The sequence below is a fragment of the Diadema antillarum genome, unplaced genomic scaffold, assembly GCF_040938485.1.
Source record: "Diadema antillarum isolate AM-2024a unplaced genomic scaffold, OU_Dant_1.0 scf00000156, whole genome shotgun sequence".
Classification (NCBI taxonomy): domain Eukaryota; kingdom Metazoa; phylum Echinodermata; class Echinoidea; order Diadematoida; family Diadematidae; genus Diadema; species Diadema antillarum.
In genome coordinates, this window is record NW_027271045.1 from 105,232 (window position 1) to 249,410 (window position 144,179).

Below are 144,179 nucleotides of genomic sequence, written 5' to 3' on the forward strand. Positions count from 1 at the left end.
TCATAACATAAATTCCATGATCATGAATGAAATGTAATTGCTCATACATATTATTTACATAATATTCAGTAATATGAATAATAATGTGTTTGCTCATTCAAATCATTTACATAATTTTCATTAACACAAATAAAATACCGTAGATGCCTGACGCCCTTAAATACAGCTGTGTCTCCACTGCTTGGCGAACAATATAAACATTAAATATTCATATTGAGTACCAGATAAATTTGAGGGGTAATAAATATCTGTACATATTTCACTGCATTATAGCGCTAAAGAAATCCTTCTTTGTGATTGGCTGACTTGTTGAAGGACATTGAGGTCATTTTTCTGTTATGACACTCACTTCCCCTTCACTAAAAACATCGCTGTCAATGGGGCAATCAGGGGGCCTACTGACTGTGTACAAAAATGATTTGTTTTTAAAGTTCAGTAGACAGTCCCCCCCCCCCCCCCCCTGAAATCTCCTTGCCATTTTTTCCCAGCTACAGTATCACTCTGACCGGTTATTTCAGTGATTTTGCATCAGTACATGACTACTACTCCACTTATTGCTTCTGTGTCAGAGAGCAACCGGCAGCAGAAAGCAAGAAGTTACAGTCATGGCAAACTAAATTTGGTGCCCACAGCAGCAACAGCCATACAGCTTACTGTCACCCCCTGAAATTCTCGTCCAGAATGGATGACGGATGTAAAATCCTCACCAGCACAGATGTAATACCTCCTCATGTTTCACATTATGGTAACTGATCATACACCTTGAAGTACTTTCATGTCAGCCAGACATAAATCATGGATGTCGCTGCCTGCTCTGAGCAGAAGCACAGCCATATCGAATACAACCAGCAAGTATCTTACGGGAATCAGTCCCATTGCACAAAAGTCTATATTATTCAAGCCCCATAAAAACAAAAAAACAGTAAGTCATACCAAATAGACATTCACACTTCTGCATTACAGTTCATATTCACTTATTCACACACACACACACACACACACACACACACAAACACACATCAACCTACACACACAATTGGCTTAAATGATGCTTGCAAATATCTGTGCACATTCATAAATATTTTGTTCAATACTGTGAAAATTTTGCAGTGCATTTGTGTCCACACAACACAAGACACTGCATGTACATGTAATGCCACGCCACCCAATGGATGTGAATTTCTGTGGCAGACTGCCACAAGGGCGTCGTGCCCTATTTACTCAGCTTAAAGTACTTGAGGTTGGAAAGCTGGAAACCCTCGAAGCCTTTGGCGGCAAAGTAAGCATAGCCCGTATAGTACACTGTATGGAAGGGGAGAGAGAGATAGGCAGATGCTTACTACTGGTGTAGTTATTTTTCAGGGTTCTTGGGTTTGTGTTTTGTATTGTTTTCATTTTTGGTTTTTTAAGGGAGAGGGGTTTGGATGGGGTGAGGATGCTATGAGTCACTTGGAAATCCAGATTTGTGGCAACATGAAAAAAAAAAATTGTACAAATTTGGCGAAATTTCTTTTGTACACAACCAAAGAAAACTATTTACCTTGCGTGAGCTTTCGCCTACTGTCTGTAGGCTTCATCAGACTGACGTTGACTCACCGTAGATGGGGTGTAGGCAGTCTTACAGTCAACAAATTCACACAACAAATTCACACATTGGATATAAGAGAGGTGATCCACATACAACGGGGGCAGGAACGCACGATGAATCATGACGAGGGGCAATACAAATTATCTTCAGCGTGCATTCCCATTCTCTCGGACTGTAAGACTGCCTACACCTTACAGTCTTACAGTCTTACAGTCCGAGAGAATGGGAATGTACGCTGAAGATAATTTGTATTGCCCCTCGTCATGATTCATCGTGCGTTCCTGCCCCCGTTGTATGTGGATCGCCTCTCTTATCCAATGTGTGAATTTGTTGTGTGAATTTGTTGACTGTAAGACTGCCTACACCCCATCTACGGTGAGTCAACGTCAGTCTGATGAAGCCTACAGACAGTAGGCGAAAGCTCACGCAAGGTAAATAGTTTTCTTTGGTTGTGTACAAAAGAAATTTCGCCTTAATTAGAGAATTACCAATCAGATGAACCTCTTCCAGGATGTACAAATTTGGACTTGATGAAATTACATGCATAATCATAAACTAGAATTAAGGACAGTAATAGCAATGAGACATATTGTCAAAATATGATGGTTTGACGTAGGGGAACCGCTTTTCAAGACTAGTATTCAAAGCAAGTTTCAAAATGGCAAAAAGAACATGAAACCAGGCTGCCGCAAATAGTATCTGGTACATATACAGTAAATACTGTATACGATAAAAAGAAAACAAAATATATTAATATACATATAGAACATTTTTATCAATGAAGTTTTGAATGAATACTACATGTATGTAACCATAAGAAATACAGTAAACCTCGCATGAGTCGAAGCTCTCGGGACTGACAAAAATGCGTCGACTTAAGTGAACTTCGACTCTCGCGAGAGTCGATTTTTTTTCGACTCACAGTTATGTACATGTGTTATAGTACATTTGCATGCATGTGTGTGTGTGTGTGTGTGTGTGTGTGTGCTTGTGTGTGTTTGCATTCAAATTTGTCTGTTCTCGAAGATAATGTTCTTGTTCTAAATTGAACATGGAATTTGCATCAATACTGGTAGTTAAACGTAGTTCTGAGAATGTCTGCGCTAATGTGGCAATGTGCATGTGCTATATGTCTATGGTGCAACATAGGTAGCCATCTCTGTTGACCTACCCTGAGACAAACACTCTCCCAGGCCCATCCCACCTCCATTGAACAAAACTAGACAGCCAGCCGGGCACGCACAAACAAGCTCCGCCTACTTGGCCTGTCACCAAAATATTAAAGCAGCGATTGGTTGACCAAGGAGTTCTGGCTTGACATGGATAAAGTATGGATGTGCTGTGTGTATATGGATAAAGTATGGATCGATGTGCTGTGTGTATACATGTACAGATGTGTATGTATTCGACATGCGTGCGGAGCGGTACGGTGAGTGTGCATGCTTACTGCAGCAAGTCAGGGACGGGGTTCTGCAACATGCCGATTTTTTTGTTCTCCTCTAAATGTAATGAGAATGCCAGATAAATTTTCTTCGGCTCAAGTGATGTAAACTACGTGTATTTTGTACAAAAGGGACTGAATGTTTCACTTCGACACATCCGAAATTCGACTCTCGTACTTCGGCTTATCCAAATATTTCTTAGAGAATATACATAGGGAAAAATCGGGACTTTTTATTTTACTTCGAGTTAAGTGATTTTCGACTCACTCGACGTCGACTTATCCGAGGTTTACTGTAACTAATGAGAGACACTTGACAGGGGTGGATCCATGAATTTCGTAAAGGGGGGAAGCAAAGAATATTTCTGGTGCTACTTTCGGGTTTCACTTAATTTTTTTCTTTTTATTTCCTTTGTTTTAAGAAAAAATAAAGAGGGGGCGCGTGCCCGGTGCACCCCCTCTGGATCCGCCACTGCTTGACAGCATTTTCTGGACATTTGGTAGTGAGCACAAATTTTAGAGCATACATGTACCTGCTCTTTTTAAGACACTTACGTCCAGGGACGAACATGAGAAAACCAGCGACGATACACACAATTCCCGCTGCATGATCTGCGAGAGAAAAATTAAGCAAAGACAAGGCCTTGGTCACACAAGAAGAATCTCTCTGAGACTTTATATTGTTTCGTTTAAAACTGATTGGACATCACCTTATGAAAGCACACAGATTTTCATAATATGCCACATAACTTTACCACTATCTTCTTTCACATTCTATGCTCAAGAATCTATAGGATCTTACTACGGTGTCAAATCACAGAAACCTTGTTGCAAAATACAACACTATCACTTTTTCTGTCTCCAACAAAGGACAGCAAAATGAATGAAAAACAACAACAACACCCACCTCTGTGACCAATCTCCAGTATAATTCCTGCAAACAGTAGAGCTGCAACCACAACATAGAGAAAGAATGAAACATGAACCACAATACTTTTAAAAGTGGTAAGAACACAACATATATGAAAAAACTTTTAAAAGCACTTGATAAAAAGCACAAAATATACGAGAAGATGCCCAGTAAATCTCTTGTAATATCTAGAATTTAATTCCTAATTTTGCTGTTTTCAAACTGTTAATCAAAATTAACATGGAGTAGTGACAGATTCTATTTCTTTAATTTGTTTATGGAGGGATAAAAAAATAAACATTTTCTCTTTCATTCTTTCAATGAATCTCATCAAATACTTCTGTAAAGGGAAGGCAAAGAAAAATCAGCAGTGATGAAAAATTGCTTGCTTTCTCTCTCCTTCGACATCTTTAATCATCACCAGTAACCTCATCTTTTCCTTCTCTTCATCAAGTGAAAACATAAAAACAGTGTTTCGTTCTTTCAAGGATATGTAGGAAATTGTGGTTTATATATCTACATAATGATGAACTTATGTAATGTACTGTATAAGTCAAATGCATGAAAAAAAAAAAGAGATCAAATTAAAAAAAGAAAGCAGCAAGCTTCTCTACACAGAAATCAGTATTACTGAAACTCCTCAGGAGTGCAAGAATCTTCAAATAGAAATCTTGGTTGAGGAGAGCTCTGACTTGTCAGAATAATCCCCTGTGCAGGAAAAGTCAGCGGGAGAGAATAATTTCCACTGATATGGAATTACTTTTATGAGAGGAGAAATGCTAATTAACTTCCCCTATACTTCATGTCACTGCTGAGAAAGATGAAAAAGAAAAGGAAAAAAAAAATCTTGTATATTTGTTCAACTTGAGCTTTTCTAACAAGAGTTCTTTGGTGGCATGGGTTACTGACTGGATTTGAAAGCATGTCATACCTGAACCAAAAACAAGAAGAATAACAGAGATCAGCAATGAACTTCTGTATTCCCTCACATCCTTCCTTTGAAACCACCTAGAATAAACAAACAATCAAACAAATTAAAAATATAAAAAATAAGGCTACATCAAAGCTATTGAAATAGAAATGATGCATGATATACACATGTAGCATGCAGTACGCGAGGTAGAAAGTACAACTGTACCAAAAGGACCTAGTTAAGTTGTCACATCATCAAATTAATACAAATGAACAACAATGCAAAATATGAAACCATGATTATTATGCTACAATTTTCTCAAACTGCCAAATCAAATCTATTTGTCACAGTAACTGCATTCATAAAGGAAACATTCCTACATCACAGCAAATCAGCAAGATGAAACAAGTAATGAACTGGTTTTGTGTTAGATGCAGCTCAAGATTTAAATGGAAATTCCATATACCATAAGCTTTGTTCGTCAGGTTGGCTGTCATCAACCCCTTCTTCGGTGAAGGTGCCAGTGCTCTGGTCTGGTGCCGTCGGATCAATAAGTGGCTACACATCAGCAAACAAACAAACAAACACATAATGGTTAAATGACAGCCTATGATGCAACATTATTAATGTAAAAATGTATGCCTAACAAAACTGTAAAGGAACACATTAACATTCAAATGGTGACTCTGAGGAAAGAAAGCAACAATAAAAGTGGATCATAATTTTCTTAATTAATTTCTATTCCTATAAACCAGTTCACAGTTAGCTCATGGGCAGATTGGTACAAATTCCCTTTCTTTTTTTCTCAGTTGGGTAGGCACTGCACTCGTTGCACGTTCAAACAAAGAATGAACTTCTGCAGAGCAGGTGACAAGAATGGTCTGTCAATTGGCACTTCGGCAGGCATTCATTTTATTATTTTGTGTTGAATGCATAAATAAACTTTTTCTACCAACATTGCTAAATACCAGGCTTGCTGTCAGGTGGATGTGCTAGTAAGCACCATTTGTAAGGGTTACTTGTATAATCATTACATCAGGGATGCTTAAAGGGGAAGGCTAGTAACTGATCAGTGGGAATCAGTGGAAATGCTGGGAGATGATTGTTCCAATCCTTATGGGATTCATTCAAGAGTTCATTGTATATCTATTGTTGTGTGAAAATGATTTGCTTCAGAACGGTCTCATATTCAAGTAATGTGCAGATTAATGCTCCGTCACTGACCAGGGACGCTAACCTGGAAGCATTAAACTGCACATTACTTGAATATGAGACCATTCTGAAGCAAATCATTTTCACACAACAATAGATATACAATGAACTCTTGAATGAATCCCATAAGGATTGGAACAATCATCTCCCAGCATTTCCACTGATTTCCACTGATCAGTTACTAGCGTTCCCCTTTAATCTCAGTGAATTAAAAATCCAACATGCCTGATTGTACAAATGACCTTTTTCTGCTCATGCGCAAAGTGGAACTGTAAACTGGCTTATTGGAGTGTTCTTTTACTTGGAAGCCAGAATATGAGCAGATATCACAAGCAGCTCACCTCAACTCAAGCTTCTTTCATACCTAAAGTGCAAAGAAATCTGATTTTCAATGAAACATCTCCTTGTCCAGACAACGTGTACTCAAAGAAGTCTGTGTAAATATCACATATTGGTGGTCTACATGGGCCAATTTTAGGGTAACCATGGTCTACTTTTATACCAGTCGTTCTCCTTCAATCTCATTACACGTACCATAAATTATAGCTCTACGTTACACAGGTCCGTGAAGGCTCTGAGGATCTACAATGTATGTTAACCAGAGGGGGAATGCATGATGACAAGTTTTTATAATAATTTTATAATAATGGTTATTCTATTTCATATCATCCCATTTGGAAAGCAACCATCATGATGTAGGGGATATAAAAGTGAAAGTAAAAGTCAATCATAACATCCTCATCATAACAACCATACAATTGATGATCTTTTGAAACTACTGGGCATGCTCTCTCTTTGCCTACATTTGAATAAATATATCCCATTATCACTGTTATTATTATTGATGTTGAACACATCATATTAGGGTCAGCTGTTGCCATTCCTATGATAACAAAAATATCCTTAACCTTATAATATTAACAATAATTACAAATGTACCACAAAACTGAAAAATAAGCCCCCTATCTATCTCTCAGCTTTCACGAGCATACATAGCAGACAGTAGATGATATAGACAGATGTGTACTTGCACTTTTCTGGGAGTGTTTGACATCACTCTATCTACGTTGCGATGTAGTTGCGGAAACTTTTGTAGACTCTATCTATATTTCAGTTAATTGTTAAGCTGGTAAGAATACTAACGTTAGACTCGACTCACGATCTACCTACAGCTTTCAAATGACAGACAGGACGCCAGGTTCTACAGTGGAGCACAGCTTACAATAGGTTGTCCTTCTAAGTTCTATTATATAAACATCAAGGGTCCGGGTAAAGGCCACCGCACACTACACGATCAGACTGGTCTTAAAGTCTTAAGCCAAGCTGGGTCTTAAGACCAGTTGTACGACTGGACACCGCACACTATACGACCGAACCTTCTTTAACACCAGTACGTTTAATACACTATGTACGACTGTAAAGCGCGTGCACTGCGTACTGCGTGCGCTTGCATCTTACTGCGTTGTGAATGGCTGAAAGCCTACGACCGGTCGTAGAAATTCAACATGTCAAATCTCTACGACTGGCGTTACTAGACCCAGTCGTATGACTAGAAAATGGCAAGACTGTGACGTCACGCTCTTCTGTAAGTTCTAGTCTTAAGACCGGTGAATCGGGGCAAACTCGTATAGTGTGCAGCGGGCTTTAGATCAATACAGCATATAGATCTAGTCGCTGTATTTGCACAGCGTAACAGCGTCTGGTCTTGACCGAAAGATCGGTCTGTATCTGTCTGTTGGGGAATGTTCCGCGGAGACTGCGTCTGGCTTCACGGATCCCCTCCGGAGGACAGCGTTAATGGCAAAATATAAAAGAGTCCTCCGGACAGACGGATCTTTCTGTCTACGTCTGGTCGGGCTAGCTTTACCCTTTAGCTTTAGCCACGATATCTAGAGTCTACTTAGCATAGACGAATGGCTGAGATACAGTACTTCAATATCACCATGTATGGGCTATTTAGTGTTACAAGCGCATGGACCTTTCACATGTTAGAGAACAGACACAGTCACATCATAGTCAGTCAGAAAGTGTCGGAGAGGCGGCGGACGCGGATCCCGCCGCCGGTCCGGCGGCCGACACACACAGCTAGGGACCGATGCCCGCTCCCCGCTAATCCAGCATTGCTCGCACGTTAAAAAAACATAAACAATCGATAACACAACGTGTGTTGACAGGTCAGAAGCAATTAAATATCAAATTGTGAAAAGTCACAAATGACTCACCGTTGACATGATAGTGCCGGAAAACCATGGGATCAATTATCTGTCAAAAAATGAATAGATTCTACAGTAAATCTAACGAATGCCGATCCGAAACGGCCAAGACGACGCTCGCGCTGATGACATGAGCTGCTGTTATGTTTGCAATATTTGCATGTGCTACCAGTTATCACTAGAGGGCTCACTCGTCATGCATTGTTGCCAATCAACCAAAGAAGCGAGCGAGTGAACGGAAATGCCTGGCTAAAAATGACAAGTAAAAATCTCGTCGACCACATTGTACGATGATCTGGCCTCTGATTCTGATACAGATACTTTTACCTCATGTGCAGGGTCAAGGTATGTGAAAATATGCCATCAGTCATTAATTGCAACCTTATTTGTATGAAGCCATGGCCTGCGGCTGCGTCCTACAAACTACATATAAGTCCCACATATTCAAATATGTGTGACTGTTCGCTGGGCCCTACGAGGTACCCGCACGCACCTCGCCAGGCCAGGGGCCTGAATACCGCCGCCCTGCTTAAAAATTGTTACAAGCGCACTGAGCAAAAATTTATGCCCAGGACTGTGTTCAGTATCCCTTTAAAAATTTGAAACCTGGCAGGGTTACCACAAACAAGCAAACTGTGGTGAAAAATGAGCAGTTTTTCGTGGAAATTTCGAATTTGTATTGGCAGATTGGGAATACGTGAATACTTTATAGGGTGTCTATATGGTTATGGAGGTGTATCCTATTACCGAACGATTTTTGTTTTATTGCTCCAAACGGGCAACATTGTGCAATAATTCAGCCAGAAATATCCTTATAGATAATTGAAATGCTGATGACTTTAGCTGTAACGAAAATACTTAAAAAATAAGCCAACTTCTAGAAAAAATCCGTATTTCAAATAACCCTTCCACAAAAGTTGTCTCTTTTTACCGACGCAAATCGTATTGTATTACCGAACGTGCGCCTTCTGTATGGGGAAAATAGTACATTGCATTTTCGGTCAATGTTTATTAACGCAGGACAACGAACATCGAAATTTTAGCAATTATTATGTAAATTTAAGGTAAATTACGTTTTGTTTTGTTTTTTGCTGCAGTTTAGCAATTTTCGGCACTGGCTTCCCCTGTGAGATAACAGCGCGTAGTGCAATGAATGCCTATTCGAGTTGTTGTACGCGCTCCATTGACAAAGTACGCGTTCGGTAATAGGATACCGTTCGGTAATAGGATACCTGACTATATAGAGTAAAATATCCAGTTTGCGGCAGTTTAAGCATTGTTAAGGGTTTTCCAACTTGTAAACAAATCGGGCAAATTATTTTCAATCATTTCATATATCATAGACAAGATTATTCATTAACGCAATTGTTTTCATGAAAGAAATTTACCATTGACCAACGCAGTTTTCATGATTTACCAGGGCAAAACCCGGCACAATTTTCGCCGATAAGAGCGATATGTGACGTAGTATTTCTGCTTGCGGCACGATGTACAATCCCTATGCAATACGCGCGTGCTCCGCGATCTTTAGCTGAACGCCTTCACATGTCTCGCGAACATTGCGTAAGCGCCAATTCCCATTGCGAAAGCACGTGAAAATAGCGTGCGCACATGCATTGGCCACAAACAAGATCGCAATTCTGGCGGTGTTTTTGATGTCTTTCTCGTGTTTTTCTCATTTTTTTTCGATGGTAACATCCACTTTCCGAAAAAAATGGCGGCCCACATCGGCTCGCAAAAATTCTATTTTACGTGAGGATATGTTTTCAAAATCCATGAACATCGAGAAAACGACAAAAAATCCAGTTTCTTGGACCATTGTTTCTTAACTGTTATGTTAAGAAGTGCCGAAAATTTCATTTTGGATGCGATATGTTGTCATTTAGGTGAGAAAATTTCACTTTCGTCAGAGATCATGCCCATTTTATCGGTTGGTTTTTGTTGATTGCTAGTGTGTTAGTATATGTGTAGTGTGCATGTAACAGTGCAATGCTGTGTTTAGCTGTATATTACCGTGTATTTTGTACCTGCCGCAAACGGCTGCACGGCCGCTTACTGATGCAGTTACTCTAGGCCCTATCTTATTGATAGCCTAGGTATCATCACGGTCACCCGCACACATCTTTTACGTGCTTTTGTCTATGGGAGCGCGGGTGGCGAGTTGCGGGCCCCTTCCTTAGCGCACAACTTTTTCGCATCGCGACGTTCACGTTTGAGGACGATAGCTGCAAATTTCCGGTACCAATCAATGAACTTGTGCAAGTTGTGGCCGGTTCATTTGGAATCTTCAGCATTTTTTGTGTATGTGAGTGGGATTTCATAGAATTTCAGTGACGAAATGTGATTCAAATATGCATAAACATTAACTATGGGGAGGTGTGGGTCACCCAAGTGTATTACTAGCTACTTGTAGTTGTAAATTTACTAGACTCTACAGTTCTAACGTGTTACTGTTACTACGCGTACGACTACCGGTACCGACTATATGAGTAAAATTTACAACTAGATTTAGTCTACAATCTGATCCGCATATCTGTCTGCCCTTCCTGCCAATTGTGACGCGGCGCTAATGCAGTTTAAGTTTACTCCATAATTTATTGACATAAACATGATGAATTTACTCTTCACTATATGCCACACCATCTAGCAAACCCTGGCCTTGCCCCTACTATCCTGACTGAGACTTGGGAGTAGGGGCCTAATGCCACGGTTTAGACAGGTAGAGATGCGTATGCATAACCATTAGCGCCTAAGGGGTACCAAACTGCAGTAGTGCTAGTGGTAGCGCCCGGTGCCCCAAGAATTGCTTATTTTATGGCTGGGTGGCATAATCGAATGTATTCAAAACGCTAGAGTCTAGACCACATTAGACAGTCCAAGATCCAAATTATGAATTCCAAGATGTTCAAGATGAACTCTTTTGAATGACAAGAGAATATTAATCAGAAGGATGAAGGTTGATAAGATTGGTCAAGAGGTGAGGTGTAAATTTTCTTCAATTTGTCGTCTCCCTATACAAATGAAATTTGTAAGATCGTGTCACTGCCGGCAACGAGAAATAGCCTTGTGGTAGTGTCGCTGCCCGGAAAGCAGTAGATGACATGAACCTTGACCTCTTTGCTAAAAAATATACTCATCTGAGTAACTTATAATGATGTCTTCCTCTCATCCCTCCCTTTCCTACCAGATTATGGGGTAGTAAGCCTGCGTCCATCCCCCTACGAGGATGCCCCCCTCACCAGCGTCACTCTCAATGAGGATGAGGGAACCCTCAATGTCTCCCTACTACTCTATGACAGTGCTACCGGGTCACCATCAGTTAATGGAACAGAATTCATCGATGAAGATGTAAGGAATGAACCAGTCAGATTTGGATGCTTTTGTAAAGTGTTTTCCATTACAGAGCTTGGAAGACCTCGGAAGGGTATGATAAGAGATTTTTTTTTTTTCTTTAACAGTTTGTTGGCAAGGCCCTGTACTTAATACAGATGAGGTGAATTCATTTTACTTGCCCAACTGTGAATTTATTTATGCTGAGCCAGTGGGCAAGCGAGATTGTGGCACATTGCCCTGTTAGACTTGCATTTGTAAATGCAAAGCCATGAAACACATTCAAACAATGTATGACTTGCTGAAAAGATTCATCTGATTGGAATGTCAACTGGATAAAAGTTCATTTTGTCACAATCAGTTGCAAATTGCCTGTTTGATTAGACTTTCGCCTGAACTGGTTCTGTAGGCTTCTTCAGATCGGTCGCTGTAAAAGAGTTGTTTTCCCACTAGCTGACATAGCTGGTGCATGCCGATCATCATGTTTGTTTGTTGTTCTTTTTTTTATATTGAAGGTCATCATCAGTTGCAACATCACCACACTGTATACTCCAGGAGACACAATAGTCAGTCTTACAGACATTTTGATCACTGCTTCTGACGTCTCTGGTTTAGTTCCCTTCAGGTAAGAGGAGGATATTCATTCAGAGGGCATCAATGATGAATAATAATCCCAATGTCAGTAATATTGCTTTGTGCATGTGACAATTTTGGCTTATGTAATTGATTTTGAAAGAAAGTTGATTGATGAAATGCGAAGCATCCACAGGGGACTAAAATCCACATATTAAATAGATTTTACAAACATTATTCTTGAAACAGTTGCCAGCAGTGTTACATCATGTCGTGATATGTTTGCCCATCATCCCCTTACCATCAACCAAGACATCTTACTTTTATTAAAATGTTCCTAAGGTTTTGATTTTTTTATATCAGTATGTTGCAATGGTTGTAGGCAGATATTTTATTAGTCCATTTTCTAAATGACAACTGCCATGTAGGAAACTATAACTTAAAAAAGATTGTAATTGAGTGAATGTTATGGGAATTCTGTAGAATTGAGTTGCCTGTTTCGATTGAACAAGAATTAAAAAAATGTGAACAATATCTGTTTGCCTTACAGTGTTGAAGAGCAGGGTCGGCCTGTGGAGGTGCAATGTAGGGGCGAGACATCCCCCGATAGTACGGGCACCACGGCGTACTTCAACTTTGAAACATCCGGAGGTCCAACAGGGTATGTATCCATGGAAGCACAGTATGTATGTATTCCATTCTATGTTCAGTCATTCTTTTGTATGGCAGGAAGAATAATGTGCGTGGTTGATACTGTTTACCATCTGTTACAAATCTCCTAAGGAAAAGAATGAGAGGCATTGGTGTCACTCATTCTGTTTTCCCCTTGTCTTTCAGTGTGTGTTCAAAAACAAATAAACTTCTTGTTTCAGAGATATGCAAGAGAAGTGGTCAATCAAATAGTTGTGTCATGTCAAAATATAGCCGCAAGAAATACAAAATAAGACCAGCAGTTGGCTCACGGTATTAAATCCTTACAATTGCTTGAAATAACATAGCTTGTGGATACAAAATTCCAAAATTGTCATCTAGATACCAATCAAAATAGAAGCCTCATGTGGAGGTAACCATATTTTTTCAACATTTACACATGTTTATTTCATTCATATGATAAAAAGTATAGGATATTATTTATGCAATGATTTCTTATATATCATCAATATATCTTTGATGACAATATGATTCATTCTTCATGTACTCTACTCAGGAATGTAGCAGTGAAGAAGAGCCCTGTAGTAAGCTTCTGTGAACCTGTAATCACAGTGCCCAACTCTCCTACTATCACAACAGCTGATGTACAGGTTGAACTAAGGTGAGCTCTCTGAAAACTTTATGTATATATTCATTTATTTATATCTAAAATAACTTTTTGAATATGAAAAAATTCCTTTCTTTATGTGATTTTGATCACAAACTTTATTATTTCTTATGTTTTAGGCCACTATGTATTCGCACATATTCTTCTATAACAGATTCCTTGATCATCTTTCTATTTTGTGCTAGTTTGCAGACTATAAATCTTACTATGAAACCTATCAAGTAGTACTTGAAAGTAATTTGAATTGATACGTACTTTGTTGATAGGTGCATTCCAGCTGTAAAGTACAAAACAATTTACTCCCATTATAACAAAGTCCTTGCGACTGGCAGTTTTCTTTTGTTATAACAAAATTTTATTATACCCAAAGAGCATAGGGTGTAAAGGTGTACAGATGATAATTTTTTGACCTGACTTTGATTCCGTTTTAACAAGAATTTCATTATAACTGTGTTCATTAAAAGAGGAGTGCACTGCAGCATTGTTGTTAGTATGATGATGGTAGTGATGATGAGGATGATGATCATTATTTTCATATCATCATCATCATCATCATCATCATCATTCTCATCATCATCATCATCATTCTTTTTATCTTTCTTGTTGCATTAGTGAACTTGTGGTTGACTTCCCAGTCAATATTTCCTGTGCAGTCACTGGAGTGATAGATGGTAAGTTGTGATATCAAAGTTTGATATAGTGGATATATTTCTAACAATCTTTGAAAAGTATATTCCCACGCTATCCTTACTTCATATTTATGCGGAATTCATGTGTCTTGTGTAGATTGCATGATTCAATCTCTTCTCTTGAAGTAGAAAAAAACATTTTTGTTTTCAGAAACTTGTGAAAAACGTGTATGCACAAAATTGCAAAACAATGTGACTTTTCTTTAAAAAAACAATTTTCATCGTCTTGGCAGTCATTGTTATTTGTTATTTCCGTAAAAGAGGTTTTTTTTTCAGTCTGACTGCAAACAGAGTTCTTTGCTGTGATAACTAATAAATTATCGTAGTATGATTTCAGTCCGTTTGAATGCACTTGTTTTCTCATGTTTTTTCTTCTCTTTCTTGGTAAATCTTACCCAGCATGTAGTAAAAAGATTTAGTCTCAGTCTTTAATAGTGCTATTATTCTGCTGGTTTTTTCCCCTGACTTCATCAAGTCAAAGTTTTTAGGAGACAAAAAAAAAAATGCAATTTTCATGAGCAGTGTTCCAATTTTCCACTTGCACGACTGTAATTTTTTTATTCCCTTTCTCCTTGACACAATGTCAGCATGTATCACATCTATTTTCCGGCCAAGTTACCCCTTGTATGATGTTTTCTTTTCAGAGCCAATCATTTTCCTATAAGTACCCATAGATTCATTTGTTGTTTCATCTAACCTAGTAATATGGTAAAATAGATACCAGATGATCATTCCTTTTCAAAGATATATATGTCATCATTGGATTTCATTTTCTCCTTTTTTGTCACATTTTACAGTCATAATGCTCTCTCTCAATCAATTTCATACCTGTTGATATTTTAATTATGTTTTCATCAATAGAAGAACAAGTATCTACTTTTTAAATTTGTAATTACATCATAATGTAGTTGTATATTTCTCTTTACTGCTTATTGTTTCTGACCCATTCCTTTTCAGCTAATGGAAATTCTGTCTCTAGCGATGGTAAATCAAACAAACATCTGAAACATATGCTTTTCAGAATGCGCTCTGCAGCTGCTTCAATAGCACGGCTAATAAGTAGAAATGAAATGGTGAAATATTTTCCTAAGCTGCACTTTTATTTTTGCATGCAATCGATTATGTACTTAACAAATCTCTATATTGTCACATAGTATGTTCTCATTCTCATTTCTACTCTCTAAATGTTATCAAATACATTTCTTTTTAGAGTTGCAGCCCACTATACAATATGATGCCACAAAGAGGTGTGGAGAAAGGGGGAGAGAGAGGTTAGATGAAAAAAAAAAAATTAATAATCAAGAGGGGAAAAACAACAGCAACAAAACCTCTGTACTTACTAGTTGACGGCACATATTGTACATGCATCATGTTATTGTAGTAAGAGTGATAATGTGAGATGAAAATCATGACTACAAGTCAATTTGCCTTTTGGCTGCTTAAAGTCAGTTCCAAGCATATAACAAAAACAAAGAAATTCCAGAAACTGTCTAATTTGACCAATGCACCTTTTATTAAATGTTATCATAGAAGGTAAATTGGACACTCATAACTCCTCTAACACCAACTACCACTACACCCATATCAAAATCAAAATCACCACTTCGAACTACTAACTAGTGACATGTGATATGCATGCATGAAGTTTCCTGTGGTACAATCCAATAACAGAGTCAATGAAAAGGAAACAGAAAACAATAAAAACACCTGGTGGAAACTTGGAAGGCACCTTTACAGGACCTACCTTTGCACGAGATAGGGATCACACTAGTTGTATTAACCTCCCGAAGGGGAACATTTCTCTTAAATACTGGGAAGAAAAGTTCATAAACTGAACACCGATTTTGTCCAGTGGTACATGGATGCAAACTCCAAACTGTAGCAAAGAGGGAGTTCTTTTCCATGGAGGTTTGGGAGGGAACAAACTATCCATCAGTACCTTACAGGTGAATCACAGAGAAAACATGGAATTTAGTTGCTGCTTATGTGAAGCCAATCAGTAACCATGTCCATGTCATGTGACTTTGACCGCTCTCTTAGGCCCAAATTCTCGAAGGTGGTACAATCTTGTCCATGGTTTAAACCATGTACAAAGACCATAGTTTTTTATGGGGCGCCAAGTGTCGCATGGCCTATTTCGTTACAAAATAACTGATTTCGTAACAAAATAGGCCATACGACACTTGGTGCCCCATAAAAAACTATGGTCTTTGTCCATGGTTTACAAGATTGTACCACTTTCATGAATTCAGGCCTTATTGTTTGAGCAGGACTCAACTTTCAGGAAGTTCAAAAGTCCATAGTTTTTCCTGGTATATTTCTAGTAATGTGTATTGGTAAAGATCTGCTTCATTACTTTTATTCATTGCTTCATTTCTTTCATTTCTAGAAATCTTTCACCGTAGGGTCTTACATTTCCCTCTTTTCCCCCCTGCCTAATGGTCAAACCTCTTTGCTATCTACATTCTGTACACCTTTTTTCTTATCTTTTCTTTATTCCTCTCTTTTTTGGTTTCTTTTTTGCAGCAGCAGCATTCAAAAAGAACTAACTGTAGCTCATTGCATTATCATTTATTGCATATTGAGAACAGGATTGTATAAATTGTGGTAGTTTAATCCCAGTGTAATTTTTGCCAATGAAAAGTCAAATTGATAATCTAAAATGTGAACATGCATGAGCTTGCATTACAAACCCCTGAAGAGTTAGAGCATTTGCTGTTTTAGTTGGTCATATTTGAAAAGAATGGGTTCTCAGCTTTGACATGATGTATAAAATTTGATGATCCCAACAGTAAAAATTAATTATAATGATATGCAATTCAAAATAAAATCCAACCTCCTGAAGGATTACTTTGGAAAGCAAGAATCCTTCAAATTAATGGATCTGTTGATCACACTGACACATTCTATATTATCCCTCCACAAAGAAGGATCTAAAACAACACAGAAGCAAGGCATTTCATATAAAATCCAGAAACTTGGAATATTCAGGTTCATTCTAAACATAGCCATCATCACACCTGCCAACTCTTTTTGAAGAGTTTGTCTACATTTTTCATACATGCTTTCAAGTGCCTAATTAGCTGAAAGTATTGAAAGAGGAAAGAGAAAGAACTGGGGCTCTACAAAACCTGTGAAAAACACTACTTTGTTTTAATTTCATGCTCTCAGCTTTGGATTTCATTGTAAGAAAGAGTACTCCTTCAAGAAATACCAAAAACTAGAGATCAAGTTTATTGAACTACTGAACATATAATCAGGCTTACCAAGAAATTGACAGGGGGTCTGTGTAACTTTTATGGGCTGGTAAGGCAAGGTCACATACGATGTATTTTCTGTGTTGCATGCCACATAGTCTGCAAAATAGTATCTAACATGCAATCAATATTCATTGTTTCATAAAAAAAAATAATGTAGTTTAGTATATCATGATTCTTTCAATGTATTTCTTTCAGCATAGTTCAACATGGTTTGGCTCTTGCAAACATCAAATGTGTAAAGCTTAATATTGTGGACATGTCCATTCCATGGCATACTGCCATTATTTTTTTAAGAGAGACCATGGACATCATCTCTTTACATATTGAAACTTGTGTGATATGTTTGTTTGTTAGTTTTTTTTTTAATGAATTGAAAGATATGTGCATTTATAGAGCTGCTATGCTTGTGAGTGTGTTGTGCCTAGAAGTGATATGTTTTAAGTGCCACTACATCATTGCTTGCTTCTTGCATCATGTGCAGAAAGATATGCATAAAGAAAAAAAAAATAGTGTGTGTTCATGCATTTTTCCCCTTTGTAGTGAAATGAAACATTTTTCAACTACCGTAAATGGAAAAGAAACCTACTACTGTAAAAGCTGAGTGTTTGTGAGGGTTTAATTTTTTGCAAATTTCGTGAATCACTTTTGGGCCGCAAATACACGATAGCATTGTCACTTGATCTTGATTGCATTTAATTCACAGACAGGGATTAGTACACTTACGTTAGCCTTGGTGTGACATCACAAATGCAACATCTTATGAAAATGTCTGTGATCTGCTCATTTACTAAGATATCTGTAAGCCAAAATGAAAGCTTTACAGTAAATGAAAGCAATCATCAGTATTATGTCAATTACAAACATATGCATTAATTTTGTGTGTGTGTGTGTGTGTATGTGTTCCTGTTCCACATGGAATGTGACACCAAAGTTGTGTTTAATGATAGCAAAATCCGTAGATGATGTGAACTTACTTCATTTATTGAGAAGATTTTACATTAAATGGATAAATAGTAAAAATACACTGGGAAATAGTTCTGAGAGTTTGTAAGAAAAATCGTGTTATTCTTATATTTTCAGTCTGGGCAGTAGACTTAAGTGGAAATTTGCTTTGTGAAAACCGTCCACTGTTTACTATGGCTACATGTATTAGATTTGCCATTGACCAGTGCTTCACTGCTGGTAGCTTTTAGAGTAAGGGTTGGGATCATTATTGTCCTAGCATTACCTGCCGCTGCACCGTGGGAAGTCTTGACATAATTTGGGGTTGAATTCCTGATACACTAACTGTACTCACACCCAAGCACACCAATGACATCTCCATCTCCCCCCCCCCCCCCAACCCCCCTGCAGGAAATACTTCTCTCATACTGCAGTTCCGGAATGTTACCGTTCAGCCTGGGGACAGCACAGAGGTCTATGTAGGTGCAGCTTTTCTTTCTTTCTTTCTTTCTTTCTTCTTTTTTGTTTTGCATTTGTTTAATGAGACTAGATACATTGGTTATGCTAAACATATAGATGTATATCTGCTCAATCTGAGTAGATGAATTGTATTTAAAAGGGTGCTTCATATTGGAGGTATATACTTGAAGTACATTAATCCAATCTGTCATTCAGGTGTTATTAATCAAGCTGAATGAGATGCAGAAGGACTCAAATGAGAACTGTTTCAAAAGAGTGACTTGTACTGATATTCTTCAAAGCAGTACAAAAGAAAGAACGAAGGCTTTATAGCAACCAAAATTTGCCTCAATGAGAATTAAAACTTTACCACCATACACTTATTCCAAGCAAGGCTGCATGGAGTATGCTTTTAACATTTCATTTTCAAACACTGATGATTTGTATGATCTGTGCATTCTAGTCTTTAGTGATCAAGACTGTTTTCCTCTCCTGTATTTGCTATTGCTCTTCAAACTGTGAAGCCTGGCTTGCTGAAAACAGCTTGTAAATCATGCAATGCCTGTAGTAAGTAAAGAATCTTGCAGTCTTGATATTTCCCCTCTTTTTTTTATTTTCAGGTACCATATACCATTGAGCGAAGGGGTACCATTGTACAAGTCAGCTGCTATGCTGCATCTGAAAATGGCACTCAATTTCTGAGCAGCACTTCTACTGGTAACTCTTTGCAAACCTGTTATTCCAAACAATCATTATTTGTTCTCATTTTACTTTAAATTCTTCATCAGCAAACTAGCTCATGTCTTGATAGAATGAAGCAACTGTCAACCCATCTTTATTGCATAACTCTATTATGTGCTGTTGTAGCCAGATCAGTTGAGTACCTTTGCGCCTTCATGATATAAATGCGAATAAAAAAGCAAAGAGACCCAGCTGGTGTTGTAAACCTGGCATATGTATTTTGGGAGGAGATCATATGGGGGGGGGGGGTAATGATATTATCTTTTAGTGTGTAGATCTAGATCTAGATAAATTCTGGAGTGTTATCTCATAATTGGTACATTTTTGGTGGAACCATCATTCAGTAACGATGCAATACATGAAATATAACAGGGCAGGGATTTCATTCACAAAATACAGGAAATATTCAGTGGGTGGTTGACCATTGAGATTTTGGAATTTATGATCACTGAAAGATAAAATTATGATATCTTGCACCCCCACCCCAAGGAACAAGCTCCTCCGCTGTCTTCAGCCTGGACGAGGGCACTGTCAGTCTCCTGCCGTCCGTCTCCGACATCAAGACGACCCGCATCAGCGCCTTCCTGGTTCTTGGAGACCGGCTGACCGCAAACGAGGGGACCATCACTTACTCCTGCTATGTGGACCAGGCGACCTCCTACGAGCAGGGCCTCAGGATCGCCCAGAACCCAGCCTGCGTCACTCCTGACGACGTCTTCATCCGCCCCACTCCCGGCCCCACGACCACCGGTGCGTTTCACATCAAAACCATTTTATGTTTGCATTGGAGTCTTTGGAGTCACACCTTAGTATCTACCCGATAGTTTTTTGAAACTTCAATGATTTTGTCGTGTGATTGGTAATTGGTGACTTTATAGTCCTTGGTGTACATGCATGCATTTTTATACAGCCTTGAATAGCCTTGAGTAGAGGCTAGTTAGATATAAGATGCTGTAGAAATGCAGTGATTATTCACAACTGAATGAAATGTGTCTTATAGCTAAATCAACAACAACAGCTCCATGAGATGGTGTGGTTGAAATGTGAAAAATTTATGAAATAAAACAACTGCTGTTACTTGCCTTTAGTGAAAACTTTGTGAAGTGTCCACAGTACACAATTGTAGGCCTATGTCTCAGGCTGTCTCTGAATGTGTGTATGTATGTTAGACTTACTGTACTTGGATCTGTTTTGCATGGGACATGTTCATGTTTATTATGACATACAGTCAAACCTGCCTTAGCGGCCACCTGTCTACAGGGGCCGCCTGCTGTACGTGGCCACTAATGAAAATTCTCCACAAGAGAAAAGCCATTTTAAAGACCCTGTCTAGAGCAGCCACCTGTCTATAATGGTCACTTTTTTATCATCTCCCTTGGGTGGCCACTATAGACAGGTTTGACTGTATTTATGACATTTACTCATGAGCAATGCTTCAGTTTGCCATTTTGTTCATTGCTCTCTGTTTTAAGTGGTTACTTTTTGACAGTATTGTAAAACATCTTGTAATATTTGGGTCCTCCTCCCGACAATCAGCTGGCCCCACCCCACCTGCCACCACCAGCAACCCCAACGCTACCACTGCCAACGCTACCACTGCCAACCTGACCACTCCCACAGCTGCTGCCACCACCACCACTCCACAGCCGGTCACCACGGTACCGGCACCGTCCACCCAGGGGACCACACGGAGGCCAACCAATGACACCTCCACGCCCTGGATCCTGCTTCAGTCAGAAATCGTATTTGAGGTAAACCACACCTGATAATCCCTATTGACAAACAAACAAACAAACAAACCAAATAAAAATCAACAACAAACCAAAACATAAAAATAGATGAATAAATAAAATTGTGCAGTAATGCACATATTAGTAGAACTTAAGCAAGAGTATTTCCGGAAGTAGTCCTGTTTTTAGGTAAGGTTAAGTAAGTTTTTATGCCTCCGCCCGAAGGGTGCCGGAGGCATTATGTTTTCGGGTTGTCCTTCCGTACGTATGTACGTCCGTATGTCTGTACGTCCGTACGTCTGTACGTCTGTACGTCTGTACGTCCGTCTGCATTTGTTTACGCGATAACTTGGGTAATATTGAGTGGAATTTTACCAAACTTGGTACAGGTGTAAAGTATGATGGGGCAATTACTTGATTAGATTTTGGGTAAAATTGGCTGTGGTCAAAGGTCAAGGTCAAACCATGAAATTGTATCTGTTTACGCCATAACTCAAAACGGTATGAAGCAAATTTCACCAAACTTTGTCCAAGGATGACATACGTATGATGGGGCAATTACTTGATTAGTTTTTTAGTGAAATCGGCCAGAGATCAAAGGTCAAAGTCAAGGTCAAATCCTAAGAATTATCTGTTTATGCAGTAATTCAAGACTGGATGAAGCAAATTTCACCAAACTTTGTCCAAGGATGACATTTGATAAGGCAATTAATTATGTAGTTTTTGAATGATAGTGGCAAGAGTTCCAGGTCAAAAGGTCAAGGTCAAATGCTCAACATTTTACTATTTTCCCCATATCTATGCAATTCCTGAAAGTATTTTCTTGAAACTTAGTGTATACATTTACTACCAGATAAAAATTCTCCAGAGAGAGTTTCAGGTCATGAGGTCAAAGGTCAAAAGGTCGAAGGTCAGGTGAAAATGTTAAAATTTCACTTTTTTCTCCTTATCTTGTGAATGGTTCAAGGTATCTTCATGGAACTTGGTAAATATACATGTATGTATTGACTGGCAGGGATTATCAAGGGAGTTTAGGAGTCATGGGTCGAAGGTCAAGGTCAACTCCTCAAAATTTCACTATTTCCCTTGGAGAACCATGCATTATGGCGGAGTAATACCAGTCGCCATAGCGACATTTCTAGTTTTCCATTGTTTTATCCACTATCTAAACCATTTAAGTTTCGTTAAGCTAACAATCAGCGTTACAGCTAATATAGATATGTTGCCAATTATATGCCAGTCTCAAACATCATGAACATAATTATGTGTATGTCAAGTGTGTATGATATACCACATAGAAGTATATGAGGATAATCACTGTTACATCATTTGAACTATCTCGGGACTTCACCACATCCACCGATCAGGAAGGAGACATCTTTAAGGAGCTGGTTCTGACCCTTCACCCCGCGACACCAACCTTTGCAGGGGCCATCGTCGTCACTTGCTGTGCCCCGGAGGACATAAACACAAATCGCAAGTACATCAACACGTCCGATGCCCTGGTCTTCTATGCAGATGTGGACGGTCAGAGACCCATCAACTGGACCTTAGCCTCAGGTAAACCACAGCAAATGAAGAAAAAGTAACTGCGATAGGACCTTAAATGCGTCTACACCAATGGTGGTTAGTCTTTAACAAAGCGTTCGCAGACATTGAATGAAGACGTTCATCGTAGTCTGTAGTGATTTGGTGAACAAGATGTAAGTAACTGCTCTCACAAAGAGAATTTTAGAAGAGAAAAGCTTTGAAGATAATGATTAAAAAGAATCCAAACTTCTCTGTCTATCGTCTGTTACCTATGCTTTCTAAATGAAGTAATTAAGTTTGCCATGTTGCCAGGTGAAAAGAAAAAGAAAACGATTAGAGTGCTCTGATAATGTGTGTTGCGATTAAAAAAAACAAAGCCTTAGTGAATGGTGCAGCTTAAAATGCGAGTTACGCAGAGATTTCAATGATTGCTGGCAAACTGGAAGCCATTTTTATCTAAATTCTGTGAAAGTGAGACTAAAGGGGCCTGAGCTTTCAAAAGAGTGAAAATGGCAAAGACAAAAGAGCAAAGATACACTTTATATGAACCACAGACCAAGGCCACAGAGACATAACAACATGACATGCACTGAATACAATAAGAGAGGCCAGGAACACAGGACGGTGAGAACAAAAGGGGCAGGTGGGTGTCGGTAGCAAGGAGGCAATCGGCTATGGAAGGAGGAAGAAAGCAGAGGAGTTAACGGACACAAAGGTGTTTGAGGTGCAGGATGTTGCTTCTTCTGGCAACTTTATCCTTCACAGGTCACCTTGCCTATTATCTAATTTAGAGATCCTCACTGACCCTTCAGTACCCATTCTTTGTGTCTGCATACTCCAGTGAGGAGGTAAAGTTTGGGGAATGGACTGAATGCTAATTAACAAAATCTTTGGCAAGAACTTTGGCAAGTTATAGATAGCTATTTAATGAACATTAGAGGTTGAAAAATGCCTTGAGCCCATTATTCTAAGTTTTTATAGTCTTCTGCCATAGACATGTGTTTGTCTTGTACAGTTTAGATTCACCACCTCTTACACTGCAGGTCTACCAACACTTTTCCTTTCATCACACACAGGTCCCTCATCACGCACTGATGAGACACCACTACCTAACCCTGCCTATGTTGACCTTTCACCCTGCCCATGTGACTTGACAGCTGGTCATTGTGATGTAGAATGCTGTTGTGATGAGGTAGGTCTATCATCTCAACACATGCATGGAGCTGTGTCAACGTAGACAAAGTTCAGGAATTAACTTTTTCTTTTGGTTGCACCGTATTGGTTTCCTCTTACCTACCGTAAAAATTACATCTTGTGAAATACAATTCTATTCAAATTACACTGTATGCCTTACCAATATGATTCACACTAACTATCTGTCATTTTCTACTGGTACCTCAACCTGGCAGGAAAAAACAAAACTTTTCTGAAAATATACATTTTATGTTTGCAGTCCATTCAGTTGTTCACTATTTAGAAGGTACCTCTTCAGCCCAACATTTATTCAAGCTTAGTGACTGTCTACTAGATCACACATTTTCATGCTATACACTTCACGTTGTAAGTGTATAATGAAGATTGCTCTTGAGAACTTGGTTTGCCGTAAAGTGTGGATACTGTAACCTTCATGCATTTAATAATTGTTGTAAATACAATGGAGCCGTATTGTAAACAGCATGGATGTAACAAAACACTATTATATCAAAGTCATTTTGCGTGTCCTAACTTTGTATTTTTTATTTTTTTGCACTAGTGGAACAAGAAATCCAATAAGGCAAAATAATTGTTGCCATCCAAAGTTCTTGCTATAGCAAAGTTCCTCTGCATTTGTCTTGTGTCATGTGCTAGGATTGCAATGCGGCAGACATCCTGGTGTTCTCGTGTGCCGATGAGGTGGAGGAGATTCTCACCACGATCCATGACTGCAACAGCACTGATTTGTACAAGGCTGACTGGTCACCGCTACTCTGTGTCCAAACATCCAACAGCCCATACCTAGGGATGTACCAGGGCACGGTGCCTGCACAACGTGATCTGAGTGCCTTCAACCAGCTGAAGACGGCCAGCTTAACGGGTCGCGACACCAGCTACCAGGATTCAGGGAGTCGTACCCTCGATTACACCAGCCCAGACGGTTCTGCCTACAGCAACGGAGACCCCGTGGAGCTTCTCTATGGTTCTGGTTCCCGAGGGTTCCTGGCCCTGCCGCAGATGGTGCTGAGCGGAGAGTGCCTTTGGACATCTCCCGTGCAGTTCCAGGAGGACCTAGTCACTCGCTGCGTCCTTCCACCGAACCAGGTTCTCTGCCAGGAATTCTCTCCGCTGAGTGCCTTACTCTTCCTCAGGTCCTCTACTGAGTCATACCCACCCTGTCCCAATCAGCCCTTGGTGGTGAGTCAGTATGGTCAAGCCTCGACTGCTCCAACTGACATCCAGTACTACTGTGTAGAGGATGTCTCTGAGTATCAGCTTCAAGTGACCAGTGAAGAAGACCTGTTCGGGTTATACCAGAGTTCTCTCTTTGCCGATACGGAGAACGGATCGCTCAGTGAGTCGGTGGTCCCGCAGCGCTGCTTGTGGGATGATGGCTTCAGCCAGCCGCCTGCGCCAGTCTTCGATAATTTCACCAACCTTTGTCTCAATTCTGTCGTGAGTGTCAGCTATGAGATGTTCTGGCGAGGTGGAGAAATCACTTGGATCCTTGGCACGGTCATCATGGGTTCCATGCCTCTGATTCCGGACGACAGCATAATAGAGGAAGAGGCAGAGGAGTTTGTGCCACCACCCGTCACAGTCCCGGTGCCTGCCTCGACAGCAGCTCCCACCACCGAAAGTGATCTGTCAACTGACATTATTGAAGGCATAACCTTCATCACAGAGGTGGAGGAGATCCTCGAAACAGCCGTCACTGACGTGGCAATTAATGCGGATCAAAATTCGACGGACGCCAACGTCACCACGCCCGCAGCGAGCACCACCTCACCACCCACAACACCAGTAGCTACAACATTCACTCCATTTCTATCAACACCACCTCCCACAGTTGTCACCACTGATGGTATGACCACCACAAACCTGACGACAACAAACACCGACAACAACACGCAGGCCGACAACTTCACCACAGATGCGATGCCCACCACAGACATGACCACATCAGCACCCATAACCCAGTCTCTGTCAACGCCGCTGAATTTCACCGTCCGCTATGCCACTAAATTCACGTACCTACCTGCCCCAAATATTACCCTCAGCGGCGTGTTGGTTGAACCGGAGGAGCAGTACCAGCGATCAGGCAACCCGGGCTATGTGATAGGTAAGAGGGTGCTATCCGGTGAGGCTGTCCTCGTGCCCCTGGTGCTTCCCACCACCCCTGGCACGGCGGTCAACTGCACCGAGTTCCCCTCTGCTCCGAGCTGCGTTGAGATTCCCCTGAATGAGACAGTGTTCGTCTTTGACAGTGTGGATGATTCGGATTCCTCTCAGCTTAAGGTGTTTACTCCTGGTAAGTCCAGAATTTTTCTTTCTGCTAGCCAGCATGCAAATGACAGCAAATGGAGCATAGTGGTGCCAAAACTGACTCCATGTTCTAGGAGTTTGAATGAGATATAAATGAAACCCCCACCATTTTAAAACCAAAACATAGTTCTCATATGTCAATAATTGCTCTGAAATTTACATGTACAGTATGCATGAGAAATGTGTGAAGTAAAACTGTAATCACACAATTTCATGTGAGTAATAACAAAAGTGTGAAATTTTAGCTGAAAAGGTTCATTGAAAGTCCACAATCTCAGAGCTTACCCTGTTGTGTTTCCTACATAATTTTTCATTGTCGATTATCGATAATCAACAAATCAGGCCACGGTGATAACCATCAATCTTCCACGCTAGAGTGACTCACACGCAGCTTGTTGGACAATACAATTGCAAGGGTACAACCGATCATCATGTTAAGTTCTTTCTTCCCACAATGTTAAATGCAGAGCTTACACTCACAGGGCTGCACTCTAACCTATTTTTTCTACTGGTCAGACATGTCTGTTGGACCAGTAGGTACCCATGTTTTCCATGTTTTACTGGTCCGTGCCTGAAAAAAATTACTGGTTCGACAATAAATTTTACTGATCAGAGACAGTTGGACCAGTGCCAGTGTGCAGCCTTGGCTTACAGGGAGGGCTGTTGTAGAATAAAAGTCATGTGATACGATTGAAATAATTCAAAACTTTGATTCTAAAACAGTCCAAAACCACAGTTTAATCAGATGTTTGTCCTGTTTGTTAGTATATTTTTTTGGGTGTTTTTTAATTGTCTTTTCTTCAGTTTTTCTCTCCAAGTGAATTTCAGTTTCTCTGTGCAGTACAATCACAATTTCCTTTTCAAGAAGAAATCACATGATTTGAAAGAGCCAGTTTTATCATATTTTTGTCCTGTCTGTGCATTTTTGTTGGTGCTTTTAATTGTCTTGATTCTGTCGTCTCCCTCACCATCTTGTTTCTCTGCTTCCTCTACCCCCTCCCCCACACCACCAAAAGGAGATGGAAGCCTTTGTTCCCTTTCATCAACCACCACCTTGACCTTTGGCCAAGACACTGTGTCGGGATGCATCCTTCGAATGGGCCAATCAGAGCTGGAGAACTGCACGCTGTTGGCCGCCTACATGGAGGCGGAGCTTAAGAGGCTGGTGCCGTCCAATCGGATTGGAAAGCGCGGCGACTCCAGCACAACGGTCGAAGAAGACTGGGTGGAAATTTTCCAGTAAGTCCCTTGGAAATTCCATGGGGAAGATTAGATATCACACAATGAAACGTAATAGTGCTGTGGCAACTGCAATGAAAAACTTGTGCCATGTTGAGTCAATGTGCACTAAAGATTAGTGTCGTATCCACACAAAATGAGCTAGCATGTAATTATGACATCACTATTTTACAGTGCGAATCAAATCTGTGTTGTGGATCAGTATTTGCTTGTACCATTAGCTTTCCTGTCTATTTTATCTATGCTAGAAAAATGTTCAAACTCTTCCTGTGCCAGGGACTTTGGACAGTGTGTGTGATACTATGGAGGTTTTCTGTGCCAATTGGCACTCAAAGCACGCAAAAGGTCAAAGCAAGTAACTGAACTGACATTTACCTGCGTCTTCAAAACAGCTTTGGTACATTTTTGAGTAGCAACCCTCAACTCTAGTCTTAGAACTCTGTTATCATGCCAACAAAGGGCGACCAGTAGCCTGGGTTCTATGCACTAAGAAACAAGAAGTTTTGAGAGTTGTAAACCTTGTCTGTGTCTGCAAACTTGGACACAACTCGCCAAGTTTTGTTTTACCATGTGCTATTACAACACCCTTTTAAAGTTGACTGTAATGTAATGTAGGACAGCCTAGCATGGGTCCAATTTAAATCACCATAATTTGCATAGACAGAATATTCATCATCGTAAGTGTACAGAGAGTAATATGACTATTCAGCGCAAGTTACAACTCAAAAATCTCTAAAAAATTATAAAATCAATCCATTGAAAAGAGTTTGAGGGCAAAAGGAAACTTAAGGAATGTGACACACACAGGTCAGTAGGTGTAGTGAACAAATCCAACAGAGAAGATTTATGACATAAGAACATAATAGTATAGGAAGTCTGCGATTTCAGGCAATAATGATAGAATAATAATACACCACATATATGTAGTACTGTTATCCATGATTATTTATGGTGAAGTGGCCTTGACAGAGTGTACAGAAAGTAATCTAGCAGTGATAACATGATGTGCAAGCCTGCTCAAAATATATCTCAACAGTGATTCTGAGAGAGTCGCCAAGCTATAAGTATTCAACAGTCCCTCGTATTGGCAATTGTGATACAGCAATGACATTGTAATCCCTGTTTAGTTTAATTTGTTTGAGGTTGTTCGTGGAGCATGCTAATTTGTGTGTCATTTAGGAAAACAAATCACGACAAAGATTGCAAGCCAAAGATTTACTTACAAGTTTACTCTTACTTCCCCAGTCCAGACACCCATCCCTTTGATCTACCGACGGACGAACCTCCGACCACCAGCCCACTGGGCGAGGAGACCACAGCCAATTCTCAGACGACGGAATTCCCTGGCCAGCGCTACGTGGACCCCGAACCACCAGTCAACGCTCAGGACCAGCTCTCGAACGTGTGCAGGGATGTCCCCACGGCCGTCAACTTGGAGGTGCTGATAACGGAAGCGGGGATGTACAGCGGGGTGCCTCAGTACGAGATACTGTCCGCTAGAGTCACGTGAGTGTCCTCTGTCTTCTTACCCCTGATAGAGAGGTTACAATCTGGATCCGAGATTATTATAACCTTTTCCGTGCCAGTGAGTCAAATGTGCATAGGAAATATGCATAGGAGATTAATGTGGCACGCATAGCATTTGTTGTGGGCTCAGTACCGGTTTGCAATCTTTGGGTGCCACTAGTCAACTCTGTGACTACAGTTACCTCTTTGATTGCTAGATGCACTTTTCATTGCATGTTTTTTTTTGCACAAGTCCTTGATGCGTGTCCAGCTATTGTATGCAGAGACTCCAACTCTCCCGTTTTCAACGGGAGATCTCCCGCCAAAAACCCAATTTTGCAAAATCTCCCGTTCTCCCGCTGGAGATTTGATTTCTCCCGTCCTGGCTCTGTGTCTCCCGGTGGAAAGGATTTCTTACTTATTGCTATCGTATGTTGAAAAAATAAGCCTTAGCTAGCACCCGAGAACATCTAGAACCCTAGGAACTTCGCGCTTCGCACACATCAATTTGGAGTCTCCCGTTTGCTAGGGGTTTTGGGCGGGAGAATCTCCAGATCAGAAGGTGCTTGGGGTTGGAGTCTCTGTGTATGCAGTGGACTCCCGTTATAATGAAGTTCCCGGGACAGACAGTTTTCTTTCGTTACATTGAAATTTTATTATGTAACCAAACAAATAAACAGTAGAAATACATAGAATTAATAATGTTGCGGCCTGAATTTTTACTTCGTTGTAACCAGAATTTCTTTATGACTGCATTCGTTATAACGGGAGTGCAATGTACTGCTGTGCTTTCAATAATGTGTCCACCTCTCCGTCTGTCTGAGTAAATATGAATTATATTAAACAGAAGGAAACTGACCTGAAAATATTATAATTTATGAGTGGAAAAATGAGCAAAGAAAATGGTATTCAGCACCTCCACTAATGAATATGTAAATGGTGACAAGTGTATCTCACTTTTTGTGATCTATATTTTTCATATATTTTCAGCTATACCACATCCACCATCCAGCTCACATGCTCGGGGGCCCTGGGGGCCAGCTGTATCTTTGCCCAGCCCGGTCCATCGGAAAATGGGACGATGGTCCAGTCCTTCCCGGTCTACAGTACTGTCACTTTCACGACTGTCCCTGCTGTGGAACCCACGCCAGTCATTCTGTAAGAGATTGGGATGTTTTGACTTTTTGTTCTCCCCGATTACATACAGACTTGAGCTCATGTTCCAGCATTAATTCTTACTTTGAGAACCTTACTTACATTGTTTTGCGCTGTTACTGAATCTACTGTTATACGCTGTCACTGAATATGTGTTTTCATTCTGTTATATTGTATACATGCACTGACTTGCAGAATAACAGCCGATGGCTGAGCAAGTTTCCTTTTTATTACCGTGTTGAAATAAAGTGAAAATGAAATGAATGCAGGAGTCGCACAAGTTTGTGATGTGTTACAATCGAGGCTATTGATGTAAACAAAGGTGTTGTATGGTACGAGCAGGACATGGTTTGTTGCGAGACATTGAATTTGCTACCCTAAATGCCGTCAGTGCGCTGGTGTGATGTTGTATCTAGTGAGATTCAACCAATTTATGTAAGACCATTGCACTTTGTTTTTGTGAACTGCATAAAAACATCATGTGAGAGTTTCTTATAGCTTTGTTGAGTGATCAAACAGCTATTGTATAAGTATTCTACAGTAAGGGAAACTGAAAATGCCATTTGAATGGTTAGCCCATGATAAGTATGCCCATCTATTCCACTCTAGCCACAATTAACCATAAATATGATTTCATTTGGACCAGTCTGTGATTGTCAGATGAACAAACAAAAACTAGAGAAGAAAGAAAGCCTGGAATATGTCCACATGATCATAACTACAAATCTGAATCGATAGACTTCATGAGTGACTTGAAAACATACCTGATTTTATCTCTTCTTCCCCCCCCCCATCTCCATCTCTTTTTCTGCCTGTTTGTCTTTCTTCCATTTTTCCTCTTTTTTTCTGCCTCTATTTTTCTATCTATCTATCTATTTTTTATCTATTTGTATGTATTTATCTCTCTTTCTCTCTTTATATATATTTATCTATCCATCTGTCTGTGCATATATCTGTCTGTCTGTCAATGTATGTGTCTTATTTGTCTGTATATCTATCTATCTATCTATCAATCTATCTATCTATTATCTATCTATCTATCTATCTATCTATCTATCTACCTATCTATCTATCCCTCCATCCCATTCCTATTTGCCCTCTCCCCTCTGCCCCCACACAGGTATTACAAGGACTATGACCCTGATCTCTGCCAGCAGGACGCCTGCCTTTCTGAGCTGTTTTACCCCCTCACAGCCAGCTTCGAGGGGGACCCCTTCCAGTACTCCCTGGCTGTGGCTATGGTCCTTGTCATCATCACAACAGCCTACTTCCTGGTCACATGGCCCTGTGCCCACTTATGAATAGTGTCAATCAATTTCCCTCCTCGGTACTGATTGATTGACATCAGATTTTGGCCGTCGATGGATGACCATTTTTTGTATTCATTGGCTGGTGTGCCATCTTGTCTTGCCCCCATATAAGCATCCTTTGCCAAATTTGTCTCTTTTCAGGTGTGATAAACCGTACATGTTTGAAAAGGTTGTAAAGGTAATGCTACAAGCTTGGGTCCTTTACACTGTGTTATCCTCCTCAGTGCTTGCGATCATTCTGTTGTTGTTTTTTTAACCATATTGGATCATCATCAATTTTCTTTTCTTTGTCTTTTTTAGATGGATATTTTTGGCAAATCTAGTTCTTGCTACTGCTCACAGTATCGGCTTGCAGGAAGTCATATTCCTTATCAGTCATTGTCATCAGTGAATTTGTCACATTGCTTCCTGTCTTTAATAGCTTAGGCCAAATCAAATTGCAATATGATGTACTGCCTTTCATACTGACAGTGAAGCCTCTTCAATAAGCCTTCACAAACCAAAAACCAAGGCCCACATGACTGAAAAGGGTGCATTAGCAATTGAGAAGTAAACAGAAAATGGAACAAAAAATATTTTCTGAAAGAGCAGACTGGTATGTGCTGTTTTAATGAACAATAATGTGCTTCAATTAGGATTAGCAACTTTTTCCAACAAGGTAATATATCCATTACTTTTAGCGCAAATTAATTACTTTTGTTCTGTTTGACAAACACATATTTCTAGAATAACCCATATCTTTTTAGTATTGATTAAGTTTTGATATTCTGGTGAATATTGCCCGTTGATACACAGCACAAGCCTGATCAATGTACTTGCAAGATAGGCCCTTTGCTTTATTACTGTAAAAAAGGAAATTTTTGCGGTGTTGAAATTTTCGCGCATTTCGCGCAATCAGAAACTAGCGCGAAATTAAAAGCACGCAAATATTTTTGCTTGCCATATGTTCCTGTAGTTGATGTTGTTGATACCGCGGAATTAAAAACACGTGAAACTCTTCTTATCCGGCCGAGCGCGAAAAATTAGTCGCGCGAAAATATCCACTTTTACAGTACATGACACTTTACAGGGGGACTGTCATTGAAAGTTTGATAGCGGACATAATGCAAATATGTGTGGTAGCAGGATAACACTTGTAACTATTTTACCTGAAGCTATAGTGATCATCTCATGGCACAGTTAAGTTTTTACATTGGTGTTACCGTTGACCATATGCAACTGTTTATGTACGGTATATTTTGGCAGTGTCTTGTATTTTTGCTATATCTTCTGAGTTAACCAATACTTGTGAAATGAACAAATCTTACAATAATATTGCCTCCCATAACTAAAGTGCACAATACTGTATATCACCCCCATGGTGGGGAATTGCTGATTTCTGGCTCAAAAAGTAACAATACTTCTTCCTATTCCATCAATGATTATTGGTTGTGAATTCAACTACTCATGAAATTGCTTTACTGGTCCCAAATTGCAAAATATTGTACTCACAAAATATATGGCATGTACCGTATCTGGTCATGTGTGAAGTGAGTTATTAAAAATGTTACTGTGATTTATTATCTTTTATTTAAAAATAATGATTGAAGTTCAAGCTTTGTGACTTGAATCAGTGCTATATTTTTGCAAATATGTGATAAGGATTTGATAGTTGTATACATAGTATGTGAAATATGTACATATGTACAGCTTTCTCTCTCAGATCATTTGCTTTCTAAATTATGGCAGCTGTGTGAATATGTAAATGTGAATTGTATGTATATATGCCAATCAACGTAAGTTTATAAATAAACAAAACAAAAGTGATTTCATAATGTATGGCTTGTTACTTTGTTGTTGCTGTTTTTGTGCTTTTAGTTATCAATTTATGCATGGGGAATGGTATGGGTTTGTGGCTGGTTTCACTACCAAAAAATCTTCTATGTTTTTCACATTGATCAGTATTTATAACAAGTGTCCTGAGTTGTAATTTGTATGGCAGTGGTAATCACAAGTTTGATAATGGCCACTATTTGGATATTTCCTTTGTAGCCATGCAGAAATTAACATGAAATGAGTAAACTTCTAGGTAAAACTAATTTGCTGAGCATTTAGTGCATGATGACACAGAGAGAATTAAACACACAACAAACAAACGAACAAACAAACAAATATGGGAACTTGCAAATGAAATCAAGACAAAGCTTCACCAAACTCTTGGTTTGTGCAACTGCATTTCACGATATTGCTCTGGGTTTTACAAATGTATTTACAGACATGTAATTACATAATCTGATATGTAAATATATATACACATATACAAAGTTTGCATAATGAAGGTTTTATGATTACCATGGGCTAAGCCATGGCTTGAAGCAAATGGGACCAAGGAACTCAATGTGTCTCACACTGAAATAGATTCCAGAAAGATATTGAGTATATTTTCTTATGCTTTGCAAGTTAGAAAAACAAACATCAAACTCTTGATCTATAATGACTTCTAAAATTTTGGTCTTGAGTGAATTTGTCTTTACCGTTATAACAAACACACGGTTGTAACAACATTTTGTTACAATGAAGTATAAAAGATTTGGGTCTAAAATTCATTATCTATATATCTTCATACATACTTTATATGTTTGGCCACAACAACATTTCGACATAATGAAAGAAAACTTCTAGTCCCAAGGACTTCACTATGATGGGAGCCCTTACAATGGGTTCCCTGCGACAAGTTGCACGTCGTTGACTACTGACAGAAGGCAGAATTAGGCAAGGGAAAGAGACACACTTCATTTTGAAGTGCTACCAGCATGCTGCTGTCACTGGAGTGTGACTCTCGTCTCAAAAAGTACTTATGGCTGATTAGTTTCATGAAAAACATATTTTTTGCCTTTCACAGAATCATAACAAGGTGCTCACAACATTTTCAAGTACTTATGTCTAGTGTATAATCTCATTGTCTTCAATGTCATTATGAACCCTTTCTGTGCCAGGGACTTTGGATGGTGTGATAACTCTATGAGGCTTTTTTGTGTCAATCAGCACTCAGAGCACACAAAGGCTTAATATACTCAACACAATAAAGGCAACTCTGATTTACTCTAGCTGGTAACACATCTAACATGTCATCATAGCTGAGAAATTTCTCTATTCCCCACAAAAACACAGTGTCAAGTCTTGCAGGACAAGGAGTGCCAAGTCTTGCCAGACAAGGAGTGTGATTCAAAAGTCATAATCACAGATTTTCTTGATATCTTACAAATGTAAGGAGTTCCAAGTATGTGGAATAAGGAATGTATTTCAGAAATTACGGGAGCAGACAAATAATTTCTCAGTAAAAGCGACCATTACTGTGAAATCACTCGGCAGAAATTTAGGACATGTAGGTCTTCTTAACTATTCCTCACAGGACAAAGATGGCCGATGTAGATGTGGAAATCCATTGGTAATCTGCTGGCGGTAAAAGGTTAGTGGGACATTTAATTTGTCTTAAAGGGCACAAAATATGTGCCTGTTGTCCTCTGATTCTCACAAAATGTCTCACATTCTAAGACGATCTTTATCTCACATAGAAACGTGAAATGTTTGCTCAAAAGGCAGTTCGAGGTGAAAGAAGCTCCTGCCGTAGATTGTTCATTTTCTCTCTCGAGAAGCCTGTAACAGCATGCACATCTTTGAGTAAAATTCTTGTGAGTCCATGCGGTCAAGTTTTACACCAGATGACCCATGTTTCTCAGGTAGTGTTCTCTGCCCCTCCCTCCTCGGGCTGGCCCTCTGGGACAGGGGGACTGAGCTTGGGGATCGAGTCCTGAGCAGTCTTCCACTGGATGAGCTGAAACTCTACCGACACCGTCAACGGGGGCGCCGGCTTCTCTTCCTCCTCATCCGTGTTCAGTGTCACCCCGGAGACAGGCCGCTTGGCCCCGCCCTTCCCACCATCTTTCTTCACCTCCTTGGAAGCGTCTGCCTTGCCTTGCTTCTTTCCTGTTTTCATGACATTGAAGATTTCGACACCATCTCAAGTAATCTGGAAACACTTTATGCCATACATAGCTATATCTATGTGTATGTCATGACATCAATGTGTATATCAACTTGGGCTGTGCATTGGTAGCCATCACAGATGATATTCATAATGCATTTTCAATCTAAATTTCTGTTCTTAGCCGAAGAGAATAACGATGGGAACAACATTTCATTCCAATACTTGAACTATCATAAAAATGGATATAAACACACTGATTGCAATACACTCTGATGACAGAAATGAGAATCTCCTTCATAGCTTGAAAAATTGCACTGAGAATACATCTACTAGCTCTACACCACACAAGGCATATTCTTTATTAGACCAAACTTTCACTACTATGTCATCCAAGAACCTTGTACATTCAAGTTTCAACTCTTAGGCTCAAATCTACCTCACTACTGGTATGACACTTTTAGTGCAAAACGGAGCAATTTTCTCCTACCTTTATCCTTGTCCTGTTTTGCATCTTTCCCTTTCTTGCCCTTGGCCGAGTCATTCCCATCAGATTTCTTCTTCTTGTCCTGCAAGAATCAAGATGTGACAATCAATATTTCTACCATTACTTTAACTCTCTGTGTGCCTAGAGTGCTGATTGACACAGAAAACCCCCACAGCACTGCACAGATTGTCAAAAGTCTTAGTCAGATAAAGGGTATACATGGCAATTCTTCTGAACATATTCTTCTGGAAGGATAAAAATCTGCACTAAAATGATACAGACTAATGACTATCTCAAACTTTCCATCCTTTGAAGTTTTTAAGAAACTCTGTAATTCCATTATGCACTGACTTTGATGATGCTTTGGTGAAATGCTAAAAGTATAAAATCTTACCAGCAGGGAAGGGGACATCCAAAATTAATCTGCATGTTTTTTCAACAGCTAATACATAAATCTGGAACAACAGTACATTGCATAGAAAGATCAATTGGGGGAATATCACAAACTGGACACTCTGCTAAGAAATACAGTGTATCTCCTTTCCTGCTGAGCATGAAACCAAAACTTGTTTCCTTGTGATGTGCATGCACGTAGGGGGCATTTTATCGAGCATTTTGTCAGACATTTTTTCTGACAAACTGTTCTAAGCTACTAAAATCCTTGCATCTGACTGGCCGATGGAAAGAGCAAATTTGCAGAAAAAATATTTGACAAAGCGCCTGATAAAATGCCCCCTTGCTGAAAGCTCTAAACTTTGAATATCAAAAGCTAATATACAGGACAGCATTTGATGAAGCCCAAACATCACACCAAAATTAGGGGGGAAACCTGATCATAGTGGCATTATACAATTCATTGGACTTGAGACGCTCTAAAATCAGAAATTTAGAGTACAAGGAAATTGTCGTGTGCGAAGCAGGACAGAAACACTGCCCTCAGTCTATGGATTCATAGCTTCATCATGCTTTTAAACCATAAGATTTACTGAAGACACAGAGAGAATTCATGTACATTCTATATTAAAGTCTGAGCCCCTGAAATGAAAGAAAAGAAAATTTAAATGTTGAACCATTTTCTGGCATGGATATACCAAAGCAGTCACAAAAATGAAGCAACTCAGATTAGAATGGCCTGAATGATTGCTGTGAAAGAAGACGACATCGATCATACCTTCCTTCCATCACCCGTCTCCTCCTCATGCTCCTCCTCCTGGTCCCCACCCAGTGCCGCGCCCTCACATATGCACACTTCCTCCGCCCTGGTCTCCCCATTGACAAACTCTGCCAGATCCAGATGGTAGGCCCCCAATACAGTGACCTCTGGTGGGAGGTGATGGAGCTCTATCTCCGGCTCCTTCTTCTTCTTCTTCTTTCCGTCATCCTTCCCACCCTGCGACGAAATGAAAGTAATGTCTCACAATATACTGGTTTTGTAAATCAAGGGCTCTGAGTGCCTTTACTCAAAGGAGAGCGTATTCTAATTGTGTTTTCAGGGATACACAGTAGTTGCAAAATAGCCACTGCCACAATTACAGTGTTTGAAAATACAGTCAGTCTCGCCAAAGTCAATCTATTTAGACTGAAGAAATAGCTTTGACTTATGACTTTTGACAATTTGACTTATGAGGGATTAAAATCAATAGAATATAAAGAGGTTAGGACTTGAAAAGACCTTTGACTTCAGCAATTATCTAAACTTATGTGAGATCAACTTAAGCAAGGCCTGTTGGCTTATCATAGTTCACACAAAGGTTATTGTTTGATATACGGTATAAATGCTCAGAAATTTTACATGGATTTAAATTCAGATCAATCAAGAGTACCAAAAACTTTGAAAATAATGCAAACATGAATATTTGAAACACAGTGGGCATCCTTTGTATCAATATTCTACTTTGAAAAGGAAATATAATCCAACCATTTGCGGAATATCATATTGCCCATAATTAGGCATCCCGGTATAGCTTCCTTGGAGCTGCGAATGGGATTACTGCAACAAGTAACAAGTAAATCACTTGCTACACATGTGATGATGACAAGGGCAAAATGATGGTAATCTGGGACTAAACAGTGTCAAAAAGTTTTGCCTTTTTCCACTAAATGAAATATAGGTGGTCTTTGTGACACTTAAACACTGCATTTTGCATCCATGAGCAAGACATTAACTGCCATAACACTCTGCTCTACAAGTCATAAGCATACAAAAGTGTAACCATGGGTAGCTGAACATTACTACAATTTGAATTTGACATTTTTGTACAATTAGGTAATAACCTGGTTTAAATGTACCACAGGATACAGTACTCGAGGTGGGGATTTGAATCCAGTGACCAGGGTAGCAATGCTATGGTACAGCTTTTAACCCTTTAAGTGCCCAGGTGGCTTAATTTGCCAAGCTTCTTCATCAGTATTCTAGTCTTCTATCTAAACTTGACCTAGTTGTACAGGTTATATAATGTAGCAAGCCCACACTCAGGTGTACGTAGCAATGTGCCTTAGTTCAACAGGAAGGCCATGGTGAAACAATAGGGATTAGGGGGATTAGGTAATCTCTTTTCATTGACATTTATGCCAACTGGCAAAGAGAGCTCTCCAGCATTGGTGTGAATCAGCAAACAAAGCACACATTAGGGGTTAAGTACATGTAAGTCAGCTCTGTAAAAATATCTTCTTCCACTGGTAGTCACATGTTTATACCATCTGGCTACCATGCATCACTATCATCATCATAATCAGTTACCTTGGCATCCTTGGGTTTCTCCTGCTTGTCCTTGGTCCTGCTGGCTCCACTAGCACCCCTCTTCTCTCCCTTCCCTCCGTCCTTCTCCTTGCCCCCCTTCTTCACACTGGCCGCACTGTCCCGCCCGTCTTCCTCGGCCGGATACGAGAGCACCTGGTTGATACATACAACATATATAATAGCATTGGTGTGATGGTTGCCTGGTCTCCACGGAAGGAAATACAGTCAACCTTGCCTAAGTTGAAACGACTTGGACTGAGAAATATCTTAAACTTAAAGAAATTTTACTTATGAGGGATTAAAATCAATAGATTATAAAGAGAACAGGAGTTGCAAAGACCTTCAACTTTAATAGGCAATTATTTGACTTAAGTGATCATTTGACTTATGCGAGGTTGACTTATGCGAGGTCGACTTAAGCAAGGTTGACTGAATTATCACATATTGAATGGCCAATATGGATACCGTCAAACCTGCTTCAATGGCAATAGATGTGTCTATAGCAACCACTTGTGCTGTACAACTACTACTGAGAAAATGAATGTGTCAAAGACAATATGGCAGACCTTCAAAAGATATGCACACATTTTGTGAACATGTTTCCAATTTTCATGTTAATTAAGTGCTAAAAACAAAAACGTTCTATACAAGAGGTCCTCAGAATATCAAAATATGATATCTACCATAATGTTGTGATACATCCATGTCATAATCTACTCCACTCTATTTCTGTTACCTTATCCTCCTTGATTTCAATGTCCAGACCTCTCTTGAGGAGTTCCTTGAGGGCAGGCAGGTCGTCAATCAGGATCTCCCTCTCGTACACCAGCTCCATCCCTTCTTCGCTCCACGGCAGCCCCTCCGTCCTGAAGGGTACCAGCTTGAGGTCCTGCTGAGAAGGGGTCGATTTCTCTCCCTCACCAGTCTCCCCCGCCTTCTCTTCTTTCTCCTCATCCTCCTTCTTCCCCTCCCCCTCCACCACAGACCCTGGCTGGTCAGCACCAGTATCATCAAGTCCTTAAAAAGCAATCACAGAAGGCAATGAAAAAGGAGCAAAACATTATGAGTCAAGGCAATACATCCAAGGTGATACTGCAAAGCCATACTGGAGGCTTGGCAAACCTATCTTGAAGTAACAAAAAAAATTAAAAAAGAACAAACACAAATCAAAAGCCACCTATAACCCAATAATTCAGAGAAATGGGCAAATGTAGCTTTGAAGTTGCAGCATCAAGGATATCTGGAGAGATATTTTGATCACTATTACCATTTAAAACATTCTGTGATGAAAGGGTAAAGTACATCAAATCTCAACGATTATATTACGCCAGGAAAATGGCTCAATATTTCACACTTGGCATTTGCCATTGTTTAGTGGTGAAGATATAGAGATGGAAAAAGGGCAAACCGGTGCCAAATGTAATATAAGCCAAATTACCATTCATCTCCACATCTCCCATGTGACCATTTGTTTCTGCCTGACGACTTTCTTCTGTTATCTCAGGAAGTGTTTGTGTGAGATCTTCCGCCTTTGGGGACTGAAAAAATGCAGAAATGAGAAGTAAGAGAGAAGAACATTACCAAGGAACCATTAACACAGACAAACCAAAAATCAAAACATCCCCCCCCCCTCAAGAAAAAAAAAGTGTAGCAATTCATTGGAAGCTGCTACACAAAGTGTGCAAATTTCAACTGCAAATATTGAAAAAAAAAATCACACTGGACACAATTCTTATAATCTCTTTTGAATTTTGGTGGCAAGATTTAATGCATCCCAACAGAATATCAAATCAAATTCCCATGAATTTAACCCTTACATGGTGCCAACAGATTTCCAAGTCTCTAGACTAAGGTGCTGGTTTTCCCAGTGCCAGGTTTAATAGGAGACCTTAGAAGAAACCAGGGTTAATTTTAGCAGCAGACTTATGAACAGGCAAGCAAGTAAACAGAGGAATCAGTTCATGAATCATTCTACCATAGAACTGAATTAGTTTTCGGTGTGAAAATTTTCAAAAATGTTCACAAATTTTGCACTCTGCTGTAACAGCCCAAATATCAGAAAATGTGAATATCTTTGAGAAAACTTTGGGAAATAGTGCTGTACAGTCTACCTTGCTTAAGTCAACTTCGCATAAATCAAATATTCGCTTAGGTCAAAGGTCTTTTCAAGTCCCCTTCTCTTTGTAATCAACTGATTTTAGTCCCTCATAAGTCAAATTTCCTAAAAGTCAATGCTATTTCTTCATAGATTTGACTTAGGCGAGGTAGGTTGACTGTATGTACAGACTAAATCGTCGCTTGCCCGGAAGAAGGGAACGAGCACCGAATTTCATCAAAATATTCAATTTTTTAATTTTAACAGAAAATGATAGGGAATGTAAAGAAGTTTTATAAGATGTTACTCAAAATCTCAAAATGAACGTCATTATGACGTAATCAATGAATTGTAGAAGGAAACGAGCTCCCAAAGCCGAAAAGTCTTCCCGGTAAAAGGGAATGAATGCATACGCGCCGTTTTCCCGGTCAACGATAATCGCAGACGTTTCCCTGCAAAACGGCATAAATGCGAGTGTTGGCAACAGTTTTAGTCTGCTGTGTTGAGAAGGAACTGGTAAGTTTACCGATAAAAGTTACTCAAGAAGGAATTAAACAATTTGTGTCAGTCGGTCTAGATATCTCTTTCCCAAATTTGCACGAGTCTCTGTAATAAGTAATAAATAATGCCACTTTGATCGCAAGTTTTCTCTACAAAACATAATTTACGGTATTTCGATCACTGCGAACTACGCTTAGTCCCAAACGCAATATTTTGTGTAGTGCAGTGCAACGTGTTGTGTAAATAATAAACTTTTAAGTTTTATAAAGGGTGATGGAAATTGAACAGGTTAACTTCTAATTCTGAACGCGCAATCACAGCTGCTACTTCTGCTAGATTCTAGACTTATAGTACTAGGAATATGCCTGTCCTCAAGATTCACGATTTGATAAAGAAAAGCATTCCAATAGTCGATAGAAATACAAAAGTCAATAGAATACGAAATCCACACACACCCACAGTGCAATATCAATGCTGTGAAACACTGTACATGTACAAAGTGTATGACACGGAGAGATTTTTGTCACAATTTTTTTTTTAAAATGTAAACATTTTTATTTTTTAATTTTACATTTTTGAGTACAAGGTCACAAAACTGTTACCAAACAGAGATTTAGTACTTGTATCATTCAAATATTAGTTTTGATTACAAAAATAGTTTAATAAAATGAGAAATTATTTTAGATGCACCTTTCAGCTGTCAAGATGCAAGTTTGGTCCTACAGTTTTTCTATGGGTTGCATGTATGTGGTCAGTATATAGCTTGTTATAACTGAACACATATGTAGTAGGTGTGACGAAATCGAAGTCTGATTTTGATTAGCCTAACTTTAATATTATTAAATTGTTGACATAAATATTGAGTCTTATTCTTAAGACTCACTTCTAGTCGTAAGCCTAAGTCTTAGTTATATCCGCCGGGCCCTGTACGAATTTGTGAATCACTTGGATTTCGACTTCTTGTGGTAATCAGTCACCTGTCAACAAATAACGGCGAATATATCTCCGTAGCCGAACAAAACATTGGACTGGTCGGCCACTGATCAAAATGTCCGTTTGGCATTTCTACTCGCCGTACGGGCCCGGAGTGGATCTGTGACTTAGTCTTAGGCATTACTCTTGGATCTGACATTACTCGCGTAAGTACTGGACGTAAGTGCGCGTACTGTCTGGACTAGTTTGGATTAGGAGTTGCAGTTGCTTGCCGTCGATCTATCTGATAGATGTCTAAACTAAAGTGAGTCCTTCATTCTCTGAAGTCTTGATCAACGTCAAACAAACAACATGCCAAGGTCTAACTTTAGGTTTGAAATCGGTTTACTCTAGAAATAAAAATATTTCAACCGCGCTTACCCAAACTCTGCAGGCGTATTAAACGCACTTAGGCTTAGATCTAATTAAGTTGGATAATCGTAAGATCTCGATCAATTTTAGGTCCACAATAATACTCGATGGATAAGAAATACAAAGAAACAAAAATAAATTAAAGTAAAAAAAATGCTCCAGATCTTTATAATGATTTAGTGACTGTCCAGTCTAGTACTGTTACAGTTTATCTAATAATCTTTAAATGCCGATTTACGCCTTCATTTAATTAGATTAAAATTTCTAGTTGACTGCTCTGACTGAAATGAAAATAGAAATTGAAAACGTGGAAACATTTCTCAGGCTTAATAAGTAGGATTAAATGCAATGAATCGATCGAAGATGGCCCATGGCCATATTTTCAAATTCAAGATCTTACAATTCGTTCAGACTACACTTGTATTTGATCGGATTAAAATTCAAATGTGCTCTTCAGCCCTTGTCGTCAACTTCCAGCATTTCAAATGAAAAAAAAAAATTATCAACGCTTTTGACTCAAATTTAATTTTTAAATTGAAATTTCTAAGTCTATATCAAAGTTTACAGATGAATGTCATTGTCTGGTATGGTAAATTGAGCTTCAAGTTCTTGGGCTCCACAAATATAAAACACTTTCAAAATAGGCTTTGGCTGATAGACCAGACATAGTACCATTAACTTCTGGTGAATTAAATTGACCTTTACTTAGAAGTCTTAAGTAGTTAATGATGAATAATAATTATTAATTGCCTCATATGCCAATGTTGCTCTATATAGGATCACAGTCTTTCTCTAAGGTCCCAGCTATTTTTTAATACTACATTAGATCTAAAGAGTTTTATGAACTATTTTATACATATATATGCAATAATTTTATGTCCATATAAATGATAAAATATTTCATAAAACTCTTTAGATCTATAAATTGATTAATTAAGTATTCAAAGAAAGATGGAAAACTAGAGAAAGATTCATATTGATTAAGAGTAAAGATTCCTTTCGTTTTTATTTTGTTAATGATAGATCAATGGACCCAGAAGATCTCATCCTTGTGCAGTGGAAAAGAGATGGCAAAGAAAATACAGTTGCAGTGAAGGACATCATTTGCCCCGATGGACCGCCGCACCCAGGATCCACAATTATCATGGAGTGGAAGACTAGTAAAAAAAAAACTGAAATATGGGAAGGCACAGTCCTCCATGTTCCAGAGGAAAAGGATGAAGGAGAAGAAGAGGAAAGTATGATGGTGGATTCAGAGAGTTCAGAGGAAGAAGATGATAACATTCCGCTTGCCAGATTTTCTGCACAAGTAATTCAAACATAAAATTAATATATTTTTTTAAAAACCGTGAGTACAGTGGTGAGCAAGTTATGGTAACTGAAGTACACATATCTTATCACAATTGGCTGACAAAATTGGCATACTCACAAAACTTAGGCATCAAAATGTAATATCTTGTATACAGTTGTTATGATAACTCTTCAAAAATTGGAAGAATGGCATTGGGAGGGATTGATCCATTGCCTCATCACTGTTTTGATTTGTTTTATTCATGTATTTCCATAATTAGCACTTCTACCAACTACATGTAGGCCTACAACTTCTTGGTAGTCTACAGCAGATGCAATTAGCTAATAAATGGCCACTCAAACACTTCATTCTGGGTTTGTGTGTAATTCATGATTTGTGTAATTCGTGATTTAAAGGTACAGGATTCCATCATTATCATGACTTTATTGGAACTTTGCAGTATTGTGAAAGAAATACTGATAGAGAACTGTCATACAAATGATGTAAGCTGGTAATAAGGATATCACTAAATCACTTATAAGAAATAAAGGTTAATTAGAATTTTGTCATGATGTCACATTAAATTCAGAGTAAAGAAAAACAAAAGAAAATCCCTTTTTTTTTTGCTGCTTCTTGATCTGTAAAATACTGGTGGCTGAAAATTCTTTTTAAAGCATTGTTCTAAGATCAGCAGTTATCTGAAGAATTTCTTGTGTATATTTGCAGTCACTTGAAATGGGCTACTACTATTAAAATTCAATAATTATGATTTAAAACATGTTACTACATAAAGTTAAATAATGGAATTTGTTTTTAGATCCAGTTGTGTTTGTGTACTTGATTTCTCATTATGAAATTATGTTGTGTTAGGAAACATCTGCAATTTCCAGTAACATTTTATTGCTCTCTTACTTAGCCCATCAAATGTCAGAAGTAATCTGCCTTAGAATACTAATTTTTTACACTTAAAACTGTGAATGGAAAAAAAGGAATTGACCAGAATTCTTAATCATTAGATTTATTAAGCTCTATTGTCATTTTTATATCTTTTCTAAATTATGTTTTTTCTTTCTACCTCACATGCATAGGTACCTCCATCAACCAGAAATGATGGGAATTCTTCAGAATCAAGTAAAGAAAATACACTCCAGTCTGAGGTAAATGCTTGTAATTCATGATGTATTAAATGGCAGTCACAATTAACCAAGAACGTTTAAGTGTGAGTTGCATTTGTAAGATTTGCAAAGCAATGGACTAGAATATTTCAACAACAACAAAAAAAAAAATACTCATAAAACAACCATTGGATATTCTTTGATATACTATTAAACTATTTATCAGGCCTAATGGTTGAGTGTTTACATTGAATGTTACATTTTAATATCCCCTTTAGATACCCCATCGAATGTCAGAAGTAATCTGCCGTATAATGTATCTGTAACACTTACAACAGCAAATGAAGAAAAAAAGTGATTCACAAGATTTTTGAATTATTATATTTGATTAGCTGTATTGTCAATTTTAGATCTTTTTCACATGCATTCTTCCCTGAACAGGCACCGTCATCAACTGCAAATGATCAGAATTCTTCAAAACCAAGTCAAGAAAAGACTCTCCAGTCTAGGGTAAATACTTGTTATTTGTTATAAAGGCAGAAATCCACCTCAATGCCATGATTAACCAAAAATAATAAAATTTAGGTTGCATTTGTGAAATTTACAAGGTTTAGGTAATAGTAGGTTTTGAGAAATATCCATAGAACAGCTGTTAGACATTGTTCACTGTACTATACTATAAAGCCTTTGTATCAGGCCTACTGCTGGTGTGTTTACATCGAATGTCAAAAGTAATCTACCTTATGTCGTTGATCTTTAACACAAGTTTGCAACACTGAATGAAACAAAAAAAAAAGGTTATTCACCAGATTTCTGAATTATTAGTTTTGAGTAGCTTTGTTGTCATTTTGATATCTTTTCTAGATGTATTTCCTTTCCATAATACTTGTAGGCACCTTCATCAGCTGCAAATGATCAGAGTTCTTCAAAACAAAGTCAAGAAAAGACTCTACAGTCTGAGGTAAATGCTTACTATTTATTGTAAAGGCAGGAGATTCACCTCAATGCCATAATCAACCAAAAACATTAAAATGTAAGTTGCAATCGTGAAATTTATAAGGTATAGGTTTTGGTAGATTTGGAATTTAAATATCCATATCCAAATGTTCGCTGTACTATTAAGTCTTTGTACCAAACCTAGTGCTGGAGTGTTTACATCAAATGTCAGAAATAATCACCTTATGATTTTTGATCTTCAACACAAGATTAAGACAGTGAATGACAAAAAAAAAATGTAATTTACCATATTTCCAAATGATTAGTTTTGAGTAGTTTTGTTGTCATTTCGATATAATTTATCAGTTACCTTCTTTCCATAATAGGCATCGTCATCAACTGCAAATGATCAGGATTCTTCAAAACCAAGTCCAGAAAAGACTCTCCACTCTGAGGTAAATAGTTGTTATTTATGATTTAAAAGCAGGAGATCAAAGTTGCAAATATCCACCTCAATGTCATTAACCAGGAACATTAAAATGTAGGTTCATAAGAGATTGGACTAGATATTTAACAAATATATCTATTAAACAGCCATTAGACATGGTGGCCCGTATTCTCGAAGGAAAACCGTGGTTTAAACCACGATTTATGCAAATTTCATGGTATACCGGAGCGCCACTGCTATAACACACTCTGGCGCGTACATTTAGGTTCAATCATCCCGATGATTAGCGCTCATGTGTTGGCAAAGGACGCAAATTCCACCCTTGTTGCCATGGTTTAGACCACGGTTTATGTAAATTGACGCATAATGAATTTACATAAACCGTGGTCTAAACCATGGCAACAAGCGTGAACTTCGCGCCCTTTGCCAACACATGCGCTTATCATCGGGATGATTGGACCTTAGTGTACGCACCAGAGCGTGTTATAGCAGTGGTGCTCCGGTGTACCATGAAATTTGCATAAACCATGGTTTAAACCACGGTTTTCCTTCGAGAATACGGGCCGGTGTGCTAATCTATAGTCTTTGCATCAGGCCTTGTGATTGAGTGTTTAATCAAATGTCAGAAGTACTTTGCCTTGTAACGTTGATCTTTAGTGAATGAAAAAAATATTCATCTACCAGGGGAGCATATCATGAAACTTGCTCGTCACCGACAGTTGTTATAAGCTACTGAAATCCTTGCATCTGATTGGCTAAGAGCACATTAATAAGTGAAATCACTGACAAAAACACTGGATGAAATGCCCACCAGATTGCTAAATTATTAGATTTGAATAGCTGTATTTTAATTTGATGTCCATGTACATAAATTCTTTTCCATAATAGGCACCTGCATCTACTGAAAATGATGGGAATTCTTTAGATCCAAGTCAAGAAAAGACACTCCAGTCTGAGGTAAATACCGTGTACTTGTAATTTATGATTTAAAGACGAGAGATCTCACTTGCAAATATTTCCAATATACACCTCAATGTCGTAATTAACCAAGAACATTGAAACGTCTGTTACCTTGTGATATTTACAAGGCATCAGGCTAGTAAAGTTTGAAAAATATCCGTGAAACAGCCAGTAGACATTGTTTGCTGTTTTAAAGATTCTTTGTATGAGGCTTAGTGCTGGCATGTTTACATTATATTGGCCTTGAGGTGCCAGAATACTGTTCTGGTCATGTGGTCATATTTTGTCTTGCTTCAGTAACAAAGTCACATTGAAAATTCTACTCTGGCCAAATTTGTGACAAAATGTAAATGCAAAAATATATAAATATGCATAAAACTGTTTTGTTACATAGTCTATCAGACCAGAGATGCACCCCCTAGGCCTACTATAAAAAAGGGAATTGAACAGTCTTGAATCTCACACTGAGTTTCCAAACCCTTTCCTTTCACATTTTCTTTTATTATGTAAGCATCTCCCACCAAATAAGCCAACACAGTAATCTATGGAGGTGATATTTTAGGTGTTCACTTTTTTGAAGCACTAAATGAAAACAAGGAAGCATAATTTTTTTCACAGATTCATTTTACACCCCATTACACATTCTGATAGCATGTAGGACCATGCAGCTCCAATTTCTTAAATGTGGAAAATGTTAAATTATGGCTTTAAAAGTTTTGCTGTACCTGAATGAAGTTTTGAATTCTAAGTTTATGTTTGTGTCAATTGTATACCATTTGATTGATTGACACTCAACTGGTTAACAATCCTTACTATAATATTCATTCATATGTACATATTTTTAATGCAGCCAATACCGGTATGCGGCCTGTCAAGTACTCGTGTTGGTGAGGACATTCCAAGACTCTCTGAGGTAAAGTTTGTTCATTCTGTTCAGGCATTTGACTAAACGTAGGTCATAGGATCTTACAGATATCTGGTTAACATCTGCAATTAAAAGTTTTGGGCAAATCAAAGCTCTTAAGGTAAAGATCGCAAAAGAGTAATAGAAAGCACCAGATTTCTATCTGGTCTGTCCGTGATTTTGCACATTTCATGGATTATCATGCAGATTGATTACCATGGTAACCAAATTCGGGATACTGCCAATAAACTTAGTGGAACCCTTTACAATAAAACATAAACCAATTCATCACATATCATCCTTTCTTTATGACAGACCTTCAAACTTTGAAAATTTTCAGATTGTCCGTGACAAACTGATCACACTCTTATTTGCTCCCCCCCCCCCCCCCCCCCCCCCCCTGCGTGACACATCATATGCAGTTATTCCTCCTTGATAGGTAAAACTATACTGACTTCCAAACTTAAATGATGTCCCCAGGCTTCAGATCAAAGAGTTCATTATGGCTCATTTGTTTGGCCTCACGTTATGACTTGGGCACACCATGATACGTATGCCCAGCTAAATTGGGTGATAACCAGCCACCTTGCGCATTTGGTGCTCTGTTGCTCTGTATCCAAGAAACCTATGGCCTGTAACCTCATGTGAGACCTGACAACATACAACGGGGCAACCGAAAGCAGACTTGGTTTTGTTCTCCCCCCCCCCCCCCCCCCCCAAGCAATCTCTATAGATGGTTACATATGTTACTGTCTCCTGAGCCTGGTGAAGATGAATAAGGCAGGAACCAACTTCACAAGACCCTCTGTTACCTTGAACCAGAGAAAAAAAGGACATCACTGTTTGTCTGGGTATAGAATGTAAGATTACAATATTATGGTAATTTATGCTTGTAATTATAAAAAAAAAAAAATTAGGTGGTTATATCACTTCCCCTCCCCCCCCCCCCCTCCACCACACACACATGCATATTGTATCATTAATAAATTTCTCATATGTTTGTTATTTCACAGAATGGGAAAGCAAGAAAAAAGACTGCAGATCCGACCAGGTGGAAGCAACACATGCGCAAAGAGCGAAGGAGCCATGGGCTCCCATACAAGGCCAGAGATGGGAAACAGCACCAAGCACGCTGTGTAGGCCCTCCATGCGGAGCTTCTTGTAAAGTTAAGTGTAGTACTAAGATCTCAGTAGATGTAAGGGAGGAGCTGTTTAACAGCTATTGGGAGTGTGGCTCTTACGAGAGGCAAAGAGATTTTATCTGTCAGCATGTAAAGCCAACAAATGTTACAGGTGGAAAAATCCCTCGCAATAAGTACTTCCTTCCTACCACCAATGGGCTGCAAAAAGTATGTCAGAAATTTTTCCTGAGTACCTTTGACATCAAGGCTAAGACGGTGTACTACACCTTAGAAAAGAAAGCTGGTCTTTCCTTCTCCAAAAAAGACCAAAGGGGCAAACAGTCACCTAAAAACAAGACCCCAGAAGAGGCATTAGATGAAATTCGCTCTCATATCAAGAGTTTCAAGGTCATTGATTCCCATTATTGCAGATCTTCCAGCTCCCGCCAGTATCTTCCTACAGAGCTGAGTATCTCAAAAATGTACAATATGTACAAAGAATCATCAACAAACCCACAATCAAGTAAGATCTATCGATAAGTGTTTAACAACGAGTTTAACCTGGGTTTCTTTGTTCCGAAGAAAGATGAGTGCAAAAGTTGCACAAGGTATGACAATGCCACCCTGGAGGAAAGAGAAGATCTGCAAGAAGAGCACCAGCAGCACTTGCACAACAAGCAGAGGGCAAGAGACGAGAAAGAGCGGGACAAAGCCAGGGCCCAGGCATGTCAAAGTAGTGCTTCATTTACCTTTGATTTGCAACAGGTCCTGAGTTGCCCATCTGCTTTGACATCTGTACTCTACTACAAACATAAATTATCATCATATAATCTTACGTTCTATAACCAGGCAAACAGTGATGTACTTTGTTTTCTCTGGAGTGAGGTTCAAGGTAACAGAGGGTCTTGTGAAGTTGGTTCCTGCCTTATTCATCTTCTCCAGGCTCTGCCAGACACAGTAACGCATGTAACCCTCTACAGCGATTGCTGTGGGGGGCAAAACAGAAACAAGTTTGTTTCGGCTGCTCTGATGTATGTTGTTCGGACTTCACACATCAAGGTCATTGATCAGAAGTATCTTGAGAGCAGGCATACGCAAATGGAATGCGATTCAGTTCATAGTGCGATAGAGCGTACAAAACGCAAAGTGGCAGTGTATCACCCAAATCAATGGTCCACAGTTGTCACCATGTCCCGCCAAAAGAAGCCCTATGAGGTTAAACAAATGAGCCATGAAGAGTTCTTTGATCTGAAAGGACTGGCCTCTGAAATCCTCCCGAACACACAGAGAGATGTGGAAGGGAACAAAGTGCAGTGGATGAAACTGAAACACTTGAGGTATGAGAAGGCATCTCCCTTGACCATCAAGTTTCGCTACAGCTTTGACGACGACTTCAGTGAACTCAAGGTTTCTGCCTCTTGTCGCAGAATGAAGGTACCCAAACTTGAGATGTTGTACAAGGACATGTTGAAGATCAGCTCAGCAAAGAAGTCAGATCTCATCAACCTCTGTGACACCCTGGTTATTCCTCGTGTATACCATTCCTTTTACAGAGATCTTCCTGCACATATACATGCTGCTGGCTCACAGGTTGAAGACAATGAGAGCTATGTGGAGCATGCTGAAGAATAGCTCTTCATGATCTTCAGTTTGCTGTAGTGCAAGTCTTCAATGATATTCACGTTTGATGGAGAGTAAGTCTTCAATGATTTTCAGGTTTGTTAGAGAGCAAGTCTTCAATGATATTCAGGTTTGCTGGAGAGTAAGTCTTCAGATATTCAGGTTTGCCGGAGAGCAAGTCTTCAATGATATTCACGTTTGATGGAGAGTAAGTCTTCAATGATTTTCAGGTTTGTTAGAGAGCAAGTCTTCAATGATATTCAGGTTTGCTGGAGAGTAAGTCTTCAATGATATTCAGGTTTGCTGGAGAGTAAGTCTTCAATGATATTCAGGTTTGCCGGTGAGCAAGTCTTCAATGATATTCACGTTTGATGGAGAGCAAGTCTTCAATGATTTTCAGGTTTGCTGGAGAGCAAGTCTTCAATGATATTCAGGTTTGCTGGAGAGCAAGTCTTCAATGATTTTGAGGTTTGTTAGAGAGCAAGTCTTCAATGATATTCAGGTTTGCTGGAGAGCAAGTCTTCAATGATTTTCAGGTTTGTTAGAGAGCAAGTCTTCAATGATATTCAGGTTTGCTGGAGAGCAAGTCTTCAATGATTTCCAGGTTTGCTGGAGAGTGAGTCTTCAATGATTTTCAGGTTTGCTGGAGAGTAAGTCTTCAATTATATTCAGGTTTGCTGGAGAGCAAGTCTTCAATAATATTCATGTTTGCTGTAGTGCAAGTCTTCAATGATATTCAGGTTTGATGGAGAGTAAGTATTCAATAATATTCAGTTTTGCTGGAGAGCAAGTCTTCAATGATTTTCAGGTTTGCTAGAGAGTGAGTCTTCAATGATATTCAGGTTTGCTGGAGAGCAAGTTTTCATGATATTCAGGTTTGCTGTAGTGCAAGTCTTCAATTATTTTTCAGGTTTGCTGGAGAGTAAGTCTTCAATGATATTCAGGTTTGCTGGAGAGTGAGTCTTCAATGATATTTGGGTTTACTGGAGAGCAAGTTTTCTATGATATTCAGGTTTGCTGGATAGTAAATCTTCAATGATTTTCAGGTTTGCTGTAGTGTAAGTCTACAGTGATATTCAGGTTTGCTGGAGAGCAAGTCTTCAGTGATATTGAGGTTTGCTGGAGAGTGAGTTTTCAATGATTTGCATGTTTGCTGTAGTGTAAGTTTACAATGATATTCAGGTTTGCTGGAGAGCAAGTCTTCAGTGATATTGAGGTTTGCTGGAGAGTGAGTTTTCAATGATTTGTAGGTTTGATGGAGAGTATGTCTTCAATGAAATTCAGGTTTGCTGGAGAGTAAGTCTTCAATGATATTCAGGCTTGCTGGAGAGTGAGTCTTCAATGTTTTTCAGATTTCCTGGAGAGTGAGTCTTCAATGTTTTACAGGTTTGCTGGAGAGTGAGTCTTCAATGTTTTACAGGTTTGCTGGAGAGCGAGTCTTCAATTATATTCAGGTTTGCTGGAGAGTAAGTCTTCAATGTTTTGTAAGTTTGCTGAAGAGCAAGTCTTCAATGATTTTCAGGATTGCTGAAGAGTAAAATTTCAGTGATATTCACGTTTGCTGAAGACTAGCTGTTCTATTATTTTCGAGTTTGCTGAAGAGTTAGTCTTTAGTGATGTTCGTGTTTGCAAAAGTGTACAAGAATGTCTCCAATGATTTTCAGATGCGCTGAAAAACTAATCTTCAATGTGTGTAGTTGAAGAGAAAATCTTAAATGTTTATCAGATACAATGTATACTGAGAGTATGCCTCCAATAATTTTTTGTTGTGCAGTGGTAAAACTTTAACTTTTTAACGAGTTAAACCAAGGGCTTTTCATCTTAAAGATTTATTTCGGCTGCTCTGATGTATATTGTTCGGACTTCACGCATCAGTATCATCGATCAGAAGTATCTTGAGAGTGGGCATTTGCTCATGGAATGCAATTCAGTTCTTAGTGTATGAAACACAACGTGGCTGTTGCTAAAGCTAATTTCAACATTTGACATGTGTTGCACTCAGGATTGGGAAAAATCATGATTTTCCTGAAAAAAATTAATTAATAAATTAAAATTAATCATTTCTTTAATTTTGAGTTTAGATATAATTTTCTTGTAATGATAATCTACTGTTTATTATTCAAATGATATTTTCCAAAATGAAATTTTTCCTTGGTAAAATGTTAATTACTTTTTGACAGTACGTCTGATTGTTCAGCTATTGAATTAGTTTCTTTATGTGCTTTAATATCTTATATTATATTAATTCATAACTACAATATAATGAAACATCCTAGACAATAATGCTGGAATGTTTACTGTTTATTGTACCTTTACTGAAAAAGAAAATCCACTTTTAAAAATGAGATTTAACATTTTGTTGAAGTGTAGTATGACTCAAACTTGAAGCTGTTAACTGGATTGTAAAGTCTGCAAAGTAATTTCTTTGGTCTAATGGGTTTATTTGTGAATGACTGAAATGGTGATTGTCATGAAATATACATATTTACCTACTGCTTTTCACTGGAATGAGATGCTCTTTTCCAGGATTGGCTTCCATAGTGATATATATATGTATATAATTATTTATACTAAACACAGTTGTTTTTAATTCACTAGAATATAATTAAACCTCCTAGACAGTGATGCTGAAACTGTTACTGTTGTATCTTAACTGAAAAAAAAAATCTGCTCTAAAAAAAGTTAGATATTGCTAAAAAAAGTTAGATATTGGAAAAAAAAAAGCTTGGAGAACATTTTGTAGAAATGATACGACTCAATTTGGTAGGACTGCAGCTCTGTTGACTAAAATAAATTGTAACCACTTGATTCCTGACACACTAGAAATGGAAATTTAGAACTCTTATGGTGTTTTAGGGACATAATTTATTTTATAAAACTGTCTATTTTAGGTACATGAGGAAAGAAAGAGATGATTATATACCCATATAATTTATCATGAAACAATGCTGATGGATTTTAGGAGCTTATATTGAGGTGATGAATATCAAAGATGAAATGTGTACTTTTCATTTAGAAATGTGATCATATTTTGAAGACCATACATATATATTTCTGGAGAATGTTGCATAAATGCCGAAAGAAATGCAGACTCTAGATATCGGGATAATAGTTACATGAGTAGATCTATTTAAGGCATTCATTTTGGTTACACTGATGTTGCTGTATTTAATGAATAATTTATGAATTGTCTAATTGCTATTGATGAATTTATTTATTACTGTTGTGAATGAAATTCTCTCCATTTTATTTATTTCCAAATAAATATACTCTCATACCTTATAACAAGGAACAACGCAATATCTATTTCCTACTGTCTCAGAGAAGAGCAAGATGTGAGCAGGAATTGTGTGTCTGTGTCTATTTCATTTGATAAGGCTGAAAGGAAATACAGTAGATGAAAATGAGTGAGAGGTTAAAGGGGGGGGGGAGATTTATGTTTTGCATATTTCCATTCTCCCTGTACTATTCCTTGTCTGATGAAGTGAGGGTATGGTTGAAGGTCACTAGAAGTAGAAGATAAACGATGAATATTTCATTTACGTGTATGCTCTCTAATTTGTTTGTTTTTTTGTGTTTTTTTTTTTTATATGTTCTAGATAGGAAGTGTTACAGGCCTCGCTAGCTCTCCAGGCAAGAAAAAAAAAAGAAAAAAGAATGTAAGAAAGAAAACACACACACACAAAAAAAAAATAAAAAAATAAAAACAACTAATGTACAGGGGTTCACCCCATCCTAGATTGGAAAACAAAATACAAGGAAGAAAACTATTCCCAATTTACAAGAAAAAATAAACCGAAGTTTAATGGTAATTATAGACAGAATTTGTATGCATCCCACCCCAAATTAAAAGTCAATACGGATGTCTCGATTAAGTAGGATGTATAACTATAAGTACATTTACTCAACCCCAAAATAGAAGGCGATAAGGCTCTGTCGATTAATAATATCACGGCTTCACAAATGTTGGGAGGTCATTATTACAATTAATGTAACCAAAATTTTCAGCTCCATGGGAAAAAAATAGATGCTGGATATACTCTACATTTAAATTCATTAAAAAATCACTTAAAAACTGAAACAAAAAATAAAATGTAGGCTCTAGCTATAGCTAAAAGTCACAATTTTAAGAACAAGAAGATTTAGTTCCCATTGGAATACAGAATATAGAGGGTCCCATGGCATGAGTCCGCTTTCACGTCAATTATTTGTCACCGTGCTGCATTTCCATACCCGAACGCTGAGAGCCAAAGTTTGGGAACGTGGCTTAAGCCTTTGAATATAAATTTAGAACTCCGATCCTGCCCCAACCCCAGGTCATGGACCATGAACCCTGGGCCTGGCAGCAAGACACATCACGGTAAATAAGGGGGGCGGGGGAACTTGTTGATTTTGCATTATAGGCCTATTATGTTTCCTCTTAACCCGTTGAGGACGAGTCCCGAGTAAACTCGGGCAAGCGTCTATGGGAAATGCGTGTTGTAGAAAAATCAAACCGTCCTCAACGGGTTAAAATGAAAAGGAAAAAACATAGGCCTATTTCATATTGTACCTTAAGGCTCGAGTTAAACCGTAACCTAGACCCCGATCAGTCGAGATCTGGACAATAGCCTACTAGTAGGCCTACTCTAGTACTTCTAGACTCTACTACTAAGACTCTAATAAGTTAGCCTAAAATAAAGTACTAAAGTAGACTAGGCTAGGCCTAGGACCCTAGACTAGAATGATAGGCTTTACTTAGCCCAGGCCCGAGTTATTACAGTACACGGTTGACCTGCTGCATTTCCCAGATCTAGCTGTATTTCGCCTTGCCTGCTGTGATATGAAATTTTCAATAGCTTAGCCCGCATTTTGTTTTGGGTCCTCAGATGAATTTTTATTAATCGACCACAGAAAAATGCATACGTGGGTACACAGTGAGCAGTATGTCGTACCGACTCGCGCATTCCACAGAAACCTGTACAAACACATGAATCGTGTCCTTCTACTGGTAACATTGCGCGCGTGTACGCGTCCCGGTAAAAGGGAACGAGTCACTCAGCTCAGCTCCGTTTCCTTTTACTGGGAACACCGCCCGCAAGTTGTGTGCTCGGAAAAAGGGAACGAACGGACATGAGGTAAGATCATAAGCAATATCATAAAATTTGTAGATTATTCATTATAGCCACTTTAGCTAGTACCAAATTAGAATATTATCTGTTCACTTGTGAATTTTCAGCAGTATTGATATTCAAATATCAAAGATATAGTCAATTGAAACTTTAAATTGCGATTTTCTCGAAATCTATTTTTACGCGTATTCGCGCGCTCGTTCCCTTCTTCCGGGCAAGCGACGAAATACTCTGAAGCACTAAATATATGCAAGCACCTCAAGGACGATTCAATGTCATTCTCAAGATATTTGATATTGTCATAATCATGATACAGTTTCAGAAGTCAAGGTCAGAATGGCTGTAACACCAACATTGATAAAAGTGATTGCCATGACCTAGTGACTTGCAATATGCACTTATGCACAAAAGAAGAGAACATAAAAGGAGACTATAATCATAAACCTCTCTGTTTTATTATAGCCATTAAAATAAAAATAGGTCTTTGAGATGGAAATATGATATTATCATGTAAGGGGCAAGCTATAGATATGAATCTTTGTATAAGTTAGGAAAATTACCACGAGAGGATCATCAGTTAAATTGTATATATATTCAATGTTGATTGTTGTGAAATTAGGCATTTCTGTGTGTGTGAAACTTTTGCAATTTTGTAAGGAACCTAGCCTCACGAAAGTAAAATGCACCAAAAAGTTTTTGTCTACACACTGCACATGTGCATAGTACAGCTCAGGTCAGGCTGAGTGCTTCCAAAGTCAACGACTAGTAGTGTGCACTCAGTTTTGTTATGTGCTTTGTACCGACGAGTAGTGTGTGTTCCACAACAATCTACTCGTTCATGTATAGTATACTCGCAATTCTTTTAATGGTCAGCAGTTTGCTAAAGTTTCATGTTGCAAAAAAAGGCCGTCTGCTCCAATACTCAAAAGTTTCAAGCTAGAAAAGATGGCTGTCTGCTCCAATACTCAAAAGTTTCAAGCTGGAAAAAAAAGGCTGTCTTCTGTAATATGCAAAAGTTTCATGCTGAAAAAAAAAGGCTGTCTGCTCCAATTGGCAAAAGTTTCATGCCATGAATGTCTATGGATTTACAGTATGATCAACTTACAGCAATTTCTCTTTCACCTCCTTCCCCATCACCCCCTACATCTTGCCCAGGGCCATTGAGGAAATCTTCCAGAAACTTGAACTCTATGTAGTATGTTCTCGTGATGATTGGAAACTCTGGTAGTTCTTCAGTGGCCTGAAAGAAAGAAAGAAAAAATCAAGCAAATGCAGAAAAAACAAACTACGGATGTAGGGATGTTGACCACACATTTTATCAATCAAAAGGAAAACACAAAAAACAAACATGTAGATCATCGCTAGGAAAATAACATGATTACAAACATTAGACTAAGACCCCATTTACAGTGAGTGAAAAGGCCGGGCTCGGCCTGGCTTTTTCTCATTGTAAACGCAAACTGGGCAAAAATGCGGCACCAAAGTGCGACCGGCACACTCCCAGTAATAATCGTTTGTTTAAAAGTAGAGTGCCACTACGACAAAATATTGAAAGGTTTGAATTAAAACTAAAAGCCTGGTTCGAGCCCTCCACTGTAAATGAACAGAATTGCGGGGCCAAGTACCGCAATTGAGGCCGGGTTCGGCCCAGCCCTGCACTGTAAACAGGGTCTATAATAGTTTTTATGCTGAACCCAAAATGAACTAAATGAACCTGTCAAAACCAACTTAGAAACCATAGGCAACAGCACTACGAACCTGGGCCACACTTCATAAAACTTGTTGCAACAACAAGTTGTCATAAGCTACTGAAATCCTTACATCTGTTTGGCTGATAGCAAATTTTGTCACAGAAATGTGGCAGTTGTTACTGGATAACAAGTTTTATCAAACAGGATCCTGATCTAAGATAACTATAGAAAACAAAAACCCAACACAGAAACTCACAGTTTGTATAGTGTGTATTAACTATGAGAGCGAACTCAAAATGGAGGAGCAGAAATATCATATAGGTGCAGTTGCTTTAATGACGATGATAATAACAATTTATTGCTGACTCCTCGTGTCTACATGCGAACACTACAAGTGGAACATCAGAGACTCCAACTCTCCCGTTTTCGACGGGAGATCTCCCGCCGAAAGCCCATTTTTGCAAAATCTCCTGTTCTCCTGCTTGAGATTTGATTTCTCCCGCTCTGGCTCTGTGTCTCCCGGTGGAAAGGATTTCTTACTTATTGCTATCGTATGTTGAAAAAATGAGCCTTAGATAGCACCAGAGAACATCTAGAACCCTAGGAACTTTGCGCTTCGCACACATCAACTTGGAGTCTCCCGTTTGCAAGGGGTTTCGGGCGGGAGAATCTCCGCATCAGAAGGTGCTTGGGGTTGGAGTCTCTGGAACATCCGTGACAAACCAGTGAAGAATCATGAATGATGCATGAATGTAGGATTGCAAGGCTATTATATGACACAATCTATTGATGCCACTTGCCTCGTACATATTCAACCTTTTGTGTGCTTGGAGTGCGGATTGGCACAGAACACCCCATAGCCTTGTACACACTATCCAAAGTCCCTGGCACAGAAACGGTTAACCTTGGTCGGGGTAGCTACACAATAGCCAACAGGGAGGTTACATAACAGTGAATACCTTATCTTGCCTAGACACAATACACACCTGCACATACTATCTACAAGGTGCAATAGCTAAGGAATGGCCAGATAATAGCATCAGAATGGTAAAGAGAAGTATAAAAGTGTCAGACACTGAGAGACTGAGCTCAGTATGGTCATCTTTTTATTTGGCGTCTTCTCAGAAATCAAGAAGAAACAATTGTATTTTTAGCTGTTGCTGCTTGTTGACGGCAAGTAAAAATATTTCAAATTCTTTTCAAACTATTGCAATTGAGCTCTTTCCTTTTCTTTCCTTTTCTTTCCTTTTTTTTTACCGAGAGTATTATATTGCAGAAGGAATTTTGTGTGCTTAAAGGGACTGTACAGTACTGGTTGAGGTGAGGATTCAGGTTTATAACATTTTTTGGTGAGATAATGAGAAACCTCTTATGAAATATGAATGAGCATGTAATTTCAAGAAGGATTCACCGTTTATTTGATGAAAATTGGCTTTGAAATGACTGAGATATCCAAAAAATCTATCCTAATAAAATTGAGAGGCAACAACTTTTATTAGGATCTCTTTTTCTTACCTTGTTTTTAGATATCTCAGTCATTTCAAAACCGACTTTCCAAATAAACTTTTGATTCCCTTAGAATTGTATGCTCTTTAACATTTCATAGAGTGGTTTCTACATATCTCGCAAAACATTACAAGCTGAATCCTCACCTCAACCAGTAATGTATAGTCCCTTTAAAAGCAGATCAAAACTGTCAGGATATAAAATATTTTCTTTAGCTACGCTCCGCAGTAATGCCACAGGAAATACTGAAAGTTTGATGGTGATGAACCACTGGCCTGCTACAATAAATTTCAACAAAACTATACAGTCGTCAAATTTATCCAAAGTCAGGGCCGTGCAAATAGCCAAATAGCAAAATCAAAGCATAAATGACAAAGAAATGTTAAAAAGACTCCCCCCCCCCAAAAAAAAAAAAAAAAAAAAAAATAGTAAAGGTGATATGAACTAAAATATTCAACCAACAGTTATCCTTTGACTTTATATCAAAACATGTTTGCTCCTGGTAGTAGAATGATTGAGGAAAAAAACCCAGTGTCTTCATAGACTTGGATCAATACCTAGTCCCTGTTTCCAGAAAAAAAGCAATATCAACAACACCAACTAAAAAAATAGAAAAGCACTTTGAGAGCACAGACCTCTGCCAAGCAGTCTTTCTTTTTTTTCCATCACTGATCTTGTTCTTTCATAGAGAAGCCTTTTGCTACATCATCAACTTTCTGCTGCGCGGTGCCTGGCCCTAAATCTAGCAGAAACTAGAGCTTGCACTATAGTGCGCGCATGCAAACCTCAAATATGCCCAGCTTGAACTCCCAAGTTTGTTGACCCTACCTGCCAAAATATCAAAAATCCTTCATGAAAATCCATAAAAATTCCTGAATCACTACCAAATTTTAATCATCTGTTACTTGTATCATTCTCAACCTTTCCCGTAAGTTTTATCCAAATCCGTTCCCTACTTTTTGAGTTATTTTGCACACGGACAAAAAACAAACAAACCAACAAACGCTGAAGAAAACATAACCTCCTCCCTTGGCAGAGTTAACAACAACAAGCAAACAAAACAAAACAAAACAAAACAAAACAAAACAAAACAAAACACACACACACACTCACATACCTGTAGCTCTGCAGGCATTGGTATTCCTGACAGGGCACTCAGCTTGACCACAACCTTTGCCTCGTCTCTCACGAATTCTGACCGATGACCACAGAGAGCGAAAGAAGGGAAAGAATTACAGGGGAAAAGTAGAACAAAGAGAACGGAGGATCCACGTCAACATTTGCAAATCATAGCATTCATGTAGTGTCATCTGCTAACAGCAAAGTGTTGAGTGTTATCTATACATCGAGTGCTGGGTTTCACCCAGACTGATTTCACTCCAAACAAAGTTGTTCCAGTTCAAACAACCATGCAGGTATTCAGCGCTGGGGCTTTTTGTACCCTTTGTAAATACCTCTGATCCCATCCGGCGGTGTCTGTCTAACTTTGAGCATGACATCACATTGTATTCATATTCAAGTTAAGCCTTTACAAACACAAAGTATCAAGTAAGACACATTTCCCCACGAAAACACACAGTCACACACTCAAGAATGGTATACATAGAGAATACAGAATACGTATACATGAAAATAGATAAATATACATGCAAATAAATGTATGGAGGTATACAGTTAGATATATATACAAATATACATAGTAAAAAATAAAATGTATGACACCAGTTTTGAACACACTATTCTAGTCAGGAATAGATATGTAGGAAAAGTTCAGATTCTTGCATGATTTTAGCATTTTTTTCATATGTGCATTTTACAACTTGCTAGCATGCAAAATGGACAAATGAGTGATGATCGCATACTTACACCATAATGACCAATTTATTAAAGGTGACCATGCCAGTTTCAGTAATAAAACTTTTAGAAATAATTTCCTTCATAGAATTTTACCAGTGGACAAGCACCTTTTCCAACTTATAGATTATGGCATTTTTGATAGTCACCTATTGCCATATCAATTTATAAAACGTATTGTGTTAAGTTAGGAACATTACAATTAGAAGGCCGATGCTTTACCGCTTACCCCACAAGCAAATCTGCCATATATAATGATAATGATAATAATATGGTCTTCTTTATCCAGAGTAGCTTTGTCAGTGTTGATACTGAGGTTATCATTACCCTAGCGTTGCCAGGTATCCATTCATACACCTGGGTCAAGTGGGACATAGTGGGCAAAATATTTTGTCCAAGGACATGGGCGCTCGATGGGATTCCAGCTCGGGACATCTGATTGAAAGTCACAAGAGCTCTGGGAGAAGAGTTTTCACTTATCCTGATTAAAGTTTGAAAGTTTAGGGAGCTCACCTCTCCTCCTGGCCAGACCTTTGAAGTGATGCTTCTCATCAGCCGAGATCTGAGTGTCATCCAGTATGGTCAGCTTGCGCAGACTGTCAACGGTGTAACCACGGTAACCAGGAATAAGCTGAATCATGATGGGGGGGGGGGGGGGGGTGAAAAACAGCTATTCAAGTAACCTGAAGTATACTATAATTCATGAACTTAATCAATGCTTATGGTGCTACTTAGATTCTGCACAACCAATTAGCATAAACTGATAATTCAATCATTCTAGTAAAAAAAAAAGCACGCAAAGTTGAAGTCTGCTGATTAATGTTTTATGATAAATAGTGAATGACACGTACAGACAAAAACAGACAGATTGACAGAGAGATACATGAGTAAATTACCTTATTGAAGAGTGGAAGGCTATCTTTAATGAAAGGTCTTCCAAAAAAAAAAAAAAAGGTAATATACTTTTGACCATTTTGTAGAAACTTCTCAAAAATTTGCCCTGATGCTGATAGATTAAGACCTTGAATCCAGTTGTCCTTACTTTTAATCATGTACATTTTACTTGCCATACCACGATGTGGAAGGCAACACGTCTGTACATGTCAGAGACATATGTTGACACCTTTCTGACTCTATGGCAAAGAAGAAAATAACTTTCGACCACAGCTATTAGAAATATAATCAGAGATAGATCGAAAGAGAGAGCAAAGGGAGAGGGAGAGAGAGGGAGGGAGAAGGAGAGGGAGGGGGAGGGAGAAAGTGAGAGAGAGAGAGAATCAAAAAGATAGAATAATTTCCTACTCACTGCTAGGGGGTTACCGATGAGGACCAGATTTCTGAGTTTGGGCAGTGTCTGCAGCTTGAAGATCACTTCCTTGAGGTCCACCAGGTTGTTGTAGCTCAGGTCCAGTGACAGGAGGCGAGGCCTTGGAGAGAGGAAGTTGGAAGGAAACGTGAACCTTAAAGCGATGGTACAGTTTCGGTTGAGATGGGGCTTGAGGTTTCCAACGTATTTCGATAATGATCTTTGGAGATAGTGAGAAACCTCTTGTGAAATTTGACAGAGCTTATAATTCTAAGAGGAATTCAAAGTTAATTTGATGAAAATTGGTTTTGAAATGGCTGAAATATGTAAAACAAAGTGATCCTAATAAAAGGTGGGACCCATCATTTATTATAGGGTCACTTTGTCTTACACATACTTTTTTTTGTGTGGATATCTTGACCATTTCACAACCGATTTTTCATCAAATAAGCATTGAATTCCTCTGAGACTTGTATGCTTTTTAACATTTCATGAAGTGGTTTCTGAGTATCTTGCAAAAGTTGAACCCTGAATTCTCATCTCATTCAATACTATAACATTCCTTTAAAGTGCAGGAGCTTCCTGTATCTTTCCATTAAAATGTATGAATGTATGATTTTATTCCTCTTCTTTTTTTTTGGGGGGGGGGGGGTGCAGAGGGAAGGGAGGCTACTTGGGTTGGGGTCGGTGTATATGCCATGCAGTCTCACAGGGTAAAGTTTTTTACATTCATGATTACTTTCAGTAATCATGCGTGACAATGACTTCCTTCTCACATGACTTGTTTTCCTACATTCATACATACAATTGACAATTTGGGCTACTGCCAAGAAAAAAATGGACATACATCATACTGATTAGGTTATTGATATCAGCTATCAGGAAATGCACATACATTCACCCATACGTGCGTTGTACACCAAATAAGGAAACATTACTGATAATACACAGCAGTGATCTGTCCCTGAAATTGATAGGGCCTGAGTATTGGGCAAATAATTGCAATACAGTATGTTGTTTACAACATTTGTAAAAACAAATCATGCATAAACATACACAATAAGATAGATAGATAGATAGATAGATAGATAGATAGATAGATAGATAGATAGATAGATAGATAGATAGATAGAATAGATAGATAGATGGATAGATAGAAAGATAGATAGATAGACAGATAGATAGAAAGATATATAGATATGATAGATAGATATATGGATAAATAGATACTTTAGATAGATATTAAATAGACAGATAGATGAAGATACAGACAGATAGATAGACAGATAGTTGGATAGATAGATAGAAGATAGATATGACAGATAGATGTCCACATGAAGATATTTAGACAGATAGACAGAAATATATGGATAGATAGACAGACAGATGGATAGATAGATAGATAGAAAGATAGATCTATAGACAGACATATACACAGAAAGAGGATGTAGCTTCATGGATAGATGAATGGGTCTACAGATAAAAAAGAAGACTTTTAATTTTGCTTTAGTTGGATATGAGCATGTAAGAAGTAACACTCTTACCAGTAGGGGGCAGTCAAGTAGTCATGGAGGGCAGAGATCCTGTTGAGACCAAGACCAAGGTGGAGCAAGCCTGGGGGCGGGGCATTGCACAGCGGCTCCAGGTCACTGATCTCATTGGCCACGAGTTCCAGGACCTACAAGCCATCAGATGGTGAGATGGTGGTCAATTGACAACTGGCAACTGTCTTCCTTTTTTCAACTGTTAGCAATGCAGGGACATCTTGGAAGCAGTGCTCATGGCATATATATGCTTACTTTATACAAGATCATATGCAAGTAATGTAAAACATGATATATTTGCGGCATGAATTTTTCGCGAATTGGAGCCGACGGCCTTTTTTGCGGCATGAATTTTCGCGAACTGCCACTGGCATTCAATGTATATAGTGTAGACGAGAACTTTCGCGAATCTTGGCGCTCACGAAATTCGCAAAATAAAAATGCACGCGAACATTCCTCGTTTTACAGTATGCTGTCACATACTGTATAACCAAGCTGAACTTATCACGGTGGTTTTATTTTTGCAAATTTTGCAAATGGGCTCTTGATTGAGAAAATAGCAATGCTCAAAAAACAAATGACAAAAGAGAAAACAACAAATTTGACCCACATGCACTGTCCCCGGACAGCGCATTAGTGTTGCAATATCAAGAAGGTAGAGCCCCCAATGCCATGCTCTTGGGCCCCCTGCTCAAATTTTTGGAATACCATTACTTTTTATCCTTCGAGAGATTTGATTTCACTTCATGCAATGCTTTAACAAAAGCGTTTGTTTAAGAAGTCACTCTTTCCTTTTTTTTTTTGGTACTGTGTGTGTTGCAATTATCACGATGAGAAGACCACAAAACGTGAAATTAACAACCCCTCAAAAATGTCGAATCAACTGCCATTCAAGGGAATATCTGTACGGTACGCAAAAATATCAGCGGGTAAAGCAGTCTTTCAGTAGGACTGTAATACGATAAAATGTGACATTCCGTTAGCTGTCAAATAACCTCTCTTGGATGCAATGCATTATCATTCTAAACTGTTTGCCATGCACTATTAAATGAATTCCTTGGCTATAGTTTATCTTTTGCATTGCTGGTTCTGTTTTTATTTTTTCTTTCTTACAAAGGAGTTGCAGACTCTTCATTTGGTTGATGTACGATGTTAACCCTTGCTGTGCTTCATTTGATGTTTGGCATGAACGCTTGAGTGCTCTCTTTGCCATGCATATGGCACAGAAATCTGGTATTAAACTTACTGTCAATGAATAGGAATCAACTACCGGGTACTCCATGTAATTCCTATTATGTCACCATGGCCTTCCTGTTAGACTGAGGCACATTGCTACACCTGAATGGGATTGCTAATTTCACAACTGGGTCAAGTTTGCATGAATGCTGATGATTAAAAAAAGAAAAGAAAAAAGAACGACAAGGTAAGCTAAAAGCCTTGGTACATAAAGGGTTAAGGAAGGTAAGAAAAAGCCTCCTGTGTTCAGCCAATAATGCGATGTCAATATCATAGGGAGTCAAACTTCATAAATCAGGTTAAACACATTGGGGATGAGCTCTGAAAGGGTCAGAGTTCAAGAACATTTCCTATAAAGTGCTTATGCTGATGTGACAGAGTGATTAAGTTTAGAACACTTAGAATCATTTAGTAGCATGTCCTTGAGCATTTTGTACATGGCCCGCAAGAAAAGCAAGCATGCGCTAAAGTGCAGTAACCCGATAAATTTTTCTGCAAAAAAATTTCCTCCTTGAATGCAAGCTCAATTACACACTGGATTTGGGCAACTTCGGTGTTAAGGTTGATTTCAAAGTGATCCAAAGGTTGAAGCCTAAATTTGTAATGTAAAGCCTTTATGATGGTCTTCAACAACAACATAGACAATATCCTATGATGCTCAGAACACTAGTTAAGTCTTCCACCTTCAACAAATCACCATAACTATTAATCACTGCATCATATTTGCATACGAATTAGCATGTCAAATTTTTTTTTCAAGAGGCTGGAAAAAAATACTGTATCTTTTGTAAACTAAGAAAAAGAAATATGAAGAAAACTTTTAATAATCTAGTAATTCTCTTAATGGGACAAAGTGGTATTGTTATCAAAGATTTGGAACATGCTAAACATGTCTTCTGTGTCATCGCTCCCAGAATGTTTGCAAAACTTGCATGGGAGTTCAAAACATGGTATGTGCCTTTAAAGACTGGGGGGGGGGGGGTAGGGGAAAACAACAATAAAATTGTGGCAATACTGACTTTTGTTTTGGCAGTGTACACTGTGTGTAGCAGGATCAACCATTGACAGAAATGAGTCATACACAGAGCTGCTACCACAACTTCCTCCCGGCTTGGCAGAAGGTTTCCAAATACTACACTACTGCACGATACAAGGACTTTCATACATAGCATATCAGCTTGTGAGGGTGACCCAACCCAAAGCCAGTCACATGCTGATTTTATGTGCACGGGTAATCCTGGTAGCATTTCAACCAAGCAAGGAAGAAAAACAAAGCAAAAAACAAAACAAAACAAAAAATCCCTTGCATCAATCAAAATGTAAAACAAACTAACAACATTGTAGTTGTGCACATGACCGCCAAGTCATAAGACTACAGGCGGTCAGCAAACAACAACAACAACAACCAATGAACAAATCAAAAGCAAACAGGAGTGGAATGTTTTGGCAGTTAACAGTTTACTAGCTATGAGAATACAAATATGCTGGTACTGAGCTGCACTGTCATTGAGAAATTGTGTATGGCAGGGACATTGGTTCCACTTTCTCTATGTACCTACTCACCATTATTCAATCAGATTCTTTATCAGTACTGGTACTGGTACTCATATTTACAGTAGGATGCTACAAACCTGCTCGCCCACTTCACCAGGTAATCAAACTTGCCTTGCTGGCCGAGTAATCTGAATGGTAACTTGGTAAGATATATGGGACCCTTACCTGAATGGCTGTGTGGGAAAAGGGGAGACTTTGTACAAAAAGATATGCCAAACTTTTGGAAATGTTGAAACAATACCACTATTTTTCAGTGATTTAAATGTAATGCTGTGTTAATATTTTATGTATTAATTTTTATCAATATTATTACTTTTATTATTATTATTATTATTATCATTATTATTATTATTATCATCATTATCATTATTATTATAATCATTATCATTATCATTATTATTATTATTATTATTATTATTATTATTATTATTATCATCATCATCATCATTATCATTATTATTATTATTACTATCATTATTATTACTATTATTATTATCAACAACAGCAACAATGACTACAACAACAACAAACCTTTCTAGCAGACCCCTATTACTGGGTTGTAAGTGCCTGGTCAAGATGAAATCTATCGATATGACAAACTGACCTGAAGAGTGAATGGCAGGTTCCTGGAATCCACTGCCGCCAAGTTGTTGGCGCTGAGGGTCAGCTCTGTCAGGTTGGAGAAGTCCAGCATTCCCTTGTCCACATTGTTCACCTTTGTCACAGAATTGAAAGGCTAATCAGACAAGTACAATCACATGATACTGCCCATGTGTTATGAATAAAAAATCAGGTTTAAGGAACCATCTTTCTACATTTCTACTTTTAAAGTGGCCTGTAAAGATTAACCTAACAAAAGTGATTTGATTTCCTTGCATCTAAACGTGATAACATCTAAAAGTGCAATTATTCAAGACATGTGTCACTACTCAAGAAATGTATGCAGCATGAATAAAACAAAAATAAAAATGGATGAATAGCAAGAAAGGTCACCAGTAAAAAATTATGAAGAACTACATATAAGCCCCCAGAATAATTGAAGGATGGCATTTAAAGATGACAGAAGGTGGGGGTAATTGTAAAAATACTTTTTAAAAATTCCTTTCAAATTTCCATAACAAAACCACATGTCATGTCATGAGCCTTTACATCCCCTCTCCCCTCCTGATGAATAAACTGATTTTTATTCATCCAGCCATTCTTTTCTTTTTTGTCAAATGGCTCACATTTTTGTCGACTATCTTGATGGTCCTGAAGTGCTTGAGGATGAATTCCCTGGTGATGAGCCAGGGGCTCTTGACGGCCACCTCCCTCAGCTGCCGGGCCTCCCTGCTCCAGGAGTAGTCCACGCTGTACGGGGAGAATTTGGAGGTCACCAGTTCCTCCAGGGTTTCCTCTTGCTCCTTCCCAGCTCCATAATCTAGGACCAGAGGAAATGCATCTTCCAATGAAATCTCCTTTCCAAGAACAGACTCAGTTCAGGGGCGGATCCAGTAATTCCGTAAAGAGGGGGCGCCTTTACAAAATTAAAGGGGGGGGGGGCACACCCCACTCCCATTTTTTTCTCTTTTTTTCTTTTGTTGTATCAAAAAATAAAGAGGGGAGGGGCGCGCATCTGGTGCACCCCTGCCTGGATCCGCCACTGCAGTTACCATCAATGGCTCTCCTATCCAAGAAGTCACTAAATCTTTGTTTTTCCTCTCTCTCTCTCTCTCTCTACCAGAGTAGCTTGTATGCATGATTAGAGCATTGAGAACACGTTTATGAAAGTAATGTGTACATGGGCAATGTGCATGGACGGCACACTGTATATGCCGAATATTTCGCGGGGTTTTTATTTTCACGAATTTCATGAGTCACCTGCTATTCATGAAATTAGAGACACGCAAAAATATTGACTCTGATCCTGATATGAATGTGACGTATGCATATACATTTCTCCGTTCAGTACAGGACTCCATGATTGCGAATTTAACCACTCCCTAAATTGTCAGGAAGTCTCGATTCGTGAAAATTTAGACTCACTAAATATATGGCGTATACAGTATTCAAGTTTTTAATGTGATATTTGCAAAGAAAACTCTACATAGGCAAACGATGCTTTGATCGTGAGATGGAAAATATCCAGCTTACCTCTTGAAGTTACTGAAAACTGAGTTGCGGGATTCCTAGTCTCTGTAGCAGTTCGCTGTGGTAGAAAAGTGTTCAGCAAAGGGATTTGAAAGAAATTAAGACAAGATATCAGCTCAGAGGAATGCGTTGACAGTGCATTTCCTTTCTTGATTTCTCTTATACAGTGAATAAGTCCAGATCCTTATCTAATGTCAAATGTTGGAACTATCTGAGCTCATCAGGCTGTTTCACACCATTTACTGTACAAGTGGATATTTCTGCGTGGGTAATTTTTCGTGTCCAACCCGGTAAGATGAGTTTTGCATGTTTTTAATTCCACAGAATAAGGACATTAATTACTGGAACATATGGCATGCAAAAATATTCATATGCTTTTATTTTTGTGCTAGCTTTTGGTTGCGCAAAAGGCGCAAAAAAAAAAAAAAAAAGTCCACAATGCGAAATTTCCAGTTTTGCAGTACCAGGATATTGTGTAAATCTTTGTGCTTGATTCATCATTCTCTGGTGGCCTTTTGGGGATGAGGCATGTGAAAAGATTGTCAGTCCCCTAAGCTAAATCCAATCCCAACTCAGTGAACTTCACTGACTTGTATTGTAAAACATCTGCATGTTCTCTGTAGTGGTGATGACACTCACCTTGTGGTGTCAAGATTTAAATGATTTCATCTAGCACTGGTTGGAAGACATTTTAGCTTGTTAGAGTCTAATATAACGTTCATAATAATACTCTGACTTTGCAAACGAGAAATCCAGTAAGTGGGACTACACAAGATGTTATACTTGCCCAGGATCCAGTTCCACAAGGAAATTCATCCAAACACAGTGTCCGAAGTTGTCTTTCAAACGCAACAAATGCATCGATACCGGTTGCAATAGGCATTTCTCATCTATGGAGTGGCGTCTAAGGTGAGAAAAAACAGGTCAGATACCCGTAAATGGCGGGCGACACGCTATTTTTTGGGAATGAAACTACCTTGTACTCAGAATTTGTTGTAGCAACGCCGCCATTTTGAACAGAACACAAACTGCAGTGCGGTGCGTGTACCTTACCTGGAAAATTCCTGCTAAATGTGCCGTTCAGTCTTATCATTTGGGTTATTACAACTTTCACTCGCTTTGTTTATTTCAAATATGGGATTAATCGAATTAACTAGATATGGCAGATAACTCATTAAAAGAACGTACTTATTGTGAAAACTTATGCACCTGTCGTCTGCTAGCGCACGTAACTGGTGTCGCATGTCGTACAGCCGGCCCTGGAGTGGATGCTGTCTACGTTGGGCTCCATGTTTGTCGCTTCATTTACGATCAACTTTCCTACACAGTGTACTAGTACTGCCCATATTCGGTTAACCCATGCTTTCTGATTCTCCACATTACTCTCCCTTTTCCACACTCTCTTACCTCCTTGCTCCTCTCAAATCTCCTCTCTGCTCCTTTCTCATCTGCTTTGAATTCTCTGCTCTCCTCGAGCCCTTCTCCCTTTTCCTTGTTCTATATTTTTTGTCCTTTTTCTTTGTCCTTACATTGCCTCTTTCTTCTCTCTTTCTTATACTTCCTTCTCCTTTGCTCTATCCCTCTCTCCTCTCATCTCTTCCCCCTCCTTTTTTTTTTTTTTTTTTTGTCTGCCAAGTTGTCATCCTCTCTCCTCCTCCTTTCTCACTCTCTTCTCCATCTCTTACCGGTATAACTGTATTGCTCTTTCTCCCTTTCCACCTCCCTGTCGGCCAGCACATCTCCCCCTCCACCAGCACACCTGTCCCTTTCCCATCCTCCTCCCCTCTTTCCTCTCGCCCTCCTCACTTCCTCTTTGGCAACCTCCCTTTCATCCACACCCCCATCTTACATTCTCCTTACCATATTATCCACATTCCATACCTTGCCTCCCTCAATGTCCTCTTTATTTTTCCTTCCCTGTGTCCTTCCTCGTCTCCCCTTTCTCACATACCCTCCCCATCTTTTCCCTTCTCCTCCTTTTCCTTAATTCATCTCCCTCTGCTCCCCCTTTCTTCTATCCTTCCCTTCTCCACCCTATCTTCCTCTCGCTTCTCTTCCTTGCCCCTCATTTTACTCCTTCCCTCTTTCCTGCTCTTCTTCCTTTGTCATCTCTTCTCCCTATCTTATTCTCCACTCCCTCTTTCTTTGTTCTCTATCCCCATCTCTCCTTTTCTGCCCCTTGCTCCTTTTTCCTTCTTTACCTCTTCCTAGCACTCACCTTTCTCTCTTCTTCATTGTCACCAGAACTTTTTCATTTATTTCTTCTCCCAATCATTTCCATTCATTTTTTTTTCTGATTCTTTTTTTTAATGTTTTTATAACTATATGTCACTCATATTTCTTTTATTGGTAATTTGTTATGTACTTTGTTAACAGTTTTGTGTCCTTCTCACTCTTCCCTCTTCACCTCCATTTCTTTTCTCTCCTTCTCTCTCTCTCTCTCTCGTCATATTTCCCTTTCTTTGTTTTCACCATATATCGTGCATATATTGTATATTTCTGTACATTTCTTTTTTCATCAATCGTATTTCATTCTTATTCACTTTGTTATAGTTGTTTTGTACACTTCTTAAAGTTATTTACAATTCTGTATTATTAAATTAATAATGTATATATTATGTTTTTACATTGGACTCCGATACTCAGAGTATAGGTTGAGTAAAATAGACTTTCAACTTTAACTTTCAACTTGTCCATTCTCCCACACCTCTCCCTTTTCATGTTACCTTCTTTTCTTATCCTCTCCTATTCCCATCTTTTTCTCTTCCAAACAATCTCAACAACCCTCACTCTTCTTGATTTCATTACTTACATTTTCACAGAGTTGTCAATTTTACACTGCTCTGGTAAATCAATGCTCTTTCTTGTGAAAACCATTAAAAAAAAAATATACAAATACAGTCAACCTTGCCCAAGTCAAATCTATTTGGACTGAACAGGGAGATGAGAGGCCACCTCCCTGGACTGAAGAAATACAATGTAGCTTCCACTTTACAGCAAATTCAAATTATGAGGGATTAAAATCAATGCAATATAAAGGGGAAGAGGACTTTGTAAAGACCTTCGACTAAGGTCATTATTTGACTGATGCGAGGTTGACTTCAGCAAGGTTGTCTGTATCAATGCATGTGCTATTCACAATTGTTTCTCATCCCAGCAAACCATTGAACATCAGACATGCACCTGCCGTGATTTGTCTGAAGGTTTTAATGACTTACAGCGACCTTTCATTTCTCAAAGAGAAGAACACCTTTGGTATTCATGGTGATGTGACACATACTTCATAGAAAACAACACACATTTTAAGGTTTCTTGTGAATTGACACTTTTATTGTGAATAGGAAATAAAATAATATCATTACAGACACATTCTGTTGGATAAAATGTTTTCCTCAATTTACACAAAGATAATTACAGTGAAAACTAATTTTGGTATACATATATGAAGTGAAAATTGACAAGGTACAAATATCGCTCCTGTCAAGTTTGAATTCACAAAGCAATCAGTGTTTTGCATCGACAATCACTCCTTGTAAAGTTGGAACACGTCATAACCCTGCATGCATACAAATACCTGAGAAAAGATAAGTGAAAAACTAATAACATTGTGCCACTGTACTGTACAATACAATACACATACATCTCTTCCACAATGACACACCTATTGAAATTTGTAAACTCGAGTTTTGTGCAATGTCAAAAGAAGCAGCCTCCCTTTGTAAATCACAGTGGTGCTTCTGGACTAGAATGAAGCTGTTACAGTTTTTTGTAGCAACTTACAGTGACCACCGTCATCATTCCCTCATATGACATCATAATGATCAATGAAGTTTGTGTAATTGTTTTGTTTCGTTTTAACAATCTGCATTAATCCTAAAGGACTGTAGAATAACATGTACTTTCAATAGCCAAATAAAAACTCCCACTTTAACTCACACTAGCATCTGTTCAATTCCTGTGAGAAAGTTGCACTTGAATTTGACAAAATGCTTATGGTCATCATCATGGGCAACATCTATTGATGACATTTGGTAGAAGTTTGGAGGACTTGCAAACAAAGGCAAATTCTTTTGAAAATAGGTTTGCATATTACTTCAAAGGCAGTCCACAGTGAGATATGAGAATAGACTGCGATGTGAGAATCACTGCCTTGTGTGTGTGCCCACGTACTCAAATTCATGATGCTGTTCAGGAAGTGGTTGGCACCAGCACAATGTGGGTCTCCCTTCCTGGTACTGTACCTCATCCTCACACAGTTTTTTTGCCATCAAAAAGAATGAACTGAGCTGGACATCTCTCATGGCGAGAGATTCTGGAAACTCTTCCAAAGATTACAATTACCATAGCAACGACCTAAAACATTTGCGTCTCGTTCATTCAGGGGTGTCTGCTCCCTTTCCATTTGCCTCGGTAGTTTTAACCATTGTGTGTTTGTTGTTTACTGGTTCATCAAACAATGTCCAGGAATGTGTGAAGTGTGGTAACGTTAAGAAAACATAAGAACAACTTTATCTCTGAATTTCTACAAACATATAATCATGTGCGTTACTGGTACGGGTACTTATGACCAATATATTGTAACTGTAATTGCAGCATCACTATAAAGTAAAAGTCATTTTCTGCTCTAGGTGTGATGCAAATAGCTACACTTGATTAACTGCCATAATTTGGAAGAGCAATTTCAATCCATACTTTAAAAGTGGGAGTACTTCTGATTGTACAAAGAAATACTGCTATCATTTAAAAGCTCGATGTGGTAAACGACAAAGCAAGGTAGCAGATGTAGAAACATTTCACAACATGATGAGCATTCAGCTGATCTTAGATATGGCACTGCAGAATTATACGTATCCAGGTCAAAACTCTTTGTTTGTTGTATTTGTTGAAATACAGGAGTATGGGTCCTACAGTTTCATAAATGAATTGAACTATATCAACTCACTGAAATTTACCATGTGAGTGTGCTGGAATTAAAAAAAAAAAAAAGTATGCTCAGCAGCATTTCTTTCTGAATTTGCATGTTCATTACTCTTCCACACATTTACGTTGTGTCAAGGTCCTGTTACAGATTTCAGTGGGCTCCTAAACATGATATTTACCTATTACACATCATGTAAACATAGTGAATGATAATGCTTGTAACCAGAAAAATTTGTCGGCTCTTACTCACTGAATTTCATCCACCAAGTGCAAATCTGCCTGTAGGGCGCCTACTGGAAAACCAAACTCTTGTACTGGGGTATAAGAGGGAAAAGTATGTTGGAGCTACCCTGAAAACCCACAACTTCATTTTGAATGCTTTATTCAAGACAGAGAACACACTGTACCCTGTAACATGAAAGTTGAGATCAAATATAGGTCAGAGAATCAAACACAAATCTCTGAATTCTCAATTCTGATTGGCTGATTCCTGATTTCGGTTTGATCTTATGACCTATGTTTAATTGCATTTTTTTATGCAACAGAACCCTGGAAAGCTCTTTTGATACTGCATTACATCTCAATTTGAAAAAATAAGGCAAACTCAGGCACAAGTGCAGAGCAACAGTGCCACTAAAATTGTCTAAATTTTCCAGTATATCTATCAGAACACAGAGTTGCATCTGGTGGAAAATTTGCACTCCTGTATACACACACAATGAAATTTTGATTGATTCTGCTGGCAGTGTCTCATGTTAAAATCATTTGACAACTGAACTCAAATTATGTAAAACCCGCTATTTCTGGTTCCATTTTGACATCATGTACATAACAGAACGCAGGAGGAAAATCATTAAAAAGGAACTTGTGAACTTCTGTTCCATTCAGGTAGTAAGTATGTCACACAGAGAGTGGAACAAACAATCAAGATTCAAAGCTATTCATAAATGGCCTTTTAGAATTTTTTGTACAAAATCATGCATGACAAACACATTGCTTTAATACATTTTTTTTTTCTGTGCTTGACCTCAATGTATAGTATAGTAAAGCAATCACATGAGTCATGAAATAATGGACAGACAGATGGAAGGAAAACACAAAAAGAAGGGCAGGCAACTGGAGGACAGCCTCTCAGACAGGGAAAGGGCCTAAAACAACATATCAGTTCAGTTATTCTGCAAGAACCATATCAGATTTGCCTACTGAAAGTGCTTCTATATTTCTTTTTTTTCTCCTTCTGTTATTGGCAACCACAAATGAGTTGTACAATTATATAATTTTCAAAATTTAAAGCTATTCATAAATTGTGTTACAAAATTTCTTCATACAAAAAAAAAATCAAGCATAACAAACAGACTGTTTTAATTCATCTGGTCACTTTTCATACATAAAACAAGGCAATCCAACATTTTAAAATGGAATCTCACAAAACAAAATCAAAGAAACCATAGAGTACCAAAGTGATGATGTCACAGACTTTTGTTCTAGCTTGGGTTGGAAGCATGTGCGAGCACGGTTAGCAATATCAAGTGTTCACAGATATTCGGGCCAGGTGAGGTTGTTTAGAACCAGTTTCCATGGCAATGAATGGCTATGACATCAAACTTTGGTACTCTATTGCAGTTCACAAGAACTATGACTGAATTGTATGATGTCAAAGCACTTTTCTGCCTTTGACTATGAAGCAACATTTCCCATCTGTAAAGAAGAAAACTTCATCAAAGATACACATCTTGATCCATATGAGCTTAAGAGGATGACTGATGTGGGTAAATATATCATATCATTCTTTTCAGGCTCAAGTCAAAGTTAACTGCAATAATCAAAATCATCTATTCTACATAAAAGTGAGGTATTCTTGAGCTGGAGTTCCCAGAAAGCCACTTTTCTAACAAAATCCAGTGGTCTCCAACATGCTGAAGGTAAAAGTAGTAGCACTGATAATGTTGGATGCCTCAAAGTTTAGTACATCAAAGCTTAGGACACCAGTAAGGCAGAATAAGTCAGAGGCACTGCAATACTCAAAGAAATTTTAGAGTAAAGAAGACAGAGCTGAAACTGAATCACACTGTTACTTAAAAATTTGAGTACTCCATACACAATTGATTTCACAGTGTTTTAATTACTTAATCATTCACAAATTTCTGGAGTCCACTGACACTTGCAAAGTTAAGAATTTATGAAAATATTGCCTCCCCAACACAGATATATGCTGTATCTTAATTTTTCTCTCAAAAAGGGATGGCACTTTGATCATGAATTCAGTTGCTCAAGTCCCAATTCATGACATATTAAACTTGTGAAATATATTGCATATAGAGTGCATTAATATGCTGGAGAGAGAAAAAAATCTGTCATATTTTATTTTCCTTTTTATTTTTCTTTTATTGGATGATGCATATCAATTCCCACATGATGAATGATTCTCATCATTCACAGCTTTAAAGTTATTGGAACCATTTTTAAAAGAAAACATACAGCAAGTTTGCATCTTTTCATCATCATTACGAGAAAGAAGACATTAGACACGGAGGGAACAAGTACCTGGCGGCCAATTTCTTTTCTTGCTTCTCCTGAAAACTTTGCAGAGCCTGGTACATTTCCTTATGCATAATCCAGTGATGTTTCAAAGTTTTTACAGCAAAATGTTTCCCAAAGGAACTGAAATGCCCTCCTCTTTCCATCACTGTAAATTAGATATTAAGTTTTTTAGACTTGGTAGGCCGTTGATGTGTCTCATGTACAATGTATATTTTAGGCTCGTCTCCCTGCGAAGAAATTTCCAAAGGCACAAAAGTGTTCTTGATATTTTCTCACTGAAAATCAAATAAATATAATAAATGAATCCTTGAGTTTGAACTAAGGCCAAAGTGGATGGAATGAAGACATTGACCGCTTTTTCTTCAAATTTTATTGACTATTGTCTCCTCTTATCTCAGATGTGGATTCCCATTCAATAATAGTTTTCTTGTGTATCTAAGAATATTGTTCTTTACAATATTGTTGTTTTTGGATAGATTGTCTTCTTTTTTTTTCTCTTCAGAATGACATTTTAAAGGAATTGCATAGTTTTGGTTGAGACCTATCTTCAGCTTTCTAAACTTTTTTGTTGAGATAATGAGAAACCCCTTACAAATTGTGAACGAGCATGTAATTCCAAGGGGAATCCAAAGTTTATTTGATAAAAGTTGCTTTTGAAATGGCTGGGATATCCAAAAAAGAGCAATCCTAATAAAAGGTGGGACCCACTGTTTACTATGATCGCTTTGTTTTACTCTGTTTTTGGATGTCTCAGCCATTCCAAACCCGAATTTCATCACATAATCTTTGAATTCCTCTTAGAATGGCATGCTTTATACTATTTCATATTTAAAAGTGGTTTCATGGTATCTTGCAAAAAGTTAAAAGCCCAATCCTCATCTCCATCAATACTATACCATCATTTAAACTTCATATTAGTGGGCACATGAGTGGGAAGAGCTGCTTCCATTCACACCACAATGCAGAATGCACTTGAAAATAGCTGTCAATGAGTCAGACACACATATGTGTGAACACTTCTCCCGCGTGTCAAACTTGCTTTGAGGTTTGCCTGGCTTAGATCGGGAGAGCTGATCTCACGCTAGGATTAGCGAGCCTAACCTATTGCAGTAACACATGCCTATTCCATTGGCTTCAACTGGAAAAGGAAAGCTCTCGTGGCAAGGTCTACTCTGGGAACCTTAAATATTTTGAACTGAGAGATCATTCAATACTACATCAATTGAAGTCATGCACATAACAGTTTAATAGAAGTGTAGAAATTCAATCAAACATATCTGCTTATGCAATCTGATACAGTTATGTTTTATCAGCTGAGAGGCATATAGGCATTACTTCACTCATTTTAGACAGTCGTAATGCCGTTCTAGCTCTGCACTGACAGTCTACCATTGAGAGCCTGTAGCTATCTTATTCAGGTCATAAGCCCTCCAATGGGTGACAAAAATGGCACACTTGCAGCTGTGATAGGACAAATATTCAAGTGAAATGACAGTCATTTCTTGCATATATGTGCATGCAGACATACACACATGATACACACACTGACAGACAAAAATACAAACAAATACACTTTTAGACAACTGTTTTTATTTTTTTATTTTTTCCTTTTTTCATTATGAAGTGTCTGGTAGGACCACCACGAGGTGTATTGAGATGGTTAGTGGTAATGAGACAAAGGAGATGGTCTATGAATATTCAAAGGCTCTACGGTGAATGCTAAGTACCACATAGGAGCACCATTAACACGCCATTACTCACAGAATGTGTGGAGCGTACTTACACCCACAGGGAGCTTGGACTGAGAACTCCAGCGGTCATGACAGAACATGAAATGTTCGGCCGCATTCAAGCGCAATCATCTTCCTTTACCCAGTCTTTTGTGCATTAAATGAAAAGGCTGATTTTCAAAATGATGATAATAACAATATCATTATCAACCTGTTGAGGACGGGCTAATTTTGCTACAACACGCATTTCCCATAGACCCCAGTCCGAGTATACTCAGGACTCCTCCTCAACAGGTTATGAGAGAGAGAGAAATTTCACTCGTGGGTACGAACTCCACCAGGTGCTACTTGTCGAGCACGTCCTTGTACGCTTTGTTCGACAGAAAGTCACTGACAATTAGCCTCCCGAAGAGCACGAGATTCACAGTGATCATGATGAAGAGTCCCGAGGCCGCGAGAGCCGACATCGACATGGGCAGCTCGTGCGTGTGCTGCGACAGCCACCACGCCATCCAGAAGAGGACGCCGAAGCGGAAGACCACGTACGTCAGGACGTTCACCATGCTGTTGGCGAGGTAGAGCGACGACGACTTCGGCCAGCTGTTCATGAGCAGGAGCTGGCGGGCGTGGAGGAAGATGCTGTTGACCTCCGCCATGAGCGCCACCACCGCGTAGCCGATGTACAGCTTGTAGTACAGCGACACCCCGAAACATGTGAATATCTGTGATGGAAAGGAGAGAGTATGACATTAAGAAAGAGAGCAAAAAACAAAATACCTATTAAATATTGTGGGGTTTCATGTTACATTAGATGACTTCACATTTGAGGATTCTTTGCGAACTGTTACATGATTACATTGTACTTGGCAGTCTCATTAGCTGTTTTGGCGCCCAGGCATTTAGCTTCACTTGCCAAGCTTTTTCATCAGAATTCAATACTGCAATCCATCCAAACTTGACCTACTTCTATGTTTCAATTTTCTTATTTCTCCACTCATACAAATGAAAACATGACTACATGTAAATCAACAATTTTCATGCACACACACAAAAAAAAACCCAAGAGTACTAAAAACAAAATAGATAATTGTGTGTATAATATCTATACATACATGTATATTTTATTGTATATGGCATATTTTATGCTAAATGGTGGAAAAAACCTTTCTCAGTGAGCAATTCACTTGACTTAGACCCCGTTTACAGTGATCGAAAATGCCTGGCTCGGCCGCGGCCGAGTCCGGCCCTTCATTTCAGTGTAAACGCGCAAAAGGCCAAATGTGGAGCCCAAATTGGCCATGCATTTGGCCACGCTCTGGAGGTGGTCTCGGCCGCGGCTTGGCCGCGGCCGAGCCCGGCCTTTTCTCAGTTTTAACGCAAACTGGGCCAAATGCGGTACCAAAGTTAGTCTGGCTTCCAGACCCTCTGTCCGTACTATTACGCTATTCAGGATATTAACCCCCTTAATGTCAAAAACTAGTATAGTTTAAGGTGGTTTTGTTCTGCAAAGGATTTTTCCTTCGGCAAAAGCCTTAGTCGAACGGCGACTTTGTTGCCACAGAATTCAGTTGGTAAAGGGTCTGAAAACCAGACTCTACCAAATTGTGTTTATTTACAATCAGAGCGCCACTACAACAAAATATTGAAAGGTTTGAATTAAAAGCCTGGGCCGAGCCGGCACTGTAAGCAGACAGAATTGCGGGGTTTGGCCCCGCAATGGAGGCCGGGCTCGGCCGCGGCTCGACCCAGCCCCACACTGTAAACGGGGTCTTGGATAACATTCTCTGGCTTGCATAATGGCCTCTTGTAAAATTATGAAGCCTACTGTGAAGAAGAAATGTGCCCAAGTCAAACAGGAAGACCATGGTGACAAATCCCGCGTTCACATTGGTCCCCGCGATGCGAGGAAAGTCCCACACTGCGGGACTTTCTCCTCTAGAACCATAATGTGAATGCTCGCTGGGACTTGTTCCCTCATCCCCGCGAAGCAAGTTGGGTACGGGACAAGATTTGGAGGGGAGAGTGACCTTGGGGCGCAATTGATAGCGTCCAGCTGTGGTCATCAAATGTGCGCATGGGGTATGCCTGGTTTCAAGTGGCAGAGCTCGCTCCAAGCCCCAAACTGCCCCCACAGCTCGGGGACAGATGAGATACCAGTGTGAACGGTCAGTCGTAAAAAAGATAAGATCTCTTGTGGCTGTCCCTGCGTCGCAGGGTTAATTGAGATCAGGGGGATCACATAATTTCTATTCATTGACAATTAGTTATCAGACCTCTATGCAAAAATCAGCAAAAAGATCTAAACAAAACAAACACCACCACCAACAACAACATTCCCGCATCTGTGCCAATTGGGAAACAAAGCATGGTATGGGTTAAAAGATGGATATCTTATCGAAATGCATGGGTCACCTGCAGAGCTGACCTACAGTTTTCATCTAGGTAAAGTTACCAACAAAAACTCCACAGTTTTGACAAGCATGCCTGGGCTCTGTTTCATGAAAGTTGTCAGCCCTAACAAGTTGTCAGCCCTGACAAGTTGTCAGCCCTGACAAGTTGTCAGTCTTTGACAATTACCATAATAAATCTGGGAACATAATTTCCCAGTCAATCAAACCAAGGATTTTACTGAAAGTGTCAGACTCTGACAACTTGTCAGGGCTGATAACTCTCATTAAACAGGCCCCTGATCTTGATATGAAAGTTCCATAAAGAATTTGATTGTTATCCGTCCAATCACAGAGATCATACATCAAGATTGACCATACACTTCAGTCCTGCTGACTTTAACCACACATTCTTTCATTACTGCAATCTGCTTTTAATACCCTTACAATATACAATATAATGGACTTTTTATTCCTTCATGAGGACATATCATATATGCAAGCATATCTCTATTTAGATTGTAGTGTCAATAAAGTTCAGCTCTCCCATATCAATTTTGCCACCGTTATTGATTCTTAAGGTCAATGGACTATAGCAGATGATTAAAGAGCAAGAATCTCGAGGAGCCCAAAGAGTTTTTGAAAATGTTTGTCTTATGAAACCTCTTCATCTTTAAAAGTAAAAATCCACTCTAGGGTTGAACTTGCTTTTGTACAATGGAGCATTAAACAAATGAAACAGTAAAAGTTTGATTCTGATATAAAGATGAAAGATATGAAAGTTATGCATAATTTTATGTTGGTTCCTAAAACAGTCATCTATAAAGTCATACTAAAATGTGTGCTGTATTGTACATGCAAACCAGACTGAATGATGTCATCACGGTCTCATGTGCAGCTCTCACATTTGCTTGCATACAAATGTAGACCAAATTTCCCTTCTCAACATGAATTCAAGCGAAATGGGGTTGGGATCCACTTCAGTAGTAAACAATGGTGGGCAAGCGGTGCTGTGATGAATGAGTGCGACACGCCTTTCTGCCATATATGCGAGAGAAATTTCTGTCTAGGCAGAAAACTTAGAGACAATTCTTTAGATGTTTGTCCTGCTTTGGGTGCAACACAGGCTTGGGATAAGAACTCTCTTCAACAGTTCAAGATTAACCATTTCATGACAAGGGCTTAAAATACATAACCACTCTGATATCTTTTGGCCATATCATCCTGCAACTGCACATTATGTTTTCCATTGCCAAACTGAAGATTTCAGCAGCTACATGTACTTGACTGCCCAACACATTATAATAAGGGACATTCCACTGAAGTGCATTGGTCCACATCAAACACTGAAACTGGCTTGGGGGGAACGTAAATCACTTAATCTCCTGGACCAACAAGACAAATGGGCAATCAAAGACACAAATTTTACCTAAAGACCCCTTGGCTTGTGTTTATTCTTACAGCCTGAGTCACACAGAAACTTGATCTCACCACCTTCCAGCACCCTACACTGCATCAGCATGCAATCTTTACGATTGAAATTCTTTTCAATAGTTCCCATTTTCAAACACTACACTAATATTCCCACAGCTACAATTGTGCATCTCATTTTTTTTCAATGTTACTATGATCAGAGTGGTGCCTCAAGAGATCCCATTTTAACAGTTTCAGATTCTTGCTGCTTTTACGAAGGATAAGAACAGCTTCACTTCCCCTGTCTAGGCCCCAATACTTCCTTTTGACAGCTAATCTTTTTTTCCTAACGTCATACTTGCCTCGGCCTTTCATGACCCTTCAAACTTTCCTGCCCTGACTACATGCATCCTCTATTTATTTCCCTTTTCTTCGCTAAAAGCAGAGACTTTGAGTACCCTGTGACTTCACACGAGCATCGCCCAACCCACTCTTGGAATACCAAAAAGTATCTGCAGTGGATGTCACCCATTGCCACCAGTAAACCAGTGTGCCATGTCATGCTGCAAACATGAAATATTTCACAGCAGTGGAAATGTCCATGAATTTCATGCTCTACTGGACTTGTGTGAAAATGAGAACATATGCATTTATCATTTCAAAAACATTTTCAATACCAGCTTTATTATCAAAATTTTACACAGATGAAGTTGACTGAAAGAATCTCAACCAGAAAAACAAATCATGTGAAAGTTTCCACTTTAAAAACATATAAACTTTAAAATTTACAAATCATAACATTGCATTTCCACATCTTGCAGGCAATGGCTTCCTTCCAGCTGATACATTTGTAACTTGCCATTCAAACCCAGCACTAGAACTGGTTCTAACAGCTGCAGATTCCTTTTGAAGCTAGCCGATGCTATAGAGAGAGAGGAACACTAACAGTTTCTCCTGAAAGTCTATGTGTGTCACAGTCAAGCTGTGAAGTCCACATTCGACATTCAAGTGTGTCAAGGTCCTTCTCTCTGCTATCTTCTTTAATGCAGACAATCACATTCCACCATAAACACAGACAGAGAGAGAGACACACACAGGCCGAAGCATGAAGAGATACAATAAGACAGACAGACTGACAGACGGATCAATGGAAAAACAGATGGACTGACAGATTGATAAATTACACAGACAGACTAACTGACAAACTTACTGATTGACACTGACATAGAACCCCATACAAATATATGGGCCATGACGCGAGGAAAGGGCCCTTAGTGCCGCTGCACGCAAATGCCAGAAAACGGCACGGATCAGTTTGACAAAGCAATACGCGCAAAATAGATCAACTACTGTAGATAACTGCGCGTGCATGCATTATTGTAGATGCATTAAAAAGTGACAGGATTTGGACTAAACATGCTGTTTTGAATGTCATAATTGGGGCATTTAGGAGTGGAATTTCAGAAAAAGGTTTGCATTTTAAATACGTCAGAGTTCCTTCTACATGTACAATGTGGAGGTGAAAACTCATTTTCGGTATCTAATGCCCTAAGGGCCCTTTTCTCGCCTCACGGCCTATATAGTACACACACACACAGACAAACAGTCACAGATACAGACAGATTTACAGAGACTTGCACAGGAAGGAAGGCACACAGACGTTCACAACAGGGAGGTGGGCCTCCCACCTCCCTGGTCACAACCTAGACAGACCACAGAGCTCCATGGAGCTCTTTGGGACACTGGTGGACAGACAGCACGACATACAAGATCATACAACTGCCATACCAACACACACAAACATAATCCCAGTAGGGCTTACACTCATACGTGCAAGCAGATACACACAGACACAGAAACACACACATTTTTTTTTTCTTTTGTAAAGACCCTGACTGTACTGTTGTTTCAAAGTCATTTTTAAAATCAATGATATCAATTGTGCAGTTTCAGTAATTCAATTCAATTCAATTCAATTCAATTCAATTCAATTCAATTCAATTCAATATATTTATTCATTACTTATCAATTTATATCTCTTAACGTACACATTTGGACTGACAATATACTATACAACTGTGCTTTAGCAAGAACAAGCTTTGCACGGGAATCTTTCCACAGTCATGTCATGCATGCATACATTTTCATGGTATGCATCCATGATGTCCTTTGAAATCTAATATTTCACACTTCACTTACACTTTAAAAAACGTTTTGCGATGTATGAGTGCATGATCCTCACAGTCTTTTTATCGTAACTTCTTAGGGAGACAGGAATTGTAAACACATATGGATATCATAGTGAGGTTTTGCTTTCAGCAAAAACAGGGTATACTCACAACAACGTGATGAAGCAGTAAAGGCCAAGATGATGACACTTTCTTATAGGCAAGCATATCAAGAAAATCATACACAAAGTAGCCTGCAAACAAGGAGAGAAAACAATCATGGATTCAACATTTAGAAACAGGTCATTATTGAGGAGCAATAAATCCCTTATTAAAGGGAAGGTAAACCCAAAGAGCAATGTGGATTGAGTGAAAGCAGCAACATTAGTAGAACGCATCAGTGAAAGTTTGAGGGAAATTGGACAATCGATGCAAAAGTTATTAATTTTTAAAGTTTTGGTGTTGGAACCGCTGGATTAGGAGACTACTAGAGGATATGACGTATGAGTGGACAACAATACAAAGAAAATATAAAGGAAATTCAACAAAAATTCACTTTTCTAGAATTATGAAAGAGCAATGGACCAACCGCTTTCAGAAAGCAGGGGGAATAATTGCTACCCTTAACATAATGTCAATATCAAGTTGATGGAATTTGTAATTTTCATGAAAAATTGATTTGTGTAGAATTTTCTTTATATTTTCTTGGTATTGTTGTCCACTCATACATATTACCGTAAAGTTCCGTGTATAAGACGCACTATTTTTTCGTCGGAAAACGTTGAAAATCGGGGGTGCGTCGTATACACGGGTACAGTCGAATCACGGAAAAAAAATCTGTCATGTACACCCAATTTTATAAGGCCAACTTGGGGCCATGTATGCCCATCGACGTTTGGAAGGTAAGCAATCACTAAAACTTGCGGATAAAAGAGCGATCTTTCAATCTGGACACACACAAAAGCTGCAAATACGAGATAAACTTACATCGGCCTTGTGCAGTAACGATGTATCAATCTGGCCATAGACAACAGCTGTAACAGCACTGCTGTACATGCTACCGATGTCAGTCTACCAAGCTACCAACAGCCAACCTAGTAGCTGGAATACGCGATGTACAGGTATCATTACTAAATTACCGATACCGTAAAACTTATCAATGTGCTAGTATCAATATGGCCATAGACAAAAGCTGTAAAATACGGAGTAGGATCCACACTATGTCACCGTAAATATGAACGATGTGTGAAGCATGCATGCATATCCATGTCGTTCGTTTGCTCTTTATTTCACGAGTGCGAAGCCAGCTAGGATACCATAGCTACACTGTAGCTAGCTAGCTAGCTAGCATGCAAGCCTTTGGCAAAGGCAGCAGCTGCAGAGAGGCTTTTGCAATGGACTCGCGTGCACACAGCGATCGGATCGAAGCGCGCTTGCCCGTTGCGCGCTGTGTGTGCAAGTCCATTGCTCTCTGTGAGCGTGTGCTGAAATTATAGCGAGCTGCCTTTTGCAAAAGGCTAGCACTGTGCATACAAGCATGGTACAAGAGACACACATGTTACTGGTAACAGTGCATGAGTGTAATTACCGTACGCACCGTACGTCTTGCCGTATGATCCCTCTGCTACACTTGTTGATGTTTTTCTTATTTTTCGTAATGAACCTTCCAGTCTGACATGCGTCAATAAGCGAGACACCCTCTGCTATGTATGACAGCAAAGATCGTACTGTACACTCATGAGTACGATATGCATGACACATGTACCATGATTGAAAGGCGAAATAATAGCGAGTACCGAGACAAGTCTCGCATTTTGCGTCTTCCATATTTTGTTGATGTCCGATGAATACCGTTAAAAGAAAATATAAAAGGAAACGAAAAATAGAGCAAATACATGCTGCATTCTAGGGAAATTTTGAGCTGAAATAATATGTATGACACACGCAATATTTGCGTGGACATTTTCGTGTTTTTTTTTTTTTTTTTAATTTTAGGTCCGAAATTAGGGGTGCGTCTTATACACGGGTGCGTCTTATACACGGAACTTTACGGTACGTCATAACCTCTAGTAGTCTCCTCGTCCAGCGGTTCCAACACCAAAACTTTAAAAATTCATAACTTTTGCATCGATTGTCCGATTTTCTTCAAACTTTCACTGATGTGTTCTACTAATGTTGCTGCTTTCACTCAATCTACATTGCTCTTGGGGTTTATCTTCCCTTTAACCAATCATAAGCTATAAAAAAAAAAATGAAAAGTCTGAAACAAAGAATTGGAATGTACAGCTGTATATTATAATTATAACAATGCATTCTGCGTTGAAGAGTCTTTTATACAATAATAAAACTGCTTAATTACCTATTTGACACCAATCCCTTATAGCACAAAGACTACCAGGCCATTGATTATCATTACAAAATGGGAATTACAAGATATGAAAATGATCCTCGTTCTTGATGCATCTAAACTCATCGACATTGTACAGATGAGCTTACTGTAAACTGAAGAAGAGCAATACCAACATACAATGTATCTGCAATCTCAAATATATTTTGATTAACTCATACAAAAGATTGAATAAATAACATCTTACCAACATACTTTCAAGTAAAATCTCTACTTCTAGTTTGGCTGGGTAGAAACACATACTGTGCATACATTGTAACACTAACGGTTTTTATCAAGAAACCCTTACTGAACCCTAGGGAACATTCAAAGGAATCCTTGGATAATTTGTATAGCAATTCGTGAAAATTTGTTTCATAATGACATGATATCGTTATAACATCAATATTATGATTATTAGTATTAATGTATGAATTCGATAATGTAAATTATGTCACGGTCTGTTTACAGTCTTAATGGAAAAGACTATTAATTCTATAAAGATATAAGAACACTGAAGAAATCAGCATCCCGACAGGCCAATGACATCATACTATAAAAGAAAAGTTTGCCAAATTTACAGAAGAGCAAGGGCAAGGTCATTCTACTAGCAAGGCATTAAAAAAATATTCTCCAACTGACCAGATAAACTGCAAGTCATTTTTTTTTTTCTAATCATGAATGACGACCTTCTGGGGACAGAGTCCAGGAATATGACCTTCTACAGTTCAATATCTGGTCAGCTCCCCTATCCTACCCTAGTGACCTATTTACTTTTTTCTTAATTGTTCAATCTCACCAAAAGGCTATGTCAAAAGACCAATAACTCTACATCTGCACACACACTACAACATAATATCATTCTAGTACGGTACTGGCTATGACCTTAGAGGTATCCATACAGTTGTATGTGCTTTACATTGCTTGTTTGAATTTCTGATTCTCCGGGAAATAAAAAGAAAAAGAAGGGTACCAGGAGCACACTATACATACATTATGTAGTAAGTTTAAAGGTTCATGGAGGTCATGTCAGTAATGATATTTCTCTGTACATGAACTCCTGCATTTAACACCAAAGGAAGTATCAACAATGTAGACAAGTAAATATCTATCCCAAGCTGCATAAGAAGTCATATATGCACCAGAATTAATCTTTCTCTATACATACATGTGTTCTTAATATTTTGTTCATATGTATAGTACGCAAAGCTGACAGGACACATGGAACTGACCTGGAATAATATACAGTGTAAAACAGGACCCCCCCCCCCCCCCCCCCCCCCAGTTTTGTTTGGTTTCCTTTAACAAATAGCAACAATTATGTGCATGTATATTTTGGTCATAATTGTCATAGCTGACTACTATAAAAGCTGAAGCACTGAAAACAGTAACAATAATAAAATAACAATATTAATGGTACTTGTACTCTTGTATTCCAGTTGACGTTCATTATTCCAAAAGCTTGTTTTAATCCAAAAATGAACTGAAGTCCTTTATTTTGAAAGCTCAAACAAATTCCATATGTCTATCGAAGTGTTAATTAATCCAAACATTTGTCGAATCATTTATAGGTTCATTGTTCTGAAGGTTCGTTAATCCAAAAATGAAGGTAGGTTTGTTATTCCAAAGGTCTGTTAATTCGAAAATGAAAACAAAAGGAGGTAATAGTAAAGAACATTTAGAATTGAATACCTTACCATGGTATTTCATTTTAAATAACATAGGATCAATGAACCTTCGCAATATCAAACCTTTTTCAGATTAATGAACCTCTGGAATAACTTCCGTATTTCATTTCTGGAATTACAACCTTTTCGAATAAGGAACCTTTGGAATGACTAACCCATACTACTCCCACAACAACTAAAAAACAACAAAAGAGAACAACAAAAGAGAACAGAAAACAAAACAAAACAAAAGAACAAGAAAGGAGAAGATAATAGATGACTCACCAGTTGAAAGTGATACCAGCATTTCACTAAAAGGAGTAAAGTTGTGTATAAGATCATCCAGGATGAATGGAGTTGTGTAGAGACTGTCAAAGAAACAAAAACGATAAAAAAGTGTTTTATTAGAAATTGCAAAACACAATACAATGTGAAAAGCAACATACAGTGTACGTACAATATGTGTATGCAGCACATACAAACTTGAACAGACTTTTTCATTTTTCAAGATATTGTGTGCTTCAAAGGTTTGGAGAGAAACTGAGAGATAACATCATAATACACATTAATGGTCAAGTAATGCAGGGGTGAGAGGGCTTTAGTGAAGGTACGTTTGTACATGTCAAGCGCACTCAGGGTAATTTACTGTATGACAGTGTGAATACCCGGGAGTGATCTGCATCACCACTAGCATCACAAACTTAAACCTGTGCATTATTTGTTTTATAAAATGATCCAATGAACTATTTTTTCACATACTTCATGGGTAAATAACAGTCAGCTACAAGTTGTACATGAAGAACTTTCTCAAAAGCTAAGGTGTTTGACGAAATGTTGCAAATACACTGAATACAAACTTCGAACTTGTTTACAGTACAATGTAAGTGATTGAGCACACACAGTTTGTAACAGATTGACTGCGCACTGCCAAAGTATACAATCGTGACGTTTAATAGTGAGCCTGATTATGGCAAGCCACAGTCACGCGCTTATCTCTGAGCAGTCATTAGTACGTGATCAATGGTAAAATCTTATGCCCCTCGAGTATACGTTAGGCAAAATGAAAGACTGGTTGCATGATTGCTCTCAACCAATCATTTGATAAGGATCCATATTTCCATATCATATCTAAGCCTCTTTGAAAAGGCAGAGTGATTATACAACCCACTTGCCAACTTGCCTGGATACCTATAACTTTCTCTGAGGCAAGGAATATACACTGTAAATGATTGTAGTATGAGACCCTAGCCCAAATGCCTGTTACAGCAAGTGAGATAACTGTAAAACTGGAAATTTTCAGTAATCAAAGGACAAGTTCACCTTCATAGACATGTGGGTTGAGTGAATGCAGCAATATTAGCAGAACACATTAGTGAGAGTTTGAGGAAAATCCAACAATCTGTTCAAAAGTTATGAATTTTTAAAGTTTCTGCTCAGTCATGGCTGGATGAGAAGACTACTATACAAAAAGCTGTAGCTTGTGATGTCACATGAGTACAACGGTATAAAGAAAGTATAAAGAAAATTTACCTTACGTGTACAAATGTATTTTCACTTTTCTCGCATAACAAAAGAACACTCGACTTCTCTATTTCAGAAGGCAAGGGGAATAATATTATCCTTAACATACAGTTGTACTGTACATCAGTAACAAGTCCAAGAAATATGCACTTTATTCAAAAAGTAAAATTTTGTGAAATTCTCTTTTTATTTTCTTTATATTGTTGTACGCACGTGACATCACACACTGCAGTAGTCTTCTCATCCAGCAGTAATTGCGCAGATACTTAAAAAATTCATACCTTTTGAACGGATTGTCGGATTTTCCTCAAACTTTCACTGATGTGTTCTCCTAAGATTGTTGCATTCACTCAATCCACATGTACATGAAGGTGAACTTGTCCTTTAATGTCGTACTTTTGCAGAATTAAAAACACGCAAAATTCATTTTACCCGGCCGAGTGTGAAAAAATATACACAAGAGAATGTCCACTTTCACAGTATTTTAACCCGTTGAAGGCCAGCCCCAAGTATATTTGGGCAGGTGTCTGTGGGAGCATACATTGTAGTACTGTAGCAAAATAAGCTCGTCCTCAACAGAATGAAATATAGGGGCCTACATGTACACTGCTCATCTGTTACAATGCTTTGAAGGATTTTTAGATATTACATTGTACATGTATGCCATGACACTCACAAGAAACAACATGGCAAGGAGTATCAACTGTTTGTTTTTGAATGCACAGCATGCACTCTATTGTACAACTGAAAAACGATGAAGGTAGATAAAATCTTGAGAACTGCAGAGAAATACATGTACATTGTAGTACTTCTACAAGTAAGTGATTCACAGATCTTACAATGTACTAGTATCACCTTGTTCCTCACACAATAGTACTGTATGTACCTTTTCAGTGTATGACTGTACAGTTGGTCACATCTTTTGCAAGAAGGATATAACATGTATGATATAAACATTGTAGCTCTGTCTGTAATGTCCTTAAACAGCATCAGCACATACTCCAAAACAATTTCTGCACACACAATTTTGTGATGAGCTTTAAATTTAATTGAAGATCGACAATCATGCTACCATTAACAGGGTTCTCGCCAGGAATTTCTTCACGCTTGTCGGCATTTATGCGCGCTGTTCTGGGGGTGGGTACGGGAGGGGGGTTCCCCCTGCCGCGCGAAGCGCGGAAGCCTTCGCTAATGCTCAATACAACACAGATAAATCGCCGCTAAAATGCCACTAAATGCGACATTTTCACGGAGATGTAATGAACGTTGTGAGGGGCATATTCTCACAGAAACAATGCAGAAACTCCATAACTTTTGTTAGCGGCAGTTCCTAAATAATAAATGAAAGAGAAGTAGGTGCCGATGGTGGAGGTTCCAATTTCTTTTAGGCCTTTCCTGTTTCACTGTTGCAATAATTAGCCGCCTCTGCATCGCAACAACGCGCGCCGTGTTGCTTTCTCGCCGTCTGCTCGACCACGTGGTAGGCCTATTGCATGCAGATGCGCGAGAAGCGATCAAGAACTTTCGGGACATCGTTGCACTTTCCTTTCTGGGTATACTGCGGTAGTTTGGCCGTGACATCAAAGAGATATCATACAAAAATGTAATGATGGTCATTATTCCGAAGGTTTGTTTAATCATAAAATGAAACGATTCATGAGTACTTCAAAGGTTTGTAATCGAAAACAACAACAACACCAAAGGTCGGTACTACAGATGAATGTTCAAAATAAAACTGATTTCGTTCGAAGATTAACAAGCATTTTTTCTTTTTTATTTTCCGATCAACGAACCTTCAGAAAGGAATCTATCATCTATCATCGTGATTGCTTCAGAATAACAAACCTTCAGAATAAGAAAACACCCTTTTGGGGCCGTTGTTGTATTCCGAAATTATACTGGCAGAACATTCGAAATAACAAAACTGATTTCGTTTGGATATAAACGAATATTTTCTCCTTTATAATTTTTCTATTAACGATCATTCAGAATTAAGAATGTAGAGTATTATTTTGCCATTATTCTTTCGGAGTAACGAACCCTGAGGGTAAGAAAACTGTAACCGTTTTCATTTCTTCTTTATCGTTTTCCGATTAACGATCGTTCAGAATTAAGAATCTAAAGTATTATATTGTTATTCTTTCGCAGTAACGAACCTTCAGAGTAAAAGAAAACTGTAACCGTTTTGGGGCCGTCGTTTTATTTTGAAATTTCACTGACGGAAACGCTCGAAATAACAAAACTGATTTCGTTGTGAAATGAACGGACATTTTTTAAAATCATTTTTGGATTAACGAACCTTCAGAATAAGGAATATAGCATTATTTTTTCATTAATCTGTCGGAGTAACGAACCCTATCTAAGAGTAAGAAAAGTGCAACTGTTCTTGGGCAGTTTTATTCCAAATTTCACTGGCAAAACGTTCGAAATGACGCACTGATTTCGTTTTGAAATTTACGGACATTTTTCTTTATTCAATTTTCGGTTAACGAACTTTCAGAATAAAGAATCTATTATTATTTCATCATTACTACTTCTGTCGGAATAACAGACCCTATATAGAGTACGAAAACACGCTGTTTTGTGCCGTTGTTTTATTCCGAAATTTCACTGACAGAAACGTTCGAAATAACAAACCTGATTTCGTTGTGAAATGAACGGACATTTTTTCTAAATCATTTTTTGGATTAACGAACCTTCAGAATAAGGAATATAGCATTATTTTATCATTAATCTGTCGGAGTAACGAACCCTAAGAGTAAGAAAAGTGCAACTGTTTTTTTGGGCAGTTTTATTCCAAATTTCACTGGCAAAACGTTCGAAATGACGCACTGATTTCGTTTTGAAATTTACGGACATTTTTCTTTATCCAATTTTCGGTTAACGAACCTTCAGAATAAAGAATCTATTGTTATTTCATCATTACTACTGTCGGAATAACAGACCCTTATAGAGTATGAAAACACGCTGTTTTGTGCCGTCGTTTTATTCCGAAATTTCACTGACAGAAACGTTCGAAATAACAAAACTGATTTCGTTGTGAAATGAACGGACATTTTTTCTTAATCATTTTTTGGATTAACGAACCTTCAGAATAGGGAATCTAGCATTATTTTATCATTAATCTGTCGGAGTAATGAACCCTCAGAGTAAGAAAACTGCAACTGTTTTGGGGCAGTCGTTTTATTCTAAAATTTCACTGGCAAAACGTTCGAAATGACGCACTGATTCGTTTTGAAATTTACGGACATTTTTCTTTATTCAATTTTCGGTTAACGAACCTTCAGAATAAAGAATCTACAATTTCTTATTTCATCATTACTACTTCTGTCGGAATAACAGACCCTTAAGAGTACGAAAACACGCTGTTTTGTGCCGTTGTTTTATTCCGAAATTTTACTGGCAGAACGTTCGAAATAACAAAACTGATTTCGTCGTGAAATGAACGGACATTTGTTCTTAATCATTTTTGGATTAACGAACCTTCAGAATAAAGAATCTAGCATCATTTTATCATTAATCTGTCGGAGTAACGAAAAAAAAAATGAATCTTGGTGGTGATAACTGATGCTGGTGTTTTTCTGTGCTGGTGTAGAGAAAAACAAAGACAGCTCGCTCAAAAGATGCTTCCTTCTTTCAGTTTATTTTCTCCCCAGTCATTCCTATCGTTCTCCTCCCATGAACCCCTGCCATGCAGGGACGATGAACAAAACAAAATGTTACCGATGCTGCAATGAAAAAAAGAAGAAGAAAGAAACACGTCCTCAAAGCAAATTATCTACACTTATCAAGTTGAACAAATTGATGTTCGTAATGAAGAATAAAAAAAAAAGCACGACCTCAAGCAGTGGGGAAACTTGATATCATGGCTTGTGGAAATTTCCATGAAATTTCCACGAAAGCCAGGTGTCAGATAAAGAATGTCGCGCGTACTGCCACCTTGCTTCCGTGGTCGTAAACAGCGTGTACATAGCATGTAAACCAACTGGGAACATTGATGAATGATCATCATTTATTTTCTGCCCGTGAAGGCCCCCTAACCCACCTTTTAACAAACCAAGCCAGAAGCACGTGGAGCATTACGTATGCGTTGAACTTGAAAGACCATCATGACAGAATTACTATAAATTTCGGCCCGGAGAAGGAAAATGGAATATTCACGAATGACGTTTACAAATCCATAGAAATTGAAAAGGCTAAAATGGAACGCGTGGCTTTTTAGATTTAAAAAAAATAACCCACTGAAACTACCAAAACCTAAATAACAATTTGCATTTGCTTACTCCATCGCACGTTCTTTTTTCTTTTCTTTTTTTTAACGAAAAATTGAGTTAATTTTCTCTCTGCGGCAATGCTTTGAACGCATCTAATTTTGCGTCATTGCCGATGGCCAGCTTCCTAAAGAATTGATACGAATCCTTTCAAATATACGAAACAAAGTCTAAAGATCCTGGATCCTGGCGGTGAATTTCGGTGGTATTATAAATCCTGCTCACTATCAAAATTTAATCATCTGTTCCTTGCGCCATTTTACCAACCAACTGTTCCTGAAAATTTCATCCTAATCTGTTCCCAAATTTTGACTTATTTTGCGAATAGAGAGACAGACAGGCAGACAAACTAACAAACAAACCAAAGCAGCCAAAAAAAAAAAAAAATACAACCTTTGGCGGAGGGGGGCATGCATTTCATATCGTTTGTTTTTGCGTAACCCGACAACAAGCGTGACAACAAGCGAGCACGTGTCAGCCTTCCTCAGCCTCCTTCGGCCTCCTACCCTCTCTTTCCGTCCTCTCTCTCCCTCTCACAATACACTGTACCGTTGTACACGCAGGCGGCTGTAAGTGGCCGGCTGGGTGCTTGTGCATGTGTGTGTGGATCCCAAATCAGAGCGCATGTGAGTGAGCAAGTGTGTGATGTGGTGTGTATCAGCAGGGAGGTACATATAATAGGTGATAGGTGAGATCTCCCTGGTATCAGCTAGTACGTCGCTCTGTTGAGCCGCGTTGTTGTGATAGATGCGATGACTGCGTGGGTAAATTTTTGCGCTTGTATAAGTATGTAAACTGCTGCTGCTTTCAACATCTAGTTTCTTTTCTAGCCAGTTAATAAAGACTGAAAATGGCGAGAAATTGGTCCGAACTTAGCTCGTCAAGCAAGTTACCCTTGTCGGCAAGTTCACGCGTGGTGTTACCCTTGTCGGCAAGTTTTACCCTTGTCGGCAATTGCTTCTTCAAACCGCACGCTTGTCGGGGCCGACAAGGGTGATATACGCTGGCGAGATCCCTGCAGAGCGCATGTGAGTGAGCAAGTGTGTGATGTGGTGTGTATCAGCAGGGAGGTACATATAATAGGTGATAGGTGAGATCTCCCTGGTATCAGCTAGTACGTCGCTCTGTTGAGCCGCGTTGTTGTGATAGATGCGATGACTGCGTGGGTAAATTTTTGCGCTTGTATAAGTATGTAAACTGCTGCTGCTTTCAACATCTAGCTTCTTTTCTAGCCAGTTAATAAAGACTGAAAATGGCGAGAAATTGGTCCGAACTTAGCTCGTCAAGCAAGTTACCCTTGTCGGCAAGTTCACGCGTGGTGTTACCCTTGTCGGCAAGTTTTACCCTTGTCGGCAATTGCTTCTTCAAACCGCACGCTTGTCGGGGCCGACAAGGGTGATATACGCTGGCGAGATCCCTGCAGAGCGCATGTGAGTGAGCAAGTGTGTGATGTGGTGTGTATCAGCAGGGAGGTACATATGTACATATAATAGGTGATAGGTGAGATCTCCCTGGTATCAGCTAGTACGTCGCTCTGTTGAGCCGCGTTGTTGTGATAGATGCGATGACTGCGTGGGTAAATTTTTGCGCTTGTATAAGTATGTAAACTGCTGCTGCTTTCAACATCTAGCTTCTTTTCTAGCCAGTTAATAAAGACTGAAAATGGCGAGAAATTGGTCCGAACTTAGCTCGTCAAGCAAGTTACCCTTGTCGGCAAGTTCACGCGTGGTGTTACCCTTGTCGGCAAGTTTTACCCTTGTCGGCAATTGCTTCTTCAAACCGCACGCTTGTCGGGGCCGACAAGGGTGATATACGCTGGCGAGATCCCTGCATTAAATATTGCAACTACTGTATGCACAGTGTAATCTTCTGTATTCCTCAAAAGATAAGTGCCCTGATATACAAAGAAATAGATAGTAATGTAGATTATTGGAAAGAATCACCATTGTCCTTGCAAATGCAAAGAGTAGTTTAGGTTTGGACTACACTGAGTCATAATGAATGCCCTTATACGGTACAACCACTGGAAATAAACAGACAATGAGTAGCCCACAAGAATCTATTTTTTGCATACAATGTATATTGGATCTTCTTGGCGTGGGTGACAGTGGATAGAGCATGCATGGGTGTCTACACAATAGGCTCAACTTTACAATCAGTAAATAGAGCAAAAACAGACAAACAGAACAGTATTAGAAAGATTTATCAAAGTTACTCCCCTTAACTCTTTATTATGCCAAGACATAAACCCTCTGTATGCCACATTATTCTGAGACAGCAATGTAGTAATGCTATGGGAAGACATTTTGTTTTTCAAATCTATGTAATGTTTTATAGATTTTTTTTTTTTTTTAAATCCTGGACATGTAATGAGCGAATGAAGCTGTAGAGAAAATGCCAAGCTTTGCCTTGATGTAAATTGCATGACAAATCTATGATTGTTTTTCTTTCAAATAACCAGTAGCTACATGTACATCATTGTACATTGTGTAGAGTCATGACTTTTGCACACAAAATGTCCAACGACAGAGAAAACTAAGAATTTATTCGCAAATCCAGTTAGAGAACACCACTTGATAGTCAATCACCACATAAAATGCAAGCTATACACCCTTGTACGTGACAGTCCAAGGAATGCTTTCATTGTACTCTGCCATTTACAATTTATCGATTGGTTTCGATGAGTCTGTGTGTTTAAGCAAAATATGCGAACTTGGCACGCCATCAACTGAGTCAGGCATGCAAATGTGGCACATAAAGAGTTAATTTATACAATGTAGCCTGCACATCTCTGCCTGTTTTATAGAATGACCTAAAAATGAAGCAAATATATTGATCCTTCACATTGATTTACGTTGTATTCATAATTGTTTTATATTTCTGTCAGCAATAGCATCACAGATTTCAAGATAGGCATTTTCGTTGCTCCAGTGTTAAAGCATTGACAAAACTTTGTGCGTGTGGTTGTGTGTGTGTGGGTGTGTGTGTTCCACAAGCCAGTGGATTACTTAAAAGATGATTGGGGGACTGAAAGGATGACTTAAAAAAGGGAATGATATACAAAATTATAATCCCCTCATTTAAAGGCATAATTTTCCATTTGCAGATAAAACAAAAACCCAACATTAGTGCTTCAAATTAGTTCTAAAATGTGAGTTAGGGATACAAACTGTAGAAACAACCAATGTGAAAATTGGAATCAGTATAATCGATGTTAAGTACAAAATGTGAACAATAGTTATAATGATAATGTTTCCAGACTAAACCGTCTACAGTTATGGTTTACTGACAAAAGCAGTAATATCTCCCTATATTCTAGGCTTTATTGCAAAATTTTTATATGGTAGGATGTTTTGTGATACAAGTGACCTACACATAATTTATGCATAAAATGTGATATCTCAAACATTTTTGAAATCACTGCTCCCAAAGGTAAACAGGACCTTTAACTTTGACTTGCGATTGTGAATAGTGATGTGACCTGATATCACTACCTTGTTAAAACAGTCCAGTCTTTAATACCAAAATATTCTGAAATATGTCAGATTTTGGAAAAACTCTTCCTGGTCTCTGTAGTGGATATTATTCTACTTATCAATCAATTAATTCATTTATTCATTCCAAGTTATTCTTGACCAAGGGCAGCCCCATCAGTGGTTTATACACACTGTTAATCAATGGGCCCTGCAAATAGCAAACTAGCAATAAATTCAGAATACATAAAGTAGCAAACCAAGTTTATTCCATACAATTTAAATAAACTTGAACTAAATTAAGTTCTTGCTTCTTAAGTTCGTGCTTCTTGTTTCATACGTGCGGTTTCTACTCCGAAGAGTGCACGTCGAAAACGTTCAGTAGCAGTATGTATTTCTTTAACGCAATTTTGAAGTTTTGTACCACCAAGCATCTCTTTAAATTAAGTTTGTGTGTGCACTGTTTGTAGGTGTGTGTGTGTGTGTGTGTTTGTTTGTGTGTGTGTGTGTTTGTGGGAGGGGGGGGGGGGGTCAATGCAGCCCACAGAAATGGGGTGTGACTATCTAACCAGGGAGGGAGTTCCACCTCCCTGATCTAACTGTGCACCACCAAATGATTGAGAAGTACAAGTGACTGCGTGGGAAAGCCACAAAGGTAGTTACTCAAAAGTAAATAATAAAATGTGGCCTTACAGGACTGAAAGGCCTGAATGATATCAACCACAGAACTACCTACAGTAGGAATGTATCAGTAGAAGCAGTGAAACATTACACTGCGGTTGGTTGGATTGGATGGTGGTCTCCTGGCAACCCATTGTAATCCGGAAGTGGGTCAGAGCTACACACTGTTGGTAACTTGATTCCCTGGTGCACTTGTCTGCAATGAAAGATAAAACACTTCCTCTCCATGCCATTTAATGCTCACTTGTGGGTAGTATCCATGAGTCATAATGAGTATCAATTTAACTCTTGATTACAGTCATGAATCGGTGCCTACGTTCAAGGTCACACAAGGTACTAAAGTGCAACTTTGTTGCCATGCTCTCTTTGGCATCAAGTACATGTACAAGGGTAAATTTTTCAGATCTTGAAACATGAAGCTCAGTGTTTTTGTCAATACCCAACTCCTGCCATTACCAATAATGTGTATATCTAGGACAACCAAACTGTGATCTGTGGTTGCCTCAAAAGCACGCATGGACATTAAAAAGAATGAACTGTCAAATGATCTTTTGAATTAAGTCAGTATCAGTCCTTATTGCTGGCCATGCAAAGACTGAAACATTGTGCCCTTATTCATTCTGAATAACCATTCCAATTGTATACCACCATTCATAAAATATTATATTCCAACACTTGCAGGGAGGAGCAATGATTTTTAAGTTTCTCAGTTCTTGTTTAGTTGGAGCAGTCATTGCCATCCCATCTAATAATCCATCTAATAACATTTATACTATTAGATTTACGATACATTTGAATTTATTACACAGAGTTTTTATACCATAGTCACTTTCAAAGTCCCCCTGACACCCGATTACAGTCAGACTGTGACATCACATTCCACAAGGACTTCTGTCCATGTGAATATGTCTTTCCATCACAAACAGTGGGGATACCATACCATGGGAAGGCTGACCCAACTCATACCCCTTTCAGTACAAATGTACAATGGGCAATTCCACGGTAACTAGGACACAGGTGCCAAAAATTCAAAATGATATTTGTTTCAAACACCATACATTTTCAGACAGTACTTGAGTTGAAGTTTTAAGAATCATTATGTTTTTTGATAAAAGTGGCCATTTTGATTTTCAAAATGGCTGCCAAAATATGCCTATAACTCAATGGTGAAAAGAGTGTATTGTCGCATAACTTACTCTCTGTATATCCACTTTATTAGTACTCTAAACAACAATCTTTCATATGTATGCAGTTACCAGAGAAGTCTTTTACCACATGATAGAAAAAAAAAGCTGGTAGCTTTAAAGAATTTGATAAAAACTGTTAATTACTTTGATAATGATGGATGTAACGTCAGTTACCAAAAACAAGGAATTTTTAAGTTTATTCATCAAAGGAAGTGAGCTGTATGATGTAAGTTGGGATTTCTAATGTATGCCCATATGCCTTTATTTTAATACCAGAAATAAGGATACTTGGCATACTGGAGAGTCAAAATGAACACTACAAAATGTGTAACGTCAGTTACCGAAACGTCATACACGAGTATGTAACGTCAGTTACCATGACAGTAATTATAACTGAGGCAAATTTTTTGACTTTTGGCCATTTCAATACATCTGGGAAGTCAACTTACAACAAAGAGCACCAATCCCTTTCATAGGAAATGATGTCATTACCATGGTATGTCCATGGATATTTTTTTTTTAATTATTTCTAAATTCATTTATTCATTCATTTACCATGATTATCTTTTTTTTTTTTGGGGGGGGGGGGGGCTTGAGCTTTAGATTTTTGATTCAGCACAAGTTTAAGGTTAAATCATCTGGAAGTTTAGTTTGCCACATGCAGTATATGCACTCAAATTAGTACATTCCCAGCCCTACGGGATGATAAAGCTACCAAAGTTTGTAGGCCTAATCAGTGACATGATTGCATGTTAACCACATTTTCTGTACAAAAAAAAAACAACAAACTTCTGCACAGCTGTATACCAACAGTTAACAATCTTCACCAATGTTTGCTTTTGCTGGCATTTTTCTTTTTTTTTTTCAGGAAGCTTAGTCAAGTTTCTACCTCAAGGCAAATGCACAAACAGATATTTCTTCTCTTGCACTTAAATGTGTGGTGTAGTTAACATGGCTCATCTTGCGTACGTAAGGCATGTACTCATTATTGTTTGAAACTTAACACTGATGTTGCTCAAAGTGAGAGAGGATTCTATAGGGTTTTAAAAAAATTGTTCATACAGTGTGTATTTGTTGATTACTTTATTCTATTCATGCAGGGACATTTTGTAATACAACACATGATAATTATGAACAGGAAGAGTTTTTTATATTGATTTTAGTATTCTTTCGTTGCAAAGTCCGATTTCTTGGTATCTTGAATGTATTTGCAAGCCGTGATATATCAGTGAAAAGGAAAAGAAAAACAGTTAAATTACTTCAAGCTAGGAATAAAACAATAATGCTCTTTTAACCAAAAAAGCATTTATTTTTCTTCTTCACAGAGAAATATTAAAAGTGCGACACTTTTCATTTAAATCAATTGATGATGGTGATCATCAGGAGTAAAATAAAGAAAAGAAGGCGAAATAAATCACAATAGATTTCATACATATTTATGCATATTTATGAGTTGATACATGTTTTTTTCCCCAAGATATTTTGATATTTTTTTCAAGCACAAAAATATCCATGTTTTGTGTAGTACAAGGTATTATGGGTGGAGCACTCTATGTACAGATAAAAACTTTCCTGTTCATTAAAAAACAAACAAACAAACAAACAAACAAACAAAAAAGCCCTTAGTCATGTCAATATATTTATACTTGGAACTGCTTAATCTACTAATGACTCTGTGTAATCATAAATGTTGAATAAAAATTAAATCTTCAGACAAATGTCAAGAAATATCCTCTTGTGCATTTACATTATTTTTGCCCAACTGTGCTATGGCATGGGGGGGGGGGTGCCCCTAAGGGCCCACCCAATATTATTTGTGTCTTTAGATTTTGTTTTAATTTGTTGCTGTAGTTGCCTGGGATTGTCACTGGTACATTGCAGCAGTATAATAACCTGTTAAATAAATTAGTTCTCTGTAAACCCCACGGCAAAGTATGTGTAACGTCAGTTACGTAACGTCAGTTACTGACATGTTTACCTTTAAGTTTTCATAGAACACAAAGAAAGTGGACTACTGTTTCATTTCATTGTGTATTTATGACTGATGAACCAAGGTATGGCTCCATATCAACCAAATCATTCTGAATGGTCAGAATTATGAAATATCTCATAGCTATTCCCAATCATGATTTTGCATGTGTAAACCCTATGGCAAATGTAAGCGTAACGTCAGTTACGTAACGTCAGTTACCGTCATGCCTTCACTAAAATTGGCATGGTGGTAAAAGGAGGCAACTAAAGTGCACATTATTTTGCACACCTGTTCCTAAGAACCTAGGTGTATTGCCATATTAAACACATAAAGGCTAAAAGTCAGGGACATGAGATATTTCCATTTACATCTACACCATAATTTCCCATGTCCTTTTTCCGTAACGTCAGTTACCGACACATTTTCACTTGCTATGTGATAAGAAATGCAGTTTGAGAGAAAAACTTTCCACCTATTTCTTCATTCTCATGAACCTATTCATCAATGCTAATTGCAAGCCCAAGGTGCTTTCATTCACAAAACTACAAGGTAAACAATTTCATGAAAATCCTTACGTGTAACGTCAGTTACCGTGGAATTGCCCAATGTAACTCTCTTGGCTCGGGCCTGGCCCTGAGCTATTAAAGTTGTAAAATTCTGAGTTTATGAATCAGATGGGTTGGGCCAAAGTGATCCGCGCCAGGCCAGGCTATTTTGGCGCCGCTGTACCCTAGCACCAGGCTTGGGCCTGGCGCCGATCGAAGAGTTTACAAATGAACAGTAGCAGCGCCAGGCCCGGGTCAAAATTCCTTGCACAGTCAAAGGTCACAATTACCTGGCTGTGCCTCCGCCGGAGCGCGCGTTCAGTTACTAACTATGGTAGTTATCCCTTACGTGGCCGAGTTTGTGAATGGGTTGACTCATCGTAAAAGTACCGCGGCTCAGCTATAGTTACTGAACGCAATTTTTACTGCTTGGCGCGGGCCAATTTAGCTGGGCCCAGGAGCTGGCCAAAAATGCACGAGTTACTGAAAGGGGTGTCAGATAGACTCTAGCATACATTGTATACTCGGGGAACTCCCATAATGAATTGTGTACAGCTTAATCACTGCTCTCTATGTGGTACACACACAGCCAAATAATCTCAACTGGAATCAAACATTACTGATGACCTTGTACAAAAAGTGTACGGTACATGCTTTGATGTACATTCATGTAATTCGCTGATGGGCAATTCTATTCTACCCAGCCTATGCTATTTGTGGTTTTCGAATGTTCCCTGGTGGGCAGCGAATAACCAATTATGCAATCAGGCCACCCTTCTCTTCCCACACTATCAGGTCTTCAAAAAATCTTTTGTACCTTTCATGCTTAAATCAACACTAAAGCCAGTTGAAACAAGCATAACAATACCTAACAATGGTATGCACCATGCCATCATGGTACATCAAGTCACAATAGCTAGGCACTTCTAAAGACAGGTTTCGTACCATGCCTTACTGTACAGTGTACGTTTGAGTATGAATTCAGGAATTTATCCAATGTACTGTAGGCCTATAGTGTACGTAACAATGAAGTCATACAGTGCCTGGTAAATGAACGCTTCTGACGTGTCATTCTATGAGACCTGCCATGCAATTTACAGTAAGTTTGTGCACAAGTCAAGGTAAAACATTGGACATTGTGATTCCTAAGATTTCATCTGATTTTACATCTTAAGATATTGCAAAAGCAGAGAAATCAGTTTTTACGGACAGGCCTGCAGAAAAACAATAAAAAAGATAAACAAATCCGTGTCAGACATAAACAAAAAACTATTTCAGTAGTGATTTGATCAAACAACTTCAGAATATGTGATTTGTGGACCTACATTTATTCATATCAGCAGCATGTCAATTGTACTGTACACTGTATGTATGTCTGTGGAAATTTAACATCTGACTAGATGTTCCCTTTAACCCTAAACAAACATGCTCATATAAAACATATCATCAAGGATTTCAGCACACACATGTGCACACATTATGACACTTTGCAAACATTATTATGTAGCAGTGTATCTGATTTTAAAGCCACAACGACTATTAATTGTCTTTTGGTGGCACAGAATAAATGCTACTGCCCTATTGGAAAGGAATGCAAGTGCCTTTGTCAACACTTAAAGGGATCGTTTAGTTTTGGTTGAGACCTAATTTCAGGTTTCTAACTTTTTTTGGTGAGAAATGAGAAACAGTGTTTATCAGGTATAGCTATACAGTCCCAAGGTAGTCACCACTGATTCTCTTTGAATGTCAAACATGGAAAGGTGAATACATCGCTATCAAGGAGTGTACTTACAATGTATTCCTCAAATAAAAAAAAAAAAATCATCTTTCAAAAGCCTTGAAAATACTACCCTGTCCACAAACCAGTTATACAAATTGTAGTTTCTGAGAAATCTGTTCAAATTTACACTGTTTATGATAATTGTAACATACAATCGCCTCCATTATGATATCTTTTTGTTTGAGGCTACATGTATTTCGCAGTTGAGTGCCTTTAGCATTCCAAAGCTTTACAATCTGCACCTTCACATACATTTATAGTGTATGTTATCCTGGGGGATAATACACGGAAATGGAGCAGTACATTATACGCTAACAAATTCGCAGACGTGAGCAACCGACGTGTGCGCCTTTAAGGTGTTATGAAAGCAGCAATATCAACTGGGTCAAGAGATATTTGCGACACTCAAATAATGCTCTCGATAAAAGTTATGTAAATATTCCATAATCAATATGAAGGCAGTGAACTTTCAAGGGCATTTCTGATCACTGATTTTTGTTGTTTTTCATTGGTTCTTTTATTATAGTATGGGTGAGGCAATCAAGAGAGACAGACAGACAGACAGACAGACAGACAGGGAGAGAGGGAGAGAGAGGGGGGGGGGGGTTAGGGCGGAAGGCAATATGGGGAGATTGAGGCAGTTTGTTACCAAGTTCATCATCTACATGTAGCGAGAATTCAATTACAAATTGTAGTATTGACTGATTGTTCTGTAGCAGTGCAGATGTACAACGTACAAATTGTACATTCAATACAATTTTACCTGGAGCTGGGGGGGGGGGGGGGGGGGGGGGTGGTACAGTACAATGGTTTTGATACATTGAGTCACACACAGTAAATGTACAAGACAAGACAAAATTTCGTAATAAAGCCTAATATACACGTACACTATAAGGAGATACAGTATCATTAATTTCCCCACTAAACCATAACTGTAGACAAACAGTTTACATGTAGCCTAAAAACATTTTTATTATAACTATTGTTCACATTTTTTATACATATTTAACAGCATTTAACATTGATTATACTGATTCAAATTTTTATATTGGTTGTTTCATCTGCAAATGGTAAATAATGCTTAAGCTTATTATGTGCTCTAGGCATAGCATGGTATACACACATCTCATCAACAACAAAGTGAAATAAAACCACTGAAATTAACACTGAGCAAGAGAATGAAGGAATTTATACTATACCAAAAAAAAAAAAAGAATTTTAAGCCAAAAATACTGGTTGTGGGCGTGACTGTCCAAGTGAAACACACTCTGCATTCCATGCCTAAAACTATGTACATATTTAAATATATATACAATGTACATTGTACCTCGTACACTGTGGCAGTGAGGTGCATTAATATTCAAATAAAACTTGTCGTCCTTTAAATAGTTCCTGCAGTTACATACAAATTTTAGATTGTGGGTTTAGGTGAATGTGTGTGTATGGAGGGGGGGGGGGGTGCAAGGTTTAGGATTAAACAGATTTTTTTCCCATTTTATTGAAAAGCTGCCAGATATCACTCCTCTTCCTCATTTTTCCTGCATTTTTTCCTAAGACCCCACAGACACCAATGCAAAGTTTGCTGTACATTCTTTCAGCATGACCAATTCCATTCAATGTCAGTGTAGGCCTATACATAGATACACATAAATCATACCACAGATGATGTTCACAGAGCTACAAGTGTACCAAATCTCACGCATTCTGCGTGAGATTCCCGCATTTAGGGTCTGTCTCATGATCTCACGCATGGCACCCATTTTTCTCATGCATCGGGTGAAGTCTGTAACTTGGGCCAAAAATAAGGAGCAGGAGCATAACTCAAAGGATTAAAGTGATAGTTGCAATTGAAGGTATATTTCCCTTTTGTCTTTCAAAATAAGTAAAAAATAGTCACTTTGTAAGTATGCACCAGATCGCATCATTAAGAGCTAATGATTAAAAAAAGCTCCCTACCATGGGAGTGGGGACACCCCCCCCCCCCCTCATTCTCGCTCGCATGCGCGCGAGCGCCGAGGCGTTGAGTCATGAAAATCTCACTCATAAAATTTTTTGACTTGGCATCTCTGTGTTCATTACTGTAGTACAATGTAGGTTGTATGATTTGTACACAGTGTTGTGTACTATTCATGCGCATACAGACCTGTGCATCTTTGTACACTGTAGATCTACAATGTATCATCTTGTCTTTGCAAGAATGTATTGCACATAAAATGTAGTGCATGGGGTATGCTGTCTCAGGAATGTGTTGAACACTGTACCTCATCTCCTAGACAAGACTTCAGAAGCAATGTCAAAGTCTGGCTGTGTTTTTTCCCATTGTTGAAACGTGTAATACCTACACCTTGTACAATATACTTGTGTACTAGCAAAATGCATTTGCAAATTTCTGCCTTTTAATAGGATCTTGTTTCTTGAGTTGTTACACTTATCAACTCTGTCTTGAGTCAACTGGGAGGCCTTGTCACTGCGCAGCTCCATTATGCAGTTTTTACAAACATTGTTGGCATTGGTCGTTTGCGATCGCACTGTTTTTGACATTTCATGACACATGTTTCTTACTCCATAATCAAGCCAGGTTTAATTTTGCATTTATCAACTGCCCAAATCTTCCTGGAAGTTGTTTGGAAACCTAAAGTCTGCACTAGGAGTAGGAGTGAGTTGAATATGCACCCTCTGTTACAAATGTAGGACCTATGTGTTATCTCAAGGACAATCCCGTTTCCATGGAAATTGTCTGGCGAGGTATGTACAATAGGTACAACTGTACTAGGCCCTAACTATTACATTTACATGCTGGTGGAAATGGCTACATCTTCACATAGGGCTCCTCTAGAATTGAACTCTTTCAGGAGTACTAGTCTACTATCCTATACTATAATACTCGAAGTTGTTGTTGTTGTCGCGGCCTTATGTATTTCCTGTTTTATTTCGGCGTTGCTGGTTTGTCTATCTCCTCCCGAGCCGTCGGCTCCGGGCAGCTGCGACCGGTGCCGTCGGCCGCAGGAGAGTATCCTACATCGAATGGCGTGGGTTTCGTCCCCTCTCCGCCTCCGTGTCGACGTCGAGGACGAAAAAGAAAAATTAATTAGCAACATGCATAATGCATTTTTGTGCGTGACGAAAGAGCCGAGCGTTTCAATATTCACCGATCCTGCGCTGGCCTCCTGCTTTCTCGATCTTCCATCTTTTAGCTTGCAGAGACACTGGGAAATACTAAAGATGATGGTGCAGCGAAATCTCTGACATCTTCCGGCGGACGCGCACGCACACACACAATGTACCTCGCAGAACTCTACACACTCTACACTGTGTGTATAGTTCTGTGATGTACCTTTGCCTCCGCCTGTTACGTGTACTGAATGTATTGACGATGGTTACACGAATCTGTAATCTGTGTGTGCGTCATGATATGGACTGCAAGGGCATTTACGTACAGTTCGCCATTATTGGCGTCCCCAAATAAAAACAACGAACGTTGTTATGTAATTGTATTTTGCACAACTGCAGAATACTATATGCAGCTCAGGTACGTCATTTAGTTTGCTCGCCGTTTGCTCTCGATGTAAAGTCCGATGTCATTGTACGCAGACTGTTTAACAGTTTAGGACGCGGCTAAATATATTTGCCGATCGTACCCTTCCATATCAGATTACACGCGCAGCTGTGTCCATTCGTTTACTGCAGAGCTGCTGTAATCATACATATTCATAAGATGAGCGGACGTAGAGGAAAACCTCGCTTTGCCGACCGCATATTTTTAAAATTGCAAGTGGAAATAGAATGTGTGGTTCTATGGTCTATCAAACCAAGTTTTGGTGACAAAAAAAAGAGGGAGCAAATGAAGACGAATGCAGTGATGTATATATTCTTCTTTCTTCCATAACATGGGAAAAATATTAAAGAAAAAAAAATACGAGGTCGTGAGACCCTACTCCCACGGGTGCCTATTAAACCTGATGACTATGATCTCCCCCTCCCCAAATAATAACAATGATAATAATAATAATAATAATAATAATAATAATAATAATAATAATGATAATAATAATAATAGTAATAATAAGGATACTGATAATAATAATATAATAATAACTATAATAGGAGCAATAATTGTAGGCCTAATATTGATTATGATAATGTACAGTCTGAAGCAGATGTAGTTCTATATGATATATCAAGCCAAGTTTTGGTGATTAAAAACAACAAGGAGGAAGCAAAATTATGAAGACGAAAATACCTTATTTTTCTCTCATAACGTGGGGAAAAGAAACATGAAAAAAAAAACACCACAAAACAAACCGAGGCCTTGAGACCAGCCGTGGATTCCCGCGGGTGCCCGCGTGGATGCAAGAGCAGGGGGTAATCAAAGTCATAGTGTTAATATCTTCCCGTTTCGACGGGAACAACCTGTGGGCAGAACTTTCGGGGAATCTCATTTGCGTTTTTGGTAATTTTTCCCTGAATGTTTTTGTTTTTTGCCCTGCGGAGGTGGAAATGTGTGTGTGCGTGAGGGGGGGGGGAGGGTTGAGGGGCAACAAGACAACTGTTGGACTTCAACGGGTGCAAATAACCCCTCGAAACTCAAGTTCTATAATAAAAGCAAGTAGTGGCGGGAATGATCCCTACCAATGGACCGGATCGCCGGGCATATACTACAAAAATGTGGGTGGTCATTTAGAAGACAGCACAATTAACGAAAGAATGAGAAGACTTTTCTTTTTATTTCTTCAATAAAAATGTGCAAAATCGTATTATGAGAAAAAAAAATAAATCCCCTCAGACCCGTGGATTTCCACGGGTGCTGCTAGTGTACTTTTGAATACTTTAAAGTTGGCATTTGTAGACAGCTCAGTGTTGCCTGCTATGGTATTACATTTTAAAAGTGTAAAGGTAAAAGACCTTTTCTGGCACTTTTCTAGCTAGGCCTAAATCCACAAAATGCTCACTGTGACTACCAGGTACAATAAGAGTAAGACATACTGTTATGTTACACTGAGTACATATCGAAGTCTGTATGTATGTCAACACATTAATGATGCCGACACTGATGTCTACACATCCAGGGTCTAGCCTCTTCCGAAAGCATGGATCTACTGTGCAAATGTGTAAGAAAGCCATGCCATAATTGGTAATGTATATATTACGCAATGTACATGTACAATTGTAGTATCCCAGCATTGCCAAGCATCCAGGGTACCACAGTACAAGTGTACCTTTCATCTTGAGTACAAGCAGGGAGGACCTCCCTGGTACAAGAGCATCTTGCTCAGCAGAGTGCTGTGGACATCTTGAGTATTGGCTGGACTTACACGTACATACTGTACAGTCTCCTGTTTGGAATTGGAGCCCAAATAAAGCCTTTTGTACTACACAATGCACCACACTAGTTACCCCTACTGGCCTGTCCATCTCAATGACAATTTGTCATAAAGTCAGTACACTGTCCATTGGCTTACTGAATATGATCTCCAAACATACAAATGCGCGCGTACCATCAAGTGTTGTCCTTCTAACCTTTGACCCCACAGTCTTCATGTTGGACCAGATTGTGTGCTCAAGATATTGGCACCTGATACGTAGCTGACCTGCTATTCAGAAGTTTGTTGATTTAGTACAGGTCAAAACCTACAGTAATGGAGATGATTACCTTGTTTAGACCGCGATCAAGGCCATCCACAAGGGAAGTGGGGGGGGGGGGGGGGGGGAGAGAAAAATCCTAAAGATTAGAAACGACTTGAAAAACAAAAACGCTACTATGTACAAGCTGATGTACATTATATCCAATAGACAACAATGTCAAGAACTCATTCAAAATAAAGCAAAAACGTTAGCCAAACTAGATTGGACTAACGTATACAAATGTATGTGTGTGTTATTCCTGATAACAAACATACAATGTATTTTAATACTCAAAATCTCTCACAAAGCATGTTCTCTGTGCCCAGCAATGATTTTTTTTTTCATTTTTTTAAACATTTCTTTCTTTGATATTCTTTCCATGTAAATAAGCATGTGGTGAACAAAAAACAATAAATAGGACAAGAAAATAGTACAAATGTACACAGTTTGTACAATGTACAATTGTACATGAAGGGAAATGAGAGGAAGCAGATTCACCAATTCAAGGCTGAAACTGAATTGCCTTCTTGACGACTTTCACTTTCTTAATAAAGTTCCCCCCCCCCCTTGAATGCCATCATACAATTGGACAGAATTAAACTGTGTGCTACATGTAAGAAAGGACAGTGACACATTTTGTAAAGGACTCCTACAATGATTAAATCTCACTTTTAAAGACAGGACTACAACAACTTGTATACAGAAGGTCACAAATATGACCCCATTTTGCCACGTCCTGACTTTATCTCTTGTAAAATGTCATAGCAATTAGCAGTGGTGAGGTGGGGATTCATGTTTTGAACATTCCTAGGTGAGATAATGAGAAACCTCTTATGAAATATGAGAGACCATTTAATTTTAAGATGGATTCAACGTTTATTTGATGAAAATTAGGTTTCAAATGGCTGATATCCAAAAAAGTGATAATAACAAAAGGCAACAGGCCAAGCCTTTTATTAGGATCTCTTTGTTCACCTTGTTTTTGGATATCTCAGCCATTTCAAAACTGATTTTCATCAAATAAACTTTTGATACTCCTTAGAATTGCATGCTCTTTGACATCTTATTCAGTGGTTTCTGAATATCTCGCAAAATGTTAAAAGCTAAATCCTCACCTCAACCAGAACTGTACACACTTTAAAGGAGAGCCAGCAAACATCCAATTTACAAATAAATGCTTGAGAAATTAAAAAAAAAGTATGCAAACATTGTACAGTATATTTGTAACATGACTTTGAGAGTGAATTTCTTCTGCTCAAATAAATACAGGCGAGCACTACACATTGTTTACATGTACTGTCTGTAGTGTGGTGTGATGTAGGCCTACATGTCTCAATTGTCTTGGTCAGAGGGTGATGGTGAATAGATGTACAATGTTATGTACCTTTCAGAATACCAAGGTCCAAGCTGCATTTTTAACCCTTTCTGAGCAAGTGACTTTTGATAGGGTATAACAATGTTTGGGGTTTTTCTGTGCTATCAAATTGGTACTCAAAGCTCACAGAAGGGTTCACTTTATATTACTATACACAGAGACTCCAACCCAAAGCACCTTCTGATCTGGAGATTCTCCCGCCTGAAACCCCTAGCAAACGGGAGACTCCAAGTTGATGTGTGCGAAGCGCGAAGTTCCCAGGATTCTAGATGCTCTCTGGTGCTATCTAAGGCTTATTTTTTCAACATACAATAGCAATAACTAAGAAATCCTTTCCAACGGGAGACACAGAGCCAGGGCGGGAGAAATCAAATCTCAAGCGGGAGAACGGGAGATTTTGCAAAATTGGGTTTTCGGCGGGAGATCTCCCGTCGAAAACGGGAGAGTTGGAGTCTCTGTATACACATACTCACTCCAGCTCATTGACTTCGACTTGACTGATGGAAGGGGGATGTGTGTGTGTGTGTGTGTGTGTGTGTGCGTGCGTGCGTGTGTGTGTGTGTGTGTGTGGTGTGTGGGGGACAGGGGTGGATGTACGAAGCTGGAGAGCGCCAGGTTAGACATTATACATTTGTGTACATGTAGGCCCAGCAGCTAGTACTAGTAGTAGGGCCTGTCTAGATAACGTTTTTACTTTTATTAGAAATGTAAAGTAAAACCCATTCCAACCACTATATGTACAATGTAGGATACTGTAGCTTCCAGAAAGCTGAATTTGGACTATTTCAGTATTAACTTAGACCCTATCAATCAAAGTTACATGATTTTTTTTTTCAGGGCTGCCAACATTGGAAACTAGTTGAGAGTGAGACTCCCATGCCCTGTTTTTTTGTTTTTAATCTATTTAGCCATCTTGCGATTTTTCACTCGTATGCCCTATTTACATCGTTACTCAAAATTATATACAAGTGTACACAAACACCCCCGCCTGCGCCCCCTCCCATCGCTTCATTGCGCATTGCATTGGATTGGCATCTTCTAATACACTATGTCACTACTAACTGTAAACTAACGTTACAGATCTAATAACGATTTTCATGAATATAAAAACCTGTTATGTAACAATGGTAATATCCAAGGTAACTTACCAATATAAAGAACCAGTTCCTGTAAGAAAAGCATGAAGAAAAGAGGCCATAACGTTGCGCCATTTGAACCTATTTCCGCCGGAATATCTGTCGGGTGCTGGTACGTAGTTCAGCGCCTGGTTGTAGCACTGGAAGCCCAGAACTGCCCCGAAGAGAGTGTAGAGTACCGTTGACCACACGGCCCGCAATTCGTTTACGTCGTCAACATGCCGTCGTAAATTTGACTCGATTTGATCCATTTCAAGTTAGTTATTCCAGTTATGATTCCCCGAAATATTGGTCACAGAGACAATTCCTCTCAGAGTGTTTGCTTGATATATATCATCTTCTCATCAGTGATCCGAGTATAAGTCTAGCAACTGTTGTAGTTGTTCGCCTTGGAATCCGCATGAGTCCTAAAAGAAGATTTTTCACTTGTCCACCTAGCTAGCTAGCCCTGACGTACGTGCGTCGCAACGCGATATCCAACGTAAAGTTACCAGTACCTCCCTGCTCGTATTTACTCCATTCACGTCCTCCAACGCTTCAACGGCACCTCACACACACAAGCATGTACTACATTGTAGTATTATACACACACATACACGCGGTTCGGTTGGGCGGGGAGAGCGCTTCGTCTAAAAGAAAAATAAAATAACATCAACAACATGGTTTCGTAACAACAAAAACTTTCGCACCGGAACTAATCACTGAAATCTCGACGCAGCATCCATAGTACGCTGTCGTGTCTGATCGTATCGGAGGAATCGTGGGTACACACCCTTCGCATTCGACGTTTTATGAATTCATGCGACTTCGTAGTCGCATCGCTGAATGTTCGTATAATTACTATACAGGCTACTATCTCGTAACTTTTAATGTTTTTTGTCACTTGTGCATTTCATGTCAGACGAGAGATTGTTCTTGTTGATATTGATATTTATTTCATTTTCATCAAATTAGCAAAGTTTTACTCCATGTTGTGGAGAAATCAGCTCCTCAAACTATTACTAGACAACTCTGCCATCAGGCCGTCTTGATATAGAAGAAAGTGATTGATTCTCAGAATCAATCGTAAGTCCCTTAATCAAACAGAACTTTCCGATTGATTTCGAATCCGTCTTATACAAAAGTTGCTACCGTTATCAATCTTATGGCAATTTCTGGGACTGAATTTGATCCGCAACTTCTGTAAAGATTCACCATGATTTTAAACCCATCGCCGGAATGAAAATCAATCCCATATGTTGCCTGGAAATTTGCAATTGATCAGTTCTTCTTGTGTTTCAAAATTATGAATTGAGTGTTATGCTCTTAACGTGTTTACCATGAAAGTAATAACGCTGCGAATTTATTGTAATTAGGACCCACGAAGATATAGCAAACACCAAACTTAGGGAATTTTGTGTTATTTTTTATAATGATTTGATACAATGGGATGATTCATACAGGCTGAAAGTGATTAGAGTTTGATCTTTACATTAAGATTTTCATTTGCAATTCATCACGAGTTCTGTGATAATTATCTGAAACTGATTCCAATTAGAAGCGTTGTAAGGGGCGGTGTTTTTTATACATCAGTGAAAGGTATATAGTATACGGTCCGCAAGTGCCCAAAGGTGTCTCGTACTTGGACCGTTGACGGAAGAATGCATGTAGGCCTATATCCACACGAATGGACAACTACTAGCAAATAAGCTGATAATTTGTGAGAGTGATCCAGCAAAGTTGTAATATTGTCTCCGTCAATTGTCATTTGAATTAGATTATCTTCCACTTCCTCCTTTCTCCCGGTTCTCCTCCAACCTCCCAATCCCTTTCTCTCTTCCTCCCCTCCCCCTCACAAAATCTTCACTCTTCTATGTCGTTATCTTGATTGAATACGGGTATAAGCACAATCAGTTGCGGATCCAGAGAAGGGCACACCGGGCGCGCACCCCCTCTTTATTTATCTTTTTTTTTTTTTTGTTAAAACAAAATAAATTTTAAAAAAAGGAAAAAATGAGGGGGGGGGGGGGCGTAATCCCCCATTGAATTTTGTAAAGGCGCCTCCCCCTTTACGGAATTCCTGGATCCGCCCCTGTATATATATATATATATATATATATATATACTCCTAGATGGGTCATTTGGAAGACATTTCCATTTGTTTTATATGCAAATTTTAAAATACATGTTCAATGGCAATTTACGCAATGGAGACACGAAAATTGTCTCCTTAATGACCAGTTGTCTCCCTAATGAAGACACTTCCCCCAATATGTCTCCCTAAGGTGCCAACTAGGGATATATATATATATATATATATATATATATATATATATATACATATATAATATATACATATATATATTCATAATAATATTTATAGATATTATATATAATATGCTTCTCTGGGCATGTCTACGTATAACAACACTCATGTAGCGCTTATTTGGAAGTGCACTATTTTTAATTATGTAAATGTGTATGTATATCATACACATACACACACACTTTTTATCACTATATTCACGTATGTATTGTGCCATGTCTTTATATTCCGTGCATGATGAATAGTAAAGTTTTTATTAGGAGAGACTATCGATAAAACTTCTAGCTAGACAGTCGTTGATGGCGTATGTATGTGCCCGCTGAAACATCACCTTTAGTAAACCTTACATTTTTCTTTTACTTCTCTGCTTTATAGCAGTATAAGAATATTTTTATTGCTCGAACAATAACACATTGGACCTTCCTTTATAATGAATACATTTCACACGAATGGCAAAGTGAATGTGGCTCGCTCGCTCTGCCCGTACTTAGAGTAAAATGACTAGTTTTCATAAGTTATGATCATAGTCCTTCGCTGTGATATTTCATTATATGTTTAATTCCCTAGAAATTTAATTCAAAATGTTCTATAAACGCGACTTTTATACCCTGTTTTTACCCCCAAAAAAGTCCCTACAGTGGGAGGGGGAATCGTGGGAGGGGGGAGGGGGTATTCCCCCTCCCAGCGCCTTCCCCCGCTCGGTCGCTTCGCTCCCTCGCCAAAGATCTCACACCGTCACATTGATGTTTATACTCTTTATGAAATAATCATAGTCCTTCGCACTGTTGGTTTTTTTTTTCACTAAGTGTAATTCCTTAGAAATTTGCTTTTAAGTGCTCTGTAAATACGACTTCTATACTCTGTTTTTACAAAAAGTCCCTACCGTGGGAGGGTGGATCGTGGGAGGGGGGGGGGGGGGGGGTAATCCTCCTCCCATGCAGACGGCAGTCCCCAGATGACGCCGGGTGTATTTGACCTCCAAAAGTTGCAGTGATGGCCACCCGGATGTCCCCGCACCTATACACGGACTACACGGACCTCCAAGGGTGCCCATGGCGTCACTGGCACGAATCTCTCCTCGGATCACCCCGGATCAGATCCGGGGCGATCGATCCGGCATGTCATATTATATGACTAGACCTATAGTAGACTTGCTATGGGTATAAACGCTGCATTTTTTAGTACAAATGTCCTACTTGGCACAGATGTTCGCTAGGGCAAATGAAAAAAATTTCATCTAAAGAGACAATCTGTATCTATGCAAATAAGCCTAACTTGCATAATTTATGCAGAAATACATATTAAAATTATATATGTGCATCCAGCAGAAATACCTAATTTGGTAGAAGTATTCTATAGAGTAAGTGGAAACATTCCTGCAAAAAAAAAAAATTGATTTCATCCCTATGTAAATAAACATAAAATTTGCATAATTATGCAAGATATTGTGCAAAAATCTGCATTTTTGAAAGAATTTCTAATCTATTAAGCACTGGATCTTGTGCAGTTGAAGTTTGAATCTGGGAAGGATGTTCCTTGAGTCAAAACCAAATGATTCAAACTGTCTCTATGCAAACAACCTGTTATTTGCATAATATGCATATTAAAATCTACACATAGATACTCAGAACAAACAAAAAGCAATTATGTGACAATGTCTTAAATCGCTTTGACCTTAGTATCCAAAAAGCTCATAGAATAAGATAATATTCTCACAAAAACACTTTTCAGTTGCTTAATGTTGTTTCCATATCATTTAATCAACTTAGGTATTTTATGCAGTAATTGTGTTAATAAGTATACAAGACGTGAAATTTCGAAACATATTGATCTTTGAAATAATTTTGACTATCAATTTTCCCTCATTGCATAAATGCTTTGCAGGGTGGGAAAAATAGCAATAGATAGTGACACTCTTTAAATATGATTATGCAAATATAACAGTAGGGCCTGCATAGGAACAGATGCAAATCGAAACAATATTGCTTACAAAAGGATTGTTTTTCCCATGCAAACAGTATACACAACTGAGGTCATGGTTAGAAATCATTACAAAAAAAAAAAACACTATACCATAGTGAAAGTGTCGATTCTGATTTTCATTGTGTTTTGTAGGCACCCAAGCGAATAAGGGGCTTTTTATATCAAACTGATTATAAACTTGTGTAAATTATGTGGATTATATGTGGATTACGGGTATCTGCACATTAAGAAGTTACAAGCTTGAGTTAGAAACAAAGTCTGTTTCTGAAAAAAAAAGCGTTCCCTCAGTATACTATGAGCTGCTATGGCGTGGAATCTATGCTAGGAATTATAATATACACAATAACATTATGATAAGGCAATAATTTATGTAAAAATTGTCATGTAAACAATAAAGGAGATGTTATACTTTAAGTCAAATAATCTTAGTCTCTGACTTAAAATCAGTCAATTTCAACAATAAATCAAAGCAGAAATGATATGTTAATAGCCATAAAAGAGTATATTAGATGGCTTTACAATTACTAGGATGTGATTTGTCAACAGATCGTCACATGCTACTGTATACGAGGATCGTAAATATAATATTCTCCCTGGTTATGATTGTTTTCCCTGGGGATAATGTAACTCCCTGACGGTCCAAAGAATGTTATATTCCACCACATACCAGCTAATACCTATATAGATGATTATGACCTACATGATCTTGAAGCTTTTTCCAAAAAAAAAATAATTATGTTAACTGGTTTTGTGTAAAGATGTCAGAGGTTAGAATAAAAAAACACACAGATGAAAATGTAAAAGTTAAGAATATCAGAGGTTATACATGTGTACATCAAAATTAACTTTCATGCGACCCATACATTAAATGCAATGACGGTGATGACTTTACCATGTCACTAAATTCCATGTCCTTTCCTGCTTATCAAGAGGAAACAAAAACACTTTAGAGGGGAGGGATTAACATTTTTTTTCGATGATTAACAAGGGTATCAATGTCAGGTAGAACATGCACAAATATGTACTAAGTTTCATGATACCTTGATTCACATTCAAAATATGGAAGAAAAAGTGAAATATAGCACTTTCATCAGAGCTTTGACCTTTTGGCAGGAAATTTCACAGAGAATCTCCATTAGGTAATACATGCATATATCAAGTTTCAAGAAAAATCTTACAAGCATTGCAAAAATGTGAGGGAAATAGTGAAATTTCGAGGGCCCAATTGACCTTGATCTTTGACCCTTGACCTTTGACAAATGAGCCCTAAATTCCCTAAGCAAAATCCCTGCCAGTACAAACCTTCCATGAAGACACTTTGAACCATTTGTGAGATACAGAGACAAAAGTGAAATTTCAACATTTTCACCTGACCTTTGACCTCTTGACCTGAAACTCTCTGAAGAATCTTATTTTGGTATGTATGTATAAATACATATATATATATATATATATATATATATATATATATAATAGTACATGTATGCAGTAACTAAGTTTCAAGAAAATACCTTCAGGCATTGCAAAGATATGGGAGAAATAATGAAATTTTAACATTGACCTTGAACTTTTTGACCTTTGACCTCTTGCCGATTTTACTTAAAACTGCTTAATTGATTGCCCCATCATACGTCATCCTTGGACCAAGCTTGGTGAAATTTGCTTTATCCAGTTTTGAGTTATCGCGTAAATTGAAACAAGTCGACCTTGACCATTGACTTCCGGTAAATTCGGGTATTAATATGCACAATATGCTATATTAGGTGGTATTTGCATAGAGAAATAGTGTTTTGATATTAAAAACGACCCCAAAAATGTTTTGATATTACAAACCATTTCCTTTTGACTAAAGGATATGCTTTGGTAGTTTTTATCATAAAATGCAGTTCTTATACTGTAAGAAAAACTTTGAAAATAATGTTTATACTTTACTTTCTTTAGTAAGTTTATAAATTAGCTGGTAATGACGATTCAATAATTCAGATTCTTTTTTTCATTTTGTTTCATAGAGTGTTTCTAAAGGGTTACATCTTACTATCTAGGAAGAGATTTAAGGGGGTTTCATTGTTTACAAATCAATTTGCATAACTCGCATAATTATGCAAATTGTATGTTTACTTACATATGTATGACATCAATTTTTGCAGGAATTGTTTCCACATACTGTATAGAATACTTCTGCCAAATTGGGTATTTCTGCTGGATGCACATATATTTTTGAACAATTTTATATGCATTTTTGCACGAATTATGCAAATTAAGACTTATTTGCATTGAGATTGTCTCTTTACATGGAAAAATTCCAGTTGTACCGAGGAACATGTGTACCAAATAGGACATTTGTACTATAAAATGCAGCGATCACCCCTTTTTCGCCCTTAGCAAGCCTACTACTAGGGCTTTAGCGAACAAAGCCCACGTACACGGCTCTGACCAAAGAGGTTTTTCTCCTCTCCTACAATAGGGAAAAGCTCTTTGGCACCGACACGGTGTAGATAAACAGCGCCATCTGTTGTTAAACAATTTATCTTTTCCCCAAACTTTAGGACTGGTCAATATTCTACAAAGAGGAAAGCAGGGGCGGATCCAGTAATTCTGTAAGGGGGGTGGGGGGGGGGGGCTTGAATAATATTTCTGGTGCCACTTCCGGGTTTCATTTCATTTTTTTCTTTTTATTTCTTTTGTTTTTAACGAAAAATAAAGGGGGGGGGGGGGCGTGCGCCGGTTGCTCCCCCCTCTGGATCCGCCACTGGAAAGCATGCTGCTTCAGCCTCCGATGTAAAAGAAAAATAAAACATGAAAACTAAATTTATATGAATTTCAAATTCAATGGATGCCGTATCGTAATTAATGTTCACCTGAATTTATTGACAGATAATAATTTTAACATTCAATATTAGAAATGTATACAAGCTATATCTTACTTCCACACGTTTGAGACGGTGTTAGACACATCACCGCTATCACATTATAATTTTGCAAGGGGGGGGGGGGGGAGGTAATTTAAGCTGGGAAAATTGCAACAATTCTTGAAAGTTCCTTACCGAAATTTCATCTATTTTTATTTACTGATGATGTTTGGATTATTATTTTATTCATAATAATCATAATTGGGGCCAGCAACAGTATCACAAGTGTGGTACTATTATATTCAATTTTACTTCACCATTCATGATTGTTCATGGTATCAGCTATAGATTGTGACAATCCATTACGTTCGTTCATGTTATCTACGATAGCCTTTTATTGACAGAGGTCACAATAACTCCGATGCTTACCCACGGATACGTCGCTATCTAATAACGTCGCTTTCTAATAGCCATCGTTCTCACTAAGTAAATATCACACAATCGACGACAAAATTTACGACAATGATTACAACTAAACAAGCTTGCGTACCATCCGCAAATAACCTCGTTCAGTTGCATTCAAAGGTCACCTTGTGAGAAGTAAATTCGCTACCAGTGAACTACAACTCACTCGACGATGACTCCGGAAGTGTAATACGACCCACGCAATGACCGACACAGTCCCTGTCTCATGCATACTGAGTATGTCACGCAAAGTGGCCAGGACGAATCGGGGAAAATTCAAATAATAAGGAAGGGCAATTCCAGCGTTACGGACATTACATTACACTTTGTGGGCTTATTTCAACAACTCAGCATAATCATTCTTGATCTATTCATGGTTTATTCTAAGCCAGTCATCCTGAAATTATAACAGTCCGATTTTTGATCAGTTACTATAAATCATTTGATAGACATTACACAAAATGCTTGCCGTTACGGACATTACATTTTTTGGACACGATTATTTACCTCCATGTGGATATGTTGAGAAATTTATGAATCATAGTATTAAGTAAAAGGAATTTTCTTCTGAAATGAATGCTCAGGTCCTGTTAAAGTTGTAGATTGATAATTGTGTACAACACATTCAGCATTTACTATCAGGTATACAGATTCACAATTGTACCGTTACGGACATTACATTTTTAGCGTTACGGGCAACGCAACTTTGTCCACTTTTTAAAGTCCCAATATTCGTATTCTAAAACAGTTTGTATCTCATAGATAAGGCTAATATTAATGTTTTTTTGTGGTTCATTCATAACCATAAACCACTTTGAAATAAATGCTGAAGTGTTGCTGAATATGGAATAATGAGAGTCAAAGATTGTGTGTTTTTACAAAAGTTATCAAAAATTTGGCCCAAAAATGTTTTTTTTTTAAAAGAAAAGAATGCCTAAATGCACTTCAAATTATTGCATCAAAATATATACCACTCAAATGAAAGAATTTGACAAATTTTAGCATTTGATACTAAACTTGTCCCTGTAGCTCATACATTTTTCAAATTATTGTAAATTTAGGATTTTTAGGAAAGGGAACATTTTTTTGCGGAATTGCCCGGAACGCCAGTCAGCACGAAATATCATTTATTTATTTTTTCACCATTGCCTAATCCTCTGGGGTCATGTTCATATTTCGGAAGGTTCGTTAATCGGAAAACGAAATGAGGTTCGTTCTTCTGAATATTTGTTAGCCGGAAACACGCACATTCCCTTTCTGTTCTATAATCTGAAAATGAAAATAGCGTTCGTCAATCCTAACCAATTATATGGCATTAAACCGAAGGTTTGCTAATCCGAAAAAGGAATACTACCAAAGTGCACACTAACGAATCTTAGGAATTTCGAACCCTATTTCGTTTTAGGATTGACGAACTTTTGGACTAACGGCATGAATTAATATTCGGATTTACAAACCCAATATAATTTTCGGATTGAATGTAGTGTGTTATGGCTGTGTTGGGTTGTACCGTGTTTAATAGGTCAAGTCATAAGTAGGTCCCACAATTGCACAAACTTTATTCTTACCAGATAATTCTAAACCTAATCTAACCTATCATTCTTATAGCCATCTGAGAAAGAGAATTAACCAAATTCATAAAGGGGTCTTAATTTGTTTTCATTTTGAAAGTCTTGCTTCGAGTTGTTTCAATTGTAACTGATTGACAAATTGCCCTACATCGAGGTCAGGATTAGAACCAGTGATAGCACTGGCTGTCGGGCGGTAGCTCGTCAGTTTAAAGTATCAAACGCCTGTTCTGTGATTACGATGTCGTTTGTTTGAATCCAGGGCGAGTATACGTGCACTCCTGATTTCTTTTGTCATGGCTATAATTATGTAGTAAAACACTGATTAACTCAGTGCATATTTCTGTCGATAATCAGTGCATATTTATGTCGATGTAGGGCAATTCGTCAATTATTTGCAATTGCTTCATATTGTATTGTTTTGCTTTATGAGTCGCCCAGAAAGGTACTTTAATTTGGGAGGAAAGAGTTTCCCTCCTCGTCCTAAAAAAGCTCAACTTCCTACAGTCTTTAGCGTCCTGAGTCCTTTGCTGCATGGGCAGGTTTCAATAAGTCGCATTATTGCATTCTCATTGTGAACAATGAGCCTCAACTCCTTCTTTTTCTTCTTCTTCTTCTTCTTCTTCTTCTTCTTTTTGCTTTTATTTTTTCGACTACTTATCTTCTTGCCCTATCTGAAACTTTTCTTTCTCAATTTTTCATGAATCATGAATAAGAGTTAAAAAAAAATTGCCTATACTCGCACACAAGGCGCCTGTGCGAATTTTTAACAGTTCATCTTCTCTCTACACGTCACAGGTCAGTAAACTTTATTAGAACTCCACCTTCATCCTTCTCCATCGTAATTCACCATGCGGGAGAGGAAGTTGGAAGTAAATGTAGAATTTTTATCAGAACACATCAGCGAAATTTGAGGAAAATCTTCTCGCACTATCTGAAACCTTTCTTTTTCAATTTTTCATGAATCATGAATAAGAGTTTTGAAAAAAAATTGCCTACTCGCACACAAGGCGCCTGTGCGAATTTTTAAAAGTTCATCTTCTCTCTACACGTCACAGGTCATTAAACTTTATTAGAACTCCACCTTCATCCTTCTCCTCCATCGTAATTTACCATGCGGGAGAGGAAGTTGGAAGTAAATGTAGAATTTTTATCAGAACACATCAGCGAAATTTGAGGAAAATCTTCTCGCACTATCTGAAACCTTTCTTTTTCAATTTTTCATGAATCATGAATAAGAGTTTTGAAAAAAAATTGCCTACTCGCACACAAGGCGCCTGTGCGAATTTTTAAAAGTTCATCTTCTCTCTACACGTCACAGGTCATTAAACTTTATTAGAACTCCACCTTCATCCTTCTCCTCCATCGTAATTTACCATGCGGGAGAGGAAGTTGGATGTGAATGTAGAATTTTTATCAGAATACATCAGCGAAATTTGAGGAAAAGTGGACCAAACGTTCAAAAGTTATGCATTAGTTAAATTCCATTTGTGATTGCTTATAAGAATTACGGACACGACAGTTGATTTTTGTTTTAAATGTGAATGAAGTTTAAGGTATAATTGTATGGTCGTATTCGTATATAATTCATTTATTCATCGCGAAGAGCAGGCTGCTTAATCCAGTGCACTGGTCCGCCCCAATTCACAACTGGACTCCATGCATGCCATGGAAGATCAGCTAGTGCAGGGCTCTGGGCTACCCAACCGCCTTGTCAGATGGGAAATGAAAAAAAAAAATATGAGTCTTTTCAAAGTGCTTTGGCATTAGATAGAAAAGAAGGCGCTTATGAATTGTTTGTGATTTATTATACACAAGCACACACCGATGCATTGTTGTTTTTTTTTTGTCATGACATTTTGAAAATAAAAGATTTACATTTATCAGTCTTGGTGAAAACATGTTCAATTCCAATTATAATCAATTACCAAAATATTTCACCATTTATCTATTATTTATTTATTCGCCGAAATAGTCATGAAAAAAATAATTATCCCACGCTACAATCCAGTTCATTTCATCACCCTTCAATCAGAACCGCACACACTTAATATACATTCATTAATACAGGACCTAAAATTTTGGCATAGCTTAGATAACAGTTTGCAAGTTATTAACAAGTTTAGTTTATTCAAATATAAACTGAGAAAGTATTTGATTTCGACATACAATACTACATAATATTAAGGTATAAATGTCATAATTTTAGAACTTTCTCCTGTCCTGACAATGGAATGGCTTGTTCACAGGCCTCGCTTTTCTCCTTTTCTTCTTCTTCTTCTTCTTCTTTTTCTTTTTCTTTTTCTTTTTCTTCTTCTTCTTCTTCTTCTTCTTCTTCTTCATCATCATTATCAACTCGAACCATCATATTCAATATAACTTTAGGACAAACACAGTAATTTCAAGACTCAAGCATTAATTTTGAACAGTAAGGAAGAAACATAATTATAGTGTGTTATGTTGACAATGTATTCAATTCATCAAGCAAATATATAAACTTTATTGTACAAGCACGTCCACACTCCTCTGCCTCTACTATTCACATTGAAGTCGTCATAGCACCATGTTGACGGATATCGATCAACGTCTGCGCATTATGCTGCGTTTCCTTTTTTGCCGATGTTACGTAATAAATAGTACAATGATATTGACGAACAGACTCACGACAGTCGCGTTGCGATAGTGTCGATCGAGTGACTTGCATAATCATTTTTATCATGCAGAGCGGGTTCAACACAAGAATAATCACCTCACCATAGGTTGAAGAAAGATAATGTAACCCGGTTACTAACTACTGTACAAATTGATACATAAAATACATAAACCCATTGCAATATAAAGAATACAGAGTCTTAATTAATACGTTTTTTAATTCAATTCTTTCGAATTATTGATTTTTACACCTTGCGAGGCTGTGTAACATTCCATCGAAGAGTGTTTAATAATCTTTTTTTTTTTTTTAACTTTGAATCCAGTTGTTATTATGAGGCGGGGGGGGGGGGTGTCGTCGATTTATTGTTTTCTTTATAACGATTTACAATATGCAAGCTCCACAAACTGCACAATGCTATGTACATGGACAGGACTGGTTTAGTTTTTAGTTTATGACGTAATCTCGGGTCAGCTGAGTTCAATAAAACACGAAGAAAAAATAAGATACATGTACCAGGAAAAATCTAAGCTGACTGACAAGCAAATTATCTTCACCGAACAGATAGCTAATCTAATGCTTTTAGCATTCTCGAATTCATGTTTCCTCTCAAGGGCAAATTTTATCTTATAGCGTAGTAAGTTACATCTAGACTGTTTTCGCTGCACGGTATACCTGTCCTCGCATAATGATAATAATGTCAGTGTGTGCTAAAAGATAAGTGTATAGCATATGAATTGTGTTTAACGTTAGGCATATACGTGTGTGTGTGGGGGGGGGGGGATGTTTGTGCAAAGACGTATTTCAATAGGATATTTATTTCAAAAGTACAGGACACTTCGATTAAGACCTAAAACAGAACAGACATTCACAAATGATGTTATATAATCACACATATTTTTCAGAGTGAGCTCAGGGTCTGGTACATATTACATGTATTCGTTCAAAGGCAAACGCGGGGAAGTATTACCAACCTCGCTGGTGTAATGAATCCAGTAGTGGGTCTTGAATGATTATGTAATGACAAAAAAAAGTCAAAACAAGGAACAAATAATGATAATGATAATAATGATAATGATAATGATAATAATAATAATAATAATAATAATAATAATAATGATAATAGTAATAGTAACAATAATAACAATAATGATAATAATAATAATAATAATAATGATAATAGTAATAGTAATAATAATAGTAATAATAATAATATAATAATAATAGTAATCATGAAAATGAAATTATTGTAAAAAATAATGTTCATTATAACAACAACAATAATAACAGCTTTAATGATAAAAAACATAATATATCTATACATATATTCATTCACAAACAAACACTTTTTTTTCCATCCTCGGGGAAGCGTTTAGGAGAAGAATACTGCATAGTTGCTATTGTTAAGGCTGCTGGGGCGATGGTAAGTCGACACAAGCTCGTTCGTTTTAACCTTTTGTGTGACACGTTTATTTCCTGTCCATAGGTATGTGTGTGACATTTGACATCACATTTGACTCATTGGCGCTGAAATGGTCAAATATCATTTATCGTACTCCTTACCTTGACTTACTTATCAATGTCAATGGATATCGCTTTATATAGCAACTGTGTCCTTAAACAGACGATACGGTTTTAGGTTTGACCTCTCGAAAATGAAAGGGGGTTCTGAATCCAAATCTGAAACAAATATTATATATATATATATATATATATATATATATATATATATATATGTATATATATATATATATATATGTATATTTGTATATATATATATATATATACTCTCTCTCTCTCTCTCTCTCTATATATATATATATATATACATGTATATAATTTTGGTATATATATATACACACTCAGCAAAAAAAGAAAAGAAAGTAAACTCTTTTTCAAGTTTATATGTCTCATAGAAATTTCAGCTAAATGTTAATGTATATGCCATATGAAATGTAATTTAATTGGCAATCAACTTGGCAAGTCAATAAAAAGGGAAACTTTACGCATGAGTGAACACCTTTGTTTTTCTCTTCCAAGGCACACAAAAGTAAAAATTGCAAAAATGAACAAGTTGTCATTCATGCGTAAATGCTCTTCCATGAAACAATAAGAACAAAAGACAAATCTAACGCAATAAAAAAAAGTAATTCAGTTGCAAAAACATACCCATGATCTCTATAATATCTTTGAATCCCAAAATATCAATAAAGGCTAAAAGTAATGGAGGAAAATGAAGAATTTTTTTTTTCAAATCCAAATTCAAATAAAATGAGAGAAGCAATATTGACAAAAATGGTAGGATTCTGAACTGATTTCTCAAATTAGGAATATTGTAAATTATATTACTTCTTCAATTTGTCTCATGAATTCTTAAATAACTAAATTGAATAAATGAAATAAAGATATTCTGTTCATTTAATCATATTTGTGCCCTTACTCCCTATGTCATTTGAAGTTTGAGCTGTCAGAAAATTCTTTGTATTTTCCCAACTTAAATTTCCCACTTTGATTTTGTTTGAGGTTATAAAGAGATAATGAGAATGAAAACTTATTTTTGCTATTTCATTCATGTCTCTCATTGTGTTAAACTGGTCTTTTGTTATAACTGCTATCTTAAAGGGCATTTGCAAATGAAAGACAATATGTCAATTTTTGCAATTTTACCTTCATGCCTTGGAGGACAAAAACAAGAGTGTTCACTCATGCGTAAAATTTTCCTTTCCATTGACCTACTAGGTTGATAGGCAATTCAATTAACTTTAATATGGTATATAATACATTGATTTTCATCAAAATCTTCTATGAAAATTTTGAACTCGAAAAAGTGTTTATTTTTTTGCTGAGTATATTATATATATTAATTATATGTACATATATATATATATATATATATATGTGTGTGTGTGCGTGTGTGTGCGTGTGTGTGTAAGGTAAGAATATATTTCTCAATGACCCAGCCTCATGACGAGTTCGTGTTGTTTTGTGAAGGGATTCATCCGAACCAGCTAAAGCAAATTAGCTCTTGTGATATTTAGATGTCTATTTGTCTGTATTTTTTTCCCTCCTAATAATCAAAATTATAATTGATGTGACTTATAATCCGTCAAAATCACTGTGCAGAATGTTCGAAACGGCAATGAAACACATAAAAGAAGATGCATAAACTGACACATTATTAATCAAGAAGTGAACAGAAACACTTTAAGATGATTCTTAAAAGTGATTCAGATGATTTTACGCTTCTTTATACCTGAAAGGCTGTTGCATAGAGATTCGATTTGGGATGATAAGGACACAAGAATTTGAGGGGGGGGGGGGGGCGGGGGTAATTTTCGTGTAGGATTATATAAATGAGATTACTGACGATATGGATTTTAACTTTGAACGCAGTGGAAAAACAGGCAACGAAAACAAAATGTGATACGAGAGAATTTATCGGTAACCACTTCGGAAACGGTGAAAAAAAGGATGATATGGGCAAGGTGCATGATGGGTGCCTTCAGTCGGCAGAAAAACGATGCGACAGCGAGCTGCATCGTTCAGACGTCCGGCTGTAATTTAGGCTTCCGAGTTTGAGGGAGTTCAATATCCACATATCGAGAGTTGGAAAGAGATCAGTTAAAAGAGTGAACTTTGATAGTACGTGACGAATCCATTCCAAGTCAGCTCTGGAGTCGATGCGCGGTGACGGTACAAGCACGGTATTTCGCTTCACTCCTGATTGTCATTGACCACGGAGGCGTGAGGGAGAGGGAAAGTGTGAAGTTCATGGACTGTAAATAGCTATTTGGTTTAACGAATACCGTCAATAACGTAGAGGCGCTCAGATTACCAGTATACGAGTGAAGTGCGCCGTCTCTCGAGTGATTGTGAGTGTACTTTTAATCACCGACCGCCTGCGACGTATACATACATGCAGTAATCAATAGTTAACACCATCCGCAAGAGTAAAACGTTACTGTTGATGTCCTTTGCCGGCAGGTCGATAGTCATTTAAAGCGAATAGAACAGGTACGACAGACAGTCTCCTGTCGCATTTCCACCGAGATCAATTTCGGCCGGACGTCGTCTTTGTCTAGAATCTGTAGATATCTTAAAAATTATATCTGATAATGACTGCAAGTTCCATCTGCATGTGAGAACTAAACAGCCGCGACCCGGGCAGATAAACGATGGTGTCGGAAGTGTCGTTCAGAATGCCTGACCAAATCGCGTTTGAACTGAAGCGAATTGTAGTGGTTCTGATTACGGGCCTGGAAATGATAATCCACGCCGGTGTCATATGGGGCTGGCCGTCGTTCGTGTACATCCTAAAGCAAGAGGCCGTCTTCGCCCACCTGTGTCGGCGAAGCGTCAACGACGCTATCGGCTCAGCAGGGATGGAGTCGTCTGAACAGAATTCGTCATCGTGCAATATGGGCTTAGCCGCAACTCAAGTGGCGGTTTATGCTGCCCTGGAGGAGACAACGCCCAACTCCAGCAGCTCTGAGTTGCGTTCCTCTGTGACCCCACCTATTAGCTCCTCCCCCGGAGGAACTGGATCAGGGTCGTCGTCGTATGTGACGTGTGATGACCAGGACGCCATGATACAGCTTGTCTTTACTCTTGCCACGGGAACGCAACAGATCTGTTGTTTTGCCACGGGCTTCGTAATTGATAAAATCGGAATGCGTATAACGCGAATATTTATACTGTGAGTTTAGGAACTATTTTGTGCACTTGCCTCCCAACAAGGACACGCTCAGATAAATAACGATAAGGATAATTATATAAAGCATAGAAAACCAACATGACTGTACGTGTCAAAAGTGTCCATGATATTTTTTATAGTCTCTCACATTCAGTCTAGCAGATTAATTATATCATGTCTGGTAAGAATCGCTTTAAACGATGTGAGTGAATTTCAGAATATTCTTTGGCTTTCACAATAATCACCCGTATCCCCGTCATTACAAAATTAGAATGCCAGAGAGGATCAGTCGTATACTCAGTCACAAACACATACAATTTCATCAAACATAATCATGTAAATTTGACGCGTACACAGACGCCGATCTTTTCACAGAAGCTTATACTGGTAAATTTTCTAGCTTTATGATTTTTTTCTTCTTCAGTCTACTCTGTGCGTGGAGCGGACTTATAGCACTATTGCCTTGAAGTCATTAGGACCTATTGTCTACCGACAGATCCGTACTTCTGAAACAATAATTGTTGAATGACCTCCATCGGATAAATGCGGTGGGCAATGGCACTGTTAAAACACAGACAACCGTCAAAGCAGTGTTTGTCCTATCTGTTTGACTTATTCTATTGTCTCCGACAGAAGGAGGAAGAAGGAGAGTCAATATAGCTTGCCTAAATATACGGATTGTTTTGCTGATTGTTATCCACGTCTCATAGAAATACCTGGTCCTACCCCTCCTCCTGTATATTATGAATACCCACCGTCTTAACAGCTGAGCGTGTTAAACATAATCAATGATTATTGTAATTCAAGGAGCCACATTTTGTTGCTTAGACACGTTTATTGTGAGATTTCGTGCACTACGCATAGTTGGTACGATACTAATGTATCGTCGGTACGAGTCTCACAAAATCATTGATTAACTCTGATAACGGTGCTTGAAGATATCATTGCATTCAAACGTATGATGGTTACTATACGGCAGTGTAGGCCTAATAGTGGACAAAGGACGTAGAATTAAGGAGCTTTCTGGCATCAAATCCAGCCCTGTACGTACGTCATTGGAAGAAAGTGTTTTGCCACGATATCCTTCTTTGCCATGTGTGAAAATAGACCTGTTGTTACTAGCTGCATGTATTCAAGACTACTTCCTGTCTTTTTCAGTCCCCTTCAACACTTTGAATACACTTTGCTTGTATCGGCTGTTTTCTACCACTGGTAGAAAACAGGCCATGCAGACTCAGGCAAGACGTAGACAAAATTTCTGCTTGCCAGGAGCATAATATGCTTAATAATTTTGATAATATCATATATTATAATGATATTATTATGAATTATATGAGTATATCCATAAAGTGTGGAGTATGATTGAACACCGATTTATTGTGATGCTATATAGATTTACAATTAATGATAATGGCAAACCCTTCGGAAGGGCAATTCCTACATGCACAGGGCTATTCATGGGAAGAGAGACCATTACTATTGATATTACAAGGCATGATATACATTTCTGAAGGGTCTTACATACGCGCACCACAGGACATTAGGCACGATTCGATACAGGTACAGTCATTATACCATCTGTTTCCCCCCCCCCCCCCCATCATCTCTACCCTTCTTGCCAAATCTATTCCAAAATCAAAACTATGTCTGTATCTAGGTTGAGGAGTGCCATTTAGCAAGGGTCGGGACCAATAATTCATCTGTTCCTTTGCATGCTCATTATGAAGGGTTTATTTTTCTCCTTTTTATTATCAATCCTACATAGACTTGGCCTGTTTGCAAGCTACCTCATGATCGCATCTCTGCTTTCCTACTCATCGTACGTCCTGTTTCCCGCCATGATTGTTGTAGCCGGCTGCGGTATGACGCTAAATACAGTGAATGTGCAGGTTGGTATACTAATAATCACAACAGTCTCCCTAAGTCCAGTCAATCTATACCCAGTTTTAGGGGGTAACCCATCACTACTTGCAACAGTAGGAATCCCACTGCACTGCAAGTCGTTGTGGTCCCCCGAACACCGTACTAAAAGTCCCCCCAATCCCGGGGGCGTGGGGGGAAGGATAGTAAAATTTGCATAATATGCAAATTAGCACCTCTCATGAGAGAAAATTCATAAACATCGGCTGCCAATATCATTCGATTTGAACAATCTAAAGGCCCAAACTTATATTTTCTATGTCACTGAGCACAATAAGTGCTTTTTTTTTTAATTGGTCATATACATATATAGTTTTGATGTTCTGCACATTCCCTCTGTGCTTCTCTCTTACTACAATGTTTACTATAATGATAATGTTGACGATAGTAGTAATTTTCATCTAAACACCGATTTTTGCAGTTATGTGCCTTTCCATGTGTTGATTTGATTTGATTTATTGGTTTCTGTATTATCATTGTATACATGCACATACATGTAGGCTTACACTACAATACTTGTAATACTTGTATATATACCTGTTGGTGTCATACATATACATAAACATCAGTTATTGACAAAACATTTTTTTTCACTGCCTTCAAAGAACGTACAGCAGAAACGTATCAGTAATACAATGAGTGATAAGTCACCTGGATCACTGACCGATAAGGCATGACAAAACATTTTCTAACCGAGGTACAGGTGAACAGTTCATGGTTGGTTACTTGGTTACGTAATAGATGAAATGCGGAGATATTTATACGAAAGAATTTCGTGTATAATACACTAACAATGACAACGAAATTGCTGATATCCAGAGAACAACATTGTTTTTACAGCTTTCCTAAAAGAGTACATGGACTTTTAGATTTCGAACTTCAGAAGGAAGAGAGTTCTAATCATCGGGTCCGGTGTGTCTGATAGATTTCAGAGCCATCACTGTTTTAGGATTATACAGGATGGCCAGAAAGAACGGAACACCTAAGATCTTTTAATTCAGCAATATCGTAGCAAATATGTCATTATTTTGCATACTATTGGAAAGGACATTGCTTTTCCAATAGAATTACACCAAGTTCTTTAATTTTGGTTAATGCGTTATGATTTTAGGACCGTTTTTGTGAGCTCTTGCAATTTTCAAAATATCATCATTTTGCACTCTCAGAGATACCGAAACCAGCGAGAATTTCGATTTGATAGAACCAGTGGCGTTCACAATGTGTGGAGTGTGGACAACATTTCTCAACGTTGCGATTTTCCAGCTATATCTAAGATCTCAGTGAGCTCAACAGGTCGTCTCATTCACAAGACAACGGAAAATGACAATCACACCGTCCGCCCCACATTCCACACATTGTGAACAGCTACTGGTTCTATGGCAAACCGGGCATGCCGGAATTCTCGCTGGTTTCGGTATCTCTGAGAGTGCGAAATTATCACATTTTGAAAATTGCAAGGGTTCCCCCAAATGGTCCTCAAATCATAACGCATTACCCATAATTAAAGAACTTGGTGTCATTCTATTGGAAAAAATGGCCTTTCCAATCGTTTGCAAAATGTTGACTTATTTGCAACAATTTTGCTGAAATTAATGATCTTAGATGTTCCGTTCTTTTTGGGGCCACCCTGTATAATGAAATTTATCAGATTGTCTTTGGGGATAAGAATGTATGTCTTGTTTGAATGAAATAGTGAGAAAAAAGATGATGGCAGCTGACCACTGTGTAAGTGAAACATAAAGAGTGAGTTTTGAAAAAGAAAGAATCAATGTCATTTATCTTGAGTGTTTTTCATTCTGCGTATAAAGGATCCGAATTGTCTCGATAACCTGAGCATATATATCTTTCGTTTGCAATACTATCAACGTGACTTTTTGAAGTTGCCCATACAATATGCGATATGAGATGTACGATAATATCAAGGAGTTATATAACATAAATAAAATATTCTTAGGGACATGACACTTAAGCTAATGAATCATACTAACGTTACGAGACACTTTATCAGAGATGCATTGCACATGAGCGTTCCATTTCATATTCTCATTTATATATATTCCGAGAAATTTGATATTTTCTTTTTTCTTTAAATTGAGCGATAATTTATTACTCTTAAACTATGTAGATGATTTGGGTAATTCAATATGAAGAATTCTTCGGAGTGAATGAAATCAAATTTGAACAGAATACATTGGTGTCATCGGGAAACGTAATATTATATTGCAGTAACATAAATAGATGAGTTTGAAATATCATTTACATATACGCTAGAAATAGTAGCTGTCCCAATATGGATCCTTGTGGGACGCCACGTTGTATAGGTAATACTTCAGAGTTAACAGATTCATAGAACACATATTGCTTTCTATTCGATAAGTAATCTTTGAGCCATTCTAGTTGAATGCCATGAACTCCATAGCACTGCAATTTACGTATAAGGAGAGTGTGGTCAAGAGTGTCGAATGCCTTGCTTAGGTCAATGAAAAGACCGATGACATGTTTTTGTTCAGGCATGGACCGGTCCCGTAAGGAGGTCGACACTCTGTCGTACAATAATTGGGCTAGTGCCATATCTGGAGAATGAAATTTCCTGAAACCTTATTGGTCTTGGTTAAAGGGATCGTATAGTTTTGGTTGAGACCTAATTTCAGGTTTCTAACTTTTTTGGTGAGATAATGAGAAACCTCTTATGAAATATGAAAGAGCATGTAATTCCATGAGGAATTCAACGTTTATTTGATGAAAATTGGTTTTGAAATGACTGAGATATCCAAAACAGAGCGGTTCTAGAAAATGTGGGACCCACACTTTTTTTCACGAACGCTTTGTCTTACTTTGCTTTTGGATGTTTCAGTTATTCCAAACCCGATTTTCATTAAACAAACTTTGAATTCCTCTTAGTTTAGACTGGTATGCTCTGTACTATTCCATGAGTTTTTTCTTGGTATCTCGCAAAAAGTTAAAAGCCAAATTCTCATGTCCACCAATACATTACCATCCCTTTAAGTATATAATTCTGTGTCAAAAAACATACAATCTGTTATAAACAAGCATTTCTATTACCTTAGAAAGACTAGGAAGAATAGAGATAGGACGGTGTGTAATTCGACACCAGAGAGGAGTCATCTTTTTTGTATATTGACTTGATTTTGACTAATTTACAATATGCATATACGTACATACATTATTCACAAATATCAATATAGTTTGTACTTAAATGTTGTTATACATTCTGTGTGGATCGTCATAAGCTATGAAAAACTTGACTGGGACGTCCAGAAGGGATAACTTATATATAATTATATATACATAAACATCAAGTATCATGCACGTTCAATGGATGCATAGATAGGGAAATGAGAGAAGGAGAGGGATAGAAAGAAAGATAGAGAGGAAAAATATGAAGAGAAGTACTCCACATCGCGGTGATTAATTTGGAATATATATATTTATATATATACATATGTACATACAAATATTACAAATATTATTCTCCAAAGGTGTCATTATACTACCAATAATTAGCTTTAAAAAAGACGTGCTCATTTCATCATGACCAATTATATAACTTGATATTGATGAATGTACAATGTGAAGGATGTCACTATAATTTGCTGGTTTAAAATATAATGAATTATCATTTGACATACCTAAATACTGCGAGAAATCTGTGTGCGTGGGATCTATTTCTGAAGCTTGACTATGACCGTGATGATTATATAGTCATTCAAACAGCACACTACATCTCTTGTATGAGAGAGTGTTTGTCCGTCACGTATAATTTGAAATGTTGTCACCTTCTTTTGCTTACCAATAACTTCATTAATAACCTTCCAAGTGGCTGACATGTTTCCAGTAGCATTTTTAAAGGCCTCCGTATAATACGTTCTGCCGGAAAGCCTTATAATTTGTGTCAGTTCATTTCTATGATTTAAATCGATAAGCATTATCATTATTAGGATATCGTAAGCTATATGTGTATTTTTCTTTATAGATCGAAATGTCCCCTTTGTTATATCCACGGATTTTTAATTTTGCTATCATATATTTCTTTTCAATTGTCCGATTGTGGGGATACGTTTTTCAAAATAGAAAAGAAATATATTCCAAAACGATTCCTAAGCAATATTTGGGTCTGCGCAACAATGCATCATCCCATGTTTCTGTGAGTAATGATATATTTCTGATGTGAATTATTGCTCTTCTTCTTACGTTCTATTTGCTTAACATGGGAATGTACTTTGTGCCGTCACAGATGGAAAATGTAGGTAAATGATCAGAAATATTACTATACAAAAGACCAGATTTCGAATAATCTGTATCGATATTAGTAATAATAAGCAATATTAGTTTTTTGTCGCAAACACTCTCTCCAAGAATTTCTCGCAGTCTTCTCCGTTCTGGTCTTTTCTCCCCCCCCCCCCCCCCAACCATCATCCCATGTCGTCTGCTGTATACATTGCTCTACTAACAGCTTTGTTGCTTTATAATTTTTTTTTTTACTCTTTTAAGGTCGGGAATCTCTTTGGTCCAGGGAAGGGCACCGTGATATCTTGGCTGAACGGCTGTGTTAGCGTTGCTGTGATCGTTTTTTACGTCATGAAGGTGAGATAAGGAGAATAACCTAAGTATGACCTTTGAACTTCAAGTTCATACATTAAAGGGGACGTCGATCCGGAAGATTTTCAGACTTTTACATTTGAACAACTATGAATAATTTATACTGAGTACAGAGTTTCAGAATTTATAGTGATTGGGATGAGAAATAATATCTTTTTCTCAAAATTTATAACACATTGCAAATGAACAAGGATGATGACATGGCAGCCTCACTATAAGAATGCATGAGTTGGGGCATAAGGAGGAAGAACATAAGAAGATGGCATGCATATAGATTATACACAGGTGAACTTGTTAAGCAAGCGGTATTGCAATGAAATTACACTGCTACATTTCTGAAATATGTGAGGTTCTCAACACTGTTCAATGTACTAGCAATTTGTTACAGATTTTCGATTCCACAAGTCTATGCATGGAGCAGTCGGTTTATGTACTACATGATAATATGAAATTCTGAAAATCGTCTGAAATTGCCCTTTAATGACTGCTACCCCGTTCAATCCCGCACTAAATTTTATACACGCTTATCAAGGCTTCATTTGATTCGTGCAGAGTGTACGCTGTATTCAAAGCGTTTTTCGTTAGCTCTCGTATTTACATAGTCACGCTTATAATAACAATTTTTTTTTGTGCGACTCGCTTGTTGAAATCGCTCAATAGAAATGACAATAGCAGAGCTACCAAGTCTCACGCATTCTGCGTGAAACTCAAGCATTTAGGGTCTGTCTCACGATCTCACGCATGGCACCCATTTTTCTCACGCATCTGGTGAAGTCTGCAATTTGGGCCAAAAATAAGGAGCATAGCTCAAAGGATTAAAGTGATAGTTGCAATTGAAGGTATATTTCCCTTTTGCCTTTCAAAATTAGTAAAAAATAGTCACTAAAGTATGCACCAGATCGCATTATTAAGAGCTAATAATTTAAAAAAGCTCCCTACCATGGGAGGGGGACACCCTCCTCGTTCGCGTGCGCATGCGCGCGAGCGCCGAGACGCCGAGTCATAAAAATCTCACTCATAAAAGTTTTTTGAACTTGGCATCTCTGCAATAGTATAGCCGACTGAATGAAGAAAAACGTTCTGGAAAGACGTCGACGCGACCGTATCATCTGATATTGGCGTGCAAGCAACTGGAATGAAATACCTGTAGCCTGGTGTTGGCGACACTCTAACAGGCAAACAGGTCATTCGTTTGTCATCACGAGACCATCAAAAATACCCTTTTTTCCCACAATTTTTTTTCTTTTCTCTTCTCTTCCCCCATGATGAATGCTTGTGATTTATGGAGAAAATCAATTTTTACAAACTAAATCACCACATTTTATATACTATTTGGCTTGTCTGAATTTGAACCTAGAATTTTATTTTAGAAAATAACCCTATAGTACACCTTTTTATTGCCGCGGCTTAAGCAAATGACAATCTGATATTTAGAATGTACATAACTTCTATCGTCTTTTCTGAAGTTATGTATATTATATAAGTTAGTAAATGATGTACAAATGTCAGTATAGGCCTATATGCGTTTAACCAAGAGAATCAGTACGATGAATCCATTTTTTTTTTTTTTGGGGGGGGGGGGGGACAAATTCATGGTATATTCATATGCGTTGTTATAACATCTTCCATACACTATTCAAATTCAATGTGTGGTCGATATTGACAAATGGTCGTTGTAAACAGTTTTGATGCGGTAGCCATTGTATTGCTTTCAATTCCTGTACACCATAATATCTCATATCTAAGTTAATTGTAAGATGTCTAACGATTACTGTAACTTTTCTAAAACTGTCATTTGTGGATATTAAGTGTAAACCTCAGGCACTGTCCAACCAGCAAACATATTTAATGATACGTAGATTTCTGTGACATAGTATTACAATTCACATGTCGACTCTGTGTTTGTCATTTGCTTTTGAATCATATAGTTGTGCGTGTGTGTGTATTACATGTTACCAATTTCATGTCATTATTTTCGTTCTTCACTGTATTATTGTGTGAGAGGCTGGATTAACACTGCCACACAACAAACCGACCCTGTATACACTGTAAAACGGGACCGTTACGCATCCACTGGCTCTGGCACAGGCCAGTGGATTTGCGTTGGAATATTTAACACAGCCATGAAAGAAAAATTGTATTTAAGGCATGCAGGAAAGAGGTATTGATATCGGCTGTTGCGGTTGATAGGCATGAATAGGGATGCTTTACTCCTATAACTTCTTTTGAAAACCCACCAAAACAACCAACCAACAAACAAAAAGCCAACTAACCAAGCGGTGGTAAGTATAGATATGATGAATAAGATTTCAGAGCACTGTAACTTATGGCGGCCATAACTGGGAAGCTTTCAAAGAAGAACAAAAGCACTTTCAGAAGCGGATCTAGAGGGGGGATGGGGGGGGGGGGGGGGGGTTGCAACCCCCCCCCCCCCAAAAAAAAAAAAAAATCAAAAAATCCGGGGACCATTTTTTTTTTTAAATCTTATCTTTTTTTAATTTTCATGGGGGGTTAATTTGGCAATGACCTCTATACCAAAAATAGTGGTGTTTTAGATGCAAGAAATCGCCATTTTCACACACAGATTTTCAAAAATTCTCCCTACTGTGGGAGGGGGACACCCCCCTCCCACACCCTCCCCCCCTCTATAAAAAGCTAGATCCGCCCCTGACTTTCGATGGGTTATGCAAAGAGCCAGGTGCGTTGCTGTGTCAGTGCATTTAGTTATCTTTTGTTAGGTAAAGTTGAAGCCCCCCAGTTAGAAATTACCATTAAAAAAAAACAGTTAAAAAAAACCCGAATTGGTCCATACTAGTAGTCGTATTCGAGTGGATTCGGGAGCATTCTGTTCTCCTTCCCCGAATTGGTGAAAATTTGGGAGGGATTCTTGATCATTCGTGGAGGGTTTCGGCTCGTTTTGAAATTTTCAAAATCAGCCGAATACGTACCCTCAAAAATACTCCCAAATGTGGCCCCGACAAATTTCATTCGGGCCACATTCGGGATGTATTCGGATGGAATTTGGTTGGATTCGGGAGGCATTCGGGACATTCTGGTCAGATTCGGGCCAATTCGTATCATTAGGGGATTAACGGTCGGAATCATCTAGCCAAATAGACCCGAATATCACGAATAGAGCCGAATCTGCCCAGTATGCCGGGGGTACCTCCCCGAATCCATCCAAATCGTTATCCGAATACAGAGCAGAATTTATACAGGCGAGTGAGATGAATAGGCTAGTATACGGCAGCCGAATTGGTCGAATGAGCAGCCAGAATGACACGAAAAGCCTCGCGAATAATATAGCCAGATTGGCAGAGAGGCCTCGATCGTATTCGGTGCATTTGGCCATATTCGGGTCGACATTCGGGTCGTCATTCGGCTCTATATTCTTGCCACTATTCGGGTTGGCATTCGGCTTTATTCGGGATGCCCATGTGATTTCCTATTCTGCTCCTAGTCGAGACCTATTCGGAACCTATTCGTCTCTGATTCGGGGAGCTGCCCGAATCAAAGAAGAATAGGCTTCGAATCCACCGAATCCATTCGATTCAGGCCATACTCGCGCAGAATCGGTCAAAATTTATTCGGGAGAATTCGGTTCTGGTGTAAGTCTGGCTTTAAGGACAGCGGCATCTGTATACACGGGTTCTTTAACTATATACACGTTTACTTTGCGGAGATTTCTTTTTTCAATTTTGTGATCCGTTACAGCTACGTGGTCGGTAGAGCAGGTTTCTCTCCTTAAAAAAAAAATCGAGAGAAAATAGTCACTCTTGAAGGAGTCAATACAAACAAAGAGTGAATTTAGAGTGAAATTGGAGTGAAAATGTTCATTTTCACTCATTTTGGAGTGACCTCAGGGATCACTCGAAGATTTTGGAGTGATCCCTGAGGTCACTCTAAAACGAGTGAAAATGAACATTTTCACTAAAAATTCACTCTTTTTTGTATTCACTCCTTCAAGAGTGAATATTTTCGCTCGATTTCTTTTTTTTTTAAAGAGAATACGCTGTATTCTATCTTCAGGTCGCCTACGAGTCTGGGATATCGCCGAGTACCTCTTTTTATTTCTTGGCTGGGTCTACTATCCTCCTTCTCGTCAACATCATACTGCTCCCGAAAGACCGCATTCCTTGGCCACTCCCACCCGGGTACAGTTTCCAGTCGATGGACCAATCAACGGGAAAGGGTGTGGTCAATGGGATCTGTCCAGGAGAAGACGCCAAACCTCTCAGATCCGACCACGATTTGAAGACGATACATTGCAAGAACTCGTCCGCGACAACGGAAAAGGCTGATCTATCATCTGATCCAAGGAAGAGATGCTTTTATGGTAAGAAACCAAGATCTTATTTGTTTTTGTTGTTGTATTCTTTTGCTTTTAAGATTTTTAAATTCTAAAAATTTCATCTTTTTTATCTGGATAAAAGTATAATTCTTCCGACTTGTTGGTGACTTATGTTTATAGGGTGATATCATTCGCCCTGCCTTCTGTAAGAGGTAAATTCGTGTTCTTTCCTTACTCTAGAAAAATGAAAGTATCTTGAATTCTCTTTATTATTCATTTTCTTTACATCGGTGCCCTACTGTGACACTACGAATTATTGCAGCTTTCTTATTCAGCGATGACGGCTTACCGATTAAGCCAAAACTTTAAGAATTCGTTACTTTATGAACGTATTGTCAAATCCTTTATCAAACTTCACTGTTTACTAACTGTAGTATTGTACATTCGCTGCATTCACATATGGAGGAAATTTCCCCTTGATTTCTGATTGTTTCCGTTATGATTGGATTATGTAGCTTAGGAAAACCGTAAAAGAAATTTCCAGAATAACAGAACCATGATTAAAGACAAAGACGACTTATTACTCTTATACTGTTTATTATACTTTTTAAGCCAAAAACTTCTCCATTTTTTTTTTTTTTGGGGGGGGGGGTTGGGGGTTGGGGACGGGGCTGTGTTTAAACAAGGAGCTTTAAAACAGAATTTAAAGCTCCTTGGTTTAAACGTATCAATGTAAAAGATCGGTTTGTTTAGCAGTAGGTTTTTTTTTGTATTTTTTTTCCTCAGGCACCAAACACCTGCCGTAGATACGAAAGAAACATTTTATAGAAGATACAAACTGAAATGACTGATAAGTCGCTTCGAACTTTTTTTTTTCTTTTTGAAAAGGGCTGTGTTTAGAAAATAATCGATGCTTGAGATCGCTGCCATAAGTACAGGTTATATATAATAAAGATGAATGGGGTCACAACACCAGTCGATATATGCATTCAGCAAAAAACAACAACAACAACAACAAAAACAAACAAACAAACAAATAAACAACAAAACAAAACAAGAAAAGTGTTTACTTTCTCTCTTTTTTGCTGAGTGTATATTAATGATATACTTGTATCACTGTAACGTAAACACATATGATAAAAGATGTTTTACATTGAAATATGAATTGATTTGATTTGATAACTTAGAAGGACAATTCATAAGTAATGTGTCTACTGAGAAAGAAGAAGATTTGAAGAACGAAAAGACGTATAAAGAATATTACAGTTATATAAGTATAATGCATGAATTATGGGTAATTCACATAACATAATGCGTTCTTATCGTTGCAATATGAAAACAGTTTTATGCCAAAAAAAAAATGTAAAGGAGACGAATTGAAGTGCAGAGAACATAAACCTTTGGATGAATATTAATGGAAAAGCAGACTGGTTTCGAGTTGATCTATAAGTCGACGATGACATCATAGTCGACTTCGCAACAGATCAATTCTATTGTGTGATGGAAGAGTTTATTTGGAGTGTGTTCGTGTTTTCGTGTTTGTCATTACGATGTTCAATATCAAATTTGTACTTTACATGTTAAAAGGGCTTGGGAATATGTTAATTTAGAATGGCGTCGCACCCTGAAAAAAAAAATAGGACACTGTCTTTGTTGTACAATTTATTGTTATGAGACAAAGCGCATTGCAAAGTCAGCGGATAGGCCTATGATAATTGTGTCGCGTGCAACTATCTCACGTCCAGATCGACCGACACCTTGTTTGAATTCCCGGTCAGACGTGTACCGTATCCGGACCAAGTGAAGACTTTAAAAGACATTTCCTGACCATTCATGATGCTTGGACATCATTACTCTTTGAACTTTTGAACCTCTAACTAGAGTTACGAACACTAACAGAGCCAGGTTTCTCTCGGTTTCTCGTGCTGTCTTGTATTCAACACTCACGTATACTAAAACTGACGTATTACAACTACATGGAATTCTGAAGTATCACATGTTATTTTTTTTTATTTTTTCAACAAACTAGGGATTTTGATCACCCTTTTCACCAAACTGCCAAATTTTACTTTCTGCACAGAAAGAACGTTATTTTTTCATTTCATTATTATTAGGTTTTTTTCACCGAGATCTCGTAGAGTAACAATAAAAGACAACACTATGGTAAGGGTTAGAGAGTACAGGTGTATTTGACAAAATGTCTACCTTACAGGGGAAGGCTAGTAACTGATCAGTGGGAATCAGTGGGAATGCTGAGGGATGATTGTTCCAATCCTAGTGGGATTCATTCAAGAGTTCATTGTATATCTATTGTTGTGTGAAAATGATTTGCTTCAGAACGGTCTCATATTCAAGTAATGTGCAGATTAATGCTCCGTCACTGACCAGGGACGCTAACCTGGAAGCATTAAAATGCACATTACTTGAATATGAGACCATTCTGTAGCAAATCATTTTCACACAACAATAGATATACAATGAACTCTTGAAGGAATCCCATAAGGATTTGAACAATCATCTCCCAGCATTTCCACTTATTCCCACTGATCAGTTACTAGCCTTCCCCTTTACATCTGTATGTGAGTGTTTTTTCATGCATAAACCATTTTGAGACTGTTGAGGCCATGGCATTACTATCTCTTCATCATTTTCATTTGAACGTCTATCCAGCTGGCGCGAAATTGAATGCCAACTTTAAGCCGTTAATTTGAATGAATTTCTCTCTAAATTGAATGAAATAAAATCTAAAAGGAATGACATGAAATTAAATTGAATACTCAAAGAATTAGAATGAACTATCAGAGTAGGGAAGTGACAAAAATTCCTTGAATTTGAAGCCTTGTCATTAATTCGAATGCAAATCTGATGAAATTGGGCGGAAATACCTATACAACACTTTCAGACGTATACGCCAAGGTGCCTTGGGCGTTAACGGATCGACCGCTGAAGAGACTGAGAGACTGAATATCGAAATTATGAATAATTATGTAAAAGAACGAATATCCCAATACAACGTATCTCACACACATTTCAAACCTCAAACGTGACTGAAAACAAAACCTGTAATACGACTATAATCACACTTGACATATCAATGTTCTCATGTGATCTGTCTTTATGTTAGCAGAGTCGGAGTTTAACCATTCTGTAAAATGATGTGATATCCATTCTGATGGGGAAATAAAGTGCTAGCCGAATAAAAAATAAACATGAAAAAGAGATGTTGAAATTAGAATTATAACACTGAACGTTGATGAATTTGCCATCCACAACGTAAGAATATTCGTAAGAATTGGATAGAATGACAGGACTTTGTTATGCTAATTGAATTTGAACGTTCAAAGGTCGAAGTTGTGTGCCTATAAATGAAATTGAAATTGGTTTGGTGCGAATTTGAACGTCTATACAGCTGGCGCGAAATTGACTGCCAACTTTGAGCCGTTAAATTGAATGACTTTCACTCTATTGAATGAAATAAAATCTAAAAGGAATGACATGAAATGAAATTGTATACTCAAAGAATTAAAATGAACCGTGAGAGTAGAGCAGTGACAAAAATTCCTTGAATTTGAACGCCTTGTCATTAATTCGAATGCAAATCTGATGAAATTGGGCGGGAAAACCTATATTAAAACACAGATCAATTCAGTGCTTATGTACGTCGATGTAGAGCAATTTGTCGATCAGTAGCAATAAAAACACCTCGAATAAGGGAAGAATTTCATGAATTTTTCTTATTCAATTGTTTAACTTGTTTGTTATTTTAACAATCTAAGTAAATATCAAATTTGGGTCGAAATTCCCATTATTAGCATTTAAAAAAAAATCATATGGAACTTTGAAATAATGTAAGTATCATAGATTTCTTACTTTATGTAAAATGCTTTTTCTCCTTTTATTCTAAAGGATTTGCCTATTTTGATCGTCAAGAGAAGTAACATTACAGTCTGATTAGTACAGTATTACAGAGAATGATGGGAATAAAGTATCTAAATCGAGATTGTACTTAATTCGATCTGCAATCATTCATTACAAATCTTTCTTTGGCAGCCGTCCAAGAGCTCACAGAAGCTTTAAAAAAGCAGAGGTATCCTAACGTTCGCGCCTGCATTTTTTCGGCTTTTTTCTGGCTCTTTGTATTCTGGTTTTCCGTCCTACAACTCAACATTTTCTTCCTCTTTGGGACATTCAATCCACTGCTGACGAGACGGAGCAATGGGAATGATATGCAAGGTAAGAACAGAGTGTATACCATTTATAACTTCATATCGATTTTCTGAAGTTTTTAGAGTACATGATGAAATCCTGCATTCCAAGTGTTCTGTAGAGTTTGGTATGTTTTAGATCCCACTTGCTTGAGACTTTGGTTCAACTTCGATTTATGAATGCCTTGCCGCAAATTTCAGATCTTTTCATGCCAAATTTGAAGTGAACATATAAGTGTAGAATATATCAGCTGTACTTGAATGTCGTTCATTTGACCTGATCTTAGTAATCTCGTTAAACTGAGCTCAAACCGCCTTTCTTGAACAAATAATTTCGTATACAATAAGCGTATAATAGTGAAAAGTGAAGTATTTCCCCCATAGTATGTGACCGCAGTATACACAGGTCACTTCATATGAAGTATAACAATTCATAGCAGTCAGACCTTGAACTGAATTGATCTATTTATGTGTGCATCAAAGTCTGAAAACATTTATGTTCGTTGTTATTGTCGTATGTACACTTGAGTAAATCTTTTCTCGTCTGCCGTTTATCAACAGTCAGTGAGTACACAAACATATTTCTCTTGCTCCAAACATCCCTGCTCGTACTCAGTCACGTGATGGGCCTTATTTGGGATAGAAACAAACTCGGCTTCTGTCGAAAGAAAGCAGGTACGTGTGATTAAATCGTATAGCTTCTGTGCATCTCCAAAAATGACAAGATAACATTTTGGTAAACTGCCAGAATGCATGCGCTGTAATTTGGCGATGTACAGGGGTAACGAAATGCTACAAAATACGTTAAAACAAATTACT

General features: G+C 38.2%; 5 protein-coding genes across 5 annotated transcripts in view; 2 read left to right on the forward strand and 3 right to left on the reverse strand.

Annotated features, from left to right (window-relative positions):
* Positions 1-915: 915 nt before the first annotated feature.
* LOC139722033 (transmembrane protein 134-like) lies at positions 916-8,370 on the reverse strand. Its single transcript, XM_071633355.1, has 6 exons — positions 8,287-8,370; positions 5,319-5,410; positions 4,871-4,947; positions 3,937-3,978; positions 3,585-3,641; positions 916-1,302 (listed from the first exon to the last, which is right to left on the reverse strand). Exons 1-6 carry the CDS (start codon positions 8,293-8,295, stop codon positions 1,214-1,216), a joined length of 366 nt encoding a protein of 121 aa, XP_071489456.1. The 5' UTR covers positions 8,296-8,370; the 3' UTR covers positions 916-1,213.
* A 2,275-nt stretch (positions 8,371-10,645) lies between these two features.
* LOC139722063 (uncharacterized) lies at positions 10,646-31,569 on the forward strand. Its single transcript, XM_071633385.1, has 18 exons — positions 10,646-10,655; positions 11,465-11,625; positions 12,123-12,232; positions 12,731-12,841; positions 13,388-13,492; positions 14,111-14,169; positions 15,145-15,171; positions 18,801-18,868; positions 19,469-19,565; positions 20,079-20,343; positions 21,154-21,340; positions 22,687-22,879; positions 23,926-24,041; positions 24,698-26,354; positions 27,385-27,607; positions 28,853-29,113; positions 30,104-30,271; positions 31,389-31,569. Exons 1-18 carry the CDS (start codon positions 10,646-10,648, stop codon positions 31,567-31,569), a joined length of 3,999 nt encoding a protein of 1,332 aa, XP_071489486.1.
* Positions 31,570-35,293: 3,724 nt separating this feature from the next.
* LOC139722064 (leucine-rich repeat-containing protein 43-like) lies at positions 35,294-69,919 on the reverse strand. The gene is made up of 14 exons (XM_071633386.1): positions 69,824-69,919; positions 69,040-69,094; positions 68,133-68,326; positions 67,511-67,621; positions 64,117-64,250; positions 62,573-62,693; positions 61,780-61,897; positions 60,530-60,606; positions 57,321-57,455; positions 39,506-39,724; positions 38,770-38,922; positions 37,201-37,419; positions 36,033-36,111; positions 35,294-35,544 (listed from the first exon to the last, which is right to left on the reverse strand). Exons 1-14 carry the CDS (start codon positions 69,917-69,919, stop codon positions 35,294-35,296), a joined length of 1,962 nt encoding a protein of 653 aa, XP_071489487.1.
* An 8,465-nt stretch (positions 69,920-78,384) lies between these two features.
* Positions 78,385-112,185, reverse strand: LOC139722041 (TLC domain-containing protein 2-like). The gene is made up of 4 exons (XM_071633363.1): positions 111,824-112,185; positions 88,534-88,616; positions 84,367-84,449; positions 78,385-78,949 (listed from the first exon to the last, which is right to left on the reverse strand). The coding sequence occupies exons 1-4, from the start codon at positions 112,060-112,062 to the stop codon at positions 78,572-78,574; spliced, it is 783 nt and encodes a 260-aa protein (XP_071489464.1). The 5' UTR covers positions 112,063-112,185; the 3' UTR covers positions 78,385-78,571.
* A 15,621-nt stretch (positions 112,186-127,806) lies between these two features.
* The window catches only part of LOC139722065 (equilibrative nucleobase transporter 1-like), a 21,099-nt gene continuing 4,726 nt past the window's right edge, over positions 127,807-144,179 (forward strand). The window contains exons 1-5 of the mRNA XM_071633387.1: positions 127,807-128,283; positions 134,757-134,849; positions 138,894-139,200; positions 143,206-143,388; positions 143,922-144,041. Of these exons, the coding sequence (XP_071489488.1) occupies positions 127,807-128,283; positions 134,757-134,849; positions 138,894-139,200; positions 143,206-143,388; positions 143,922-144,041 (1,180 nt within the window). The remainder of the gene's footprint in view (positions 128,284-134,756; positions 134,850-138,893; positions 139,201-143,205; positions 143,389-143,921; positions 144,042-144,179) is intronic.

Bases quoted from the DNA above. Each gene is read 5' to 3' on its own strand.
- LOC139722041 (XM_071633363.1), bottom strand. From the start codon at position 112,062: ATGGATCAAATCGAGTCAAATTTACGACGGCATGTTGACGACGTAAAC. The intron at 84,450-88,533 runs GTGAGTCATCTA...CCTTGTTTGCAG, and splicing joins GCTGGTATCACTTTCAACTG to GCTACTTTGTGTATGATTTT. The intron at 78,950-84,366 runs GTGAGTATACCC...TTTCCATCACAG, and splicing joins TACTGCTTCATCACGTTGTT to ATATTCACATGTTTCGGGGT.
- LOC139722033 (XM_071633355.1), bottom strand. The intron at 4,948-5,318 runs GTATATGGAATT...TGTTTATTCTAG, and splicing joins CCTGACGAACAAAGCTTATG to GTGGTTTCAAAGGAAGGATG. The intron at 3,979-4,870 runs GTATGACATGCT...TTGTGGTTGCAG, and splicing joins TCTTCTTGTTTTTGGTTCAG to CTCTACTGTTTGCAGGAATT.
- LOC139722064 (XM_071633386.1), bottom strand. From the start codon at position 69,919: ATGCCTATTGCAACCGGTATCGATGCATTTGTTGCGTTTGAAAGACAA. The intron at 69,095-69,823 runs GCAAGTATAACA...TTTCTACCACAG, and splicing joins CTTGTGGAACTGGATCCTGG to CGAACTGCTACAGAGACTAG. The intron at 57,456-60,529 runs GTATGTGAGTGT...TCTTTCTTTCAG, and splicing joins CAATGCCTGCAGAGCTACAG to GCCACTGAAGAACTACCAGA.
- LOC139722063 (XM_071633385.1), top strand. The intron at 11,626-12,122 runs GTAAGGAATGAA...TTTATATTGAAG, and splicing joins CAGAATTCATCGATGAAGAT to GTCATCATCAGTTGCAACAT. The intron at 26,355-27,384 runs GTAAGTCCAGAA...CACCACCAAAAG, and splicing joins GCTTAAGGTGTTTACTCCTG to GAGATGGAAGCCTTTGTTCC.